This window comes from Castanea sativa, chromosome 7 (genome assembly GCF_040712315.1).
Source record: "Castanea sativa cultivar Marrone di Chiusa Pesio chromosome 7, ASM4071231v1".
In the NCBI taxonomy this organism is placed as follows: Eukaryota; Viridiplantae; Streptophyta; class Magnoliopsida; order Fagales; family Fagaceae; genus Castanea; species Castanea sativa.
In genome coordinates, this window is record NC_134019.1 from 762,121 (window position 1) to 906,299 (window position 144,179).

Sequence of the window (144,179 nt, forward strand, 5' to 3'; positions counted from 1 at the left end):
ATTTTTAAAAGTAAGAGGTCCGAGGACCCGACATAACTAAGGTTCTGTTTAACAAATGATAAGACATCAATTTCCACAAGGTTTGTGGTCCGAGGACTACATTTAACCAAGTTTCTGTTTGATTTTTAAGAACGGTAACTTCCAATGTTAATTTTCCCAAAGTAGGAGGTCCGAGGACCCGGCATAACTAAGGTTCTGTTTAACAAATGATAAGACATCAATTTCCACAAGGTTTGTGGTCCGAGGACTACACTTAACCAAGTTTCTGTTTGATTCTTTAGAACAGTAACTTCAAATGTTAATTTTCCCAAAGTAGGAGGTCCGAAGACCCGCATAACTAAGGTTCTGTTTTACAAATGATAAGACATCAATTTCCTCAAGGTTTGTGGTCCGAGGACTACACTTAACCAAGTTTCGTTTGATTCTTTAGAACAAGAACTTCAAATATGAGCCAGCCATAACTTTGAAACATTAATTGACAAAAGCTTATTTGATTAATAATAATACCTTCTAAGATTATTTACATTCCATGGACGTGGTACAACTCGTTCATCCAGGTCAACTAACCTATACGACCCTACGCCTGCTATTGAAACAATGCGGTAGGGGCCTTCCCGCTAGGTCCTAGCTTACCCCATGCTGGGTTCTTAGAAGTGCCTACAACTTTCCTTAATACAAGATCACCAGGCGCAAGTGGCCTTAGTTTCACGTGGGCATCATGTCCTTGTTTTAGCTTCTGCTGATAATAAGCCATTTGGACCATAGCTGCCTCACGCCGTTCTTCAAGTAAATCAAGATCTCTCTCTAGAAGTTCCTTGTTATTCTCTCGGACTAAAAGAACTTGTCTTTAGAGTATGAAATCCAGACTCCAATGGTATCACCGCCTCGGCTCCATAAGCCATAGAGAATGGCGTTTCTCCAGTGGACCTGCGCGGAGTGGTCCGATACGTCCACAGGACATGAGGGAGCTCTTCTACCCATCTGCCTTTCGCATCATCCAACCTCTTCTTGAGCCCGTTGACTATGACCTTGTTAACGGCCTCGGCCTGTCCATTTCCTCGAGGATAAGCTGGGGTAGAATATCTGTTTGTGATGCCCATGTCACTACAGTACTGCCTAAAGGCGTTGCTGTCAAATTGAACGCCATTGTCCGAGATAAGAGTATGTGGTATACCAAATCTAGTAACAATATTCTTCCAAATAAACCTCTTGGAATCAACATCTCGGATATTGGCTAAGGGCTCAGCTTCGACCCATTTAGTGAAGTAGTCTGTCCCTACAAGCAGCCATCTTTTGTTTCCAGCAGCTCTCGGGAATGGCCTTACAATGTCCAAGCCCCATTGTGCGAAAGGCCAAGGGCTAGACAGAGGATTAAGAACCCCTCCCGGTTGGTGGATATTAGGGGCGAACCTCTGACACTGATCACACTTTCTGGCATAATCCTGAGCCTCCCTCTGCATATTAGGCCACCAATAACCCTGAGTCAGGGCTCTATGGGCTAAGGACCTTCCCCCAGTATGACTCCCACAAATTCCTTCATGCAATTCCTCCAGAATGATTCCGTTGATTCGGGATGTACACACAACAAATACGGTCCCGAAAAGGATCGTTTGTATAGCTTCTGGTCCTCGGACAACCAGAAACGCGGCGCCTTTCGACGTACCTTTTCTGCTTCAACTTTGTCTTCGGGAAGGATGTCATTTTTGAGAAAAGATATGATTGAATCCATCCAACTAGGACCAGGCCTTATTAAATGGATGCGAGGTGCGTTAGCAGCTATAAGAGAAGGTTCTATCAAATCCTCAACGAGAATCACCCTAGGTAGACCTTGAGCCGAGGATGTGGCCAATGTAGCCAAAGAATCTGCATGAGTGTTTCCACTCCTAGAGACATGAGCTAAGGCAAATGAGTCGAATTCAGCTCGCTGACGTTTAACCTGGGCCAAATATTCTTGCATTCCTGGGGTCTCTAGCCTCCATGGTCCCCATGACTTGGCCGACCACTAATTGAGAGTCCGAGAACACATGGATTTCTTTGCCACCCATTTTATGTACCATTTGCATGCCTACCAAGACTGCTTCATACTCGGCCTCATTATTAGTAGCCGAGAAGGCCAATCTCACAGATTTTTCAAAGACAATCCCTTCAGGGGACACTAGAACAAGCCCAACACCAGACCCTCTTTGATTAGCAGCCCCATCCACGTGAACTCTCCAAACCGAGGGTGATACATCTGTGATCACACCAACTGATTTTCCACCCATGTGTGCTTCTTTTGAAGTTTCTTCTATCAATGGTTCGCAAACTCGCCACCAAATCTGCGAGGACCTGTCCCCCTTCACCGATGTGCGAGGCCTGTATTTAACATCAAAGGCTCCCAAAATGGTTCCCCATTTTGCCACCTTGCCGAATAATCAGCACTACGCAACACGGCCTTGAGAGGCGCGGGTCAAAACAACCACGGTATGAGATTGAAAATAATGAGGGAGTTTGCGCGTGGCGTGGACTACAGAAGTGCTTTTTCCAAAGGCAGATAGCGCATCTCGGTCTCATTCAAGGACTTACTAACGTAGTAGATCGGTCTCTGTAATCCATTTTCATTCCTTATGAGGACTAGGCTCACCGCGTGAATGGCTACGGCCAGATAAGCGAATAAAACCTCGTCCACCTCAGGGCGAGATAAAATGGGTGGCCGAGAAAGATATTGCTTAAGCTGTTGGAAAGCTACCTCGCAATCCTCGGTCCATTGAAACCCTTTCCACTTGTTCAACAACTGAAAGAAAGGACGGCACCGGTCAGCTGACCGAGAAATAAATCTATTCAGCGCAGCAATCATTCCGGTCAATTTTTGAATATCTTTTGGGTTCCGAGGCGGCTGCAAATTCTGAATAGCCTTAACCTGCACTGGGTTCACCTCTATGCCCCTATGAGTGATCATATACCCTAGGAACTTTCCGGATCCCACGCCAAAAGAACACTTGGAGGCGTTAAGGCGCAGCTTATACTTCCTCAGCATTTTGAAGGTGTCGGCCAAATCTGTCATGTGCGAAGGTACTGTCTTACTCTTCACCACCATATCATCCACGTATACTTCTATGTTTTTCCCCAATTGCTGTTCAAACATTCGGGTCATCATTCTTTGGTAAGTAGCCCCAGCATTTTTTAACCCAAATGGCATGACCTTATAATGATAGTTCCCGGTTGGAGTAATGAAAGCAGTTTTCTCCTGATCCTCTAACGCCAAGGGAATTTGGTGGTAACCCTGGAAGGCGTCCAAGAAACTCATCCGAGGATGTCCAACAGTAGCATCTACCAGTTGATCAATCCGTGGCATTGGGAACGAATCTTTAGGACAGGCCTTGTTCAGATCAGTAAAATCTACACACACTCTCCACCTGCCGTTCTTCTTCTTAACGACAACAGTATGAGCCAACCATTCAGGGTAGAAAACTTCTTTGATAGCCCCCGCCCTTTTGAGTTTAAGAACCTCTTCCTTCACAGCCTCAGAATGTTCTCGGGAAGATCGCCGAGGTGGCTGCCTCCTCGGAACAATGGCCGGATTGACGTTTAAACGATGACAAATAAAGCTCGGATCCACGCCTGGAGCCTCATAAGGGTCCCACGCAAAGACATCTATATTGTCCTTTAGGAATTCCAACAACTCCATCTTCTCTTGGTATGGCAAAAGTATGCCAACTTGGAAGAATCTCTCTGGATCATCTGCTATTACAAACTTCTCTAACTCCTCGCAAACAGCCTCATCTTCTGTCATCGCTCCAGGTGCCTCCGGAGCTGTTAATTGCTATGACTCCTGGATGGGCAAGGTTGATAACTCGACTTCTGACTGACGAAGTATTGCCGCCGATATGCATTGCCTGGCCACTACCTGGCTGCCGAAGATCTCCTCAACGTGTTCCCCCGAGGGGAATTTAACCTTAACGTGCAAGGTAGAGGAGACGGCTCCCAGAGCGTGCAGCCATGGCCTGGCGAGGATGGCTGTATATGGAGAGTACGCGTCAACCACAATGAAATCTACTTCAACCGTTTCTGTGCCAGTTGAACGGGTAAACGGATCTGTCCTTTTGGCACAACGGCTCTCCCTTCAAAGCTGATAAGAGGTGAGTCATAAGGAGTTAAATCTTCCAACTCCAACCTTAACCCCTTAAATAGATCAGGGTACATGATATCTGCACCGCTGCCCTGATCTATCATCACCCTTCTCACATCATAGTTGCCTATTCTGAGGGTAACGACAAGAGCATCGTCATGGGGCTGGATAGTCCCTACCTTATCCTCCTCGGAGAAACCCAAGACAGGTAAGGTGCTCCTTAATCTCTTCGGCCTGCTACCGACATCCTCGGCCTGCGGATGAGAAACTGCCATAATCCTAGTGGGACCTGAACCGGTCCTACCAGGTGCAGCGAAGATAACATTAATTGTTCCCAATGCTGGCCGAGATGAACTGTTCCTCTGGTTGTTTGAACCAACTTGACTTACTTGCCCAGTGGGCTGACACAAGTGCTGCTTTAACTTTCCCTCACCGACGAGTTGCTCCAGATGGTTCCACAGGGTCCGACAGTTCTCAGTAGTATGGCCCACATCCTGATGGTACTGACAGAAAAGGTTTTGATTTCTTCTCGCAGGGTCCCCTGCCATCTTGCCGGGCCATCTGAAGAAGGGCTCCTTGCGAACTTTTTCTAATAACTGATGCACTGGTTCTCGGAACACCGTACTTACAGCCTGGGGTGCTGCCAGGCCGGATTGTCCGATGTAATCCCTCCTCGGCTTGTTGTTGTGATATCTGTCCGACCTGAAATCCCTTCTCTCCTGCGGGATAACCTTCTCCTTTCCTTTTCCTTGCTGCTGGTCTTCCTCTACCCTTTTATATTCGTCGATACGATCCATAAGACGGCGTACGCTGCGGACGGGCTTTTTCGTCAAAGACTTTCTTAGGTCGTGATCAGCAGGGAGGCCTACCTTAAAGGTATTAAGCGCCACCTCATCAAAGTCGCCATCTATCTCATTAAACATCTCCCAATATCTGTCGGAGTATGCTTTCAGTGTCTCCCCCTCCTTCATGACCATGGATAGCAACGAATCCAATGGCCGAGGGACTCTGCTACACGTGATGAAGCGCGAAGCAAATGCCCTAGTTAACTCCCCAAACGAGCCCACAGACCCCGATTTGAGACCGTTAAACCATCTCATAGCCACAGTCCCAAGCCGAGGGGAAGACTTTACACATCAAAGTCTCGTTATGAGAGTGCACTGCCATCCTTTGGTTGAAGTGACTCACGTGTTCCACCGGATCAGTCCGGCCATTGTAGATGGTAAAGGTGGGCTGGGTGAACCTCCTGGGAAGCCTTCCCCTCTCAATCCTCCGTGAAAACGGAGATTTAGAGAGTTGGTGCAACGCTCTACTCATGGTATCGTTGCCTAAGCCCCTAGAACGAAGCTTCTTACGTCTGCGAGTTGATTGGTCGTCCTCCTCGCCGGAGGATGTTGCGCTAGTGGGGGAATATGACCTTGAACTGTAGCCAACTCCCCTATCCTTCTCTGAGGAAGAACTAGATGAGGACGGAGAAACCTTACGTTTAGCATGGCGTAACTTCCTCTTCAAACGATTAATTTCCTTCTGCATGGATTTAGAGCCCTCATCGTGGGTAGTGCTACCCCCTCCTTGAGTATGGCTATCCCCTGGGTATTCTGTATGGACGCTTCCCTCACGATCCCTATGACGTTCAAGACGTTCGAAATGATCTTCCGGTTGTGATCCTTGTGACTCTGCATGGTGAGAGCCTAAGCCTGCCATAATATCTCTACTACTTCCAGACTAGATTTCCCACAGACGGCGCCAATTGTAAGTGCACAATTGCACCTGGACCCAAGAACAGTTATGGGCTCAGGCCCAATGAGCCTTAAACAATGAAAATTTGTAGAGAGTGGGCTTGAAACCCAGGTTAGAAGTGAGTGAAGATTAAATGACAAACTAAAGATTGCCAGTATTAGGAAACAGCAAAGAGTAATGTAAATAGGTCTCCTCGGACGTAAGCCGAGAGCTGTTCTTATATTATCTCTCTCTCTTTGTCTTTTTTTCTTTTTAGGTTACAAAAAGTTCCGTCCCCATTTCTGTTCTAGGTCTTTCCTTAAATACTCTTCTTCTTAATACTTTATACACGTGTTGCCCCCAACTCCGACCTTAGTATAGATATTTCTTTTCTTAGTGCCTTTGAACAGTAACTAGAAGTTTCCCTTCCACTGTTTAAGTGTCACCTCCCCATTAATGCGGCCAGGGTGGTAGGTGCAGGGTCTTTAATGTGGAGGTAGCAGCCTTTGTCTTTGACATTTCTTCAACACTGGTGCTTCTGGGGCATTCAAGGGTTCACCCCTTTTAACCATTGGTCTTGACTGTGTCATTCCCTAACCTGTACCATGAAGTCCCGGGTTCTCTGGTGTCAGTCCGAGGGTAATTTCACCCTCGGCTGGGTCCTCGGACCCTCGGCGCATGGGCCGACCCATAGTATTAACAATTTCCAAACCCAGGGTCAGGTCGGCCCTCCTTAACACGGCCCAAAAGGCCCATGTTCCCATTAGGATCTTTTTACCCCCCACATATAGTATTAAGTTACCCATCAAAAAAAAAATTTTAAATATAGTTTTTTTCAATTGTTATATATATTTTTCAATCTCAATTATTGTTCATTAGACTATATGCTACATTTAACGCTCCATTTGGATCACAGTTTGCAAGAAAAAATAAATTGAAGAACCAAAAAAAAAGTATTTTTTGCATTGCTTGGGTACAAAAAGGAAGTAATAAGAAAATAAAAGAAAAAAATATTTGTTTTTGATGTAGTTTATTTCTTGTGAGGACCCGAGGACCTGAGAACCCGAAGACCCGAAGAAAGGAAGGCCAACATTTAGAATGAAAGATGAGGTCTCTCCAGGTGTGCCCGAAGATGAGGTGGCGTGGACGATAACTAAATAAGGGGCATGTTACAAATATCTGGTTGTAATAGGCTGATTTGGAAGGTTGCAAAGTTGCATTAAATGCTGGGCAACAACCATTCTGGCCGCATTAATTAGCAAGCATCTCCTCTATCCGTCGCATTAATGTGGACATGACCTGAACAGTACGGGATGCAAAGTGGAATCTTGTTCCATTGCCGACGGACAAGTGTCACGGGAAAAGGACCGCAGATTGCAAGGTGTAAGGCTACGATGAAAGCAAAGAATAGTATAAATAGGAATCAAGAGATTACGAGGGGGAGGCTTTTTGTTGTTGAACCCTCTCTACCAAATGTATTGTATGAGGACTCTTAAGTGAATAGAGCAACAATAACGTTTTGAAGATTGATTTTATGAGCTTTTGGTCCTTACAATTGGCGCCGTCTGTGGGAACAACAACAGCGTAGCATATTTCATTTAGAAGTATATGGCGGAGGTGTATTTGGAAGGGGAAGAATCAGTAAGCTCACGAGGGAGGGACGTAGCTGCGAGTCTCCAACGTGATAAAGGGAAAGGACATACTTCGAGGGTGGTGAAGGCATATGATGGCGATCATAGGGCTGAGCAACGATCGTTAACTGAGGGGCATATGTCTCGCGACGACGTGTTGCGACAGATGCAATCTGAGATAGAGTACTTACGCAAGCGTTTGGATAGTAAGAAGCGGAGACGCAAGGATAATGCTAGCTCTTCCAGTGATAATTCGGAAGCGAACCCAGGAGGAATTCATCCCCCAATGTTTGAGCCTACTCGAAGTATGACCCATGCTAGTGTGTCTTCGGGTGTTAGGGCAAAGCAGCTGAAAGTGACGAAGATGCCCGATACTGATGGGATATATCGCGAGGACGGGAGTGATGCAATGGGTAAAGCCCTGAGACAAATTGCCAAATCCCCTTTTGTGACAAGGATAAACAGAGCAAAGCTACCTCGTAGGTTTTCCCAACCCCTTTTTACTGTGTATAACGGGAGGACTGACCCTGTAGAGCACGTTAGTCATTTTTGTCAGAAGATGGCCGTTTATTCGAATAATGAGGCATTGATGTGTAGAGTCTTTCCCTCCAGCCTGGGGCCCGTGGCTATGAGGTGGTTTGATGCTTTGGCAGAGGGTTCCCTGAGGTCCTTTGAGGAATTGACTAGGGCATTTGGAGCAAGGTTCATAACTTGTACTAGGATTCCAAAACCTTTGGATGCTCTACTGTCCATGTCTATGAGGGACGGTGAAACACTCAAAACTTATTCTGACCGGTACTGGGAAACGTATAATGAAATCGATGGGGATGTGGAGAGTGTAGCTGTGAGAACTTTCAAGGTGGGTCTTCCCACGGAACATGGGTTAAGGAAGTCTTTGACAATGAAGGCCGCGGTAGACATGCGTCAGCTTATGGACCGGATAGATAAATATAAGCGGGTGGAAGAGGATCAGATGCAAAGCAAAGGCAAAATGAAAGGGTATCTAGAGAGGAAAGATCTTCGGGTGGAAGGGTTTCAAGGTATTCGGCCTAAGCGAGACTTTACAAGCCATCCGAGGACCGCCGAGGCTCCTCAAGTAAACTCACTATTTAAGGAGCCTGTGCATCACATACTGGAGAAAATTCGGCATGAGCCCTATTTTAGGCCACCAAACAAAATGAGTGGAGATGCATCTACGAGGAACCAAAACCTCCACTGCCATTACCACCAGGACAAGGGACACACCACGGAGAAATGCCGGACGTTGCGTGACCATTTAAATCAATTGATTAGGGCCGGGAAGATCAATCACTTGTTGGCAAAGCCGAATGAGAATCAGGAACAACTAGATACTCGGAAATATTGGGGTCGAGCCCCTCGGCCATCTTTAGGCACTATTAACGTTATCTTGACCCGGCCAAGAGGAGACTTTGGGAAATTTCCTCGGGTTATGACCGTTCAAAACAAATGTGGGACGAAGACGTGGAAGAGAATCATCAAACAAACAAAAGACTCGGATCCTCGGTGGCGCTTACTTTGGGTTTTTCGATAAGGATAAAGAGGGAACATTTCAACCCCATGATGATGCCTTGGTGGTCATGGTTCGTATTGGGGGATATGATGTGAAACGTGTATTGGTGGATGATGGAAGTGGTGCGAGATTATGTATCCGGACTGTTCAATGGGTTAAAGTTGAAAGAGGAAGACTTGGAAAAATACGACCATCCCTTGGTTGGTTTTGATGGAAACCGAGGTGATCCCACGAGGAATGATTAGGCCGCCCGTGCGGTGGAGGGTTCCGAGGTACGGGTAAACTTCATAGTTGTTATGGCATATTCTCCATACACGGCCATTTTGGCTAGACCCTGGTTGCATGCAATGGAGGCGGTTTCATCAACTTTACATGTGATGGTGAAGTACCCTACGGGGGAAGCGTGGGAGTGTTACATGGCGGTCAAACGGTGGCTAGGCAATGTCTAATGTCCGCCACTATTCGCACGGGACGGGGTTCGTTAGAGGCGGAAGTTCTGAGACATCATAGCAATTAAAGGAGGCTGCTCGGGAAGTCGGCCCAGTTGAAGATGAAGGGTACGCCGAGGAGCTAACCAAGGTAATTATTGGGGAAGATAAAGAGAAGTATTTTCGGGTCGGATCCAAGTTGCCGATACGGGAAAGAGAAGAGTTGATTCAATTCTTGCGAGATAACATTGATGTTTTTGCATGGACGACTTATGATGTGCCGGGAATTAATCCGAGGTTATCTGCCACCATTTGAATGTTAACCCTCATGCGACGCCTAGACGGCGGCCTCCTCGGCGAGCATCTCTCGAGCACGCCGAGGCGATTAAAGAGGAGGTTGGTAAGCTAAAGCAAGCCGGTGCGATCAAGGAGATCTTCTATCCTGAATGGTGGCTAATACCGTCGTAGTGAAAAAGAAGAATGGAAAATGGAGAGTACGTATTGACTTTACGGATACGAATAGGGCATGTCCCAAGGATCCCTTCCCTATTCCTAGAATTGACCAATTGGTGGATGCAACCGTGGGGCACCCCCGAATGAGCTTCTTGGACGCGTTCCAAGGGTATCATCAAATCCCGTTGTCACTGAATGATCAGGAGAAGACAGCTTTTCGTGCCCCGAATGGTAATTACCATTACCGAGTAATGCCCTTTGGTCTGAAGAATGCAGGGTCCACTTATCAACGAATGGTGACCAGAATGTTCGATGCGCGATTAGGACGTAACATGGAAGCTTATATCGATGATATGGTAATCAAAAGTAAGAAGACGAGAAGACCATTTGACGGATTTGCGGGAGACCTTCTCGGTGTTAAGAAAGTATAAATTACGTTTGAATGCATCAAAGTGTTCTTTCGGAGTGGGCTCGGGAAAATTTTTGGGGTACATGATTACTCATCGGGGAATTGAAGTTAATCCTGACCAAATTAAGGCTGTCTTAGGGTTGCATCCTCCTCGGAGCCCTAAAGAGGTGCAGAGGTTAGCTGGCATGATTGCAGCCTTGAACAGGTTCATTTCGCGGTCGGCAGATAGGTGCCGCCCATTTTATCGCCTTTTGCACAGGTGGAAAGATTTCCAGTGGTCTAACGAGTGCAATTTGGCCTTTGAGGATTTAAAGCAATACCTATCTAGACCGCCGATACTTTCAACGCCCGAGAAGGAAGAAGTGCTATATGCTTATCTAGCCGTCACAAATCATTCTGTAAGTCTTGTCTTAATACGGAATGATGACGGGGTCCAGAAACCAATATATTATGTCAGCAAGTCCTTGCAAGAAGTTGAACAGCGATACTTACCGCTGGAAAAAGCGCGTCTAGCCGTGGTGCATGCAACAAGGAAATTGCCTCATTACTTCCAAGCTCACACCGTGGTGATACTCACTCAGTTGCCTCTACAAGCTATCACACGGAAATCGAATTATACGGGTCGTGTAGCAAAGTGGGGAACCAAGCTGGGAGCTTATGATATCAAGTATATGCCCCGGACGGCTATCAAAGGGCAAATCCTTGCCGACTTCGTAGCCGAGTTCACGGACGGTCAGGCTTATCCCGAAGATGCCGTGATGTCAATAATGTCCATTGGAACGGAAAACATCACTCCATGGGAAGTCTACACGGATGGGGCATCAAATCGAAAGGGAGCCGGGGTTGGAGTTGTGTTAATATCCCCCGAGAAACTAGTCATTGAAAAGTCATTGAGGTTGGGATTCCCAGCAACTAATAATGAGGCCGAGTACGAGGCTCTCTTAGTGGGCTCCCAGATGGTTAAACATTTGGGAGGAAAAGTAGTGAGGGTGTTCTGTGATTCCCGATTGGTGGTCGGGCAAGTTAATGGAGAGTTTGAGGCAAAAGATGAGCGGATGAAAAGTTATCTGAAACGAGTCCAAGGGGTGTTGGGTTTGTTTGACGAGTTTCAAGGTACGGCAAGTCCCAAGGGGACATAACTCTCATGCTGATTCATTAGCAATGTTAGCCACTTCGTTGGGATCGAAGTTACCGCGTATGGTTATGGTGGAGGATTTGCTGTCTTCTAGCTTAACCAGCATCCCGGCAGTACGGGTTCACAGCATTCATGTAGGCCCAAGCTGGATGGACCCAATTATAGCTTTCTTACAGCACGAAATACTACCTGAGGATAGAAAGATGGCCGAGTCGATACGAAGAAGCGCACCCCGTTACTGGCTATCGGAGGAGAAAAAACTCTATAGGCGTTCCTATGCAGGTCCATACCTCCTTTGCGTACATCCTGAAGTCGTGGAACCTTTGCTGGAAGAATTGCATGAGGGTGTGTGTGGGAGCCACACTGGAGGAAGATCATTAGCTCATAGAGCCATGACCCAAGGGTATTGGTGGCCAAGCATGCAGAGAACCTCTCAAGAGTATGCTAAGAAGTGTGATCAATGTCAAAGGTTTGCACCCAATGTACATCAACCAGGAGGTAACTTAAATCCGTTGTCCAGCCCATGGCCCTTTGCTAAGTGGGGTTTAGATATCGTCGGGCCGTTTCCTCGGGCAACAGGTAATAGGAGATGGCTCATCGTCGGCACGGATTACTTCACGAAATGGGTGGAGGCCGAGGCATTAGCCAACATTAGGGATGTGGATGCAAAAAGATTCATCTGGAAAAATATCATAACTCGCTTCGGGGTCCCACACACCTTGATATCTGATAATGGTCTTCAATTTGATAGTAAAGTTTTCCGGCGGTACTGCGCAGAAATGGGAATAAGAAATGGATATTCCACACCGTACTATCCCCAAGGAAATGGACAGGCCGAAGCAACAAATAAAGTCATCTCGGCAGGTTTGAAGAAACGATTGGATGACGCTAAAGGAGGCTGGGTAGAAGAATTACCTCATGTACTATGGGCTTATCGCACTACACCCCGAAGATCGACAGGCGAGACTCCCTTTTCAATGACGTATGGGATGGAAGCTATAATACCATTAGAGTCAGGTTTTCCCACCCTGAAGACCGACCATTATGACGAAGCAAGCAATCATGATCTGATGAATGATTGTTTGAATACAATTGAGGAAAGTAGAGAAATAGCCAATGTGAAGATGGGCAACTATCAACAGAAGCTCAAGCAGATGTATGACAAGGGAGTTAGGACCAGGCCCTTGGTACCAGGAGATTTGGTACTAAGAAAGGTATTGGGGGTAGCAAAGAATCCTGCCTGGGGAAAGTTGGGTCCCAACTAGGAAGGGCCATATAGAATTACCTCAGTAGCAGGTGTAGGGGCTTATCATTTAGAGGATCTAGATGGGAGGGTGATTCCTCGTCCTTGGAATGTAAATAACTTACGACGATATTATTATTAAGAAAAGAATTTCCTTTTATATGAAGCTTCTGTTCATTTCAATTCCGTACCTGCCAAAAAGCATAAGTGTTAAACTGACCTTAGTTCTTGTTCGGCTCCTCGGGCCACAAGTCTAAGAGAAATTAATCACTTACAAAAAGCATAAGTGTTAAACTGACCTTAGTTCTTGTTCGGCTCCTCGGGCCACAAGTCTAAGAGAAATTAATCACTTACAAAAAGCATAAGTGTTAAACTGACCTTAGTTCTTGTTCGGCTCCTCGGGCCATAAGTCTAAGAGAAATTAATCACTTACAAAAAGCATAAGTGTTAAACTGACCTTAGTTCTTGTTCGGCTCCTCGGGCCACAAGTCTAAGAGAAATTAATCACTTGCAAAAAGCATAAGTGTTAAACTGACCTTAGTTCTTGTTCGGCTCCTCGGGCCACAAGTCTAAGAGAAATTAATCACTTGCAAAAAGCATAAGTGTTAAACTGACCTTAGTTCTTGTTCGGCTCCTCGGGCCACAATTCTAAGAGAAATTAATCACTTGCAAAAAGCATAAGTGTTAAACTGACCTTAGCTCTTGTTCGGCTCCTCGGGCCACAAGTCTAAGAGAAATTAATCACTTGCAAAAAGTATAAGTGTTAAAGTTGACCTTAGCGCCTGTTCGGCTCCACGGACTACAAGTCTAAGAGGAATTAAAACGTTTACGAGAGCATAAGTGCTAAACTGATTTTTTGTTCTTTTTCGGGCTAAAGGATCCCAAACATCTAAAGCGTTAGCACAAATGAATCATAAAGCCTCGTCGCTCATTATCATGCCTGCTCTTTCAAATGTCAAAAAAGATTAAGTAGTGGGATTATGGTATCCAGGTTAAGTTTTTTGTGTTTCTTCAAATCACAAGTATGATGAACAATTTAAAGTAGTATTATGATTTTTAAGGTAAGCTTATGAATTCGTGTAAAGTGACAATCGGATGGTAGCATATTGTAGTAAGACTCGTATGTGAAACAAAAAGAGATGAGCCAAATGTTAATTCCTTAATAAGTATTCATTACAAAATTGGGGCAATCATACAGCCCCTTACATCCGTATAAAAACAAAAAAAAAAACAGCAAAACAGCAACAACAACAAAAGAAGGAGACAACTATGATAGATTGACTATGCGACAGGTTGCTTGTCCTTCCTCTTCTCTGTTTCTTTGTCTTTCTTTTTCTTTTTTGGCTCTTCGGCCACATCGCCCATGATTGTTTCTTCCACGGGATGTACTGTGGGAGAAGGGCCCTTTGAGGCTGCAGCATCAGAAGGATCAGGAACAGGAATAGGCTCAGCTGGTTCACTTGGTGGCATAGGGGGAGCAGGAGCAATCCGAAGTGCTGTGGGGTAGTAAACATTGTCTGGGGCTCGAAGTTCAGCATCGGCAGTTACCCCAGCAGCGTCCAAGGCTTGACCCCATACCTCCAAGCAGAACGCCCTAGCAACCCCTTTGAGTTGGGCAGTCAGGCTATCCGAAGCCTTTTTTATTCCTGCATCGTACGCAGCTTGTTCCGCTACTGCCTGTTCCTGCTCCTTGGCGGCCAATTTCTCTTGCGTTTGCTTAAGCTCAACAACAGTTAGAGCGAGCCTACTTTGGGCTTGCTTTTGAGCCTCAAGAGCAAGGTTTGCTTGAGATTCGTAGCTTTTCAGGGCTGACTCAGCATTCTTGTGAGCCTTTTCTACCTCGAACAGGTGAGTGAGGGTCTCCTTCAAATTCAACTCAGCTTCTTTTTGTGCCCTCAATGCCGCCTCGGCATTCTGATCAGCTTTGCGGGCAAGATCCAGTGAATGATCTACCCATTCCTCAGCCATAAATGAAGCTTGGACCGCCTATGATGTATTCAAGTACAAACAGAAGAGTTAGCCATAATAAAGAGTTAAACTTATGTATAAACTGTGCAAAGGCTTAAAAATACCTTGGCCAAGTCCTGCTTCAAAGACAAGAAAACCTCCCTTTTACGGAAGGATCGTAACTCTGCCATATCCTCGGGAAGGCACAGAGCCTTCTCTAGACACTCGGCCACCAGGCTCGAGCTTCCCTTCTTCGGGTCCCTCAGGTTCGCGTCATCCATGACAGGGCTGCCCGAACTGAGAGTGAAGTTGGGTCGCCAGGCTGACGCCTTCTTTGTAGGCTCACTACTGGGGTCCTTAGACGAACCAGTAGGAACAACTTTCTTGGAAAGGGCCTTTGTAGCCCTGGTATCTTTAACAGAGGGGTCAAGGTTTTCCCCCTCTTCGATGTCTATAACATGTTTGCTACTCTGACCCTTTTTGCGTTTTTTATCTGTTGCCTCCGAGGGGGGTGCCTGAGTAACAGCTGGAGTAACGGGACGAGGAGGAACCGACACGGCTGGCGAGGAGCTGCCTGCATGTGCCTGTAGTAGGGCCAACAGGTCGGGCTCTTTTTCTTGGAAACCCATTTGACTGGTGGACGGTTGGGAACTGGAAGGAGCGTCTGGGCGGTAGAACACCTCAAAGTCTTCCTCTGTCACCTCGAGAGAAGGGAGCTCGGGCGTGGCAGCTCTTTCTTCAACGTCAGGATTAGCAGCTTGTTCCAAAGGAGGATGGATCAGTTGGGCGGCGAGTGAAGCAGGGAGTTGTGCGTCCTGAATTCCTGCAGGAGGAGGTACGGCTAATAAAAATCCCGGGGCGGCAACGTCAATTTGAGCTAGCCTTAAATCTCTTGCTCTTATCACGTTCTTCGGGCTTTGGAAGCGTTTAGTAGAGGGGTTGTATCCGAGGATGAGGTGGGCTGCTCGGAGCTGTCCGTCCCTATGAACGAATATCTCCGATCGAAGAATCCTGTTCAAGTCAGCACGGTTCACGGCAGACAGATTCGGGGCAGTATGGTAATCGTCTGCAATAAAAATGAAGTCATTTAAACAAATACGTAGTGTGGTGTACAGCACAGAAAAGAATATGGTTAGTCCTAAGTGCTAGGTTAGTCCTCGGGAACCCTACCTGGTACCCCTTCTCGGGTAGGGCAATGCAATCCGTCATGCCAATTGCCCGAGATGACGAGATAATCTTCATCCATCCCTTTGCTTGAATCGGGTAAACAGGAAATCAGCCTAACGGAAGGGATTCTACACTTCATATAGTATTTAGTCCTATCCCCTTTTTGGCAGTTATATACCCAATTTACATCCTGCCAAGTCAAGTTGGTTCCCAGTTTTCGATTAAGGGCATCCGCGCATCCTAAAATCCTAAGGACATTTGGGGAGCATTGCGAAGGGGTAAGTCTATAGTTTATTAGAAAATCCCTAGTTACTCTACCCATAGGAATTTCCATACCCCCCTCAATAAATGCAATCATCGGAATCAAAACGGATTCAGGTGGCCGAGACACCAGTGGAATATCTTCTATCTCACAATACGTAATATCTACGTCATTGGGGATCCGATATCGGTTCTTAAAAACGGCCTTCGCCTCATCCGTATTCACTAACTTAGCGTATCTACCCATTAACCCCCGCTGCAAGAGGAGAAAAGTAAGCAAGGAGAGACAAAAGGAAAGGAAAATTAACACACCTCTGAAGATCGCTTAAGGATGGTCCTCGGGAGCTCACTTTTCTTTCAATCCTTCGAAATGGCAAAATGAGCTTTATCCAGCATAAAAAGTTGCTTTTATAGGGGTGGGGGAAGTGGAGGTAATGGGGTAAAAAGAAATAATAAGAGCGGTAACTTTCCCGCTCATAATTAAGAGCAGAATCTGAACCGTACATTTCTCATCCAACTGTAGAACGTGCGCGGGAGAAGAAGCGTCAGGCACCATAAATGCCTCAACGTGGGATACGAGGCGCCAGATGCGGATCATGGGGCAGTGAAGAGACGTATGTACGTGTGAAAGCATAAAATGGGTAAGAAGCGTGTATAAGAAGTTAAAACTTAGTTATGAATACATGATTCATAACTCAAGTATTAAAGGGGCTGTTGTGAGGACCCGAGGACCTGAGAACCCGAAGACCCGAAGAAAGGAAGGCCAACATTTAGAATGAAAGATGAGGTCTCTCCAGGTGTGCCCGAAGATGAGGTGGCGTGGACGATAACTAAATAAGGGGCATGTTACAAATATCTGGTTGTAATAGGCTGATTTGGAAGGTTGCAAGGTTGCATTAAATGCTGGGCAACAACCATTCTGGCCGCATTAATTAGCAAGCATCTCCTCTATCCGTCGCATTAATGTGGACATGACCTGAACAGTACGGGATGCAAAGTGGAATCTTGTTCCATTACCGACGGACAAGTGTCACGGGAAAAGGACCGCAGATTGCAAGGTGTAAGGCTACGATGAAAGCAAAGAATAGTATAAATAGGAATCAAGAGATTACGAGGGGGAGGCTTTTTGTTGTTGAACCCTCTCTACCAAATGTATTGTATGAGGACTCTTAAGTGAATAGAGCAACAATAACGTTTTGAAGATTGATTTTATGAGCTTTTGGTCCTTACATTTCCTATTTCCAAACTTTCTCTCCATGACAAAAATTGGTGATCTTGAAAGACCCTTTTTTTTTTTTTTTTTTGAGAAATAAACACACACACAAAAGAGAGGAAAGAAAATTCTAATACAAAGGCACACCAGATACTCCACTCAAAAGTTATGGCAACTTTTAAGAAAGTATAGGGTAAGTTATACCATATACAACACACTTTCTTAAGCAATGTGGTGATTTCGTAAGACTAAAGGTCTGTTTGGGATTCACTTATTTTGCTAAAACTGAAAATTTTTTGCTGAAAGTACTGTAAATAAAGATAAATATTAATTGAAATAGTACAATGGGACTCATGAATAGTACCAAAAAGTGCAGTGAGACCCATAAATAGTAGCAAAAATAAACTGAATAGTAGAATAAGTTGGCAAAAAATAATCTAGCCAAACAAACACTAATTCTAATTGTACAATTTTTTTTCGTATCTTTAGTAAACCAAACACTAGGAAAGTGTTATTTTTCCCATTTTTAAAGATTTATCGAATCTAGTATATATATAGGTACTCGTTTTGGTTTCTCTCTCGGCTAGGTTTTAGAGTTTTCTCTCTATCCCCGCGTGTAGAATTTTGTACCTAACTTGGTTTAGGTTTGTGTTCCCTTTAGACTCTTAGGTTTGGTAGGACAGTGGTTCGATTGTTGCTGTGTTTTGTTGCTTGTTTTTCCTTCTTAAATCCTCTCCGGTCATGGTTGGTCTCGATGAGTTATGGTCTTGGTTCTCTTTAATTGAAGAAGAGGAAGCGGTTGCTAAAGTGTCGCACTAGGTGGAGACCATGATACATTGGTTGACTGGTAAGTTTTTCACGAAACGAGTTCTGAATGTCGATGCGGTGGCTTGTACTTTCAAACCTCTATGGAAACCTAATGGGGAACTTAAAATATGAGATATTGGTGATAGCATTCTATTGTTTGAATTTGAGGATGCCTTAATCTAGAAAGGGTTTTGGAATATGAGCCCTAGTCCTACGATAAAAACTTAGTTGCTTTTTAGAGAGTTACTACTATTGAAGCTATTCCTTTCTTGGAGTTTTCTTGTGTAACCTTTTGGGTGCAAATCCATAATGTTTCCAAGAAGAACCTTATTCCTGAAATTGATGAAATGATTGGTAAAACCATTGGCTCAATTGTCCAAGTAGCTGACACCGAAGATGATAAGTCGGGTAGTGAATTCCTTAGGATTTGAGTGGTGATTGATCTATCCAAACCACTCCCACGGTGCTGCAAACTTTGGGCTGATGGAAAGCAGATTGGCTGGGTCGGTCTTAGATATGAGCGCCTTTCTAACTTTTGCTATTGGTGTGGCCAGGTCACTCATGGGGGATGGGATTGTTCCTTGTGGTTGCGAGGTAAAGGAAATTTGAAGAAGGGGGACCAGCAATATGGAGAATGTTTGCGAGTTGAACAAAATAGACAAACCAAGAAATCAGTAGTAGTTATTTCTGGTAGTGCCCGAAGCCAAGGCCCATAGGGTAAGAAGTATCAAAGTGCATCACAAAGCAAAAGTGGGCACTCTAATGATAACTTCTCGGCTTCCTGACAGGGTGGTTCCAAGGGTGATTTTGCCACAGCTATGGATGCAAACCAATCTATGAATGCTGTGGTAGAGTCGAAGCAACCAACGGATGGTAGAACCTGCGAGAAAGTGCAAAATGTTGGGGATGACAAGGAAAGCCACAACGAAATGAATAGAAGGGTGGGTGAGGAATATTCCTCATGGGTTGAAAGGGAAGTGGTGGGATTAACCTTACAGAAGGATAACATTTCTCACTTTAGCCCTATGTTTGTTTTGCAGGCTCGTCCAGGCCCACCTTTTGACTGTACTAATCAAGGCAGTGCAAATCCTGCTCCAACCAAGAAGTGGAAAAAGTTGGCTCATGAAAACAAGTCTACTAATGATAGTGAGAGGTGGCAGTGAATGAAAGACGGTGTATGGAAATTTGTTACTTTGACAATAAGGAGCATTTTAAGGTGGTGGTTGGTTCCCAGCACTGCCGATCCCTATGAGTTGCCTTAGCTGGAATTGTCATAGGCTTGGGAACCCACAGACAGAAGATGAACTCATTGCCTTAGTCGGCAATAAAGATCCCAAACTAGTATTTTTAATGGAAACGAAGGTTGACAAAGTTGTTTTGGAGCAAGTTGGGAGGAAGATTCAGAAGTCTAATATTTTTGTGGTCCTGAGGCATAATATTGGTGGTGGTCTAGCTTTGTTTTGGTAAACTGACATAAGTGTGGATATCCAGTCTTATTCAGATCAACACATTGATGCTATTATAAACCATGAAGTTGATGACGCCTAGCGGTTCACAGGTTTCTACGAAGATCTTGACACCGCCAACCGGGAAGATTCCTGGACCTTACTTAAGGCTTAGGGTAGTAGGTTCTCTCTTCCTTGGGTGTGCTTGAGAGATTTTAATGAAATTTTACTGATGGAAGAGAAATGGGGATGGTTAGACAGACCCAAGCGGCAAATGCAAAGTTTTCGTGATGCACTAGATTTTTGCAGATTAAGAGATATGGGTTTTAATGGCTTTCTATTTACTTGGAGCAATAGGCATCCTAGTGTGGTGATCAAAATGTTTGGATTCGCCTTAATAGGGGTGTGGCATCAATAGAATGGATTCTGCATTTCCCTACATCTCGCATTTACCATTTGGATGCCTTTCATTCGGACCACAAACCTATACTCTTGTGTTCGAATTCTGAGCTCAAACGATTTTACAGGAAAGGGCGACCATTCTATTTTAAAGCTTTGTGGTTAAAGGATAGCTCTTGTGAAGATGTTGTGAGAGATCTTGGGGAGTTAATCAGGTAAAGGGCTCGGCTTGGTGCTTCAACAAGAAAATATATTCTTGCTAGGACAATCTGAGAACATGGAATCATAATACATTTGTCCATGTCCGAAATTCACTTCAACGAAAGCTAACAGAATTGAAAACAATGGAAGAGTCTAGCAGGTATAGGCATAATCCCAATTGGATTCAGGCATTAAGAGAGGAAATCCAAAAGTTGAAGTCAAAAGAGGAATGCATGTGGAAACAAAGATCATGCAGTGCATGGCTAAAAGAAGGGGATATCGATACAAAATACTTCCATTGCCGAGCCAACCAAGGAATCACCGAAATCTAATTTTGGGTTTAGAGAACAAGGCCGGGTCTTAACTTGAGGATAAATCAGAGATGGGTAAGGTAGTAGAGAGGTATTTGAGGTTTTGTTTAAGACTTCAAACCCTTCGGGTTTTGCCAAGATTCTTGAGGATTTTCACCATAGTATGGCAGCAGAGGAAGATATGGAGGTAGGTGGTGACTTTCAAGCCAAGGAGGTTTATCAAGCTCTCAAGTAGATGGCACCACTAACGGCTCCAGGTCTTGATGGTATGTCCTCTATTTTCTATAAATCCTTTTGGCATATTATAGGGAATGATGTGACTGTTGTTATGCTTAAAGCTTTGAATTCTAGTGATGTCCCTAAATCTATTAACACCACTTTTATTTCTCTCATTCCAAAAATCAAGAATCCAAAAAAAGTTGTTGATTTTAGGACTATAAGCCTTTGTAATGTTATTTACAAACTTATTGCTAAAGTGGTGGCTAACCGATTGAAGAAGTTATTGGTTAAAACAGTGCTTAATTCTTAGAGTGCATTTCTGTCAGGGCAGTTGATCTCTGATAATATACTTGTAGCATTTGAAACACTTCACTACCTCAAAAGAAAGACCATTGGGAAATTGGGTTACATGGCTCTTAAGCTAGATATGAGCAAAGCCTATGACTATGTGGAGTGGGAGTTTTTGGAGAAAATTATGATCTATTTGGGCCTTGATGAGACACTAGTTCGAATTATTATCTTGTGTCTGCACTCAGTCTCCTATTCAATTCTCCTGAATGGTCAACCTATGAGCAATATTAAGCCTTCAAGAGGTTTACGCCAAAGTGACCCCTTATCCTCTTATCTATTCTTATTATATGCCCTTGGTTTGCAGAGTTTAATTTAATAGGTTGAGGTGAATAAGGATATTAGAGGTGTAGCTATATGTAGAAATGGTCAAAGGGTTTCCCATATATTCTTTGCAGATGATAGCATGCTTTTTTGTCGGGCTACGAAAGCAGAATGCCACAGAATTTTGGAGATCTTGGCTATCTATGAGAGAGGTTCAAGGAAAAAATCAATTGGGACAAGACTAATATCTTTTTTAGTTCTAATACCCAGGCATATATTCAGACTCGAATCCAAGCACTTTTGGGGGTTCCTACCATTCGCCAATATGAGAAATATTTGGGCTTGCTAGCATTTGTGGGTTGAGCCAAGAAACAAAGTTTCATTTATCTTAAGGAACGAGTGTGGAAGAAATTACAAGGGTGGAAGGAAAAGTTGCTCTCACAAATAGGTAGGGAAGTTTTTATAAAGGCAGTTATTCAAGTCATCCCAACTTACCTTATGAGTTGTTTTAAAACTCCCTAAAGGTTTGATCAAAGATTTAGAGGTTTTGACACATAAATTTTGGTGGGGATATGGTGGCGATAGTAGAAAGGTTCACTGGGTCAACTAGAAGAAACTTTGCCAAGCTAAAGATGTGAGTGGCATGGGGTTCAAAGAAATTGAAAAATTTAATGACGCCTCATTGGCAAAACAGGTTTGGAGAATGATTAATAACCCGGACTTGCTCTACCATAAAGTTTTCAAAGCTAGATTTTCCCAGACTGCTCAATCTTGGAGGCTAAGGAGTCCACGATAGGCTCATATGTGTGGAGGAGCATCCTTAGTGCTAGAGATGTTATTCAAAAAGGTATGGTTTGGCGCATTGGGAATGGTCAAAATGTTCAAATCAAGGAGGATAGGTGGCTACCAGTGAACCTGAATTGTTCCATTACCTCCCCTCTACCTGCGGTGCTAGCAAAGACCAAAGTTCAAACTCTTATAAATCTTGACTTAATTAGGTGTATGGAAATCAGACCTCATTCACTAGATTTTCTTGCCTCATGAAGCTACTGTAATCCTGGGTATTCCTCTGAGTCGGTGCTGCCCACTTGATAAAATTGCTTAGGCTTACTCTCCATCGAGGTTGCTCTCAACAAGCAGTGCTTATAAGCTTCTAGTTGCCTGTAACGCTATCAACCAAGCAAGGAGCTCAAATATTGAGACTCAAAAACATTCTTGGAAGGTTGTTTGGAGGCTGCCTGTTCCTAATAAAATTGAACACTTTATTTGGCAAGCTTGTAATGATGATCTACAAACTATGAGCAATCTCTATCACAGACAAATTACTCTCTTAGGCAAGTGTGAACTTTGCCAACTCTGCCTAGAAGACCCGCTGCATGCTATGGTCTTGCAAAGATGTGGAAAATGTGTGGAGTTCATTCCATTGCTTCCACCAATCGTGCTCCCCTCCACCAATGAATTTCAGTGACTTACTCTCTCAATTTTTTCAGGTTCAAGAAGATTATAGAAAGGAGGTTTTTACTATTTCAGCCTGGTTATTGTGGAACAGAAGAAATGCTATCCATTTTGGTCGTTTGGTGCACCCTGCGGCTAATATTGTCTTGCTGGCAGGGAACATGCTGCAAGATTTCCAGGCTGCTCAAGATCTAAATTCGGTGGTGTATCGCCTTCCTATCCTTCAACAATAGCGCCCCCCTAAGCTAAACCAGCACAAAGTTAATTTTGATGCCGCTGTATTCAAAGATACAAACTCGGCAGGAATTGTAGTAGTTGCGAGAGATTGGAGAGGTGAATTTGTTGGTGTCTACTACTATCCCACTGTCTCAGGCTGCTGTTGATATGGAAGCCTTGGCGTGCTGAAAAGCTGTGGAATTTGCTGCTAAGATTGATCTACAAAGGGTAATTTTCGAGGGGATTCAGCCATGGTTATCAATGCCTTAAATCATGGCAGTGCTGAATTTTCTTTCTATGGAATGGTTATTGAAGACATTCGCTGTCAAGCTATGGTTTTTTTTCAATCCTCTCTGTTTCAATCATGCTAGTCTTTCTTGTAACTGTGTTGCTGATGCTTTAGCTAAAAAAGCTAAAGGCAACCGAGGCACTCAAGTGTGGCTCAACAACCCACCCGAGGATATTGCCCCTTGATGTTCACTAAGTTCTTGTTTTTTCATCAATAATAGCCTAGGCTCCTTGTCTAGTTTCTCAACAAAAAAAAAAAATCAAAAATATAAATTTAGAAATCTCCTGTTATGCATGAAATTAGCTAGCCATGTAGTGTAAATCAAACACGATGTACTTAGAAAATTTTAAGCATAAGCAAGCATTTAGTTGAGTATTTTCAAATCATTGACACTAGCTACGAAGAATATTACTAACATTTAATATAATTTGGAATAGACAAAGTTAGTTATGGAAAATGAATTTCCTTTAATGGTTAGACATATTTTGAGATTAACTACTTTTTACGATATCTATTTTAATAAAGGGATGCCTAATATAATAACATTAGCATTGATGGAACTAAAATTTTTAGTTTTTAGCATCTCAAAAACTCATTCTATCTATTTTAAAACATCACTTGATAACACACTCAACATCAATGGTTGTATTTGTTTTTACCATTTTGATTAAAATAATATAAATAACACATTAAAATAAAATAAAAAATTTAAAAAAAGTTGGAGAGTAGATAAAAAATGTGTAAAAAGATAGAGCATGAATAAAATATTAGGTTTTGTAGATAGCTTTGAGCTACAATTGTGGGGGGTAAAAATTCCCGAAAAAACATTTGGGCTTTATTGACAGGTATCAGTTTGTTTTTGGTTAAGGCCTCCAGGCCCACAAGTCAGTAGGCATTATAAAGGTTCGAGGAGTTGTCCGAGGAGGAATGTCTCCTCGGACTTGCCCGGCATTGACCCTGAGACTCATAAAGAAGATTAAAGGCAGAATTTTAGAAAAACCGATGGGTAAGAGGGTGATCCAAACACCTTCTAGACGCAAGTATGTGATAGAAATATCTAGGAAAAAGGCTGCTACCTCCACATTAAAGACTCTGCATCTACCTCCCTGGCCGCATTAATGGGGAAATGACCTCTGAACAATAGGATTGGACCTTCTTGTTATTATTTAAAGACTTAAGAATGTGGTGGAGAAAAAAAGTATCTAAGGGGAAGATTTGTATGACACGTGGATGAACAGTGAAGAGGAAGAAGTATATAAGGAGACGAAAGAGGAAAGATGAGGGGATCGGCTCTGACAAACTAAAAAGGGAACTAAGAATTGTAAACTTTAGCCTAGAAAGAGAATATTTATACAAATCGTCATCGGCTTACGTCCGAGGAGATCTATTTGTCACATTCGTTTATCACTTGCACAGATTGTAACATTCTAGCTTGTTAATCAAACTTTCAACATCCCGAACCTAGATTTCAAATCCATACTCTATAAATTACATTGTATAAGGCTCATTGGGTCTGAGCCCAACATTTGCTTTGGGGTCCAGGTACAATTGTGCACTTACAACAATAATCTGTCATCTATGACAGATCATTGTAGGCTATAGCTCAATTGGTGAAAATTTTAGAAATAACCACATCAATGTAGCTCTTTTCTTGTGATGTTGGTAGTTAAAATTAGTGATTTAACTTTTTAGCACCATCAAATGAAATTAATGTTAATGCTTAGAATTGCTCAATTATCAATGGTCAATGCATATAAAAGTCAAGAACTTTTAGAACTTTAGCTAAATAATTGAGACTGCACTCATCAAGTGATTCGATTGTTTAGAACTTTAGTTCTTCAATTGCATTATGCATTTTATTTTTATTTTTTTGGAGAAATAATTGCATTACTAAGCTTACAAGAATTACAGAAAAGGGAAAAATAAATGGAAAATGCCATTTTAAGTTTGATTATATATATATATATATATATATATGTAAATTTCCATGTGGTAGTGATAATAATCAATTTGGTGTGTTTTTTTTTTGTCCAAAAAGAAGAAAAACTATTTTTTTTGTTTTTATGAAACAAAGAAGAAACACTCATGTCAATAATTCATAATTCAATGTGATTGTGTAAACATTTTTGTATAGCCTGACTTTATTTTATGTGAAAATAAATAAAATCATTATTGAATGAAAATTTAAACAGACTTAATTTCTACCTTTAAAACACTCGTTTACTTACGCATGAAAAATTAATGAATTATTAACAATATATTTCTTATTTTGATTTTTTTTTTGAAAAAGTTGAAAAATATATATTAAAACTTATAATTATTAAATATTTATTATTACAACTACTACTACTATTATTATTATTGATAGGATTAAATATTTATTATTACTCTAACATGCAACCACAACATTCTCCAAAAAACATTAAACATGTACCCACACAAAAAAGAAATCGGCTTAAAATAATTGCTTTGTGCGAGTATTTTAAGAATATCTAAGAATATTGCGTTTGGTTAAAAAAAAGAAACATAAACAAAAATAGAGATTTTATTAGTTATGTCAAAACGAAGAAAGAACTACAGAACCAGTGAAAACCTCTGTAGCTTTTTTCTTCGTGCTTTCTCGCTAGTAACACCGTTTCCCTTCCCCGTTCCTTGAGCTCGTCTCCCTCTTCCATTTCTTATTTCCAACACCCAAACCCAGCCCCATTATCCTCCTTCCTGCCTTCCTTTTTTCTTTTCCAGAAACAGTCGTCAAATCATCCTGCTATATATTCTCCCATTGTTCCGTCCTTTCTTTTCATGTTCAACTACAGCATCCTGGTCCCCACCTCTTGCGATCATCATCACCCCGCCCTCCCATCGTCACCTTTTAAACTCCTCAGACCCCACTATAACCTGTCCTACAAGTTCAACTGACCCCTTTCCCTTCCTATGGAGGTTTCAACTTTCATCTCTTGAACTAAAAATTGCTCCTGTCAAGACGCCCATCTAGAGCTCCCTCCAAACCAATCTAGCCCAAAAACCTCCGGACTCATTCTCCTAGGCAAGCTGATAACATATATAACCCTAGGCACTGCTGTAGTATCCGATGTTGTTACCAGACCTTGGAGACCAGCATTCTCGATCCAAGTCAAGCGCATGGACAAGTGTGTGTTCATGTTCACCTTCCAGCATGAGGCTGACCTCCATAAAGCATACTAGAGAAAACCGTGGTCTATCCGTGGAGGCCACCTGATTCTCAAGCACTGGAGCCCTTCTCTAGCGTGGCAAGAAGTTTCCTTTTCATCCTCCACATTCTGGGCCCAAATCCTTGGTCTCCCAGACCTTTGGAAATCTAAAGATAATCTCCTGAAGATTGGTGCAAAAGCCGGCAACGTGGTGGAAGTGGATATAGATATAAGCCGACCTCTCATGCCAGGAGTTTTCCTTCCTAGTGCCAACCTACCAGAACTTTCGATTGGTTTGAAATTCGAAAAGCTTGCATGATGTGTGCTATGGATGCGACATTATTGGACATGAGCTCCAAACATGTAAAGATGACATTTTCAGACTCAGAAATCCATTTGATTATGAGTTTAGAGCCTCGGGCCCTTGGCTGAGGGCAGAAAACAACAAGGGACCCTTTGTGAACAGTCTATTAGCTTATCCTAACACGTCAACCTCTTCCCTCTTATCTCTTTGACCCCGGCAAATAGCCCACACTAGCCAACAGCCCAATACCTTCCCACCCATACATCAAAGGAATATCAAAATGGAAGTCTAAGCCCAACCATTCCACCAGGATTCGGAACACATAAAAGAAGCCCAAATCCAAATAACTTAACTAAGTCAGACATATACGCTCACAACCTGACCCTTCCTCCCATAAACATATCACAAACCATTCTCCAATCTCCTTCGGCAAAATATTACCTTTTAAGGAAAATAACATGCGAGTAAAATATTACCTTTTAAGGAAAATAACATGTGAGTAAACTTATTTAGTTATGTAGACTCTTTTTTAAACTCGAATTTCAACTTAAAATTAAGTTTAGCAAACTAGAATTTTAATTTGTTATACAACGTCAGACTGTCATACAACCTAAACCAATTAAAATTTGAGTTTGATAAACTTGATTTTAGGTTAGAACTTGAATTTGACAAATTTGAGATCTAAGAAGAGTTTATATATTATTGTGTTTAAACAATAATTTTTAATTTTTTTAAAAATAAATACAGTTAAAAAAGTGCATAAAAATATATAGAATAATGATTAAAATCTAAAAACATGCTATTAAACCATCTACCGAACGGCCCAAATAACTTCACCACCATCGTGCTATCTACCTAAAATTGTCATTAAAAACTACTATTCAGCAAATTTTGCCCAACCCCTTCTTATGATCCAGGCATCCCCAATCCCTTCAATTCACGACTCCTTCCTCAAATCCTTACAAAACCTATCCTCCAACAAAAGAGAAAAGTCACCAAAAAAGAATTTGCTCTATTCGCAAAGAGATTAAAGGAAATATGGGACGCCCCTGAAGCAGTTTCCTCTGACCCCGAGACCGTCACGATCATTCCTCAAGTCAAGCTTGAACACTCCATCCAAGAGGAAAGGCACAAATCAAAAGGTCAGGGCCAAATCACGATCACAGGTGAGTATTCCAGTCAGTACTTTTGTTTCAATAAGCATAATCTCCCTCTGTATCGAGTCTGTTTGTAAGGGAGATTATTTAGCGTGTTTTCCTGCTTTTCAATGACATTGGAGTTTAGCAACAACAAAAAAAAAAAGCTGCAGAACCAGTGACTGCAGAAAAACCAGACTCCTGCCATATATAAACCCATTTCCAAAAACTTCAAAACATCAACTTTTTACCTTTTTTACTCAACCTTCAACGTTTATCATCTTCATTTTCTTAATCTTTAGCTAGTTTCTCTCACTCTTCAATTTTTACTAATCTCTTTGATCCAAATAACATGCAACGAAAAGCCACACTCAGCGTTCATATTTTCACATTTTGGATCAGTTTCAGCGGCCCAATTGACCACTTTCCCCAGTCAAATCGATGATCTGCATATGGGTTCTTCAACAAAAAGTAATCTTTTTTGTGAAATTCAATCAATTCTCTATCTGGGTTTTGCTAGTTTTGATCAGATTTTTCAGACTTTGAGCTTCATGGGTGTTTTGGTGTTTCTCTTCTTAGGTAGCAGAAATGGTGGATCAGGGAATTCATCTGGAAAATTAAAGATTTAATTGTGAGTTACTTTGCTGATTTACATATGGTATCGCAATCCCTCTAACTCAAAGTTGAGATTTTTAAAATCTGATCTATTATCTGAAAATATAAGAGATATGCTCTAAAAAAATTCAATTATTAATTATTTTTTCAAAAAAAAAAAAGTTGGTAGCTATTTTTATTTCTTAAATTATTATTATTATTATGTAGGTTTTGATCCGTAGAAGTTGATCTAATATGGGATTTGTTTGATCAGGAGGAGGGGATGCAGGGCTTTTGCCACAGAGCAGGCAAACCAGTGTAACTGTGTTAGTTCTTACTTTGTTCTCTCCCTTTCCTCTGCATATGCTTAATCGCTATGTTTGGTTCCCTAGAAATGGTGGAATGGAATGAAAAAAATGTAAAACTTTAAGTTTTAAGAGTTTTTGAATTGTTGAGGAAGACAAAAATTTGAAGGTACTACTTTACTTCAGAACTTTGACGATGGTTGACTTCGTTTTTCCTTTGGAATTAGAAGAACATGATGCCAGGAATACTGTTGTGATTCTTAATTATTACCATAAACCTAAAGGAGGGTTATATGTGAAATGATTTCTAATTGCTCCTTAACTTTAATTTCCATGCAGGTACTACTACTACCAAAGGAAGCAAATTCGATGATGTAATTTCTAATTGCTCCTTAGCTTTAATTTCCATAGTGGTTCTATAATTCAATTCTTAGTTTCTTAAATGACAACCAATTTGATACTCGTTCTAGCTTTATCTTGTTATGTGCCATTTAAAAAAAAATTCATTCTATATATGGCAGAAAGTCGAATAGAATAAGTTTTCAGAGTGGAGCAAACTGACAGAGATTTATTATTTCTTAACAGTTTATGGTGATTAGAATGCTGGCTCAATAGTCAAAACATATCAGAAGTATATCAATGGCAGAACATCGGAATGGTAATTTCAAAAATACAAATGGCAAGGCATCAGCAGCCACCAATACATATACCATCAATCTGGAAAACTTCAGTAAGCGGTTGAAAATGTTCTATTCTCATTGGAATGAATACAATGGTGGTTTATGGGGTGCTTCAGATGCCCTGGCTATAGCAACACCTCCAACTTCTGAAGATCTACGTTACCTGAAATCATCAGCTTTGAACATCTGGTTGGTTGGTTATGAATTCCCAGAAACAATTATGGTCTTCACGAAGAAGCAGATCCATTTCTTGTGTAGCCAGAAAAAAGCTTCTCTCCTCGATGCTGTGAAGAAGTCTGCAAAAGAGGCTGTGGGTGTTGAAGTTGTGATGCATGTGAAACCCAAAAATGATGATGGGGTTGGACTAATGGATAATATATTTGAAGCTGTCAATGCTCAGCCAAACTCCAATGGTCATGCTCCTGTTGTTGGACATATAGCAAGAGAGGCTCCTGAAGGAAAGCTTTTGGAGACATGGGCTGAAAAGTTGAAAAATGCAAATTTTGAGCTAAGTGATATAACAAATGGGTTCTCGAGTTTGTTTGCTGTCAAAGACAATACAGAGCTTACAAATGTAAAGAAAGCTGCATTCTTGGCTTCATCAGTGATGAGAAGTTTTGTGGTCCCAAAACTTGAAAAGATTATTGATGAGGAAAAGAAGGTTTCCCACTCTTCATTGATGGATGACACGGAGAAGACCATCTTGGAACCTGCAAGAATTAAAGTCAAGCTGAAGGCTGAGAATGTTGATATTTGTTACCCTCCAATATTTCAGAGTGGAGGAGATTTTGACCTGAAACCAAGTGCTTCCAGCAATGATGACAACCTTTACTATGATTCTACCAGTGTGATTATATGTGCAATCGGATCCCGATACAACAGCTACTGCTCAAATGTTGCTCGAACTTTTCTGATTGATGCCAATGCGAATCAGAGCAAGGCTTATGAGGTTCTCCTCAAGGCACAAGAAGCAGCCATTAGTACTTTGAAATCTGGGAACAAGGTCAGTGCTGCATATCAAGCAGCGCTTTCTGTAGTTGAGAAGGATGCTCCTGAATTGGCTGCAAACTTGACTAAAACTGCAGGAACTGGAATAGGCCTTGAGTTTCGTGAGTCGGGGCTTAGTCTTAATGCCAAGAATGACCGCGAATTTAAACCAGGCATGGTTTTCAATGTCTCACTTGGATTTCAGAACTTGCAGGCAGAGACCAAAAACCCAAAGACCCAGAAATTCTCAGTGCTGCTAGCCGATACAGTTATTGTTGGTGAAGAGGTTCCGGAGATAGTGACTGTATCAAGTTCTAAAGCTGTGAAGGATGTAGCTTATTCATTCAATGAGGATGATGAAGAAGAAGATGAGCGACCAAAGGTCAAATCTGAGACTAGAAGCAGAGGGACTACCTTATCTAAGGCAACACTTAGATCAGACAACCAGGAGATGTCAAAGGAGGAACTACGAAGGCAGCACCAGGCTGAACTTGCCCGCCAGAAAAATGAAGAAACTGCTAGGAGGCTTGCCGGAGGCGGTTCCATTTCAACGGATAATCGTGGTGCTGGGAAGACAATAGGTGATGTGATTGCATATAAGAATGTTAATGATCTGCCCCCTCCAAGGGGTTTGATGATTCAAATTGATCAGAAGAATGAAGCCATCCTATTACCAATTTATGGAACCATGGTTCCTTTCCATGTAGCCACTGTGAAGAGTGTGTCCAGCCAGCAGGACAGTAACCGTAATTGTTATATCCGTATAATCTTCAATGTACCTGGCACCCCTTTTAGTCCTCATGACTCTACCACCCAGAAGTTTCAAGGGTCAATTTATCTCAAGGAAGTTTCATTCCGCTCTAAGGACCCAAGGCATATCAGTGAAGCAGTACAGCTGATCAAAACCCTTCGCCGACAGGTAGCCTCCAGGGAGTCCGAAAGAGCTGAGAGGGCCACTTTAGTTACTCAGGAAAAGCTGCAAGTTGCAGGAGCCAAATTCAAGCCTATAAGATTGTCTGATCTATGGATTCGTCCTGCATTTGGTGGTCGGGGAAGAAAGTTGACTGGTTCACTAGAAGGCCACACAAACGGGTTTCGATACTCTACTTCAAGGCCTGACGAACGTGTGGATGTTATGTATAGAAACATCAAACATGCATTTTTCCAGCCATCAGAGAAAGAAATGATCACTGTGTTACACTTTCATCTGCACAATCACATTATGGTGGGAAACAAGAAGACCAAGGATGTGCAATTTTATATTGAGGTAATGGATGTGGTCCAGACACTAGGTGGTGGAAAAAGATCTGCCTATGACCCGGATGAGATTGAGGAAGAGCAGCGTGAGAGGGATCGAAAAAACAAAATCAATATGGACTTCCAAAACTTTGTGAACCGAGTAAATGATCTGTGGGGTCAACCTCAATTCAAAGCGCTTGACCTTGAGTTTGATCAGCCCTTAAGAGAGCTAGGCTTCCATGGGGTACCTCACAAAGCCTCAGCTTTCATTGTCCCTACTTCAAGCTGCCTGGTTGAACTGATAGAGACACCATTTGTGGTAATTACTTTAAATGAGATTGAGATTGTTAACCTGGAGAGAGTTGGTCTTGGGCAGAAGAATTTTGATATGACTATTGTATTCAAGGACTTTAAAAGGGATGTTTTCCGAATAGATTCTATCCCTTCAACATCACTAGATGGCATCAAGGAGTGGTTAGACACCACTGACCTGAAGTACTATGAAAGCAGGTTGAATCTCAACTGGCGACCTATATTGAAAACTATAACTGATGATCCAGAGAAGTTCATAGAGGATGGTGGATGGGAGTTCTTGAACATGGAGGTCAGTGATTCAGATTCTGGGACAGAGGAGTCAGACCAAGGGTATGAGCCTTCAGATGTACAGTCAGATTCAGGATCGGAGGATGAGGATGCCAACAGTGAGTCATTGGTTGAGTCAGAGGATGATGAGGACGAAGACTCTGAAGAAGACTCAGAGGAGGAAGGAAAGACATGGGAAGAGTTGGAGAGGGAAGCAACCTATGCAGATAGAGAGAAAGGGGATGACTCGGATAGCGAGGAGGAGAGGACAAGAAGGAAGATGAAAGCTTTTGGGAAGGCTCGGGCACCTGACAAGAGGAATCCTGGTGGCCGCCTTCCCAAGAGGACAAAATTAAGGTGAATGTAAGGTCTCAACAACAGCATTCCCCAAAGAAATCCTGGTGGACACCTGGAGAGAGTTGCTCTTTCCCTTTGTTTATCTTATAGGGCAGCATCAGCACCAGCAGTAATTGTAGTTGTACAACTTTGTGTATGAACAACTTCACTTTGAATATGTTTTAAAAAGGTTCTAGTCGGTTTTGTTTTTTCTCCTTTTCATTGTGTTTTGGAAAACCTTGTTTAATTATTTTCTGCTTGTAAAATAGTGGGAATTAAATATTATTAATAAGTTATACTTCCAGACTTTCTGTATATGTTAAATGTGTTCACCTCCACTGTTGATCTGCCTCCAAGTTCACACTATTTGGCATTCATTGGACCAATGATTTCCCTAACTATTTCTGGGATTACAAGAACCTACAGCTAGATATTAGTAAGAGAATACAGGTTCAGATGCTTGGGGTATGCTGTATCAGATTGCCTGGTCTTTGGATATGCTATATCAGATAGCTGAATTTTGTGTCTTATGAGCTCCTTGTGAACTCATTTCTAGAAGAATTACCGTTTCATACTTCCATAAATATGGAAATACACACAGATGACCTCATACTGTTTGCTATTTGGTGTCTTAGCAAATAAGTCTGGAAGGAAATCAATCAGCAGAACGAATAAAACTTTGATTGCCAATCCTCAGCTGCTTGACATTCTGAAAGTAAGCATATGAAACGTTTTTCAACCCCCCCAAGAAAAGGGAGTCAAGAATATATAAGAAAATGTCACGTTCTTACAAAATTGCAGATTAGCTTGTATAATCAGTTAGATAATTTAATGAACGTATTTTACATGACATCTACCAAGCTCACTGTAGTTGGCATTTGCATTAAACAGAAACTGTTGCCATCGAAAAGTGGCTTAGCTGATGAATTCAGTGCTTGCTCTACTTGATCTAGTCAATAGTTATGTGAATGTGTTGCGGCATTCATAAGAACTTGATAAGGAAGTGCCAATGCCATGCTAAAATTGAATGTTATTAAAAATAAATTAAAGGGCTAATTTTTGTAACAATATACTCTGATTAATGCAGATCCCAAAAGAAAAAGTCTGAATAATAACTTCTTTAGCTATAAGTAAAAATTTTCCTTTCCCAGTACAGGTCCCCCTGAAACGTACTTCAGGAAAGGATATTATAATCTGGCAAAGAATCCTTAAGCTTGATCAAAGGGAGTGTCACTTCCATCTGTAATAGCTGCAGATTCTCCACTGGAAGAGTCCAAGGCACTGTTATTAAAAAAAAAAAAAGACCCTACCAATGACACCTCTAATAGTTACGAATAGCAGTAGTAGAGGGAGCGTATCAGCTCAAAGAAGAATGGCTTTTAATGTTAGCAAATGGAAAGTACAACTAAAGGCCTCAGAAAGTGCGTTGTTGATTCCAATCGCAGGCATTTGTTCTAGCAGTTATATTTCTTGTTTTTTTTTTTTTTTTTTTTTTTTGACTGAAATATATTTCTTGTTGACTACCTCCTAGGAGATACTGAAACATCAAACATGTGTCAAAATCTGCTTTAACATTTACTAAACCTTCTTTACATGAAAAATAACATAATAAAAAGAGCATTTCCATCAATTCCATCCCATGAAATAATATTCATTAATAGAACATATAATATATCACAAATATCAGCCTAAATGCTTGATTACCCAATCAAAATCATGGAAATCCTTACACATGTTCATGCAAGACAAGAAAGAGAGGGTATTATCCTTCACTGTGATAGATGCATGCTTATTTGCTTTAATATGTTCACTTCAAAACAATAAAACTAAGTTTGTAATTTGTTATATAATTGCTCGCTTTTAAAATTTGAAATCATCCACGATGCTTTTCATTTTCAGTACTATATAATATATATATATATATATATATATATATATATATATATGCATAATTTTATAGAAAGATACCATATTTATGCCTGCATTTTGAGGGCTAAGGCAAAAAAATTAATTGAGTTTTTTTTTTTTTTTTTTTAATTTGCATATTGCTTATTTTAAGTAGTACTTTATATTTTTTATTTAAAAAAAAAAATCCCATACTCTTACTTTTAAAAGACTTTTTTTTTTTTTGTGGGAAAATGCATGGTTATAATCATTTTAATAAAAAAACTTATACACTAATGTGACAATTAATGTATGTTGAGGACCAAAATTTCACAAGAAAACCCATTCCATGAAAAGTAAGGAAATACCATGAGCCTTAACAAAATTCATGAAACTAAGAAGAACCATGAAGACCCAAAATCCTAAAAAGAAAAAAAAAGAAAGAAAAAAAAAAAAAAAGGATCTCGGACAAAGATCTCGGCCAGAGGACATGCAGTAAGGATTTCGGTCAGACTAGAGGACATGTAGCAAGGATCTCGGTCAGCCAGAGGATATGTAGCAAGAAGAATCAACATCAAGGCCTTATGTATGTTCAGATTTCAAAAAAAAAAGGCCATTAAAAATCCAGCAAAAAACCAAGTATTATCTTTGTAACTCATGGTCCAAGCCCGTGGGATCCCGAAAGGATAATAAGAGAGGAATAGTTTGGTCGGTAAGGGAGTGATTTCTAGTAAAAGGAAGATCCTGAAGCTTTCCCTTGATTTACATATTTGCTTGGAATGCATGAACCAATGGAAAAACTTAGTTCTCCCATGTGCATGACACCTCCTCACAATTTCCTCTCAATTGTCACTTTCAACCAAAGATGTCATCCAGTACATTGAGCAATCCACCCACTCATTTGACTTTCTAAGAATGAATCTTTCATTTATAACTAAAGTCTGTCCCTTTTGAGTTATAATTGCCTAAATAAGCTAAACTTCTGCCCAATGCACATTTTTAAGTTCTAGAGGACATAGTTTTACCCAGTAGACTTGGGACGTCCTCGCCCGGGGTACCAGACCAGGTCTTCTATAAAAGGAACACTAAGCCATACAATAAAAGGGGGATTCGGAGGGGAGAAAAATGGGGATTCAAGGGAAGAGTTTAGATGTTCAAAACATATATTCTTCAAGCTTTAAAAGCCTAGCAAGGAGGAGAAAGAAATAAACAAAATAAGAGAGCCAAGGTGAAGGTTTTTGTCCCATATCCTTGAGATCATTCAAAATATCACTTAGCCTCCAAAGAAATATATGCCAAAACATGCACACATCAGATATCACTCTTTTGCACAAAATCCTCATCACCTAACTATTTTGGAAGGCAATGCCTAAGCAAAGCCACTTGGACTTGAGTTCCAAATCCTACAAGTTTTGTGCAAAAGCACTAAGTCTGTGAGAATTGGGGTCAGGATCCTCGTGGCTGAATCATTCTCTTGAAATTCATTTACATATATGTATATGTATTAAAATGTATATCCTAATCTAAGAAACTAACAATTATTTGAAAATATGTGTATTGTATAGTGTGTTCTTATGCAGGTCTTATAGAGATAAAGGGAAATGACAAAACTCTATTACATAATAAGCATGGAAAAAGATCGTATAGTTTAGAGAATCAGCATTCCGGGTTCTTACAGGCCTAGTACCCTTGGGAACCACGACATCACGTCCGGGGTACCACGATATTACGCTCGGGGTACTAAGTGAAGGAATTCTTTTAAATGTTCACATAGTAAAAGATAAGCCTTAAATACTCTATTTCAATTTCCTTCTCATTGTGAATATTATGAATACTTATTTTACTCATTTTGTAAGAGTAAATGGTCATTTTATGACAATAAAACACTTATAATGGTATTTTATTGCTTAGGAGGAATCGCATTTTTGCCTTGAGGAGATTTATGTGACTTGCGCACAACTTGGTTCGTAATCAGCTCCCATTTAGTTGCGGTAAACCAAACCCAGTCTACCAAACAACTAGTAAAGGACTCTCACAATGTAATTGGTGGAATGTCAAAAAAATAATAAATGAGTATTTGAATAAATGATATTTGGGATCCTACGAATTTTGTAAATGAAGCTTTACAAATATGTATAATATATCATCAATCACAAAAAATAATTAAAAAAAACATTTATTAGATTGTTGAAATATATCAATCATATGCATATCAATACATCAATTTGTAAATGCTTATATAGTAAAATCTATAATATTTTTAGCACTTTTCTATTTAATTTAAATTATATATTGTTCTTGATGACTTATATTTATTTGTAAAATTTGTATTATTCAATTGAGCATTTGTTTTTTTAAGCGGAGAAAAATGTATATTTAGGAGCCTACTAGGCCCAGGGCCGGACCTGCCCATATCCGTAAATAACCTCAAACCCAATTGATTCATAAAAAAAGAAAAAGAAAAAGAAAAAGAGAGGAGCCCAGAGGAGAGTAGAGTTGAGGCCTCCGCCGCCTCTTTCTTTGAATTGAATGAAGAGAAGGAGGGATTTATTAGTACGAACATTGTCTTGTCTTCGCTGCTTCTTCAGTCTCCCAAAGAAAAACCCAAATTACACTACAAAGAGAAAAAGAGCGATGGAGGATTCATCTTCTTCTTCTTCTTCTTCAGAGAGATACTGTTACAATCCGATTCTGCGATGGAACCCTCAGGTGGAGGACTACTTCATCAAAGCCTACGGATCCGACCATTTCTCTCGTATTTCCAAAGCCCTAGCGTACGTACGCTCGCACGCACAGATTAGTTTTAAATTTGCTTTGCGTTTTTTTTTTATTATTTTTATTTTTTTTAAAATTGCTTTTTTGATTAGGCGGCCATCTTGCTACTCTTGTATACGTGTGAACACCCTCAAGTCAACGAGTGACGCTGTTATTCAGAAGCTACGCACAATTATAAAAGAAGAAGAAGAAGATGCTAATGTAGATGGTAGCGAGTCAGAATCAGAAATTGGTCGCATTTCTAAGTGTCAGCTCCCTGGGTTAGAAGACTATGTGGTTTTTTTTAGGGGTTCAGGACCGCACGTGATTGATTATGCCAGACCACCTAAGGAGATCATTGTGAGCCGGAAATGTGCTGAGGCTGTTCTTCGAGGTGCTCAGGTTAGCATAGCATAGCATACTCTTTTCCATTCCATTGCTCCTGCTAATACTTTTCATTTCGAACATCTCATTCATGCCACCTTTTCCTTCCTTCTTTAGGTATATGTTCCTGGTGTAATCGCTTGCAGTGCTCATGTTGAGAAAGGGGATGTAGTTGCAGTTTCAGTTGGTGTCGAACAACCTGCTCTCGATGGTGGAGGATGGGGTATTGGCATAACACGTGGTACTGTTCTTCTCGGCTTGAACACAGGTAGTTCTATAAATAAATCCCTCCTTCAAATTAACTTCTTTGTATTCTTTACCTGTTTATCATTACATTACATTCTAACTTTTTTCTTCTTTCTTCTTTCTTCTTTTATTTTTTAATGTATCTTTGATGAATTTACCTCATACTTCATGTATTGTTTGCATGTCAAGTATTGATTCCATTTTGAGTGTTTAATTTAATGAGTTATTGAATCACCAGTGACTTGTTAAATGTCAGCTAAAGGTAATAATACTATTGATGTAGCCACGGAAGATTAATTTGTTACTACTTCACAAATTTGCGTATTCAAGACTTATTTTTTGGGGGCATATGAAGTCCAATTATAGCAAATGTTGTATGGTTTTAAAGGTCTTGTTACGTGTCTTAGAATTAGAACAATATTTTCATTTGAGTTGTTATTTAATAAGTTATGGTGAACATGGGATTGAATTTTTTTTTGAGGGATTGTTTGTAAAAAGATAAAAGAAAAAAAAAGAGAGAGTTAGAGTTAGTGTGGAGTAACCCTGAGATGAGGAGTAACATGTGGGGCAAATTTAAAAAATAAAGGGGAATAGATAAATCATTGTTTACTGGATGCAGTCTTTTTGACTTTCAGAAAAGTCTAGACCAAAGAGGGAAATTCTGTTATATATATACTATCCTCTTCACATGCGCTTTGTGTGTGCTTAGAGGCTCTTCTATATATTTTTTTTCTAAAGGACAAAACTTTTCAAGAATACTAATTTGAGGTTTTTGCATTTTCCACCCACCAAAATTCCTAGGGGAGTGATGAGATTTATGTATTTGTGAGTGAAATAAATTTTTCGTGATACATCTTATGACTTCCCTGGGAATTTTGGTAATTGGAAAATACAACAAACCTGAATTAGCATACATGAAAAGTTTTTTCCGTTAGAAAAATATAGATATTGCCTAGTACATTTCCAATGTATATGGTTGATTTTTTAAAATAAAATTTGTTATGTTACTTATATATATATATATATATATATATATATATATATATATATATATTGTTTTGAAGAAAAAAAAAAAAACCCGCTTCGTCAATAACCCATATATTGTTGTGATAATTGTATAGCTTGGCATAAGAATGAGTAGTTGTGATAATTGGATGGATTGGGATAAGTATGAATAGTTTTATTTTATTTTTTTTAAAGAAGTAAAAAAAAAAAAAAGTGGACAATTGAAGTATATGAATTCAAATAGATAACAAATAGAATTTTTTTTAAGAAGTAAAAAAGAAGTGTAGTGTTGAAGTATTTGAATTCAAATAGAATGAAACGTATGTACTTGGGTAGTGGCTTTTGTTATTGGCAGAAAAAAATTTGGTTATTTTGAAGAATGATAAATGACTCTTTTAACCTTCTTTTGTCTTTTGTCTTTTGTAGGATATAAAGTTTAGGTAAAAATGCTAAGAGATCCTCTGAACTTTTAGGTGGTGGCCATTACACCCCTGAACTTTTATTTTAGACAATTTACTCCCTAAACTTCACACATGTGCCAAACTAATACTTTTGTTAGGCTGCCGTTAAAAGTTGAGTGGTAGTCACTAGTCACTGCACAACCCACTCTGATATTCCACTTGAATTCTCTAAAAATCTCTCTACAATTACTTTGGATTTCTCACATTTTCCTTCTAGTTTCCACTTGAACTCTCAAATTTTCCCTTTATTTTCTTTCCACTTTCCACTAGAACTTTCTCAAGCTCTATCTCTCCAAAATGACTAAAATCGCTAAGAATCTCACCTCCTATTCCAAACCCACTACAGATTTTCATACCCAAAGCACAATTACCATTTCACAAACACTATACCAAACCATAAATTCTCTGACTTGATTCTTTGACCCTTCTCTTCAAAGCAACAAAAAGCTTTGGCCTTTTAAAGTTAGTCCTAGTCCTAGTGACAAGCCCGTGATTGTTGTTAGGTACAAAGGTGAAGAGAAAAATTTTTCAGCCGAAGAAATATTGTCAATGGTGCTGACGAAGATGAAAGAACTGCTAGCCTTTTGGTTTGACTGCAATAGTTGTTGCAGTCCAGATTGGTGTCTCTCTCCTTGGTCTCTCTCTCTCCTTGTTGAACACTAGTTTCTCTCTCATTTTTTATGAGTCCACATGCGTGTCATGTGAATACCTTTAGTTAATTTTAATAGTGGTTAAGCAAAAGTATCAATTTGACACGTGTAAAGTTCATGGAGTAAATTGGGTAAAATAGAAGTTCAAGGGGTGTAATAGCCACTACCTAAAAGGAATAAGAATACCCTTGCTCTAATAGAAAATAGCAACAAGCTGTAATAAAAGGAATAAGAGTACCTCTAATAGTCCCAAATGGAATGGGGGAATTTCCAGATGGATTTTATTCATTGAAAGATTGGAAAATTAGATGAAAATGGCTCTCCTTGATTTACTATTGGGAAAATTACAATCTACACTCTTGTGGATTGGTTCTAGCACAATTCAATCCACTTGACTTTCAATTATTACGTTTGACTTCCTAAATTTTGGACTAAAATGAATTCATTAGGTTGTCTCCAAATTAATACATTTTGCATTTTGTAAAAAAATTTACCACTCAATTATTTGATAGGGTAAATCACAATATATCCTTTTTTGTGGTTTGGCCCTATTACAATTCAGTCTACAAACTTTCATTTGCTATCTTTAACCCCATAAAGTTTCGATCAAAATGATTATGGGGTCACTTACTACACGTGTGAAAAACACTTATTTGGATGAAAGTCTAATGATTTCATGTAAGTCCAAACCTTAAGGGTTAACTGTAACAATTGAAAGTTTGTGGATTAAATTGTGATGGGGCCAAACTAAGGGGTAACTTATAATTTGCCCTTTATTGTTATTTTAAAACCCATCCCTCGCCACATTCTTTTGAGGAGAGGAAGGGCCATTTGAGTTGCAACATTTGGCTCCTTTGTTGTGTATCATCACACCATATCTCATATTATCAATGATTTGAGATTTTATTTCTTTGTATTTAGAAATTTGAGATACATAGAAATTAGAATGTGATGTGAAACATAATTGGTACCATCACTAAATGTAAAAGTTCTTGTCATTTGTGTGGAGGCGCAACACTATTTTGCTGTAGGAAAAGCTCACAATTATGGGTCTGGTTTCCACTAGGGATGCTTGAAAGATCAAAGAGAGAGCAATAAGAGACTAAAAACTATTTCTAGAGGGTTGGTCTTTTGGGTTAGACAGTTGGGAAAACAAAAGGAAAAAAATGTCAAATCTGAATAACAACTTGATTACAACCCTTAAGAACACTTTAATACCTGGGAAAAATCTCTTCCGGCTTCGCCTTCATCAATCCTTATTGTAAACCTTGGCTTCCCTTGCCAATCTTGATAATTCTTTAGCTTTTTACACCATTGAAGTGCTGTCCCCTTCAACTTCATATTCACCAACAGTACCTTCTGTTTTTGGTAATAGGCATCCATTCCAAATAAGTCTCCGAACTAGATTCAATTTGCTGCTTCTGCTTCATTCACCCGAGAAGAGTTGTACTTGTCCAAAAATGGAAAAATGAAAATTTCCATAGAAGAGGTATATCTTCATCTTTGAGAAAACCATTGATATTGAGTGTTTCAAACTGTAGATTCTGATCTCTCAACCTCTACTGTCTAGAGTTCACAACTGTGTTGTATATAATTCTTTTTATAGTTAGTTGAACACCTGTCCATAATACGTATTCTTTTATATATAAGATATGAAAGCTCTTTTAAAAAGGAGATTTTTTAAAATATTTGTTAATTAAAGTTACAAACTGGTCCAAAATACGTAAACTGGCTGGTATAGCCGAAATGCCTGGTATTGACTGGTTTTTGAACTGGTATAAAACTAAGAGTTTCTTGTACTGTTTTTGGTATCGGTAATTTGGTATGGTAAATACCTGCTATACAGGCTAGTATGTAATACCCTGATTTTTTATTTTTATTTTTTATGATCATCACCGTCATCGTCATTATTATTATTGTAGAGTTAAGATACTATATGTGTGCACAGTAAGAAAAGTAAAGTTTTAGTGCATACAATTTTGTGCTGCTTTTTAAAATAAAAAGGAAGATGTAATGTAGAGAGTTACTTTGTGGGTTATTCATATAATACCTTTAGTCTTCATTCTTATCAATTATGAAAAAGGATAAGAGATTAAAACCTATTTGGATTAGAAGTTTAAGAGTTATTGGAATCCTTTGGAGTTCTAGCCTATCTAAACAGATAAACCTTAATTTGAGGTTAATTGGAAATAAAAGTCTTGGAAACATATTTAAGCCGTTGGGTCTCTTCTTTATACGAGTGAATCAAAAAAAGAAAAAGAAAGAGAAAGGCGCTGGATGCTAGAGGCTACGGCAAAAGGATTAGAGGCAAACTTGTTTGTAGCAAGGTAATTTGTCTTTCACTTAGAGTCTTCTATGGGTTTTTGTTTTAATATTAAGCCTTGATCACCACTTGTGGGTTTATATATACAACTAGGCCTGTTCATGGTACTTATGTTGTAGTAACATGGATTACTGGTAGTGTACAGTTTAAGAGTATTGATGTTGGGTTTCACAATATTATGAATTTGGCTGTTACTTATGTATACCTTTTAATTGGTGAACTTGGATCAATTGATAGATTCTAAACCGCAACATGTATGAGAAGCTTATTTATTCTATGATTGGTTGAACACCTAAATATCAAGTGGTGGCCTAGAATATCAATTGTGGCCATAGAAGTTTGTTTGAACTCTAGTAGTACATATTGGCTTTTGGGGTAATATTGTTGCCGTGGGACCTTAATAAGGAATATTAAATTGATTAATCCAATGGTGTATACAAAAGTAGTTTCCATACCTTAGTTTTGTAGGACAGTAGGGAAGAAAAGGTCTCTAATGATTAGATTTCATGGTTTCTATTTAGAGCTTATGGAACATTAAAGTGTTCGGCTGTGTTCAGATATATTAGCAAGAGAGGTAAGTAATGCATGATATGCAAATGTTTTGTTCATCAGGTTCTTAGAAGACCATGATTTTCAAAAGTTATGTTTTTAAGATTACATTTTCTAAAGTTTCTCAAAAGCATTTTAAAATCAGTGAAAGAGAAACTTCGACTTTTAAATAATGTTTTAAAGAGAAATTTTGAATTTTAAATAACAATTTGAACGTCCGAATCTCATTTAAAAGATGATTTCTAAACTATAATATTTTCAAAAAATAATTGAGTTTCAATATAAGTTTTCTAAAAAGGTTCTTGTTCTTTGAATTTTTTTAAAACCAAGTGATTTCAAATTCATATTCCTATTTTCCAAATGGTATTTAAAACGTTTCTTTTAGCAAATTGAATTTTTAGACTTACTTAAGACTTGTAAAATATTTATATAAACTCCTCAGTTCCTATTCATTCCATAAGAGAGTCAAGCATCCTTTGATTTATGTTCAATTTAATATATTGTGATCTTCAATATGCCTCCGTATTTGGAATGATTGTTACTAATAAGTACATTATTCTACTTTTGTATAAACTTTGCTTTTGTGATATATGACTCATTGAATGTTTTTAAAATTGATCATATATACGCGTAAGCCTGCTCACAGGGTTGTACGTGAGAATAAGTGTTGAACCCTTACCAGTAGGGGTTTGATGTTGGTATCCACTCACAGGATTGTATGTGAGAATATGTGATATGTGTATGTGACACTGTGCTCTGATCAATTATTTGTATGTGTTTTCGAATGATTTTGGTATTTAATTACTTTTGTGTTTAGTGGTTCATTATATGTTTTGAAAAACTATGTTTGATATCATTGAGTGAATTTGTGAATTCAAAATACTCGTGCTTTGCTCTACTCTCTTTCTATATTGTATATAATTACTTACTAGATGTGTGGCTCACCTCATCAATTACAATTTTCAAATTAAAGTTTAGTTGGGAAATAGAACTTTTGGATTGCTTTGTAAGGAGCAAGGTAGAGCTTGGGAGTTTTTAGGTAACTTCAATAATGCTTGAAGCCTTATAGGATTTTAATTATCTTTATTTTGATTCAGGTTTTAACTAGTGGAGATTTTTTCCAATTTGTGGATGTTTGGAGATTGTAAGAAGTTTTTTAACATCATTATTTAATTGGAGTTTTATTTAATTTTGAAATTAGTTATGGTTATTGAGATATGCAAGATCAGCAAGTTAGTCGTGCATCTAAATTTATGTTCCATGGATTTGGGTCGTGACATGAATTTAAAACTTTGGTTAAAAGGTGTTTCCTATGGCTCACACACACGTACACATATTACAAGCCTTCCTTTTTAGTTTCTGATGCTGATTATTTGATGGTCTGGGTTTGAAAACTTCAAAATTTGTGCTGAAGTTATTTTGTGAAACCTTATTGGATGTAAGGGTTGATGCATTTTATTTTCATTGTTATAGATCCGTATTATTTTGAAAGGAATGGACTGTATATTGGCCAAGGAACAGCAATGATGTCAAGGGCTGGGATGTTTCGTGTTTCACAAGGAATTGCAGTGGATATGAGTAATAGAGTATACAAACTCCCTTCCTTTCATGGTATAGTTGATTCTGTATAAATTTTGATACATTTTGTAATATGTTTTTAGCATGGATACAATGTGGCATTCTGTTTCTTTTTTAATAGCATGTTGTCAAAGGTGTTGCAGATGAACATCGTATAGCAGAATGTTTTTCACAAACTTTTGCTAAAAATTAAATGGTTTTCCCCTAGTTGGATATGATATACTATTAAAAAGTATCTTTAAAAAAAAAAAAATTAATATTGTTGTTGTGGTTGATGTTTCTATAGCTAAAATTAGGTACTAAATTAGATAATTGATTGTTATTCAGGGTCTGGGTGGTTTCTCAGAATTGTTAAATTGAGATCCGATCACGAGGCTTGAGATTTTATGGATGACAAATGCCATTTCAACCTCATAATATGACTTCATTGAAGAATTTTTTTTTAGGATTTTTATTAAAGAACATTTGAATTGATGACTCAATAACCTGATGTCCAGTGGCATAATGTCACGTCATCTAATTTTGTTGCAGTTAGCCACATAATTTCTCTATCTATATTGGTTAAGTCGCTGGATCATTGATTAATTTTTTCCCAGATTCTTTTATTCTTTTATCTTGTATTGGAAATATATATACTCTGTTTGTTTTGATGTAAAATATTTTTAGGTGTTTGGTATGATATGTGAAAATTTTCAAGCAAACTACCTAAGCTGGCTTAACTCACCGGAGCCATTGATGCCGGAGGTCTTGTAATTGGACCACTGAAACCGGTAGCCTGAATGGTGGCTTTGGCAAATGTTATTAAGCCCACGGTCATTAGGCCCCATCCAAGAAACACAACGTTTGCCTTCCTCAGGTTTGAAAATTCTTAATGCCAAAGGTTCAATAGTCAATTAAAATTTAATACACGTGTGGGTCTGCAATTTATAACAGAATTATTAATGGCAGAATCTCCTAGGATCACTTTCCTTTACAAATTAACTCCCAACTTTTCAAAAATCCTTAAATTTTGCAGATTCCCATAATTATGCATTTTTTGCCCATTCCGGCCACCTCCATCTGACGGACCAGCATCGCCAGGAATAATTGGAGTCACCCCTCCCCGCCTTCGCTTCTCACCGGTGAGAAAAACGCCCAATTCATTCTAAAACGAAGACCACCCAGAACGATTGATGCTTTCTGGGATCATAATACAACCTTGCCTAGCTCCACCATAGAACATTGCTATAACCACTAAAAGACCAGCCTTATTTGATCTACCACTAAATTCCAGCAGCTTATTATTTTCCCGAAATCTCTTACAGAAGAAATCCTTCCCCGGAACCCAATCACATGTATCGGCAAAGCAAAAAAGAATCCATTCCATGCCTTTGCGACCTACCAAAATAGAACTTTTGACATTCCGACAACTCTCATGGATAGCATGTGAGTCAGACCGCCTGCTGTCAAAAGAAAAGAAAAAGAAAACAGTTTTGCATCAATGTGAACAGAAGCCTTGCTGCCCCCATGATATGAGGATGAGATAGTTAGGGAGGGTAGTTTGGTGGATAAAGTTGGTGAGGGTAGTGGGCAGCGGGTGGAGAAAGAGCTTTGGGTACAATGGAATGTTGTGGAATATTAGGCAATTGAGGTGGTGGGAAAGGGAAGGACGGTGGAAAAATTGGGGATAAGGGAGAAAACTAAAGGGTGATGGAAACTGTGGAGTGTGGTGGGAAACAGAAAGGAGAGGTGGGAGGAATAAGTGAAGATGGAAAGATTGATTGGGGGTGGAGGAATGGGTGGGACGGAGGAGGGGGGTGGGGCGGGGGAGTCAGCACAGGAGTCATTCTAAAAGATGACTTTTCTTTTGCGTAAATGAATGAACTTCAGCACAATGAGCAAAACTGAAGAAAATATAATTGACCCATATCCCTCATAGCAATTTTAATTAGTTGTTCAGTCGAATTTTGCTCCTAATAGGTGTTCATGGTCAGCGTTTAGCATTCTTCACTTTTTAGTAGCATTTTTGGCAAGTGAGCTATAGCTCAATTAGCACTTCTTCCCACCATAATAATGGGATGGAATATAAGGTCAAGACCTGGTAGGTGTGTCGTAATTCACCAATAGAAAAAAAATTTCCAATAACTATTTTTTCAATTTCTAAAAAAACTTTTTTTTGGAAGCACATTCTGTTCTTCACTTCTCACAACCTTTCTTCTATTCCTGCTTTGTTATTCTTGGTGATGTCAACCACTGAAGATTTCATCTATTCAAGCTTCTCTTTTCAGCAAAATATCTTGTTCACATCAACTTCAGTCACCTATTTGATAAAAGAACCTGTGATATCTGCGTGAATCATGTCAAAACAAATAGTACTACTGAGGTTTGTCAAAAAAGAACCTGTGACATTTGTATGGATCATGTCAAACCAAAGAGAACCCCTCAAAATGGAAGTACTATTTGTCCCACTTACCTTGTGTGTTTAGGGATATGATTTGGTTGGAAAATTAAGGCAGTTAACTTGCATATCATTGCAACATTCATTCCACTACTACCATCACTATTAAGGGTTTCTCCTACTTTTTTCCCTCTCTAATCTAGGTGTTGTGAAAATGTGCCTAATAAAAGTGATAAGAGAAGCATTGATTTCATTCCCTTGTAAACATCAGCCTTAAAGCTTCATATTGAGACCGCCTCTTTTTCTTTTTTCTTTTATTTTTAGATTTAGATTTTTTTTTTCATGTCTTTGTATAATTTGAGTTAATTTAGGGGTCTAATATTTCCTTTCTTCTCAACTTTGATCTGGTCAGCAATCACATTGTTATATTAAGTTGATGGTGGGCCAAGACTTTGCAAATAAGTGGGTTTGCACAATGATAAGTAGGGTTAGGTTTGGAAGATTAAAACATGTTTGTATTGGGTTCTAAAGGTAGTATAGCATTGATGGAAATTAAATTAAATTAAATTAAAGAAGGTAACAACAAGAAATATATTAGGACTTACACTATAGTCCTTAGACACCAGGTCTTGGGTTAGGGTTGCATCACAAAATCCTTTAGGAGCATGTCAAAATTTACTTTTAGGAAAAGCATACTTTTGTATTATTTTTTTAATATATTTATTTATCATTGTCAAAAATTGAGCATTTCCATGTGGACCATGAAGTGATCTGTCCTTTTCTATTCATTGCTCTGTTCCTATATATCTAGTAGTTGTTGATACTTTCCTGGTTTAATCTTTCTTATTTGGGTATGTTATATGTTGTTAAATATTGACACGGTGTCTGTAAATTACCCTTTGGTTTTTTTTTTTCCTCAGATGTTCTCGAGGGTGAAATTTTTCTTCAAAACCTGCCAAGCATTGTCACTGCTCATGCGTTAGGTACCTATTACATTGTCAAATTTCTCTAAAGTGAGATTTTTTTTCCCTTTATTGTTGGTGTTAATTTTTTTCCCTTCATCTATTATCATATTTGAGGTCTTTTAGCATTTCAATGGGGGAAGTAATGTAATGATTGCTCCGTAGTCCTTGCATGATTCAAAAATTAGTTGCTGAAGAAACATTATGATAACTGAAGCAGCAAGAATTTAGGTCATTTTGTAGATCTAGGTTTATTTTTTGGCATATTCCAGCATGTTCTCAACAAATATGGTACCCTTCTTGGGTTTTCAGCTTGTCTTGGTGGTTTTCCAGTCATGGAGATTGCCTACCAGAGCTTACAGTGGCTTTCCTCAATCTCTTGGTCGTTACCTGTGGTCCTGAGGTGATTTTTCTTGGTTGTGGTTGTCGTCGGAGTTGTTGGTTGCTGGCATAGTGGTCGTCGGTGAGTTCTAAGTCTGCCAATGTGGTTGTTGGTTGGAGTTGATGGGGAATACCCTTGTTTGGTTCACAATGTGGGCTATTCCTTTCCATGATAAAGATAACTTAATCCTGGATGGAATAAATTTTTTATATTTGGGTATAGGTTTAGGCTGTCCCTTATCCATGATAAGGATAACCTAACCCCTATAAAACCGCTGATTGGTTCCTTATTTGGTATTGAATAGTTTCAGCTGGTTCATCTCGGTTTTTTGGTAGGTTTTGCTTCTGTTTGTCTGGTTCAGCTTCAATTTCGGCTGGTTTCTTCAAGTTTTGGCTGGTTCGCATCATTTTTCAGCCTCTTCAAGCAACTTGGCACTGTGTAGAAGTTGCTTAGTGTATATGTTCCAAGCTGGACCTATACGACCATATGCTCAAGCTTTCAAGCTTGAGGGGGAGTGTTGAAGATATTGGGTTGATGTTAATGTAATGGCTCCAGAGGCCTAATATATTGTAAGTACATGTAGGGCTAACCCTAGCACTTTTATATACCCTACTGGTTCATTGTAATCAACAATTGAAAAATACAGTAAAGATGTAGCCACTAGGGCTTTATCCCATGGATGTAGGTTGAACCACGTAACTCTTGTGTTCTCTCTTTCCTGCTTTTGCTTTGCTGAATTATTTTATGAGAAAGGATTTGCTGAAAACTAAGTTGCAGCAACTCTTGCAAAAATACACACATGTCAATGTCTCAACTCAACACCTGTCCAGGCTTATATTTAAATTAAAACTTCCTTGTCAAGATTGATTTTTTCACCAAGTGGCCACTTGACATTTGTGCATTTTGCAGGAGTTGCTGCAACATAGTTTGCAGCAATTCCTTTCCCTTATTTTATTATTTTCTTTCAACTAATTCTATATAGCAAAGAGCCGAATTTCTTTCTAGTAGATTGTAATGCCAAGAATAGATTTCAATAATAACACAATAGATTGTAATGCCAATGAGCTCTAGCTCAATTTTCACCTCCTCCACTTGTAAGTGCTAGGTGGAGGGTGAGGTTGTGGGTTCAATATCCACTGGGTGTGAGTGTGTAACTTAGCAATTAAAAAAACACAATAGATTCTGGCAAAATAAAGAAAGAGATTGAATTGGGAATGGTAAACAAAGAAATTTTATGCACAAGGATCTAAGAAAATTTTCCTTCTTTCTTTATTTGATTAGAGGACTGCTTTGAGTGGTCTTGCCATGCCCTCTGTTTTAGATTTCCTTGATTTATGTTGTTTTGGGTAGATATAAAGTTTTTTTTGGTTGTTCTTTTATTCCAGTTTTCAATAAAGTTTTTAAATTGCTGATATAAAAAAAGGGACCTAAGAAAATTTTGAGATCTGATTTTTCTTGTATTTGATTAGAAAATTCTGCTACGTTAGGGTATGTACTGGTCCATAGCAAACCTGAAACTTCAGTCCTTGACTGTACATATAACAAACTAATCTGAACCATCCATTCTGCTCATTATAAATGATATTTACATATCTATGAAACTCTTAAGGAAAACACCGTGTCCTGTATAAATAATATAAACACAAGATATAGCTAGGAAACACGTAAACCAAAAATAAAAGGCTGGACATATGCTAACTACTATGCTGGTATGGGCCCTTTTGGTAAAACGTTATGCAGCTTTTTCCATAGAAAGGCTGCTGACGTGTTTAGTGAAATATCGTCAGGCTGCTTCTCAGGAATCAGTGGCTGCAGTGGGCCTTACAGAAGTTTTGATAAACAGCCAGGGGGCTGCTTTTCAAGCTTCTGTGCAGGCAACACATTACTTTTTTCATAAATTATTATTATTATTTTTTCTTGAAATTCTCATGACCACCTTTTATATTTCTTCAGTTATCTACGATATCCATCTTCGTCATTTTAGATGTCCTTGACATTTTTAAGACAGTATTTACCAACTACTCAACTAAGCTTTTTAAGTGCATAAATTGGATTCCATAAACAAGAAAAGCTAGGGCAATTCTCGCACGGCAATTCCTTCACAGCTACAGTATCTTCATACTGGCCCTGAGTGTACTAACGGGCCTACTTTGCTTGACTTGGATATTCCTACATTGACTTATTATGTTCAAGTTTTACTAATAAAGAAAGAACCTTATTATATCCAAATGAGACTCTGTTTTGTAGGATGGTTCTTCAGAAGAGCCGGATGATCTTTATTTTTTCTTCTTTTTCTCTTTCTTCTCATATGTTACTTATTTTTTGTAAGAACTCTCATGTCATTTGAATAGCAGTAGAACATGGTACTTGAAGAAGTGTGTTTTGTTGCATGAAAAACTGTAAGACCTATTGAAGTCTTTACTAACTAGGACTTTGTTTGAGTGGTCTCATATTTGGGGTTTTATGCATTGTACTTCTTTGCTTGATTTCATTATTCCTGTTAGTTTATCCCTTTGATCTGTTTGTATCCGTTTTTTCGTAGTGAGTTTACCATCTTAAACTCATTGTACTTTTCTTATCAATACAGTTTTTATTACCTATCAAAAAAAAAAAAAGTGTTCTGTTGCATGAAAGAAATCCTGGAAGTTATATCTCTCTTTTCTAATTTCATTGCAAGTTGTATGTGCTTTAATAGTAGTGAACGTAGCATTATAATAGTCCTTGGTTCTTATTATTTTTCTTTATTGTCATGCATAGTGTTTTCATTATGATCATCAACTACTGTTCCTTGCGTAGGATTTAGCTATTGCTTAACACTCACAACAGGATTTAATGGATGCATGGCATTATTTTAATTGTGCCTTTTATGCCATAGATCCGCAAAAGGGTGAGCGAATACTAGACATGTGTGCAGCACCAGGAGGGAAAACAACTGCGATTGCAATGCTTATGAAGGATGAAGGAGAGGTTGTTGCAGTTGATAGATCTCACAATAAGGTACAATTTCTGAACTAGAAGTGTGATAGAATGTCATCCATTTTTTCCTTTTCATATGGTTCTTAAATCCAATAGGGATCCTCTCCAGTCCAAAGGAAACAGAGAGGGTCCAATTCATGGTGAAGATTTAATTTTTTATGTATGTAAAGGTGTAAATGGTGTCACTTCATTTAAAATCCCATTCTACCAAATATGGAACGGTAACTGATTTAAATGACATGGTATATTCACCTTTAAATTCAAAATCTTTCAACTTGGAATGGACACTCCTCATTTCAAAAGCAATTGGAGAGGGTCATTTTCCTCCTAAGGCACGTATTTGCCAAGAAAATTAACTTTATTTTGCTGTAGATGATGCAAAATTGGCAACTAAAGCTGTGTCTGATCCCAAGAAATTGCAGGATGATTTTGTTGCTTTGTGGAATTGGTATATATGGACTCATTGTATGTGCTTAAAAAAGCTTTTCTTTGACACATAATCAAGCAAACTTCACCTGTTTATTTGCTTGTATAACCCTAGGTGCTCTTCTGATGCATTTCTTAATGCCATTTGGTTCTGAAGAAGATTGGAACTTCTTAGTTCTTGTTATGCATTTATCCTCTTCTTCACCTGATAGCAAACCTCTTTAATTTAGCCCAACCCAAGTATTCTTTTAATGTGGTGAACTAAAAACCCTATTTCATTTCAGCACAAAATAAACCAAAACCTAACATTCTGCATTATCTTCTTATTGTGCTTGGTGTTCACCTCCATATTTATAATGTGTACATTTACATTTGTTGCATTTGCTTGTGTAACCCTAGGTGCTCCTGTTGCATTTCTTGATGCCATCTGGTCTAAAGATGGTTGGAACTTCTTAGTTCTCTGTAGAAAGAGTTTCCTCTTCTATTTTGCTTTTATTGATCTCCCTATATATATATATATATGTATGTATGTGTATAAATACATATATATATACACACACATATTACACCATTTATCCTCTTCTTCCTCTTTAATTTTAACCCAATCAAATTATTATTTTAATGTGGTGAGCTAAAAAATCTATTTTATTTCATCACCAAATAAACCAAAACCTAACAGTTAAATTCTCAGTTTTGATCAATGGTACCCCCTCTGATTTCTTTGGTAGTACTAGGAGTGTTTGTCAAGGGGATCTATTATCCCCACTTCTTTTTGATATTGTCATGGAGGCATTTAGTTGTCTGTTGGATGCGGCTGTCAATTTGGGTCTGATTTCAGGTTTTTCCAGTAGTCAATTTAGCTAGTATGTCGTTGACAGTGTCGCATCTGTTGTTTGCTGATGATACACTTTTTTTTTGTGGTGCTGATTATAACCATATATGTTTTGCATGGGATTCTAGCCAGATTTGAAGTGGTTTCAGGATTAAAAATTAACTTGGGAAATTCAGAATTGGTTCCAATTGGCGATGTGCCTAATATGGAGGAATTAGTGGAGATATTGGGTTGTAGGCAGTCCTCTCTTCCTTTGAAATATTTGAGTCTTCCGTTGGGTGCTACATATAAAGAGGAGTTAATTTGGAATCTTGTTTTGGAGAAGATGGAGCGGCGTTTAGCTGGATGGAAAATGATGTATTTATCTAAGGGGGGTAAGTTAACTCTTATTAAGAGCACCATTTCCAGTTTGCCTACCTATTTTATCTCTCTTTTCCTTCTTGAGAAAGTGGCTAATCGTATTGAGAAGTTACAGAAAGATTTTCTTTGGAGTGGTATTAATGCTCTGAAGGTGCCTCTAGTGAAATGATCTCAGGTTTGTACGTTGGTGCAAAATGGTGGGTTAGGCATCAGGCATTTGAGAAGATTTAATTTTGCCTTGTTAGGTAAATGGTTGTGGAGATATGGAACGGAGAGAGATGCCCTTTGGAGGAGGGTCATTGAGGTGAAATATGGGGATAGTTGGGGTGGTTGGTGCACAAAACTAGTATCAAGGGCATATGGTGTTAGTGTGTGGAAATCAATTAGAAGTGGTTGGTTAGCTTTTTCTGAATTTCTTCAGTATGACATGGGTGATGGTACTAATGTGAAGTTTTGGGAGGATGTATGGTGTGGGGATTGTTCTCTTAAAGAAGTATTTCTAGAGTTGTATAGTATTAGTCGGGCAAGGGAGGCTTTTGTGTCGGAGGTCATGCGTTTCTCTCATGGGAGAATTCATTGGGACATCGGGTTCCATCGCTCGTATAGGATTGGGAGGAGGAAGCGTTGGATTTGTGTTGGGGTATTCTATATTCCACAAATGTACGGGTTTGTTGGAAACCAGTAATGATTAAAGGTTTTGAGGTTAGAGGTTTTTACCACGCTCTATCCCCTTCTTTTGACATTTCGTTTCCTTGGAAAATGGTGTGGCAATTGAAGATTCCTCCTAGAGTAGCATTCTTTTCTTGGACTGCCGCTCTAGGTAAGATTCTAACTACAAATAATCTTTGGAATAGGCATATTGCAGTGCTTGATTGGTGCTGTATTTGCAAAAGGTGTGATGAATCAGTGGATCATCTTCTTCACTGTTCGATAGCATATGAGTTGTGGTTTATGATATTCTGTTTGTTTGGTATCCATTGGGTTATGCCATATAAAGTTATTGAATTGTTGGCTTCATGGCAGGGCAAGTTTGGAAGACAGATTTCTGGAGGTTTGTGCCACATTGTCTGTTTTGATGTTTATGGCAAGAGTGGAATGCTAGATGCTTTGAGGACTAGGAAGGGTCGATTCTTGACATAAAGTCCTTTTTCTTCCATACTCTCCTTGAATGGAGCTTAGTTTTACCTTTATGCACATCTTTGTCCCTCCCTGTTCTTCTTGATCATTGTAATTTGGGTTACTAATTTCTGCTACTTTAGTACATTTTCAGTGTACTTCGGTTGGCTATTCTTTAATAAAAGTTTCTTACGTTTTATATATAAAAAATATTCCACTATCTCTCTGGGCGTAGCGGACCCCCCTCATAGTTGACCACCCACTTGACCAAAAACTAAGTTTTTTGCTCTCTCCAAAAACTTAAAACTATCATTTTTGAAGAAAACTCGGTGTGTAAGCCCAAAAGAATGTTATTTATTTATTAGTTGTTATTTTGTTCATTAAAATAAGCATGTAGTTTATAATTTTCATTTTGTTGTGTATCATATAAAAAGGCCTTATTATATTGATTCAAATTATTAAACAGTCCACTGTTGTATTTAAAAATGGGTAAGATCCATTAGTTTTGAATCTTTTGATGGGACACCACTCTATCATTGCGTATGTGTGTGTTGTGCGGGGGGGGTGGGCATGCTATCCTCTACAACTTTAGGAGGAGGATATCATTGTTCCCACTTCCCACTCTTTTTCCAATGAAAAAAGTTAGCCAATAGTGTGTTATGTTGGCATACAAAAGATTGAAATTTTGCAACTGAAACACATTGTCTTACTTTGAAAAGTTTTTGGGTATTCTTGTCTGTTTGGGCTATATATATAGGTTTGTAGACACTCCTCCATCAGTCTATTGGGGAGTGTCTAATTTGCTGGCTAAGGTGTCGTCCAATAGGTTGAAAGTGGTATTTCATTAGCTTATCTTTGAGTTAGAGAATGTGTTTGTGGGTTGTAGGAAAATTTTGGATTTAGTTCTGATTGAGAATGAGTGCTTGGATAGCAGGGTTAAAAGTCATATACTTGGTGTCATTTGCAAACTTGGCATTGAAAAAGCATATGATCATGTATTTTGGGAGACTCTACCTTATGGAAAGGATGGGGTTTGGTGGAAATTGGAGAGGATTAATGAGAGCGTGCATTTCTAGTCCATTTTTTAGTCTCAGTGAACGATCCCCATATGGTTGCTTCAGCAATTCAAGGGGGTTACCACAAGGGGATTTGTTATCTCCTATGTTATTTTGATGATGGAGGTTTTGAGTAGGACTGTTGAGGAGAACTGGGGAGGGTGGTTTCATTCTGGGTTTCAGGGTGGGCTATCCTGCTGACCTTGGTTTGTGTGTGTCTCTCATTTATTATTTGCTACTGATGCAGTCTTTTTACTTTATTTATTAAAAAAAATTATGTGATGATAATTCTGAACAAATTTTATATATTAGAATGGTGTTGACTTTTTTTGAAGCTGTGACAAGGCTTAAGGTAAATCTTAGTAAGTGAAATGGTTTTTGTTGGAGAGGTTTCAAATATTTCAGAGCTTGCAGATCTCCTCCATTGCAAGATTGGGGGTGTGCCTATGACCTATCTTGGTATGCCTTTGGGGGCATCCTTCAAGTAAAATTTTGTGTGGAATCCTATTTTAGAGAAGATTGAACGCAGATTATCAGGTTGAAAGAAACTGTGTTTGTCAAAAGGAGGGAGGTTAACTTTATTGAAGAGTATGTTTTTGAGTATACTTATTATCTCTCGTTGTTCACTATCCCTTTTAGTGTGGTGAATAGGATTGAGAAGTTGTAGAGAATTTTTTTTTTTGGGGGTGGTATGGGGTACGGTGTGTACCCAATTACGATTGGTGGATTGGGCTTTAGAAGTTAGTGAACTTTAACTAGGTCCTTTTGTGTAAATGGTTATGGAATTTTGGGTTGGAGGAAGGGCAGCTATGTAGACATGTAGCTGCGAAATAAGGAGAGGAGTGGGGGAGGTTGGTCCACAAAGACTGTTTTGATAAACTCAAGGTTGTAGCTTATAGAAAAGCATTAGCATGGGGCGGGAAGGGTTCATGTTCAGCTTTGGCATAATGAGTGGTGTGGCGACCAACCTTTGAGGATGGTTTTTCTTGATTTGTATGATTGTTCATTAGTTAGAGATGCTTCCGTTGGTTCCTTGTTGAGGAGACAAAGCGACAGGGAACAAAGGATTCAGGGTGTCAGATTTGAGCGTGACTTTAATGTTTGGGAGTTAGAGGTGGACGAGGTGGTAACCTCCTTCTATGATATTCTTTATTCCTATATCCCTCATTGAGTGGGTAGTGATCGATTGTTTTGGTGATTGAAATGGAGTGTAGATTTTGATATGCTTTCTTTTTATGATGCCTTAAGGGTCCTTCTGCTAATAGCTTCCCTTGGAAAAGATTTTGATGCCTTAAGGGAGTCTTTTCATTGCAAATTTATAGGGTATTCACATATTTTTGGGCCACAGGCTTTCCTACTCATCTGCCTCACAAATCATGATTTGAATAGTGAATCACAAAATATTTTTTGCTTCTTATATATGGAATGTACTCCCTCTTATTTCTTTCTTCTTAATACGTTGTACTCTTTCTGGTAAATGTTTGCTGAATTTATTTGTGCACACCCCATAGGGCGTTTGGCAAGTAGTAAAACTTGGCCAGCAATGAATAGTTCAATTGGTTTCATTCTTGGTTTAGTAGATTTTTTAGCTAAAACACACTTTAAAAAAAAAAATTAATTTAATTATTATTATTTCTTTATGTTAAATGCATGGGCTAAAACACACTAATTCTAAACTAAATTTTTTTCTGTTGAAACTGCATATAAAAAAAAATCTAAACTGTTTCAAACTTGGGTTTAAACAAACACTATTTAAACCAATTCAAAATTGATCAGATTTGACTTTAGGTTTTGTTTAGAACTGAACTAGTTACATCCCCAATTCCACTGCCTACAGCCAGTCCTCCTTAGAAGAGTACAAATCCCATTGCGTACATTCAAGATGATGGTGACAGCGTCAAGAATAGTGGTGGGTGGTATGAGAATGTTAGAGGGTGTTTGGTTTGGGAAAAAGAAGTGTGTATTATGTATTCTCTTGCAGTTTTTTGTGGGACCTACCACTAAAAAACTTGTTTGGTTTTGTTACTTGTACTCAGTTTTCATTTTTAGTACCCAAGAACGTGTGTTTGAATACAAAAAATGAAAAGAAGTTTGGCCATATTCATTTTTAGCAAAAATGAACACAATGGCATTTTTGTAAAAAACCAGAAATTTGTGGGCCTACACACTCAACTTTATGCCTATATCTTCCTTGACCAAATATCTCTCTCTCTCTCTCTCTCTCTCTCTCCGTAGTCTCTTCACTCCTTCTTCGGTATCAAAACCATAACCACACCAGTGATATCTCTCTTTGTACTTGGCAAGAAACGTCCTCTCTCTCTCCTCGGTATGATCAATTTCTCTCTCTTGGTTGAGTTCAACATTGGTCTGGTTTGTTTGTTTGTTTTTTTTTTTTTTTTTTTTTTTCTCTCTTTTGGCACTAAGCCGGTTGAGTTTGGTGGTTGTGAATCCAAGTTGTGGCTGTAACTGGGTTTGGTGGTGGGTGTGGGTTTTGATTTGGGCTTTGGCTTAGTTTTTGCTGTGGTTGTGGTTGTGGGTGTAGATTTAGTTGTAATTGGGTGTATTGGTAGGGGGAAATGGTGGTGGGTGTGGCTGTTTCTCTCTCTCTGGACTGTGGATTTGGAATTGGTGGTGGGGGGTTTTGATCAGCTGTGGTGGTGATGGTGGTGGATGCTGATGGATATGGTATTGGTTTTACTGTTGGTGCGTGTGTTGTGAATTTTTAATTGAAAGATATGAGGTAAAAACAAACAAAAACTAGACCAGAAAATTTGAGCCAAACATAAAGTGAGTTAGGTTTAGAAAATGAGTACAAGATTTGAGATATAAAAATTCAATTAGGGTGTTATTGATGTGGGATAACAGGGTTGTGGATAAGGTGGAGGAAGCGGTGGGTCATTTCTCAGTCTCTTGTAAATTCAAAAATGTGGCGGATCATTTTGTTTGGGCATTCATTGGCGTTTATGGACCCAATTGTGATAGAGACAGAAGTTTCTTATGGGAGGAGTTATCTGGCGTATGTAGTTGGTGGGATGTGCCTTGGTGTGTGGGAGGTGATTTTAATGTGGTGCGGTTTCCTTCTCAACGGTCTGGTTCTGCAAATTTCACTACAGCTATGCATTGGTTTTCAGCTTTTATTTCAGAGCAAAGCCTTATTGATCTGCCTCTGGTTAGGGGGAATTTCACTTGGTCTAATTCTAGAGAGGTTGCTTCAAGATTTAGATTGGACAGGTTTCTATTGTCAGCAAATTGGGAGGTGAAATTTCCATCTGTTTGTCAATGCCGACTATCTAGGTTGCTATTAGATCATTTTCCAATCCTACTTGAGGGTGGGAATTTACATGGAGGCAAAAAACCTTTTAGGCTTGAGAACATGTGGTCCATGATTTCAATGGTGATAAGCGCCAGGTTCGGATGGTTTTACAATGGCATTTTTTCAGTCTTGTTGGAGCATGGTGAAAACAGATATTATGAATGTGTTTCATAATTTTCATGTCCACACTGTGTTTGAAAGAGTCTTAATGCTACTTTTCTTGCACTCATTCCTAAGAAAAATGATTCTGTGGATGTCAAAGACTTTCGGCCTATTAGTTTGGTGGGGGGGTTGTACAAGATTATTGCTAAGGTGTTAGCCAATCAAATGCGAAGGGTGGTACACGGTCTTATTTCAGAATCTCAGAATGCCTTTGTGAAAGGTCGACATATTTTAGATTCTGTACTTATTGCTTCTAAGTGTTTAGACAGTAGATTGAAAGCAGGGGTTCCGGAGGTGTTGTGCAAACTGGATATTGAGAAAGCGTACGATCATGTGAATTGGGATTTTCTCATGTTTTTGTTATAGCAGTGTGGATTTTCCGAAAAGTGGAGAAGGTGGATCGGGTGTTGTATATCAATTGTTAAATTCTCCATTTCGATCAATGGTTGCCCATTTGACTTTTTTGGGAGTTCTTGAGGACTTTGGCAAGGTGATCCGTTATCCCCATTTCTCTTTGATATTGTCATGGAGGCCTTGAGCTGTATGTTGGTTGCAGCTATTGCAGCAGGATAGTTTTTTGGCTTCACAGTTGGGAATGCAATTGGTTCCTTGATGATGGTGTCTCATTTGTTGTTTGCGGATGATACACTTGTTTTCTGTGATGCTGACAGCAATCATATAATAGCTCTGCGTGGGATTCTCTCTAGATTTGAGGAGGTGTCAGGGCTAAAAATTAATCTAGGAAAGTCTGAATTGGTTTTAGTTGGAAATGTGCCTAATCTACATGAGTTAGTGGAGATTTTGGGCTGTAGGGAGTCTGCTCTTCCGCTAAAATATTTAGGTCTTCCGTTTGGTGCTACCTTTAAAGATAAGACGATTTGGAATCCTATTTTGGAGAAGATGGAGCGAAGGCTAGCTAATTGGAAGAGGTTATATTTATCTAAGGGGGGTAAGGTTACCCTTATTAAGAGTACTCTCTCTAGCTTGCCTACTTATTTTCTTTCTCTTCTCCCTATTCCAGTTAAGGTGGCTAAGCGGATGGAGAAATTACATAGAGATTTTCTTTGGACTGGTATTGGTGACGAACATAAATTTCATTTAGTAAATTGGTCTAAGGTATGTAGGCCAGTGAAGAATGGAGGGTTAGGCATTCGGTGTTTGAGAAGGTTTAAATCTGCCTTATTAGCCAAATGGTTGTGGCGTTATGGTTTGGAGAATGATGCCCTTTGGAGAAGGGTCATTGGGGCGAAGTATGGGAATGAGTGGGGTGGTTGGTGTACAAAATTTGTGTCTGGGGCATATGGTGTTTGTATGTGGAAGTTCATTAGAAGTGGCTGGTTGAATTTTTCAAAGTTCCTTCGGTATGATGTGGGAGATGGTACTCGTGTGAAGTTTTGGGATGATGTGTGGTGTAGGGATTGTCCTCTTAAGGAGGTGTTTCCAGATTTATATAATGTTAGTAGGACAAGGGATGCTTTGGTCTCTGAGGTTATGCGCTATGCAAATGGGAGAGTATTTTGGGACATACAGTTTCGTTGTTTATTGAATGATCAAGAGTCACAATGTTTGGATTCGTTTATGGTTTTGATATATTTCACAAAGGTGCGGGGTGTTGGTTTTGACAAACTTTGTTAGAAGCCAGCCAGCAGTCGAGGTTTCGAGGTGAGTGGGTATTATCATTCTCTATCCCCTTCTACTGCCATTTCTTTCCCATGGAAAATGGTGTGGCAATTGAAGGTTCCTCCTCAGGTAGCCTTTTTCTCTTGGGCTGCTGCTTTAGGCAAGATTCTAACTATAGATAATCTTCTTTGGAAGAGGCATTTTATTGTTCTTGAGTGGTGTTATATGTGCAAAAGGTGTGGGGAATATGTAGATCATCTCCGCCTTCACTATCCTATAGCATATGAGATGCGGAGTATGGTCTTTTGCTTGTTTGGTATTTGTTGGGTGATGCCGCAAAGGATAGTGGATTTGTTGGATTGTTGGTCATGCAATTTCAGACGACATCATAATATAGTTATATGGAGGATGGTGCCGCACTATTTGATGTGGTGTATCTGGGGGGAATGGAATACTAGAAGCTTTGAGAGATGTGAACGGTCCATTCTTGAGTTTAAGTCTTTTTTTTTTACTCTTCTCGAATGGTGTTTAGTTTTACCATCTTTTTCTTGTCTTTCCCTTCCTGTTTTGCTTGATCATTGTAATTTGGTTTCTTGATATTTTTGCCTCTTTAGTACATTTCCTATGTACTGGACTGTGTTTTTTTTAATAAAATTTTTCTGTTACTTATCAAAAAATAAAAAGATTTGAGATATAAAAATGAGTTCAGAAAATGAATAAACGCCCAACACTGACCAAACAGCACCTTAATATTGGTAGAATTTGTACAATGGCAACCTTCCCATAGAATTTGAATTTAAAAAAAAAAGAAAAAGTGTTTTTAGGTCCCAAGGGGAGAGGGAAGGAATGATTTAAACTAGTGACCTCTGCTTCATATGGCTTGGTCCCCAACCAATTTTGCTAACCTTTGGGGTCCCAGAGAATTCAAATTTGAGAGTTGGATTCTTGAAAATCTTAAGCTCAAAATTCCAATTTTGATCTAACTTTGTTTACTCAGACAAGAGAAACCAACATTTGGAATTCTCAAATTACCATTTTTGGTGAAATCTCACCTCACAACTTCTCAGCCAAACATGAAAAAATATAAAAAAGAAAAAGATTAAGAATGGTTACTACATATGAACCGGCAGATGAACAACAAAATATCCTTGGTAAGAACCTTCCATTTTCTACATATGATATGCTGTAGAGGTAAAAAAGATTGGTGTGGGTTGATGCCCAGAAGAAAGCATGCTGAAAGGAGCGGTAATGTTATGCTAGCATTGTGATATGGTGGAAAGTAAAACTCAACAGTTCACTTGCATTTGATTTACATTCCATAGTAACTGGTTCTCTGAGGATTTGGTATGTTGTAATAGATACATGGGTCCTTGCTGCAGAAGAAAAATGCTTTTTAATATAATTAGGTCTTCTGCTTTTGAAAAAGTAAATTAATTTCACTTATAAAAAAAAAGAAAAAGTAAATTAATTTCTATCCAATTCTTTCTCATTGATGAATTTATGTTCCTCCTTGATATTGAGAGTGTTGAAATTTTTTCCCTTTTGTAAATGGAAATTTACACCATGTAGTAATCTGATCATCTTTTTTAGTTTCATTTTTTTTGAGTCCTAACTTCTTGCTTCTTTTTGATCGACTCATTTCTAGGTGCTTGACATTCAGAAACTGGCTGCTGAAATGGGTTTGAATTGTATAACTGCATTAAAGTTGGATGCTCTTAAATCTGTTTGGCGAAGGAATGACTCCGATATTACTGCCGATCTATGTTGCAGTGAGGAGACAGATGGTGTAACTATTCAAAGTTCTGACTTACTGGGTTCACATGTGGAGAGAAACTCACCCATCATTGTGGAAGGGATGAGTACTGAGAAGAGTGGCAAGGAAAGTGGTAGGTGAATACTTTGATCTACTGAACTTTAACCCAAAAGCACTAAAGAAATTTTGGCTCCACATTTTGATAAATATTCTGAAGTAATCATCAAATTTTCTTTGCTTATCTAAGCTGTAAATCTTGATATATTGATATCATTTTTTTTTTTTTTGAAACCACACGGGGGAAATGTACCGGAGATATCATGTTCTTAAACTTTTAGAAAGATGGCAAGATGTACTTTTGAGTCAATTTATTATTCTTAACATTTGGCTAAGATCACTCTGGCCACTGCTCCCATCATCATGTATTTACGGTCCAATTGAATCTAGTACACAGTAAATGTCAGGCTGATGCACATAGAAGACCATCTTTCCATTCAAGTCCATAGCGGGGAGTGGGGCTGTGACCAGTTAGTCAGGACAGAGTGTTTCTCGATTTATTCCTATTCTGTTGTACATACTCAACATAATGAATCATTAAAAAGGGCCAAAAACATGCTACTGAAATGTTGAAAAAATAGAATATATAAGCATTATAGTATTGGTTAGATTTGTGAAGTTAAAAATTTTCTATTCTGATGTTACCAGAATGCATGTTCTGTATTTGATTTTCTTTATGTATTGTTTTCATATCTGTTTCCTCTTTGATGTTTGTATAATATTTTTGTCTATGGTTATGAATTCATCTCTAATTAAGTCATATATTAGTTAGCAATGAAAAAGCAAATGAGAGAACTTATGTTAGCAAAGCTGACATCAGGAAGAATATACGAAGAATGCGGAATGGCTCTGGACGAAATCAGTGCAACGGTGGTAGGGTTCAGAATTCGAAAGGTTTTTCTCCTAACAGCTTTGATAGAGTCCTTCTTGATGCTCCCTGCTCTGCCCTTGGTTTGAGACCCCGGTTGTTTGCTGGAGAGGTAGGACAATCCAATTTAGATTGCCCTCTATTATTTATTTAATTTTTATGCTGATTCTTCTGTATTTTTGTTGATAAGTAATTAAGATTTTTTTTTTCCCCCTTTTTCTTTTTATGTTAAAGATGTTGGGTTTATGAGTTAATTATGTAGTGGCCCAGGAGGCCTAATTATATTGTAAACCCCAGCTACACCTAACCCTAGTAGCTGCTAGGGCTTTATCACTGTGCAGGCCTATATATCAAGGTTTTGAATTCCGTTCTAGATTGGCTACTAGAATGGAATATTTTGGTACCGGTGTAGACTGGTGTGTGTGTGTGTATTACATATTCCATAATCTCATTAATCAATAAAAAAAATCATAACATAATACAATTATGAAAAGAATAATTAATAAAAATTCATAAAGTGGTCTTCAAACTATTTTTATTTAATTTTTTTTGACTAGTCTAGCATTTCTTTTTGTCTTTTTAATCTTTCTTCTGCAAGACCCTTCTCCCTCTATTCCCTCTCATCGTGTATACGTCCCACATATAAATTTTATACTTTTTTACTTTAAAGTTTAAAGGTTATCTCTTCTTTTTCTCTGTTTTGAAATCTAATAAGTCAGTAAAATCATATCTTTTTAGTTTTTTGACTGACAGTAATAACACTTACATTTTAGTCCTTTACTCTCTCTCTCTGTTTGGTCGAATAGCAAATGGAGATCTAGGAATCTTCTTTCCATTGTATACTTGCTATTGCTAATTTGCTACTGCATCTACAGCGAAGTGAAGGTATGTTCAGATTCAGATCTACTTTCAAATGGCTGGGTGTTTTTTCTGTGTGAAAACTATGGCTAGATTAGATCATATCAGATCAGAATATTTCCAACAAAGCCCAGAAATCCATTTTGGTCCAGAACGTGTATTTCAGATGGAATGCCAAAATTTGGGCCAGAACACCGGTTCAGGCTGGTACAGGGTGGAATCTGAAAAGAAACAGGATGGGGGGAGGGGTTAGATGCACCAGTCTATCCACTGGAATGAAAAATTCTGGCCGTTCTTGGCAGAACAGAACAAAATTCAAAACCTTGCTACATGTATACCCTACATATAGCCAGAGCTTCCGTGAAATAAAAAGATAACAACTAATGAAAACTAATCCTAACTTAACTCATACTAATCCCTAACCAAATAAAAGTCTACAATTATCCAATTTCCTATGAGATAAATACAAAAATCTGAAAAATATAAATTCTAAAATGATTTTAGTTGTGCTCATACTTCACTTCTGTTAGAACCTTAGTGCATCAAATGTTCATACATGGAAAGTGCACACCATTCACCTCCAAACAACCAATCAATTCCACCACATGGTAGAAGATTATATTTAATAATTCAGGAACAAAATCAACTCACTCTAATTCTCTATCTTGCACTGCACAAACAAAATCTAGGGTTTCATGACCAAACACTCTCATCTTTTGATGATTACAGTAAGTTACAAGAGCATCATAATCCTCATCTATGTAAATCAAATTGGGAAATTCATGTTCTAAGGAAACCCCCCTCCACATCACGTCTTGTTAAAGGAAAATCCTTCTACCATCCCTGCAAACATAGAACCTGTATGGTAAGTGAAAACTGTTTTGTGTTTAAAGTTTCTGTAAAATGTGTTTTTATACCCAAAATACAACTCATCTTGTTTGGCTTGATTTTCCACCACAAAACTATCCTCAATTCTCCATACAATAAAAATACCACTACCCACAACTGTTAGTGGTAAAAATATTCTTCATACAGTAAAAACTATACTCAACAGACGGAGTGTAAATAGTGGTGAAAAATCATGACAGTTTTTAAGGGAGAGACGAATAGAAATCACAATCCCACCACAACTCCCTGCTCCACTGCAAACCCCACCCCTGCTGCAAAACCCAAACAAGCCCGACCCAGCCCCACAATTGGTGAAGGAAGCTTGAGAGAGAGAGATGAATGGAAATCACACACTACCGTAACCCCAGCCCCACCACAGCATCCACCCCAGCCACAAAGCCCCCAACAAGCCCAGCCCAAGCCTGCTGCTGGTGAAGGAAGCTTTAGAGAGAAAAACGAACAGAGAGAGAGAGAGAGAGAGATAATCATATAAGAATGGGTTTAAAGGAAAATATTATTTTAATGAATAGTACTCATGAAATCTGAATCTAAAAAGGGAAATCACCCAAAAGGTGTTTTTAGAAACTATTTTCCACGGTGATTTTGGATAATAGTTTCTTGAAAATAGGTGCCAAACAAAATTTTTCTTGTGGGACCCACTGTTTTAATTATTTACACTCCGTCTGATTTGAGTAAAATATTTTACATGTAAAAAGGGGTAATTACAGTAAACACCTTTTGGTTTGGCTCATTTTAATAGTGTCTACCCGTGGTTTGAACTTTGATAATTTACCACCTGAGGTACCCTCCGTTAGGCCACTGTAATCCACCTCAACTTCTCAGTTCTCACCATTAAAAAAATGGGGGTAAATATGTCTTTGCTTTCCTTTTATGTCTCTCTCCTCCCAAAACATAGAAAATTTGAAAAAACAAGGTAAAAAAGTTGGGGTATGATAAAAATCAAGAACAAATCCATTTTCTCCAAAGAACATAATTGAATCTTCAATCTAGGACAAACAATCTGAACCAAAACACAGTCTACACGCAAAGCTTAACAAACACTGCTTTCTGTCTTGATCTTCTTCGTCTCCTCCTCCAATCCCAATATTCTCGCACCCCTCTTCTTCTTCTCCCACCTCACCCATTTTGACTCACCATAAATTTTCAAATTTTCAACAAATGGGTAAACAAATTTTATCAGTAATACACCCACGCACATCCAAACCTAAATCAAAATACAAATACCAACACACCCACATATCCAAACCCACGGATTTGTCAATAACGTAAAAGTAGTGGTGTTGAGTTAAACAAATTTACTTTATAATTTTAACTTCCAGTTCATATCCACTCTCAATTGTTCTTGTTGGAGTTGGTGATGGACCCTTGGGAAGACATGAAGAATTTTGATGACAAGATCCCTGCACGTGAATTTGATATTTTTCAGGTATCACAGTAATAGCACACAATTAGCTTTGAATGCCATATAAGTTCTCTTAGTCTTATCATCTCTCTCTCTCTAACTTGACTCAGCTGAGTCAACTCACCCACACTCTCACTCTTTCTCTCTTCAATATGGTACCATTAGGAGCTCTAGGCAGCACATGGGCTGTGGGTTACATTTTTCTGCAATGGAGGTCAAGACGCTCATGGGTTTAGAGGGTTGTGACGGTTTTGCTACGGGTATATGAAATCTGAACTTGTGTGTGTTGGTGTGAAATCTGGGTTTGCGTGGATGAGAGAAATAATTTCTTCCAGAGTGGTTTTTGCACAAGAATCCATCTAGGTCTGCTTCAAAATCTAAAATTTCCACTTCCTAGATCTTGAATTGGCTTCCAATGGCATTTTTGGTTGAATTTTAGATTTGGGTCTGCTTCAAAGTTTGTAAATTTTCATTATTCATAACTTGATCTCTTCAAAAAGGTTTTGGGGCTTCTCAATTTGCTAGAGTTGCAGTGTTAGGTGGAAAGAGGATTAATTCGTTTTGTAATAAGCAAAGGAAGGAGCAAAGAGAGGTTATTTGTGCTTGCGTGGTATCTCCACAAAACTTGAGAAGTGATGAATCCTCAGCCACCAAATTCAATGTAATTCTTTGCATTTGAAATCATTCAATTTCATACTAGTTTAAATGTATTGCATTTTATTGGTTACCTTGTTTTTTCTTTAGATTGGCTCATACTACAAATTCTATCCTATATATCCAATAGGATATTGTTGAGTTCTTAAAAGTCAGATCCAAAAGTGATTAAATGATGGTGTCATCAAAATAGACCCTACTAGGCAACCTGTGGTCACCTCAAATCCAGTATTTGTAATAGTTGAGAGATTTTCTTTACCTGATAGCTGAGATCTAGCCAAGCATAGCCTATTCTTAGTTCTAGCACTGGAAGAGCAATTTCAGAGGAAGAAAAAAATCTCAAAATATGATGAAAGCTATTTTCAAGGAGAATGGAGCACTTGTGTTAGCCTAAGGAATAGCAAGTGCTAAGGACGATTGATTGCTTTGCAAGTGGCCCTTGAGATGAGGTTATATAAAAAAGAAAAGAATAAGCATCGTTTGAACGTTTTGAATAAAGTAGGCAGGGGGGCAAAGACCAAAGAAAGAGCAAAGGAATTCAAACTCACGTAGAGTGTATGGATTTCGTGTGTAAGTTTCCAATAACTCTCAAGGAGTTTTTGCCACCTAATTTTGTAGAAGAACTTGTGATGAAGGAAGAAATGGGAGAATGTCCTAAAGAAGTTGACAATAAAGAGGTGATGCCTTTATAGAGGAGGGTAGCTAATAGGGGTAAAATGATAAATTCCAAATCATGAATAGGCACTATTAAAATAGGTCTAACGATAGGTGGGTTTACACTAATTTTCCTTGTAAAAAATCAAGTTTTTGGTATGACAAGTATAATTTTTCAAGCAAACTACCAAAACTGAGGTCTCAGCCACCAGGACCGCTGCAGGATTGGAAGCTCTAGACACCATCGTCGAAATGGTGTCTCCAGTGACTGAACTACCAACAACAATGGCCAGAATGGTGTCTTCAGCAACCAGACAGCCAGCACCGCTGGCCAGAACAACTGTTTCGGTTATCAGACTTCTGGCACTGGTCATCGGAACGATAGCTCTGATAATCGGACACCTTCACCGATCGCTAGAGTGGCAGCTTCGGTGACCAGACCACCAGCACCAGTTGAAGGAGTGGCAGCTCCAAACACCAAATTGCTGGCACTAGCAACCTAGCCTACTGGACTGGTGACCTAGCCACCAAATGGGGCGAGAGGAAGCAACTGTGTGTTTTTGTAAAATGTTTTACCAATTTTTAAGGGTAAAACATTTTACAACTTTTTATAAAGGATTTTACGGTCAATGGAAAATATTTTACTAGTTTGACTATATTTTATATGCAAACAAACAATTGAAAATGAGAAAACATTTTCTAGAAAAAAATATTTTAGTTAAAAAAAAAAGAGCGTAAAAACAAAAATTTTTGTTCAAAATAGCCTACCAAACATGTTCTTAAAAAGCCAGAAAACACTCCCAGCCACATCTTATGCTCCTCCATTTGGCTGGGAATGTATGTAGAGATTGAGGTCTAATTCAAAATTAGGATTGCTTGTTTGAGCATATGCCAATCATTATATTTTTTTTCATTTAATTCATGCTAGTGCTATAGACATAGTTTATGTTTTAATGTTTGATTTTCTATTATCAATTGATTGAGAAAATATGATATTAATTTTTTTGTTGGCAGGATACAATTGAATCCTTAAGAAACCATGCAACGTATCAGAGGAGAATGTTTGACCAGGCTGTTCAGTTAGCTCGCCCGGGTGGAATAATCGTGTATTCAACGTTAGTATGCATGCTTTGTGTTACTCATTGTATTACCACATGTTGACATTTCAAGTGCCTCACCATGATAACAATAACAGGCATAATATTCTTAATTTCTTAGTTTCATATCATTGTTATCTTTCTCTCTCTTCTATTTACTGACTTTCGATTGGTACTGCCCACTGGGTGGTTGGACCAGTAAATGTTCTAAGTTTTCTTAAATTGTTTGAATGTGGAGGAGTGAGGAGCTCATTTAGTAATTATTTTTCCTTGATACTCTTTTCATATTGTTATGCATGTTTGCGTGTGATTGCATGCTATATCTAAGTGTTATGGTGCAATAATACACAAATACTTATATCATAATGGACAAATTTTTTCCTCCAAACTGGTTTGAATGCATCTTGATGCGGGAGCACAACTAGAAATTATTTTGGAATTTCTTAGTCGAAATCTATTGACCTTTTTAAAAAAATTTTCTTTTTTTTATATATATTTTTTATAGATTTTTATTGGATTATATCATATTTTTATATTTTTTTCATTTATTTAGTTTGGGATTCAGATATGGATTAAATTTCATGTTTTTAGATAGGGATTAGTTTTAGATTATCTTTTAGTTGAGAGTTATATGGATGTTATCTTAATCTTTATTTCCTGGAAGCTCTATAAAAAGGCTCCAGATGGTTTGTTTGTAGTCATACTATTATTATTTATAAAAATTCTTTCCTTCTTGAAATTTTTCTGTTTGTTGGTGAAGCCAAGCAATCTTTAGGTTGTGAATCTTAAGGTTTATAGGGTTGTTCTAGGTGGTGAAGCCTAGGCTATCCTGTATCAAATCTCCTTCAACTTATTACATTACGTGGTGATTAATAAAATTATCTATGTGCATTATTTAAGTAAGTCACATGATTCATTATATAGGTCATGTGAATGATTTTATCAATCGCCACGTTATGGGTGGGGGGAATTTTTCTCTAAACCGGTTTAGAGGTAAATTTTGCCTATCATAATAGACTAATCAATAACTATGTATATAATTTCTGGTTCAGGCTTACTGTTCTAGATCTGTTCTAAGCCCATTGTTTGTGTACATAGGTCACACAATCAAGATTAACCCAGTGACTTTGGTAATGCCTAATGATCTTTTGTATGAACACTGTTGCTAGTATATTGCTGATTATTGGAGCAATAATGTTTATTGTGTGCATCATCATACCCTGAACTGAACTGTTTATACTGTCTTTTTTTTTGGGGTTAGGTGTACAATAAATCCTGGTGAGAATGAAGCATTGGTACGATATGCGTTGGATAGATATACTTTTCTGTCCTTGGTACCTCAGGTTAGAACCAAAATTTTACCTATACTAGTTGCCAACCCATGCAATGCGTGGAAATATATTATTAGTTTGTGATGTGGTTTAATGTACAATTTATTCTCTAAATTTATTGTAAATAATTTGCTCTCAAAAAATTAAACAATTTTGAAAATTAATTTTTATCTCTATATTTTTAAAAATTTATAATTTTATTATTTTCGGTGTTCTTTATTGATATTATTGTTTTTTGAAGTGATCCATATTCTTCTAACTATTGTTATTATGCATTATATTTTGCTAATTTCTTTTGGTACAAATAAAATTTTAAGTTTTAAATTTATTATTCAAAATTTTCATTTTCTTAAGGAGATTATCATCATAATCAAAACATTACAATTGATATTACTAAAACAATTGATAGACACATTCAAATTCAAATACATAGTCATATATATAGTCATGTAGATTGTGTTTTGATATGAACTTAAATTCTCTCTTCCAAACTAAGGATTAACTCAAATAAAAATCAAACCAAAGTTATGAGAGAGAGAGAGAGAGAGAGAGAGAGAGAGAGAGAGAATAAAAGGTATAGTTGTAAATACCAAATTTTCCAAGTTAGACTATATAATAGAATAACATAATGTGAATAAATTCTATATTTATAATAATCAAAGGAAAATAGCTTAAAGTATAGTTCAATACAAAAATTCATCTACTTAAAGTAAAAATGCACATACACGGATTAAATTAAAGATTCCAAAAGAAAGAAATATATATATATATATATATGCACATACACAGAGTAATCACTTTTGTGTGTGGGAGAAGTGTGGGAGAATAGTTCAAAACAAAAAATCATAAACCTAAAGTAGAGATGCAAGAAAGAATTATAAATCCACCAATAGGGGAAAAAAAATAGAGAGAGTAATCACATTTTTATTTGGGAAAAATATGGATTGAATGGAAGAGAATAATATATTTTAGTAAAGAAGACCCTCTACTTTTAGTAAAGAAGAGGAATGGATGGGGGAAGAGTAATGGTAGGGTAGAGAGTAATGGAGAGATAAAAAAGGTAGAAGAGCGGGGATTGTTAGAGGAAGTGAGGAATGAAAAAAGAGGAGTTAAAAATGGAGTATAGTTGCAAATAGTTAGATGACGTGACACAACGAGGGAGTAACAATATAGAATGCTACATGTCGGCTTTTATATATTATTGTTATATAGATATAAGTTTGTAAGGATTCAAGAGACGTTGCTCAAGTTTGAAGAGAAGATTGATACTGATTATTCGATCACTGGAAAAATACTTGGAGTAAAGAGACAGAACCAGCTTCCCTTTTAAATTAAAAAAAAAATAATAATAATAATCAAAACTGTTTTATAATCTCCAGTACAAACCATAATTTCATTATCACGTTGGTAGCAGTGGCATTTTCTAGAATAAGAGGTATCATGTTGATGTTTATTTCTTGATTTTTTTTTTTTTTTTTCAGACAGGGTAGGTGGAAATGCCATTATATGATTGTTCATATCTAATTTTGATTTTTATGGTACTTTCAGCATCCAAGAATTGGAGGTCCTGGCCTTGTTGGCCATTGTGAATTTCCTGATGGATATATCGAGTACGTACTCTTGTCTAGTCATATGCCATTGAGCAACTCATTGATATCATTTCACTTTATATAGATTGGTGTTGGTTTTCATATAAATGTATGACAGCCTATTTTACGTACTTGTTATGAATTCTTCTACCAGTCTCCTGATAATAATAAATTTTGAAGTTGATTGTTCCTACTTGGTAGATAATAAGCCATATAACTACTTCAATGCTGAACTCACAGGGAATGGTTAAGACCTGGGGAGGAAGAACTTGTGCAGAGGTTTGATCCTTCATCTCCACTCGATACAATTGGATTTTTCATAGTGAAGTTTATTGTTGGGCCTAAAGATGCCCAATTTGGGAAAAGCTGTGCAAGTTCATGAGAGCATAAATGGTTAAGGTTGTTATAAATGAATGATCTCATGACATACCAAATTGCCCTTTTATTAGTTAAAGTTTTGGATTACCATGATTTTGAAGGCCTTACTAGTTCCATTGAATATTTTTTAGTCAATTTGGTAATTTACATTGCAAATGAAAATTTTAAAAATTTCGTTGTGGTGATCATAGTTTAATTTTATTCTATGAAAAATCGCTATTGAGCTTAAAGGTGCCATCAAGTTATTAGGGGGGGTGCGTGTGTGTAGTTTTTTTATTTTTTTATTTTTTATTTTAATATCTTTCATAAATTCATTAACAAATATCCCACGGCACCTGGTTTAACTAACTGTACCTATGAAATTTGAGGAAAACAAGTAAACCAGACAGATTTTCTATTCAATTAAAAATGTGAAATGGATTGTGAATATCAGATGTTAATAAAAAAAAAATCACATGATACAACTTGTTTTTGTCCATTTTTTTAACTTTAGGGATTAGCGATTTAGGAGTTAGAGATTTAGAGGCTGTTTGGTTTGATGAGTTTTGAGTTATATAACTTAGTTTTTATTAGGGCTGTCCACGGGTCGGTCCGGGTCGGGTTTGTGCCCAACCCGGAACTGACCTGATCATTTCGGGTTTCTTAAATCTGGACCCGCCGTCGACCTGCCGGAGGTAGCGGTTCGGGTGGTCGGAGGTCGTCGGTTTCCGATCGGGTATCGGGCGGGTTCGAACTGTGTGAATCTCGCCGGATTTTGCAGATATCATCGCCGGATTTTGCCAAAATCTATGGTTTTTGCAGGATCTGACCGGATCTCAACAAGATTTGGTCGGATCTTGAAGAGATCTCAGCAGATCTCGAAGAGTCCGGCGAGATATCAGTGTAAGGCGAAGAGATCGCGAAGAGATCGGGCGAGATTGCGATGAGATCTCGGCGGATCTCGAAGAGATCAAGCCAGATCTTGATGAGATCTCGGCGAATCTCGACAGATCGGACAAAATAAGGCCAGCTAACCCCTCCAATCGGCGGAAAACTGACATTTTAATGCGTTTTCCGGTCGGGTCGGTTGAACATTGGTTTTTCATGCTTAAACCTGTCAACTGACCTGCCGGTATCGGGTTTTATGGCCGAAGACCCGCTGCCGACCGTCGCCGGCGTCAGATCGCCCGGTTTTCAAGTCGGGTCGGCTGGGTTGGGCGGGTGGCGGGTCTTCTTGGACACCCCTAGTTTTCATCATTCAAAACTCAAAAAATGTGGGCTCCGCTGAAATGTAAGTTATTTGGTTTAGTTTTTGAGTTGAGTTTCCATAACTAAAAATTCAAAATTTGGGAGTACAGCGTTTAGGAGTATCCAAAATTTGATTTATGAGTTTTGGTGGTTTTATTGTAAATCTGCCTGCTAAACACCGAAAGGAGAAGAATATTTGTCCTTGTATCAATTTCAGATGACTAGGAGAAAAACATAGCATACAAACTATAGTAGATCATATTGATGAAGGAGGCATTTTTCTTATGGCATCCATAAGATCCTTGATTTCATTCAGACTCAAAAAGTTCAGAAGTCACTTGCTTTAAAGCCGTTTCTTTAGTTCATCCAATGTTATGGTTCCACTGTTGTTACTGTCTATTGTTTTGAACAGCTCTTTCAAATCACCTATTTTCTCTTCGAAAAGCCTCTCAGCTATGACCTGCACGATCGACGATGAAATTTAGAGCTCAATTTGCTTATAAATTGTCACCACCACAATAAATATTAGGCCTAGGTACAATAGTTCAATGAGGACCTGTAAACATAAGAGGAACAGTAATTCAGCTTCAATGCACTCTTAAATCTTTTTTACAGGATCTATTTTAATGATTTGGAAAAGAAATTGAAAGATGATATAGAATTCTAGTTTCCCTTCTCCCTCACACACCATTTTTAATGATTTAAATTATTCAGAGATTTTGTTTAAGCTGTCTGTAATAAGATTATTTAGCTCCCACAGAAAAGGAAATAAATAATGACAGCAAAAACATATAGGATTCAACATCTAAATGATGGTGAAATTATATGTAAAATTAACCATTAACAAATGGTTAAAGTTTTGACATAGAAATAATTATAGCAAAAAACATATAGGATTCAACTATTAAATAATCATTAAATTATATGTAAAATTAACTATCAATAAATGGTTTTGACAGAGATATGTGAAAAGATTAATATTATGTTACAAACAAGTGTTTATACTTGTTTTTGCAAATTTGTATTCAAGAGTCTATGAGGAGAAAGCCCAAGAAACCCTAAGCCCTCTTTTGGGAGGAGAGGAGAAAATAGAATGGAATGGAAAGAAATAAAGAGAATAATTTTAAAATATTCTTTCATTCTTTTATTTGGAAGTTTTTATTGAAGAAATGGAAGGGCAATTCCCTTCTTTGAGAGTTTAAATGGTAGGGAATGTAATGGATATGAAGAAATACTCATTCCTCTTTATTCCATTAAAACCTCAAGTTTTCATTCCTCCGAAATTGGAAAGAACTAGTAAGTTACCCGTGCGATGCACGGATAATATTGTAATATATTATGTAAGATAATTTTGAAGAATGTTGTATATGCATTATAACATAGTTGTTATAGAACTTTATTGGTAATGCGTTCATCATAAAAAGTAACCATTATAAATTGCACACACATATCTATTATAATTATTCAATTGAAGTAATGAGAAAAAACAATTTTGGAAGAATATTATAGAATAAAAGTTGATATAGAATGAATCTTTCTCTTTCTCTTTAATTCTAAAACAAAATAAACATTTTAAACACCCACAATCAATCACATCTACATCATTTACAAAGCCCACAAATCTACAACTTTCGACCTTAACATCAAAATCGTAATTGCTGTTGTCACTCAATATAAAATGCAAGCCCTTCCTTGGTTGTAGCCAATTTAAACGGGTTAGGATTAGATGAAACAACAATGTTAGAGCTAGGTAGGTGTTGTTGAAAAATTGAAGGTAAATGACATCATTTTTGGTCTGTGTGTATTTGACATGGTATGGCATGAAGGACTATAGGTAGGTATATATAAAGGGGTAGAAGTGCAAGAGGTGAAAATGGTGCATATATTAAAATGTAAAGAGCTTTGTATGTATATGCGAGAGATGAAAAGTCTTGAAACATTAAATCAAATGATACAAAAAATATTTATTTTTAATTAGAAAAGTCTTGAAACAATGAACCAAAATGAAATAAAAATTTAATATTTAATTTGTTCTTATCTCTAATGTAACACTTGAAAATATTTCAATTCTCTTTACATAGAATACGGTGCTTGGCAGAACCTTATACTTTCTCACCTGAGGTATCTGCTTATGGGTGTGTGTGTGTGTGTGTGTATTGATTGATTTAATTAGACAAAAACAAATATGTCTTGAATTATTGAACCAAATGATACAAAAAATATTTATTTTTGAATTAAAAAAGTCTTGAAACAATGAATCAAAATGAAATAAAAATTCAATATTTAATTTGTTCTTATTTCTAATGTGACACTTGAGAATGTTTCAATTCTCTTTACATAGAATACGCCACTTGGCAGAACCTCATACTTTCGCAGATGAGGTATCTACTTATATATGTATGTGTGTGTGTGTGTATATATATAGATTGATTTAATTAGACAAAAACAAATATGTCTTGAATCATTAAATCAAATGAAACAAAACATATTTATTTTTTAATTAAAAAAGTCTTGAAACAATGAACCAAAATGAAATAAAAAGTCAATATTTAATTTGTTCTTATCTTTAATGTGACACTTGAGAATATTTTAATTCTCTTTGCATAGAATATGCCACTTGGCAGAACTTTATGCTTTTTGACGTGAGGTCTTTGCTTTTATATATATATTGATTGGAGGGAATGAAATTAGATTTAATAATTTTTTTTAATAAAATTCTCAAAATATCCCTATATACTTAATCCCTTATTTTAAAATAGGACTCTAATTATAATATTGTTATAAAATGATTTCATTCATTTTCTTTTATGTTACTCCCAAACAAAGTTAGTAGCTTTCGTTCAACAAACTGTTTAACCACAAAATTAAAAATTACCAAAACCCAACATGGAAATTCCAAACCCAAAAATATTCACTCCAGCAAATATTAAGCACTATAATATCAATTTTCATAAGATTTCTTTGTATAATTTTTTGGCTTTGTTTTCTGAGTTGAATTTTATACTCCATCCATTATAACATATTTTCCACAATTTTAAACAAAAACTATTGATTGTACTGTTCCAATTGTATACATCATGTGTACTTGACATGGGTTCTCTTTTTTAATCAATAAACTTTGCTATTTATAATTAAAAAAAAAGTACTAAAAAAAAAACTAATTTTTAACACTACCCAGTAAATAAAATATTAAAAAAAAAAAACATGTTTTGACTTTGCATGTGCACATGCTAAAAGCCTAAAACCCCACTCAAAAAACAAAACCCAGAAAATAAAAAATAAAAAAGAGCAAAGCAGAAGCAAAAGCAAGCCATAACTACATGATGTAAATATGGGCATTGTTAGAGATGAAAGAAAATAAATATGACAAATTAAAGAGCAATGGGAAATGAGAGAAGAAGTTCAGTAGTGAACGAACCGAGATCGGGCTAATGTCATTTCTAAGGGGTTGACTGAGGCATGATGAGGTGAGGTGAGGGCGTGCTAAGGCCGTGAGGCATGAGGGGCTGACTGAGGCGTGGTGAGGAGGAGTGATGAGGCGAGGTGAGGGGGAGTGATGAGGCGTGGTGTGGCTTGTGAGGGGCTGACCGGCTGAGGCGTGACTTGTGAGGGGTTGAGGCGAGAGGGCTGAGGCGAGAGGGCTGAGGCTGAGGTGAGAGGGCTGAGGCGAGAGGGCTGAGGCAGTGAGGCGAGAGGGCTGAGTGTGTAGTGAGAGGGGCGGTTGTGTGTAGTGAGTAGAGAGTAGAGACTTAGTTAGGGTTACAAAATTAGATAATATATATATATATAAAGGGGTGTTTTAGTAATTTAACATACCGGGTATTTATTCGGGTCGGGTTTTGGGTCAGGTCTGAGTTTTTTGATAAAACCCGGACCCGACCCAGACCCGCTGAGGGTTTTTTTTTTAAAACCCATATCCGACCCTATTCTTTATCGGACCGGGTAAAACCTGGCCCATTAGGGTCGGGCCGGGTATCTGCGGGTCGGATCTAAATTGCCATCCCTATCGAGGAGCTCTGTTCTAGTGGATGAGAATGGTTACGGGAGTTGTTGAGATTGCTACAATACTTTCTCTGTTTCCTCCTCCCCTTCATTTGAGCCTCTACCCTTATTTATACTACATCTCTTCCTTCATCTTTAGCCTACACGTGAACAGTTGATGGTTTATACTGATACTTGTCCCATTAGCCCACTCTAGAAGTCTTCTAGGGTGGTTGTAAGGCTGCAATAATACTGTTCAGATGTTACCTCCTTATTAATGCGACCAGAGAGTAAGCTACAGAGCATTTAATGCAGTGGTAACAACTTTTCCCTAGATATCTTTGGAGTTCTCATCTTTCTTGTACGTTTATGGCGCACATCCCTATCACTAGAGCTTCTTGGAATGTCACTTTGATCATTAGGATCTATACCCGATCTGCGTTTAGCTTATCCGAGGAGAAGTATCTCCTCGGACTCGGACTCGGACTCGGACTACTCACGCTCTCGGCCAAAGCCCCAAAACACAAATCATTGATCTGGGCCCATGACCTCACAATGTGTATAATAAAAAAAAAAAATCACATTCATCAGTCAAAAGAAAGATGTGTAAATTTGTAAAATTGCTATAGTAATCATATGAATATACACAGTTACTATAACTTTGTGTATCATTTTTTATTTAAATTTCTCTCAGCTATTGTTTAATCAAATTCCTCACTTTTTCTCTTCTCACTTTATGAAGATATTAATAAAAAAAAGAATAAAGAATAATTATTTAAACAAAATAGAGTATAAAATAAATAATTTGACATGAGTGTTTTGAAAATTGGTTACGTAAAAAAAATTATATTAAAACAGACAGAAATTTGTACATAACCTAATGTGAATACTTTACCAAAAAAAAAAAAAAAGAGTTCTATTTTATTATTAAAAACAATTTTTTTAACAGTAGGAATGGGAAAAGTTAAAACTAATAAAAAATTTATTGTTTAAAAAAATAATTAAATTATTAAACAATTGTAACAAAATTTCAAAAGTGGATTGATTTATCACATCAACCCACATGATCATAGCCATAAAGGTGTAAAGCAATAAACATGCGTGGAGAAGTTGATAAGTTTGGTTCAGAATAATGTGATACGATAATAAATACAAAGGTGTAAATACGTGCGGAGAGTTAAAGAAAAAAAAATTGGGATATCATATGGCCTTAATCTCTCTTTAAAAATGGGTTTTAGTTAATTTAATTGATAAAGTTTTTAATGATTGAATAAAAGATTTTGGGTTCAACCTCATTACACAAAAAACGAATTGGTGTTTTGGTCTAATGATAAAGAGAGCTATTATCAGGAGTGAATGCCATAAGTTGAAACTCTCTCGCAAAAAAAAAAAAAAAAATCTTGTTTCTTTAGATTTAATATAATAAAAAAATAATGTTATTTTTTTTTTGAGAATAAAAAAAAAATGTTATAGATGCTAAAATTCTCACAACTTTTTTCATAGTGATTAAATTGACAATCTCCACTTATATCAATTTTTTACCCACCATTAATAACTTACTAGCTTGTAACTCCATGTATATGCATGGATACACTTAAAGATATACAATAAGATGTATAATATAATTCTTATATATATAATTTAAATACTATTAATAGTCTTTTTTTTTTTTGTTAATTCTTTAAAAAAATTTTGTAAAGACATTATTAGGTATAAAATGTAAATTGTCCATTTTTTTTATTTATTATTATGAAACACTTTTTTTTTTTACCATTCATTTATTCTAGACTCTTTGGTTTTTGTGCTTAATAACTCACTTGGATGAATATTTATGATGTGGTTCCACGTTTGATTCTAAAATTAAGAAATAAAACTCTTTAAAAATAAATAATTTAGGACACATTACGCAAAATTAGAACTCTAATTTGAGTTTTTCTTAGTTTTGCTTTATATATATATATTACCTAGGCAGCGCTAGAATTTGTTATGTATCTAGATTTACTGAATAAAAAATACTTAAATATTTTGGATATAGTGTGGTTTAAAAAAAAATAAATATGCACTCTACTGGTCAATAAAGGGGACCTCTTATTATTTTTTAAATGAATCTGCTTTAATTAAATTTGTTAAAATAAATATATATTATATTATAGTTAATAAAAGTAGGCTTATTTAATTTGGGCCTCTAGGCAATGGCCTAAGCAGCCGATACTGTGGAGCCGCCCCTTATCTTAGTCTTACCTCAACTTCTTCTTAAATCCATTTCTCTATTGAAAAAAAAAAAAAAAAAAATCATTTCTCTCTCTCTCTCTCTCTCCTTATATCATTAATAATTTAATAACAATTTAACATAATGGTAGAAGATGGAGGGTCTAGTCTAACCCAATTATATACATTCTTTAATCTTTATGTGGATGGCATGATAGTAACAAGCCCATGATCCTCCGTTTTGTTGACGAGGAGAAACTATTTCTGATAATGGGGTTTCCTGTTTTTATTGTTTTGGTGATTACGTTGTTTTGCAGATGCTGGTAATTTTTTACATGGTAGTGGACTTGGTTGGTTCGGCTGTGATATACGGTGTTGGAGCTCCAGCTACCGGAGTTTCGGTGGAGATTAATGTTTCATACTTGGATGCTGCTTTTGCTGATGTGACTATCTCTCCTACTCCAGTTCTTGTTAAGCTCGTCTTTAAATTATTCTACTTGTATAAAAGAGTCTTGAATCTGGTTGGTACATGTTTTTGACGTAACATTGAGGATTCAATGTTTTTTTTACTTAAAAAAAAAAACCTTTATAACTTATTTACAATCCTACACAATCTAATATTGAGTCTATCTGAGTATATTTATATATGTATACATATAAATATATAATATTATATATTTAAATCGAGCTTGACTAGTAGAATAGAGCCTAAACTTAGACTTAAACTTGACTTATTTGTGATATATATGAATGTAAACATGCTTTTTTCTGAGTCAAGCTCGAGTAGTTCATAAAAGGCTCAGTTCATTTATAGCGCTAAATATATCTTATGCATTGTGGCAATATTTTTATTAGTGGTAGTCTAATTATTTTCTGCTGCTTTAGTGCAAGTGCATTTTGGTTGGATCTATTGACGAAGTATGCAATGAAGTCTTCATCACACAAGATTTACCATGCATTTTTTTTTGCCTATTCTCTTTCTTTGTCTCTATTTCTCTTCCTTGACATTTGAAGACTTTGATTTGTAAAAGTGAATACCGTTGTCTCTAATATTGATTAGAATTGGAAGTTGTTTGTATCACTTTTGTTTCATATATCTTTTTAAGAAATTTTGAAATGAAAGCTTAGTTTCTTAAAAGCTATAGGATCTCCTAGCGAGCCTAAGAATCTATGACATGAGGTGCTCTTAAGCAAATTTGGGATGCAAAAGAACAATCAGGGTTTCATTCCACCTTTGGAGGGACACAACAGATCCCTGGAAATTCTTTTTTTTTTTTTAATTCTCTGGTGTTTCTTCTCTTATAAAATAAGTTGCCCTCTAAGTGATTGCCAAGTTTTATACAATGGTGTGCTGTTTGTTTAGACTCCATTGGGTTATGCAACGGATTGATATGTTTTGCAGCTTGGCAAGGTTCTTTTGGTAGGCATATAAACATTGCTTTTTGGAAGGCGTTACCCCATTGCATCGTGTGCTGTCTTTGGAGAGAATGGAATGCTAGAAGTTTTGATGGCTGTGAACGGTCTATCCTTGAAATCAAAACCTTTTTTCTTTTTTACCTTGTCTTGTTAGATTGGAGTGTTGCTTTTCATTCCCCTCCTTGTATTTCTCTTTTAGACATGTTTGAGCATTGTAATTTGAGAGTTTGATTGTAGTTCTCTCCAAGTAAACTTTTTAATACAATTTTTGTTATCAGAAAAATAAAAATAAAAGAACTGGAATGACCATGAGTACATTATTAACAGCCTTCGTTTTCTTGCAGGAACTCATTTGTGCATGATATTTAATGTATTCCTGCTAACAGCTTTTTTTCTTAATGCAGGAGGAAATTGAGATTGAAGCTAGGGTCTTACGTGTTGGGAAGGCTATTGGTGTTGTCAGTGTTGAGTTCAGGAAGGAGACTGGCAAAATTATTGCTCAAGGCCGTCATACCTTTACCTTCCTGTCACTAGTAAGATGTGAGCATGCTTCTAATTTGTCACTCATATGAATATTTTGAAATTGTCTACCTTTTGTAAACCAAATAATGTGCATTTCATATTATTACCAGAATATATGCCTATGGTATGAGTAAAACCGTTGTCACATGCAAGAAGTGCTCAATTGATTCTCCCATTAGACTGATAATATATATGGAAGCTTTAAGTGCCCTTTACAGTTTTGGGCAGTTCACTTGCATGGAATTTCGAATTGGAGTAAGATGCAATTACAACCCTCTAATTTTGACTTAAATTTTATCAAAACCTTGAACTTTCAATTCTTTTGACACATCCCGTGTGCTTCTGAAAAGCTCTTGTAGTTCCTTCCGTTTAATTTCCCTTATAACAACCTAATGAACATACATAACTGGACAATTTTATCTGGTCCATGTTATATTTTGAATTTTTGAAGCATAAAAATGAGGAAAATTGACTTTTCCACACTTGGTCTTCGTAGGTTGGCCAATTCCTTCACTGCCACCTTCATTTGTCTGACACTTACCCTTCAATAGCTGCCACCAGTTTCTACAAACTTAAAGCCTTAAAGATCATTGAATCACAGTGCAATGATTCAGACTTATAGCCATTACTTTTTGTCATCTGTAACAACCTTTGAAGAAGTCACAGAGCTACTCATCAATGTTCACAACCACCACCACTCTCAAACCGACTGCTGGCCCCAAAAACGCCACAATCACCATGGTGATTCACAACTTCTGTTTCCATAAAATCACATGTTATAACTTCAGAAATTTGGTCAAATTATGTGAAATTATACATGGAAATGAAATCGGATAATGTGGCCTTCATTTGATCAAAATGGGTGTGGTTGGAGGCATCAACAACAGAGGCAAAAAACTTGGTTGATGGCCTGGAATTTTAGGGTGGATGTGGGTTTAACTTGGGTGGCATGACATAACAAAATGGGTGTAAATTTTAATTCATTTAGTGGATGTTTGAGTGGCAGTCTTGCAGAGCATGGCCATGAATTTTTTCTAAAAAAATCTTATATATATCTAACTTCTAGTTGTGAGAATTCATTGGTTACTTTTGCATTTTTCATTTTCTTTCACATCTTAGTGGCACAAAACATAGATTTGACATATAGAATTGGATAGACAGGTGTTCAATTATGTATTTTCCTCAAGGAAAATCTGGTCAAAGTTGGGGTTTAATTTACCTCCAGAAAATGTTTTCTGTCGAAGCAAATAGAGCATTAATGCATTTTTACCCATTTGAATTGTCTTTGAAGAATTTCTAATGTTATATGTTGTACTGTGTATGCATTGTTATTTTATGTACAGGGGAGTACTTTTCTTGCAAACAAATCCAATAAGATTTTGATTCTAAATTTTGTTGGAGCTTATTATCAAAACACATGTAACACTAAATAGTGTTAAATTCAATTTTGCTCTCTTATTTATTTAACCTTGCCCTCATCTTCCTTAGGACATTAGAGGCATAGTAAGTTCACCCATAGGTGGAAAGGCTTTGGGAGGAATGCTAGCTGCATGTGTAGCCTATGAGTCAATGTTCTCAGGAGATGAAATCAATAAATCAGAAAACAGTGCAAAATTTGAAAATAAATAATGGTTTCTTTTCCTATAAATGTTTCTAAAAGATTAAATCACTAAGTGATGATTAATTACTTAAGGTGAACAATCAGTCAGCCATTAGATCCATTGTTCATCACTCCCGGATTCTCTCCTATGTTTATTTTGCTTCTAATGGTTCTCCTGCCCATTCCTCCATTGCCCTTCTTCATCATTGCAGCAAATTCCCCATAATCTATTTGTCCATCCTGAAGCACAACTATTTAGTCAAAAGCAATAACTTTGCTGAATCAAACCACCTTATGATCACAGTTATAAATAGAATCAAACCACCTTATTAACCTTATAATGCAACCGTTGTTAGGGTTGTTGACTTGTTGGCATTGTGCAGCTTTGATGCCTTCGAATTACTTAAAATTGTGCTCAATTAAAATGAACATAAAGCTATTTTTTTTCTTTGGAAATAACAAATAAATAAATAATTAGAAAATATAAGCAGAGTGGACGAATGTGATGGTCAAGCATAATTGTGGGTTCCAGTAACTCAATTGATGAAGTCTCTTATCGTAAAATGAGAAACGTGTTTGAATCTACCTATACTAAAATGAAACTCATTGATGTTTGATGACATAATAATAAAAAATAATCATCTAGAGTAGATGCTAGAAGTTTCAAATGCTAGTTGTATCTTAAAATAAAAGAAAGACACATTTTCAAACTTACTTTATCTTGATCAATTTCTTTGATCATTTCCTCAAGGTGGACATCACGTAATCCAAACCCTTTGCAGGCTTATTGAAGCTCATCAATGGTTATGTAACGGCTACCATCCTTGTCAAAGAAGGAGAATGCTGATAATACATTCTCCTCTCTCTCCAGCTTATTCAAATGCATAGTTGCAGCTAGAAATTCTCCATAATCAATTGTCCCACTGTTATCAAAATCTGCCTGTCAAACACCCAAAGGTGAAATATATGTCCCTGTATCAATTTCAGATGACTAGGAGAAAAACGTAGCATAAAAACAATAGCAGATCATATAGATGTTGGAGTAATTTTCCTTACCGCATCCATAAGATCCTTGATTTCAGACTCAATAAGTTCAGAAGTCACTCGCTTTAAGCCGTCTCTTAGTTCATCCAATGTAATGGTTCCACTGTTGTCACTGTCTATTGTTTTGAACAACTCTTTCAAATCACCTATTTCCTCCTCTGAAAGCCTCTCAGCTATGACCTACACAATCGAGGCTGAAATTTAGAGCTCAATTTACTTTTCAAATTGTCACCACCACAATAAATATTAGGCTTAGGTACAGTAGTTCTAATAGGAACTGTAATCATTAGAGGAACAGTAATTCAAATAATATCAAATTGTTTTGACATTAAATTGTATGTTGGCAAATGCATCGATGTTTCAATGATACAATATTTCTTTCTGTAGGATATCAGCTTGAATACACTTAATTTATTTTATTTATTGGATCCATTTTGATAGATTTGGAAAGGAAAGTGCAAGATGATATAGAATTTTGGTTTCCCTTGTTTCCTCGCACACCATTTTAAATTTTAATGACTAAAATTATTCAGGGATTTCCTTTAAGCAGAGTCAGCAGACTTTAAATAAGATTGTCTAGCTCTCACAGAAAAGGAAAAAATATTTACAACAGAAACATATAGGATTCAACATTTAAATAATTGTGAAAATTATATGTAATATCACCATTAAGCGATGATTAAAGTTTTGACAGACTTAAAAGGATTAGTATTATGTCACAGACGAGCTTTAGACATTTAATTGAGCTCCGATTCCATAGCTGCATGCAATCTAAGGCTTACATGGAAGATGGGTGGTCCTATTTCACATATTTCTATTTTAATCCCATTTAATGATTTTGCTACTTCGTAGAGAGATCAAAGATATGCTAAAAGAATAAGAGAACATAAAGTAAATTTGGTGGGAAATTCAGGTATCTAGAAAAACTCTTTCAGAAAAAAGTTCTAGTTTGGTCCTGTAAGGATTAATAAAATTTAACTAATATTGGGTTGGAGTTCTAGAGTTAAAGACTAGGTTCAGCTGAAGTTCACCCTACCTAGTTGGTGATAGGAAGAAACAGACTCATATATGTTTGTGTTTGTATTTTCAGAACAATAGGGTCATACTCCTCAATTGGTACAAGAAATTAATACTTATCAAAAAAATAGTACAAGAAATTCACTTTTGTAATTGACTGTTATCTGTCAAAGCCTTACTCACAAAGCCATCTTCTTAAGCTTGTTCATTGTAGAGAATTGCTTCAGCCGTGACAATACGACAGAATCTAGTGGTTCATCTAGAGCAATGTCATCTACAATCCACTGGTGGCCTAAAACAAGTATCACTTTATTAACAACCTTATACAAATCCAAATCCAATGGTATTAATCATACCTTTATAAACCTCATCTTTTTATAAATGCCAAACAAGTGACCTCGCTTATTAGTGCTATTGAAAGTGACTTACAAAGGACTTCACGAGCTGTTAGCCTTTTCTTTGGATCCCTATTAAGCATTTTCCTTATCAGATCCTTGGCACTGTCTGAAATGCTAGGCCAGGGTTCAGATTGAAGATCTAGTTTTCCTTGTAAAATCAACTGAAAGATCCCTTTTTCAGATTCTGTAGAAAGGAAAAGATGCAATATATATATATATATATATATATATATATATATATCAATTATTATGAATTGGAAGTCTAGAAGATATATGCTACAGTAACATGTCCACCACCACATGAAGTTAGAGATGCTACCGGCCCAGAAAGGTGGCGTCCCACTTAACAATATGTAAAGTATAACTCCTGCACTCCATACATCTGCTTCAGGTCCATAACGCTTGCACAACACTTCTGGTGCAACATAGTATGGACTTCCAACAACATCAAAGAAGATTTGATCTGAAAAGGAACAAGTACAAGACCAGCAGTTCACATTAAAAAGAGGACCGTATCGCTAAGCTAAAGAGATGAACAAAGTGAAAGTTTTTATTTATTTATTTAAAATTATATATATATATATATATATATATATATATATATATTCTCAACATAATACTTCATTAAACTAAAATGGAAACCATACAGTTTGCATCCTTTAGCACTTGATCTACAATTATAGGTGGGGTTTCCTCCACCCATATGACACAATCATTTACAAACTTGGCATGTCTTGCCAAAATGTGAGCCGCTGAGTTGCAGCCTTTACGAGTGTGTGACACTTCCCATGAAGTAAACCAACGAAGTCCCAATCTTGTGCCTTCAATAACTTTTTGAACACTACTTAGAGTAAGGCTTTGCTCGCGCAGCGAGCTAACCACCAATTGAGAATCACTCTCAATGACTATCTGATTGAGGCTGAGATCCCGTGCAAGTTGAACCCCTTCTTCCACAGCTTTGGCCTCTACCTCTAATGCTCCCAATGGCAGCTCTAGTCTTTTACTCATTGCCCCCATAATTTGGCCTTTGTCGTTCCTAATCACCACACCAATTCCATAGCTCCTTGTCTCCCTGAATACTGCTCTGTCGTTGTTAACCTTGTACCATTCCTGCTTCGGTGGAGACCAGGATTGTGTGGCAATTTGGGGAGCTCTCATATGTGTTAGCTTCTCTTGTTTAATCTCTTCGACATAGGCAGCCACTAACTTGATGAGCCCCTCCTGTCCTTTGCTTTGCCCACCATGTACCACCATATTTCTACTGTTCCACAAGCTCCACACGGTCACAACAAACAGGACCCAATTAATGTTTGGATGAGATTCCATTACCTCCCACACTAGGTCCAAGAAATCAGACAGTGGTTCTGGCAGTCCAGGAAGTTTAATTTTTGTTCCGCTCCACATAGCCTTTGCAAAGCTGCATTCCCAAAGGATATGCCCCAATGTCTCACTAAGGCAACACAATGCACAACAGTCCTCTCTGCCCACTCCCTTAACCTTTAGCCGATTCTTGGTTGGAAAGATATTCTTGCACGCCCACCACATGAAGTGTTTTATTTTATTTGGACACTCTAGTTGACAAATCACCTTCCAAATGGCTTTCATCTTCAAGTTATCAGAGCTGTTTTCTGTATTAGATCTTGTATTCCCCTCCTTCAGACATTTTTGTGCCACTCCATAGGCACTCTTCACTGTGAACTTTCCATTTGAGGTCCAAGCCCATATGATCGAGTCATCTGGCAGTCTATAGCTGACTGGTATACCCAACACAATCTCTTCTTCATGAGGGAGGAAAATGCGTCTAACCTTGGCTGCGTCCCAACTCCTTCTATCTGCATCAATGAGGTATGATACCATCACTTCCTCATGTTGGGGCATCCGTGGACTAATTGCTTTGAAAGAATTAGGCCTTGGGATCCACCTATCATCCCAAATGTGAACTTTTTGTCCATTGCCTATGCACCACCGAGAGCCCATCACGATTATATCTTTTGCTACCATAATGCTTTGCCAAGTGTAGGAGGGTTTTCTACCCACTTGAGCATGTAAAAACGATTCCTTTTCAAAGTACTTCGGTTTGTATACTCTATGAACCGGTGAGTTTAGGTTCTCCAAAATTCTCCATACTTGCTTTGCTAATAGGGCTAGATTGAATGCCTTGAGGTCCTTAAACCCCATACCTCCCTCAGACTTTGACATACATATTTTCTCCTAAGAAACCCATGCCAATCTCCTCTCCCTTTCTTTTTGCCCCCACCAGAAATTACCCATCATTGAATTCAATACCTTGCACAGCGAGTCCGGAAGCTTGAACACACTCATTGTGTATGTAGGTGTGGCTTGTGCAACGGCTTTTATAAGGATTTCTCTACCCGCATTAGATAAGAGTTTACCTTTCCACCCTACAATTTTCCTTCCCACATGATCTTTTATTTAGTTGAAGGCTTTCCTTTTCCCCCTTTCTACTAATGATGGCAGCCCCAAGTATTTTTATGATGTCTAACAATCTTAGCCTTGATCCTTTGCTTGACTTGGTTTTGCACTTCCCTACTCGTATTCTTACTAAAATATAAGGAGGTTTTCTCCTTATTGATTTTCTGGCCCAAATCAAGTTCATAATCCTCCAACACCCTTAACACCCTATCGAAGCCCAACAAAAAATGATGCTATCATCAGCGAATAACAAGTGGGAAACACTCGGAGCCCCTCTATTTACTGCCACTCCTTTAATATGTCCTTCGTTCTCCTCCTTCTTCAGCATTGTTGACAGCCCTTTCGCACACAATAAAAATAAATACGGGGAAATTGGATCCCCTTGCCGAAGACCCCTTGAAGGAACAATCTTCCCTTTTAGCTCCCTATTTACCAAAACCGAGTAGGAAACCGTACTTACACACATCATCATTAGTGCAATCCATTTCTCATGAAACCCCATTTTTCTCACTGTAGCTTCAAGGTAAGGCCATTCGACCCGATTGTAAGCCTTACTCATATCGAGCTTCACTGCCATTAGAGCTTCCTTGCCCTTCCTTTTCTGGTTGATGCAATGCATTGTTTCGAAGGCAACTAGCACATTGCCTGTTATTGATTTGCCTAGCACAAAGGCACTTTAAGATTCATCAATTAGCTCTTTTAGGATTCTTTTCAGTCTATTTGCAAGCACTTTAGAGATAATTTTATACACTACATTACATAAGCTTATCGATTTGAACTCTGTAATTTTCTGTGGTGATGCTACCTTCGGGACAAGACATATAAATGTTTCGTTGAGAGCATAGGGCAACACACTAGAATTTAAAACTCCCAAAACACAGCTTACCACATCAGGTCCTACAATATCCCAATACTGTTGGTAAAAGATGGGTGACATAACGTCGAGGCCTAAGGCTTTTGTGGATTGCATCTGTTGTAGTGCTTGCATACCTCCTCTGCCTTGAACACTACCAGCAGCTCCTCATTCATATCTGGAGTGACCCACTTGGAAATTGCACTCAAGCTTGCATCAAAATTGGAGGGGTTGTCAGATTTGAAAATTGTCGCAAAATATTCTAGAATTATATTTTCAATACCCTCTTGATCATCTGTCCACTCCCCCTGTTGGTTTTGCAGCCCCTCTATTCTATTTTTCCTTCTCCGTTGACTAGTTATGGCGTGGAAAAATTTCGTATTTCGATCACCCCACTTAAGCCACATCGCCCTAAATTTTTGTTTCCACATAATCTGCTCTTGTATTAGGATCTCATTGATTTCCTTTTTCAGCCACTGAATTTCCCTAGCTTTATCAAGCCTACCATCCATTGCTTCGAGTTGTTGGAGCTGATTTTGTTTCTATCTCATGGTGTTGTTCACATTCCCGAAAACCCTCAAATTCCACCTTCAGGGCTGCTCTTGACAACTCTTTAGACGGTCCATGATTGTAAACTCAGTGTCTCTCCTCAGAGGGTTCCATGCTTCCTCAATCACCTCTCTGCATCCAACCTCCCTTATCACATAGCCTCAAAGAAAAACCTCTTCCTTGTCGATTTGCGGGGCTGTCGTCGATGAAGGAATAGTGATAACAAGCAGTGATCAAAGATTGACATAGTAAAATGATGAACACTCACATTCGAAAAATTACCGATCCAACTCTCACTTGCCACCATTCTATCCAATCTGAGTTTAGTTCTCTGCTCCCCTGCCCTTCCATTACACCAAGTGTATCTTTGCCCAACAAAACCTAGGTCATATAGCCCACATCTACTTAGACATTCCTTGAAGTCCTTCATTTGCCCAACATCTCTTTCTGGCCCCCCTAGTTTTTCATTGGAATGGGTGATTTCGTTGAAATCCCCGAACACCACCTATGGTAGTGGACTTTGCGCTTTTAAGACTTCTAACAACTGCCACGAAATGAAGCGTTTAGCTGCGTTGGGTTGCCCATAAAACCCAGTTGCATGCCATGGTGTTGGTGATGAGCTATCGTGAATCTCAACGTCGAGTGAGAGTTAGAGCAACTCTTGAATCGCACATTAGTACCCTTTCTCCACAACAATGCTAGACCACCATTTCGACCATTGCTTGGAACCCTTATTCACTGAGTATATTCCAACTTACTTTGAATGCCTTTAATCCGACTCGTTTCGGCCTTCATCTCCGATCAAAAGACCAGAAGTGGGTCTTTTGTTCTCACCTCGTCGGTGAGTGTTCGAACCACTAAGGACGACCCCAATCCTTGGCAGTTCCAGGCTATGAAACTCATTTGGCTTGGCGGTACTGCTCAACAACCACCGCCACCCTGCCAACCGTGTTCTCCTCACCATTTAGGTTTTGATCGTATCCTTTACTTCCTTTCCTGCGTTTTAAACTTCCTGCATTAGCGTCAAGCTCCTGAAATGGTATTGGGCCATCCTGTTTGGCTTTAGTTGGGCTTTCATTAACCTGGATGACCCTCTTATTGCTTTACCCAGCCAACCTCTTCTAGTGCCTACTTGTTGGGCCCAAAGTTTTAGAGATCCATCATTTTTTATCATCAAAGCTCATAGCTAATGGGCCTAAGGCTAGGTCCTCTTTAGTTGGTCCATCTTTCGTTATTTTAAATTCATGGTTTGGCGCCACACTTCCAGTAGGTGTTATCTGGGCCTCCTGACACGTTGCTATCTCCCACTACATGCCATCTCCAAAATCGGGCTTGGCAGCAGGTTTTTCCTTACCGAATCTCCCCAAATCAGTTACCTTTTCCTCTACCTTTCCTACCAACTCTTTGACCCTACCATCCTCAGGTCATGATTCTGACACAAGCTTAGGATGGGCTACTTCCCCTACATCTCGTGTAGGGTAACTAACCCCCTAGTTTGTTGTGTTAGTCACGTGACTCCCACCTACCCCCGACCTTCCCTCGTCGTGTGTACTAACGAACCACCCTCTGTTGCCCCAGGACACCCTACCGTGTCGCCTCTTAATCCCTATTTATTCATCTCCTTACCTCCCCGCCAAACTGGCTTACCCCTTCAAAATTCGGCACGTTTAACATACATAATTTTTCATAGAAAGTTGAAAGTTATGCTAATTCAACAAACCCTATTACTCAAAAAAATTACATAAATTTGTATGTTCAAAGTATGCAATTTCCAAATAATGCTCAAAATGCAAAATGTTCGATGTAAACAATTTTTCAAAAAATGTTGAAAATTCTGCTCATTCAATAAACATTATTACTCAAACAATTTGCATAATTTTGTACATTCTAAGTACCCTCAAAATAAAGCATGTTCGACATATAATTTTTCAAAAATCTTAAAAATTTTGCGCATTCAACAAACATTATTACTCATAGATTTTTCCATAATTTTGCACGTTCTAAGTATGCAATTTTTCGAAGAATGCTCAAAATTTCACATATTCAACGTACACAATTTTTGAGAAAGTATTGAAAATTCTGCTCATTCAACAAACACTATTATTCAAAGAATTTTTGTAATGTTGTATGTTTGAAGTAATCAATTTTTCAAATAATGTTGAAAAACTTGTACGTTTGATGTACACAACATTTTAAAGAATGTTGAAAATTTTGTGCATTTAATGAAAACTATTACTCATAAGATTTTAATAATTTTGTATGTTTGAAGTACGCAATATTTTGAAGAAACAGTCAAAATTTCACATGTTCAATGTTGACAATTTTTCATTAAACGTTGAAAATTTTGCACATTCAACGAACATTATAACTCAAAGAGTTTACATAATTTAGTATGTTTGAAATACACAATTTTTCGAAGAAAGCACTAAAATATGCATGTTCAACTTACATAATTTTTTAGAGAATGTTAAAATTTTTGTGTATTCAACAAACACTTTTACTTAAAGAATTTACATAATCTTGTACGTTCGAAGTACAAAATTTTCAAAAAGCGTTCAAAATACACAATTTTTTATAGAATGTAGAAAATTCAACACATTCAACGAACACCATTACTTGAAAAATTTGCATAATTTTGTACATTTGAAGTATGCAATGTTTCTAAGAATGCTTAAAATTCCGAACATTCGACGTACACAATATTTCAAAGAATGTTGAAAATTCTGCACATTCAACTAATACTATTACTCGTTGAATTTTCATAATTTTTTATGTATGAAGTACACAATTTTACAAAGAAAGTATAGAGTTCTGCATGTTCTAACTATATAATTTTTCAGAAAATGTTTAAAATTTTATGCATTCAACGAACATTATTACTCAAAGAATTTACATAATTTCGGACATTTGAAGTACGCAATTTTTCAAAGAATGCTAAAAATTCAGCATGTTCAACATACGCAATTTTTCATAAAATGTAGAAAATTTTGCATATTCAACTACAAACACTATTATTCGAAGAATTTACATAATTTTGTACATTTGAAGTACTCAATTTATCAAAGAATGCTCAAAATTTCACATGTTTGACATACAAAATATTTCAAGGAATGTTGAAAATTCTGCACCCTCATAGAATTTCCATTATTTTTTAAGTTCGAGGTATGCAATTTTTTGAAAAACGCTCAAAATTCCACACATTCAATGTAAACAATTCTTTTTTTCCCCTCCCAAAAAATGTTGAAAATTATGTGTATTTAACGAACACTATTACTCAAAGAATTTTCATAATTTTGTACGTTCAAAATACACAATTTTTCAAAGATCGCACAAAATTTCGCATGATGAACCTAGACAATTTTTTAGTAAAATGTTGAAAATTTTCTGCAATGAATAAACACTATTACTTGAAAACTTTACATAGTTTTGTACATTTAAAATATGCAATGTTCAAAGAATGCTCAAAATTCCGTAGATTCAAAGTACATAATATTTCAAAAAAATGATGAAAATTTTGAATTTTGCATATTCAAGAACACTATTACTAGTATAATTTTCATAATTTTTTTATGCTTGAAGTACGTAATTTTTGAATAATGCTCAAAGTTCAACGTACACAATATTTTAGAGAATGTTGAGAATTTTGGTCATTCGACGAACATTATCACTTAAAGAATTTATAAAATTTGTATATTCAAAGTACGTAATTTTCAAAGAATGCTCAAAATTTGGCACATTCAACATACACGTTTTCGCAGAATGCTAAAAAGTATGGGCATTCAAGGAACATTGTTACTCAAAGAATGTATGAAGAACATTGTGGGGGCTATTAGTAATTATAATAAGACTTATTCACCCTAATCCAACTTGAGAATCATCCTAACTTTAGTTGGAAAAATGGGACTCACTCTTCACCATAACTACAAAGGAATTCTTTCCAACCACTTCCTACATCACATACATCACATTCACACCCATTTAATTCACTTGAGAACACCATTCATGCATTTATAAAGGCTTAAAATAAAAATAAATAAATTAAAAACATGATAAATTGCTCACCCAACTTGTTGGAGAGAACAGGGAGATAAATAGTCATATTTCAAACTTAACTTGTTCTTTAACTATAAATAAGAAACGAAATTTTCTATCCCAACCTCAAAATTTTCAAGGCCAACATATGGTTCAATGTTCTATAAAGGATAAGTCACATCTTCAGCAAGTCAATGCTATTAATACTCTAAGTGGAAAAAATGTAGATACTCCAACGGTGACTCAAGAGCCTAAGGAATTAGACATGAGTAGTGATGATATTGACTTTCCCAACACTGATGAAATTGTTAAAAGACCATTCGCTATACCATTTCCTCAAGTTTTAAAATCTTCAAGGAAATTGGATTATAGCCCTGAAATTTTGCAAAACCTCAGGCAAGTAAAAATTAATCTTCCATTGTTGCATGTCATTAAGCAAATACCATCATATGCCAATGTAATTAAGGATTTGTGCACAATGAAAAGGAGGCACAATGTCAAGAACATAGCTTTTCTAACGAAGCAGGTACATGCTTTAATTCAACACAAGACCCCTCCCAAATACAAAGACTGTAGATGTCCCACTATTTCATGTATTATTGGAGGACCATGGAACACACACTGTTGTTTTTAAGGGCAAGTGTTAATTTGAGGCTCTACTCGGTTTACTTATGACTTGGTTTAGGTGATATAAAATCCACTTCTGTGGTGTTATAATTAGCTGACCGATCTGTAAAGGACCAAGAGGGGTGATAGAAGATGTGTTAGTTCAAATTGATAAATTTTATTATCCAATTTATTTTCTAATTTTGGATACACAATCTGTTGTGCATGCAAATGCTAATATTCCTGTCATTCTTGGACGTTCATTTTTAGATACTGTTAATGCCTTAATAAATTGCAAGAATGGACTCATGAATCTTACTTTTGGTAACATGATATTGGAAGTGAACACGAGGAGTGTGAAACTGTGAACTTGCTAAATGCTATTGTGGAAGAAGAATTTAATGAGACATTTTTTTAACCTTCTTGAGTCTTGTCTTGTTAATTCTTATTTTCTTGATTCCTCCATTAATTTTGAGGCTGCTGATATTTGCTCTTTGTTTGATGAATCATAGATTATGAAAGTGAATGGTTGAGAACCATGCTTTGAGGAGTTGACTGAAAGAGAAACAAAACCTCTTCCTTTTAGTGTTAAGGCACTAAAATATGCATTCCTTGCACCAAGTGATACCTTCCATGTTGTTACTAATTCTTAATTAACTGTGAAGCATGAAAGTAAGTTAATTATGCTTTTAAAGAATAGTAAAGAATCATAATTTGGCATGTTCAACGTACACATGCATTTAGAGGTTATGAATATTAAAAGGAAACAAGGGCAGCCACGTTTTTTGGCTACTGGAAAACCTTATTTTTTCATCAATTTTTGAGAGTTTTGTTTTCTATGCAAGCTTAAGAACCTAGAATAGGGTTAGAGGTGAATTCCCAATGTTGTAAGTTGTCCACTTATCAATTCAAGCATGTTTTTCACACTTTGCCATAGTATTACCTCTAGGGTATGCAATGTTCTTGAGTTTTTCTAGTAAAATTATTATTTTCTAGAATAAATTGTTGGAACAATTGATGAATATAACCAACTAAAGAGAGTTTATTAATAACTAATTTCTAGATCTACCAATCGGATAGTTTATGTGTTTACTTATTCCGATTGTGTACTAAAATTGGATTGATATTAGATGTTTAACAATATTGGTGGAAAAGAAAATCTGATGTGTCGCATGGATGTTGAAGATTCTGCCTGCATGCTCTGTAATCAGGATTGTGAAACCTCATCCCACCTCTTCATCAAATGCCCTGTGGTTAAAGCTCTTTGGTTCTCAGTATGTTGGGGATTTAGGTCCGAGGAGATGCACCATTAGCTCTCTGTCAAGCCCAAGACAAATGGCTGGTTCCCCTCTACATGGCTTTCACCCTTGAGGAGATTTGGCGAACCTGCAATGTTGTGTTTCACCATAAAGGAGCAGTGACCTGCAGGCTTTAATTTAGAATATCCACTCCAAGCTTCTTGAATGCTATCTCATCTTCTCCAAGTCAGAGCATACCAATCCAGATTCTGCCTTTCCCAACTGGTCATCTCCACCTCCAGGTACTATCAAGATTAATGTTGATGCGGCAATCTTTAGTTCCAATTCGGCATTGGCTGTTGTCCCCCAAAATTCCCAAGGCTTGGTGCGTTTGGGCTAGGATCACCCCAAAGCGGTCCCCTTTGCAGGTGGAGGCTGAGGCAATGTTATGGGCTGTTCAACTAGCTACCCGAGAAAAATGGAGCCATGTCATTTTTGAAGGTGATTCAAAGATCTGCATTGATGCCATGCATCCTTGATTGTACTGGCAACTCCACCTGGTCCATCTCATATTTTATTTCAGATATTAGTTGGCTAGCTTTGTCTTTTACGTCATTTTCTTTTAAATGGGTCAAAAGAAGCAGTAACTCTGCTGCTCATACAGTAGCGAAGTTCGCATTAGATTCTATGATGTCTTGTTTTTTCACTTTGGTTAATCTTCCACCTAGTATAGCTCCTGTTTGTTTGAAAGATGCCAACAATTGTATTTTATATATATATATATATATATATATATATATATATATATATATATACATTTTTTGGTGGACAAACCCTAACTTCCTACACTACAATTTTTCTAACAAAATCATCAAGTACAATCATTTTGAGAATTCTCGTACTTAAGTGTGTGGTCTTAAAGTCCCCCCACCCCACCTAAATTTCTTTGTTGTAAATTCAGGGTTAATAAGTTGGGCTAACAAGCTAGCCCAATGGGCACCCATGGACAATAAAACAATCCCATGGCCTGCCCCACTGGGCTACAAATATCGAGCTAAACAGCTCATCAGCCTAGTGGGCTAGCGAGCTGTTGGGTTGACCAATGAGTCATTGGCTATTTGATGATCCTTAATGGAATCCAAGTAACTCTTGGCAAGAGTCAAACTCTCTTTGACTACTCAACTTATTGTCACCTGGCATAAACAAACCTCCTTGGTGTGTCTTAATTATTCATTTCATCCTAAATTGTTGGTCATGTTTAAAACATTTAACTTTTTAATGGAATATCATTTAATACATGATCTATTAGGTAAAAATGTACGAATTTTCAAAACTATCATCCAAATTTAGACAGGTACTATCATCCAAGTTTATTAAATGGAGACTAACGGATGTAGTGATTTGGCTGAGGTGTGAAGTTCAGGTACTAAATTCGTTGAAATAAAAGTTGACGGGTGTCATGACAACAACTCCAAAGTTCAAGGGTTGTCAAGGCATTTTTCCCTCATTAATTTAAACTATAGAGAAAAAAATGACTTTTTAAATAAAAGGTAAGATAAGAATTTTATTTATTAATTTTGGAAAAAAGACTTTATATTGGAACATCCCAAAATGGAAAAAATGACTAACAATTTGGAAGCAGGGAGTGTGTTGTTTTTTACTCATAATTATCAATTATCATAAATCAAATCCAAAGAAAACCAAAACACCCCCTAAACAACTTGGAATCATTTCTGAATTATCCTTCACTTTATTAAGAGGAAAGAGTATTGACTACGAAAAGAAAGCCCTGGTGACAAATATCAATGTATGAAGAGAGAAAAAGGAATCCCTTTGTGCAGTCCCAAAAGCCATCCTTTCTCTCTCGATCCCTCCCTCTTCATAAAACTTGCCTATAAATTCTAATGTACTTTCTTCCATAACACACCCTTAGAATCATACATTATAACTAAACGAAAACCTCTCCTTTTTTGCTCGTAAACAATGTCTTTGACTGGTCGTTCTCGTGTCACGGTTAATGGAATCCGAAGAATGAGAACCTTCCATTACTTCTGGTGTCAAATTTGTCGACGCACTGTAAGGATTAATTCCTCCACAAATCCGTATGAAACCTTATGTCCCTATTGTTTCAGTGAGTTACGTCTTGAGCTAGACATTTCCAGGCATAGGCTTGTCACTGCAGGACACACAGCCCTAGAGCCCTCCCCCGCTGTCCAGTCACTCGATACCTTGGCTCGTCTGCTGGACCCTTCATTGTTGTCGTCATCGTCTATAAGGCGTCCTAATACCGATTTTGGCAGGAGACTTGAATGGGTGTCAGAAACTGAAGATGATCCAGTTCAACAATCTTGGATCACCCTCCAATTTGTTGCACCACCTCGTCCAACAAGACCCATTTCTCCACCACCAAATATGTCTCTCCAAGAAAATAATACAAGTGATTTTACGTTTGGGAACACACTAAATGAGTTCATCGAAGGCATGGCACTGCTGAATGATTGGACCGGACCGCCTCCTGCACGCTCTTTGGCTATCGAAGCCTTGCCAATGGTGAAAGTCACAAGAAGGCATTTGGATAATGACCCAAGTTGCCCCATATGCAAGGAAGAGTTTGAGCTTGGTGGGGAGGTGAGAGAAATGCCATGCAAGCATTTCTATCATGATGATTGCATTGTCCCTTGGCTAAGCAACCACAACACTTGTCCTGTTTGCCGCCATGAAGTGCTATTGCAAGACACTACTTCTAACAACGATCTAGAAGACACAAATGATCATGACGGCTTTCGCTTTGGAAACGTGACAAACGGCCTCAACTGGTGGTGGAGTCAGCTGTATTCTTTGTGGCCTTTACGTGCACTGTCAAATTGGACACATCGCTTCCTTTATTCTGAAGAAACTAGTTATCCTAATGGTAAGAGATTCGAATCAAAGCATTCTATGTGTTTTATTCTTTTTCAAAATATTGCATTGATGGTGAAAATATATTTTCTTTGCTAACAGGTATCTCTTGGTTGACGCTCATGGCTTATTCTATTGCTTTCTATATATGTCACTACATGTGCTAAACGAGTTTCATACTTGTGAGCTTTATAATTGTATTGTTCTTAAGGCAGGTAATAATTAATTATTGTAATTATTTTCAAGATAGCCCTGATGAAACGATATTCAAGTTTGGCAGGTACGTTTCTATACCCTATATGTAAATTTTACTCCATTGAACATTCCACTGAAGTACATATATATGCATGTTATTAGGGGGGACCTAATCATCCAAATTATATCATTTTTTTAATAAAAATAAATAAATTTTAACCTTGTTCTTTGGCCTTCTTCCAGGCATGGTCATCCTGACATGCTAAGTCAATTACCAAAGTAAATGTATGTGTCATATAAAGTCACCCGTAACTATTAAGCCTAGAAGGTAAATATTGTTAATTTTTGGTACCTGAATGTGTGTTAGGGAATAGTTTATCTAGCTTTTTATTAAATTTTTTTTTGTTGGAAGTGTGCTAAAGTATATTTATACATTGAAAAAGTGTGAAAATTCTGAAAAAAAAATGATGTTTTAAAAAATTGTACATAAAAGTTAAAACTAAAAAATAAAAATTAAAGCTGATGCCAAACAGACTCAATCTATCGCTGATTTGGGAAATGCGATTTCAATTGAACAATTTCATTTGAGCCTGATGTCCAAATTCTACCCATTTTCAATGTTCAATGATCTTTTTATTATATTCAATAAGTGACAATTATTTTTGTCCTCATGTTGCAGTTTCTCTCCATGGAAGCAATGTAAGCTCTAAGATCTTCATTTGCTTGATGGGTTTAGTTATGAAAACGTTCGTGTGACATAGATGAAGTTTGATGGATTCAATGTAAAGTGAAATTATACCAGTACCAATTATCAAAGGTATGATGGTGCAACATTAGCCGCCACACCATAGCAACTCAGACTGCCACATAGTGTAGCAGCTAGTGCACTACCAGAGCAGCCTAGACAAGCACCAGAGTAGGCAAGACAATCAGATAATGTAATAGCTAGTGTAGGAGCAGATGATGCAAAGATTGAAGGATTAGATAATCATCAAGGGATAGTGTCTCGTGCTACAGAGTTGAAGCAGCTCAAGAATTGTGCAAGTCTGTCTAAACGACAATGTAGCTTAGTTGATGTTGTACAGTAAACTATGTGTAGTTTTGTATGTAAATATAGTTAGTTTAGTAGTCAAGCACGTGTAAGAGTTTGTTATGTCTGTTAGTCTCTATTCACACATGCATCAATCTGTTAAGTTAGTTACAGAGTTGATTTGGGTCATTTTGTATATATATGTACAGCTTTTGATTCAATGAATGAGATAAGAAAATTAGTTTTCATCAAACCAATTCTCTCATACCAATTCATATGAAATCTTCCAAGAGTTATCTCAACCTTAACCTCTTGGAACGGGAACAACAATACAGGGTAATGATAGAGATATTAAGCCCTAGAACGGAGCGTATTATATAGGTAATTTACATTTTAATTATATCATTTGTAATGCAATATCAGCTGCACATTATAAATTTATAACTCTTCCTTAGAGTTAGTCTACAGTTAGACATATATTTCTTTCTTTAGGAATATTCCTAATGCACTTATTGTAATACATCAATTCATGGCTTTCTACTGTGGACGTAGGCCATCACATTGAATTAAGTTAATTCTATTTTTGCTCTCTACTTTTTATATTTTCTCTCGGGTGCAATCCTAACATAAATTCTAACATAGAATAAGGGTTTTATGAGTCCCTTTCTTTCCTCAACAATGTGCCCTCCAATTATCTCTTCATTGTCGCTCAAGCAAATATTAATCCTTCAAAGATTCAAGCCAATCAAATACTGTTTTGAGGATTTACAGTTGATACACACAACGCTGAAGGAATTACCGTAAAATTACATCACATGTTAACTCACACGTCATCCAAAGGTTTTGCGATTCATCTCCACACGTGACATGCCCCTTGTGCCATCATACGTATGAACATGTTCCCATGTGTCATCACACGAGCTAGCCTCAGATCTATCTCACGCACCCCATTTGCCTACATACACAAAATCCAGTAACACAACAGATTATTAAAACAATTTTAAATATATAATTACACATTTTAAATTTCATGAATTTATCAATAATTGAGTTTTAGTCAGTAATATTTTAGATATTTTCAAAATTTTGTAAAAGTTTTACTCAAAGAAAACCATGTTGATAAGGAAAGATTACATAAAAATACCTAGAATTTATATCATGTTTCATATTAGATCTTATGTTTTTAATTTTCTCAATTAAAGCCCCCATAGTTGTCAAACTGTTTCAATTTGTAAGGAGAAATAATATAAAAATGCCTAGAATTTATATCATGTTTCATATTAGGTCTCATGTTTTTTTTTAATTTCCTCAATTAAAGCCTCATACTTATAAACCTTTTCAATTTAAAACGTCAACCCATCTTTGTTATTCTAAGCAAAATCGGAGCAAAGAAAAATGGAAAATCATTGATAAAACTTTAGATTTCACCTAAGTAGCTATCTTTGATTTTTTGGCATAGAAGAATATTTTTCACTTTATCATTCTGAGCTATGGTTTCTCTCTAAATAGACTTTTATCTCTCTAGAGGCAAAGATTTTAGTGGGAGTAGACACCAGGTTTAGGTCCAGGAACCAAACTTGGGCCCCTAGCAGATGGCCTTCTATATCCATAATTTATGTCTAGAGTTAAGGTACGAGCATGAGAAGATGTTAAATACACAAACCCACCTTGCCTATGGGTTGACCTCCACTCATTATGTTCTATATCCTAATTCTATAAAAAGGTCCTCTAACAGACTATCCTAGTTGTAGGTATCTCATTTTGTACCCCTTACGATTCGAGTTTCTATTTCTCAATAACGATATCACTAGAAGGGTCTATGATTGGTGTATGGCCTAGTTAAAGAAATTTTTTAACTTGAAGGATGTTTTGGAAGAGGAAAACCTTATACGAACCCTAAGCATGCGTACGCAAGCTCATTAACTATGCATGGATGGTTGAAGCTCGAGCAAGCATACGCATTATGGTTCCAATAAGTTATTTAAATAAAGTTTTTGATGAAAAATGTGGCAAAGCTAATCTCACATTGAATGGGAAGAGCCTTGCAACCCTCTTTGAACACTATTAAAAGGCCACATAGTGCTTTTCCCCAAACAAACCAAATCTACTCTGAAAAAGGGATTCAAAAAGAAGACTTTAAATTCAAAAAGCATCCTAGAGTTAAATTTTCTTGGCTAAGACCTATTCGAGTCTAAGCCTTCTAGTTAAACTTGCTAACCCCCTAGGCATTTTGTTTTGTAGAATGACCGAGTGAAATGGTCAAAATCAAGCTCTAATGAGCTCTATATTTTGAACTATTGTTCTTCATTTCGTCTTGCTTTCTATAAGTTCTTCTACTTTTTTAGTTTTAATAACCTGTTTTGTAGATTAGATTTATTGCTTTGTGGATTGGAAGCTTGATAGGTTAGATAGGATGTAGTTCTTGAGTATTACATGTTGTGTGTTTTTGGGTAAGAATGTGTGCGCAAACACAAGCATGCAAATGTATCTCCATGAACATGCGTACGCATGCTGATGCCATGCAAATTTAGCTTAGAAACTTAGAATTTTCTTATCTTTTGATTTTTTGTTCTTTTATTAGTTTAAATGAATGTTTTAGGTTCTATTTAAGTCAGTTTATTTGTGTGTAGGTCTAAGGTCTATTGTATAACATGTTTTAATGCTTGTTTAGTCCAATTTTATAGATCAGGGTTTACGTGTGTGATGAACAATATGAACATGCATTTGAATATAATCATGCATATGATGCATAGGTGTTGTGGTGATGATGCAATGAGGTAAGTGAAGCTAAGTACATGCATTATGCAAGAGCATGCATACTTGGTCGATGACGAACATATGTGATGCAATGTTTGATTAATGCCATGTGATGTTGCTGCTATGATGATATGCTTGTGATCTTGTGACCTATGATGTTATGATTAATGCCTAGATGTATGTGAGGACATGAATGTGTTTACCATGATGATGTGATGGGATGGATGAGTAACATAAGATGCCATGTTTATATGCACAATAGGATGTGATGAGATGTATGTGATATGCCATGTTTAGATGAATGCTAGGCTATGATTAGTGCATGTGTGTGTATAGGATAGCCTATTAGAGGACCATTTGGATTCCTTTAGGCCCTAGGTTGGAGCTTGAATACCCTAATTGTTTGTGACCTACTGATCTTGTCCTTTTAGCATTAAGGAACCTACCCACACATAGAGTGATCTTAGATCCTATCTAAAGGTGGTACCCTTTTTATATCTCTTATTTGTTCAACCATATATCTTGTGATCATGACCTTTAATTTCAAAGACAAATATAAAGAAAATGTTAAAACTAGAAAGATGACCTAAAGGTTGTGTTATACCCTAAGAGTTTAGGATGAAAAGAAAAGAAGTATTTAAATGTAAGAGGCTTGTCCCAAAGCTCAAATGTTTACTATAGCCCAAATGTTCATAAGACCATAGCCCATTTGGTGTATTAAGCCCAATCAAAACCTATTTGAAAAAAAAAAAAGTACTGGGCCTAAAGTAACAAATATGCTATGATTAACAATATGTGTCATAATTTATAAATTTATTGTAGAAAAATTATTAACGTTAACATATATATGTATATGTGTGTGTGTGTGTGTGTGTGTGTATATATATATATATATATATATATATATATATATATTTATGAGATAAAGTTTTAGGAGAACTTATCAACTTTTAATCTCCAATGAATATACAAAAGTTGTCTAATTTGATATTAAGAATGTACAAAAATATCAACAAAACTAACTTAGTACTCCTATAAAAATTATGCTCAATAATAATAAACTTTTGTAGAATCAAATTCATAAAAGTATTTCTAAAAGATGATTTTTTTTTTCTTCTAAAAAAACATCTTTTATGATTTTCATAGTGAAATTCTTAAAATTTTCATTTTCAATATAAATTACAATATTTTTTTACCAAAATAAATAAAAAACATTTTAATGAAACCAAGTCTTCAAATACATAAATGATCCAAAGACTCTCATAGATACAAGAACACATTTTACAAAAATAAAAAATGAAATTGAGAAAACAAAAATTACTTTGTCTCAATAACTACTAGACTAGTTGGTAATATTTTTTTTAAGGGCAACATTGGATTAACTCAAATATTATTAACAATCGTTTTCATTAATTCAAGTGTTATGAGAAACACATGCATCCATTGTTTATATCATATAACATCACTAGTACTGGGGAGGGGAGATCGTGTTTAAAAAGTACGTCCATTTCTCATATTTTTCTTCTCAGATCATACTCACGATGTTTTCATGCAAGTCCAATCAAATCAAAGTATAAGTTCCCAAAAAGAAAAGCCGATCGAGAAAACCCCAAATTGGTATGGGCTTATCTATTTGATATTTTTTTTCCCATCATTGTATAGAAAACAAGTTCTATTAAAATCCCAAGTTAATCACAAATTCTATGAACACATGTGATCATAGATGCCTTGGGGGCTTGTTTAACATCCCATATCACAGCACTTCGAGCTTTAGCAGCCACAAAAGAACAAGAACAAGAAATTAAAAGGGCATTAATTAATGTATGTTCTCAATGTGCTGATGTGTGTTGGGAGAATAAATATTTTTTATTTAAAAAAATATAATTAATTTTAGAAATAGCATTTTTAAATTTTTTTGATATCCACATAATAAATATGCTAAAATAATACAATAATAAAATAAAACGTACATAAAAATTAATTAATGAAATGTAAGTTTGTAACATCCACACCTTTAAGTGACCTAGATACAATATAATACAGGCAAATGTGCGAATCACATGTAGTTATGCAATAATTGAGTTTTAAAAAATAAAATAAAATATAAAATATAAAACCGATCATGTTGATTTTGTTTAATTTATGTTGCTTTACTTGTTGTCTCTTTTGGTGGGAGCACTCAAATTTGACATTGTGAAACTTTCATTGGTAATGTGGTATGTAAATTATATATGATTTTCAACAAAAGGAAAGCAATAGTAAATGCAAGTTTTTGTGAACTGGGCAAAGAAAGAAACCAATTATATCAACCAAAGCTCCACTTCTAACTTTGACAAGAGATAGAGAGGAATTAGGACCCTCACGTTGAATCAGACAAGTTAATAATCCTAGGCGGCATACATATGACCCTAAATGAATAACAAGGTCGATTCAAAGCCAAGACAAATTAAAGATAGACCTAAGGCTCAAATGAAGAGAACATGGGCCTAGTTCTCAACCAAAACAAAGATGAGCCTAAGGAACTTAGAGAGACAAGGTTGGGCCTAATGCTCTTAGATGAACAAGGACAAGTCTAAGGCTCCAAGAGAAAGCAAGGATATGGGCCTAAGGCCCCTAAACCAACAGTCATAGAAATCGAGAACAAAGATGGGCTTAATGCCCCCATACACAAAACAATAACGGACTTATGGCTCCAAGAAAAAACAAGGGTAGGCCTAAAGCTCCCAGATGAAGTACAAAATGGACTTAATGGCTCTATTTTTTTGGGGGAAAAAGGTTAGTACTCCTATAGAAATTATGCTCAATAATAATTTTTTGTAGAATCAAATTCATAAAAGAATTTCTAAAAGATGATTTTTTTCTTCTACCAAAAAAAAAAATATCTTTTATGATTTTCATAGTGAAATTTAAAAATTTTCATTTTCAATATAAATTACGAGATTGGTCATAACATGAATTTTTTTTCTTAATAACATAGGAAGTTTGCAGAGAAGAAAGGCATCCAAGGAATACAGACCTGCGGTTTGAGTCATCAATAAGAGGTATGGACCATTCCAAAATGTTATTTTTTTAGTCATACCTGCAAGTCAAAAACGGTGAATACATGATGCTTCATTTAAAGAAATACAAAAAGTAATTGTAACAGATAAAGAAAAGGAAAATAATATGTTATAATGTTTTGAATCCACCTATGATTAAAAGATTATACAATTTTAACAATATTTTCTCATTTTCCTGTAACAAAAGAAGATTTTGACATCAGACAAGATTTCATGTCTACAAGTCTCTACTACCATAATTATGAATTGTGAACAATCTTGCGAACCACACAAGTGTTTCATGACATTCAACCTTGTGGCACACATCGAATAATACTAGACGACAATGAAACCTTTAGTCTAACGTTTCGCAGATTAATTCTTTGAGGCCCTTAAGGCCTAAAATAATTTCATTGAAAAATAATTCTTTGTTCATGTTAGGATGCATTTTTTAAAAGGATGCCTGGATTCCCACTAGTTTTAATATGTAAAAATAAGGCAAGAAGAAACATAAATGCAATGAAGAAAAAGTGTATTGCCGACCACTGCTTGTTTACATAATGCGCCAGAAACAGATTGTTAAAACAAATGGCAGGAAACATAACATTACAAATTAACATCTGGAAAGAAAATGCAACAATAGAAGTTTCTCATGATGAGGACCATAAAGTGTCTAACGCTCTGTTTGTTTCGATGTAAAATATTTTCAAAAAAATATTTTCTAATTTTACAGTGTTTGTTTTACAGTAAAATATTTAGTCAAAAGTAAAATATTTTCAGTCAACTAAATCATCCTAGACAAATTTATGTAAAATATTTTACACTTAAAATTTTGGGAAAACATTTTACATTTGCTCAGTACTTCACACCAAACATTTTACATCCTAGACAAACATTTTACATTTGCCAAACACTGTAAAATGAAAATATTTTCTTGTAAATATTTTACATGTAAAATATTTTACCTTTACAAATATTTTACATCGAAACAAACAGAGCGTAAGATACAAACCAAAAGTATACCCAATTTCCTATTATTGGTGATTGATTATACTTTTAGTCATCCAAGGAAGTTTCATGCTTAAGTAATGTCACTTATAAACAATAAGGAACAGTTTGGCTCTAAACATATTTAGAGCTATTTCATTCTAACCCACTATAACAATTGAAGACACCACCTGTGTGTTAATGAGTCATATGACTTGTTTAGAACATAAACGTAATTAGTCTTATAGATCGCCATGTAATGTTTTGAAAAAGATAGCTCCAAATTTACATGTTTGGTGACAAACTTTGCTCAAAGAATAATATTATAGCAACATAAATGCAATGAAGAAAAAGTGTATTGCCAACCACTGCTTGTTCGCATAATGCGCCAGAAACAGATTGTTAAAACAGATGGAAACATTACATTACAAATTAACATCTAAAGAAAATGCAACAATAGAAGTTTCTCATGATGAGGACCATAAAGTGTCTAAGATACAAACCAAAAGTATACCCGATTTCCTATTATTGGTGATTGATTATACTTTTAGTCATCCGAGGAAGTTTCATGCTTAAGTAATGTCACTTATAAACAATAAGGAACAGTTTGGCTCCAAACATATTTGGAGCATGTTTGGAGCTATTTCATTCTAACCCACTATATGACAATTGAAGACACCGTCCGTGTGTTAATGAGTCGTGTGATTTGTTTAAAACATAAACGCAATTAGTCTTATAGATCGCCATGTAATGTTTTGAAAAAGATAGCTCTAAATTAACATGTTTGGAGACAAACTTTGCTCAAAGAATAATATTATAGCAACAGAATACTAAGATAATGTACACTTGCATGCATAAACACACACACACACACACACACAGAGTACTTGAACTTAGATATGCCCATCTTCCTGGTTAAGTATTTGGAGTGCCAATGTTCCCTGTACATCAAAGTTACTGATTCAACCATCTCGTTTCAGCGTCACATTGAGTTTCTCCTCAATAGTTAAAGTGACGGGATCGGTTTGTGGTGGAGCAGTTGTTCTGAACTGACCAGCTTTCGGCTGCACATCCTCGAGAATGACTTCGCCTTCTACTTTCAAAGATTCCAAGAACTGGTTTGTCTTTTGAGATTTACCAAGCTGCATGCCAAGACCTTTTGGAGGAGTGGTTGCTAATGAAGGTGGACGGCCTAAGGATTGGGGAAGATATTGTCAGAAGTGATTTAATTAAACTCATAAATATGCACTCAAAATAAAAATAATAATTATTGTAGAGGTGAAAGTGTCTAGGGTTTGATAAGTCAACCTTAACACAAAATATTATTTATATATAAAGGAACATTACTGTTTTTCCTCTAGTTTAAACTCATAACACTTCCCCTCCTCAAGTTGAAGAGTATATATCATACAATCCTAGCTTGTTACATAATGAATTTAATCAAGTCTTACATAAAGCTTTCGTAAATATATAAGTAATTTGGACTCTTGTAGAAATAAATGGGGTAGCAATTACAACATTTTCTACTTTCTCCCGAGTAATATGACAATCTATTTCAATGAAGACCACTTAGGATTTTCACTTTTTAGTGGTCTAGTGTAATTGATAGTCTCCGACTTAATATCATTATTTTACTCTAAGATAGTTTTCCCCTAATATAGATTTATATATGATTTTTAATATTGTATATTCATGTAGGGTAATCACGAAATTTTAGGTTTCTATGGGTGGCCTAACAATGCAACCATGGGAAAAAGGTCAAATTATATTGATAAAACTAAATTCCTAAAATGAAAGGGAAAAAAAAGGTATGCATAACATTCTTGTGAAGGAATGAAATAAGGTATGAACATGCCATCAAGAGAAGCAAATCCCTAAATCCATGCAAGTAAAGCTTACCATTATAAAAGCAAGTGAAACTTTTTTTAGATAAGTAAGAAATTGAGACACTTAATTTTAGGAAATTGAAAGATAATGATATACCGTCAAGAAAAGGATACAAGCTTAGAGAGCATCCACAAAGTCTCCAAATCTTCAAGGATGTTGCTCTGTTTGTTTGTCACAAGCACCAAGTACAAAGCCTCGATGGGCTGGTACACGTAGCGCACATTTTCTGTCTCAACATATGCATGTTGTTTTCTTGTGCCTACCAACTTGTAAAAAATCCAAAAGAAGGCCCTCAATTCTAATTCGAGACATATCCAAAAACTGCTTAGATGCGGTTGAGAATTCTTTGTTTTACATTAATTTTTTGGATGCACGTGTCATTATTTTCATGCTTTCTCTCCACTTAACTTGTTATCTAACATATTTTACTTTTTGTTTCTCTCTACATTAAATGCCTGAACACATGATTATTTGTAATTCTTGCAAATTGACACAATTTAATGATATATTGTTTGCAATTGTTTGACATGACATGTTATTGGCTACCCTAAACTAGGAGACCGGTTTTTACAAGGAGAGATGGGTGCCTAATCCTTTCTTATCTCGTAAATTAGCCTCCAAACCAAGATCAAAGGTTCTAGACTAGACTCTTGTCCGTGTAATTTTAAATTTTCTTTAGAATGTAACTAGGAAAAAAAACAATGTAATTTATTTTCTTAGATTGTATCTAAAAGACCAAAGCATTGTAAATTCTTGTTACAAAATTGATGCAAATTGTCATACATATTAATACAATTGAAGCACTTTTTCTAGATAAGATTTTCTTATTTTTCCATTTAATTAAATAAATGACGACTCCATATAAAACCCTTGATCTAGGGGAGAGTTACAGTGAATTCAACATTTTGAGCATCACAATTGCACCGGTTTGCACGAGTTAGGCCCAATTTGAGAAAAATTGGCAGGCCGAGGTCGCGGTTGCTTACAATGAAAAGAAGGGAATGAAAAGAAAAAAGAAAAAAAAACGGTTACGTTAGGAAAATGAAAAGGTGGGAAAGACACCCGATGGCTAAACTACGTGTAATTTAGGCCACCCTACTAAACTACATGTTGTTTAGTATTTTTTTTTAAAAAAAACTCAAACTCTTGGAATTTGCAAAAAGATCCCCAAGGAGTCTAGGAAAATTAGAAAATTAGAAAATCATTCCTAGTAGATCCGAAAAATCAGAATTTGCATACACATACCTCAAAGTGTTATTCAATTACAGTAAAAAAATTTAGAATTTGCACACAAACCTTTCAAAGGATTGGACATTACCAAATTTCCCTTTAGTGGTTCAAAAAAGTCAGAATTTGCATAAAAGACCTTCAAAGAGTTGGAAATTACAAAGAAACCCCATTGGGCCAAAAATCACACGTGGATCCCCTGAAAGTTGGAAATTATAAAAAGACCTCAAAACATTTGAAAAACCCCTCAAGTGGTTTTTTCACCAAGATAACAAAAGATCACCATGACTATGAAGAGACATTGAATTTTGTGCACATATTCTTCTTGGAATTGAATATGTACACACATGTCCTCAGAGACTTTTAGAACACCCCAAAAGTGAAAAATGGCATAACACAAATATGGTTAAGATAGAGGCAAGAGCCACCCAAAATACAGAAGAGATTGAGACAGAGACGAGAGCCAGCCAGAACACCAAATATGATTGAGATTAATGCAAGAGCCAACAAGAAAAGTTTGAGGCAAGAGATGTAGAGTGACACCCCAAATACATTCCCTTTCTAACTCGTAAGAGCACCCTTGATTTATGTGATGTTTGTAGATGGTGGAGTGATCTCCCCATCTTGTGGCCACTGGCCTTTTTTTTTTTTTTTTTTTTTTTGTGGATCTAGGATAGTGAGTCACTTACCTTTTGCTTCACAGTTGGCAAATCAAGCTCTTGGATAGTGAGCCTATCGCTACTCATTTTCTAAGCAGCGCCCGTGGACTTCAGACATACGAATCTCATGCAACTCTTTAGAATTGAACCCAGCCCAATGTATGCATGTTGTTTTTTGTGTGTGTGTGGTTGAACCAAAGCTATGCATCGAAACAAAATGGTTTATCTCTTTTTATTTTGATTTCGTCAGCGGAGCTCACGAATCCAAAGAGGGTCAATTGTGAACACCTCATTTTGTACCTTTGAGCCCTCGTTCCTCAATGACGATATCACTCAGAGGTTTAGGGCTGGTCTTGGGCCTAATCTTATAAGTCTTTAGCTTGGAGGATGTTTTGGTAATGGAAAACATACAAGAATCCTAAGTATGTGTACGCGTGTTGGTTAGCATGTGTATGCATACTTAGAGTATGTGTGCACATGTAGGGTTTTAGATGACCTGTATGGAATGTTTTTAATGTAAAATTCATGCAAAGCTAGTCCCACCTCGGCTGGAGGCCACCTTGCATCCCTCTTTGATCACTATCAAAGGCCCCAAAAGTTATTTTCCCACAACACGCCTAATTCACTAGAAAATAGTGAATCAAAGTATGAGTTTTTATTCTAAAACATCCTCGAGTTAAAGTTTACTTAGTTGGGACATATTATGGTCTTGACCTTTGAGTTTTAATTTTAGAACTTTTGGTTTTGTCTTGATTAGATTAATAGAGGGAAACAGTCAAATTAAAGCTCAAAGAGTTCTTATATTTGAGGTAAGGGTCTAACCTTGTCTATCTCATTTTGTTTGTTTATTTCATTGTTTATTGCTTTGATATCTCATTGTTTATTGCTTTGATATCTCTATCTTGTAGTTAGATTTTATAGCTTTTATAATTAGAAGCATGGTAACTTGAGTTTAATTGCTGTTTTGTTGTTGCTTTTAAAACTTGTTTTTGGGCAGGTATGCATATGCATGCTTCATGCATGTGTACATATATTCGAGGCATGTGTACGCATACTTCATGTATGCATGCGCATACTTGTGCCCGGAAACCCCAAATTTAGGGTTTTGATTTTCTAATGTTTTGCTTTGTTTAAATCACATGTTTAGAGTCAGTTCAAGTCAGATTTCATATGTTTAGGTTTGGGGTTAGCAGAATAATATGTTTCACCTGACTTGATTGTTAGATTGATAATTAGGGTTTATGTCATAGATGAATTATATGAGCATGCATAAGAAGATGAACATGCATTGATGCATAAGTGCTGTGATGATTATGCAGTGAGGTAAGTAAGGTAAGTCATGCATGATTACGTGAATACGCATTTGAGTGGGATGATGAACATGATGTGTTTGATGAATATAATGAATGTGCTTAGTTGATACCATGATGTTATAGATGAGTACTACCTTTGGATAAATGAGATCTTACTGTCTTGTTTGAGTTTTCTCCTTAGAGTATCCACAGTAGAAGCTAAAAATTTAACTTTTTAGTTCCACAAAAAGTTACTTTATCTATTTAACCTTCTCACTTTACAAAACATGCTACAGCAGTGGATCTATTTTAGCTTTCAACACAGTAAAATAATATATCCACTACAATAAAATAATATATCCACAAACTTCCCATATTTTCGTAGAGTTTCTTGGTAGCTAAACATAGCAACCCACACCCAACACAGCACAAACATCCACCACCAGTCCACAGCAGGAAAAAAAAAAAAAAAAAAAAAAAAAAAACCCCAAATCCTCAATCTTTTTCCTTAATCCAAACCAAACAAAATTACCAACCGGAGACAAACCAAGCACAAATCGGAGACAAACCCACGCGTCGATGCTGCCCACACTGTCAACATCCTCGTCGATGCTTTGGTTTCCAATTACGCTACATCTCTCTCTCGGCTTCGATCTCATCACTCTACCCGTGGGTATGAGGCGGATGGCGGCATGGGTCTGAGCTGATGGGCGGCTTGGGACGGCTGGTGGATCGGTGACGTCAAGCTTCGGTGGCAGCGACATTGACGATGAGTTAGTCTGGTGGCGGTAAACAGAGTGAGCTTGAGAGACTGGAGTTGAGAGAGTGAGCTTGAGAGAGATGAGCTTCAGATGAGAAAATCTTTGGAATAAAAAGTTGTATTATTTTAATCTTCAGCTAGAATAAAAAATAATTTTTTTTAGCTCTCAACTACAACGCACATGTATCTATACATGTGCACTGTAGCTGATACATGTGCATTGTAGTTGAGAGCTAAAAAAAAAAGCTATACCTCCACTGGTATAAGGTGATTTTTTGTGTTTTGGTGGAGCTAAAATAGCTATATAGCTATTTAGCTCCACTGCTGTAAGTGCTCTAATATCTTTTCTGCCCTTGGTTATAAGAAGCATGGAATGCTAGATGAATGGTAGGATATACGATGTTTAGATGAATGCTAGGTGGGATAAGGATGCTAAAGCGGTTCTGGTTCTGGAGGATTGCACAACACCCGCAATCCCTTGTAACTAACGTGGAACCGATATGTGCGTTGTGTTGAGAGCAACGTTATGAATGGATGAAACAACGACCTGTGGCTGTCATGCAATGCAACTCACTTGATTTCCAAGATTTAAAAAAACGACCGCCCATTATCCGAGGTTCCTTCTCTTGGCACAAAGTGACACTTTAGGGAAGCACTTTATGGAACGTGGAAAGCCGGATTTAAGACAAGCTCTGATTCTGGTTCAATCGGAACAAATAGCAACTTCCCTAAAATTAGTAAAAGCTAATACAGGAGTCTCAGATGCCTTGATGGAAGATTTCAAAACCTTGAAGCAGACGTTCCACAAGCTTCACTGGAGAGTAGCGCCCCACATTATCCTGAAGGAGGCACGGGTCATGGCAAAACAGGCAATACAAATGCATATTCGCAGGATATGGAACCAACCTTCTTTTCTTAGTAGCACTAAAAACAAAACAAAAAAAACCTATGTTTGGCTTCAGCTGGCGGTTAGGCAGTGGGTGTATGCAGTTCTTAAACCTCTTCTATAATTTGTATTAGTGGGGATTAGCAGTAGTCTTCGAATATTGAATTTTGTTAAATGGAAAAACTATCTCTAAACATCATCTCTACCGCCTTATATAGATACTGTGCAGCTGTGCTACATATATCAGACAAATCTTGAAAGAATACTAATATAAGAACATATCCAGCAGCTAGGAGGGAACTACTTATAAATCTCATTTTTGATAAAGAATAAGCAATCAGAAATGCACCTTTTCCCTGCATGATAATTTTATACAAATTTCATTACAAGCAATAAGAGTTTGCTTTGCCTAGAAATCAATACAGAATCACTTTTGTTCCCTTTTCTTCTTGATGAGATAGAATATCGGCGCTCTGTCAGAAAAAATTCTTCGACCATCACTTGACATGGACTCATACTTCCATGAAGGACCAAGAAGCCATGATGCAGCAGCTCCACCAAGAAAGCCTCCTAACTGAAGTTGTAAAAGTTGTAAATAAAATAGTAATAATAATTTTTAAAGACAAAAGGTGATGTTTTGATTGATTTTCATGAATGCTCCCAGACAAACTTAGCTGTCTTGTCTACTTAGAATCTGTCTGTCTGAAACTGGAATACAAGGATTTATTGCAAAGATTTTCAATTGAAGTTACAATCTACATACAGGATATAAGTATATCCTAGAAGACTCGGGTAGTTTTTTTCATTAACTTCAAAACCAACAATGACCAAAATTAATGCAAAACTTAATTTTGGAGATGAGTCACTTATAAACCACCACATGAGAGTGCACACAATCAAATTAATAAAAGAAGCCACAATGATATCAAGGAAATGTTTCCTTAAGATTGATGGCATAGGATGCCTTATCTGCCATTGCATAATGTGTGCTGTTAACTGAAGGCATTATAGCGTTCCCTCTCTCTCTCTCTCTCTCTTTGAATGTACATTGAAGTACGTATCAACAAAACTGCTGGAGCATTCACAAAACATTACATTTTTTATATACTCATCAATTAGTTCGATAGAAATGCTATAATTATACTTATGACTTACATGTCCCCAGTTATCAATGCCTTTGGAAAATAGCCCAATAACCTGCAGCACATATACTTAATGCCATTAATTCAACCAACACACAAAAGAGAAAAACAAAAAGCGTCCTATTCCCAATATGCCACTTGTTGAATGATATGAAACTGTGTTCTTCATATATGCTCTCATAAAAATCATAATACATTTTTGCACTACATGTGACTTTGGGTGGAGTAATGATTTAGATGAATCACGCTAAGACAGCAACCTAGACTCATGCAGAGAATATGGACAACCTAATTGACTTGATTGAAAATGCTTGGAAGAAACAGAAATGTCTCAACAGTGAACTGTCATTGTTTGATCCCCCTCTAGTTTTTTATTTACTGAATAAAAATTGCTTAACATTTTAAGATGGATAATGGAAGTGTGCATCGTACCATATTCAGAACAATAACCTGTGCTATGTGTTGCAGATCTTCTTTGCCACGTCCAAACAGTTGTCTATGCCTTGTGGCAAACACAGCAACTGCTCCAACCTGAATCAAACACTGGAAGTTTGACTAAAGATAGAAGAAAAGGAGGAAGAAGAAAAGAAAAACATGTTGAACATAGCTTGTTATTTTTATAGTCTTAAAAAATACTCCAAATTTATTTAGGGCAGAAAATTCTGCATCATCTTTTTTTCCCTTTCAACTGTTAAAGGAAAGAGGAGGTGGGGAGGTAAAAAGAGTAATGCTATTCACAAATATTCCTAGGTGGTAAGTTGTTATTGGTTCTCATATGGCCCAATACTAACATCATTTTTTTACACACCAAAAACAACTTGCCACCTAAGATTTGTTATGAAAATGTCATAGAAGTAGCGTTACTAGGGGTAAAAACAAAAAATATAACAACTCATATAGCATCTGAAGATAAAATTCTTAAATTCATGAAGTAAGAAAATTTCTTGTTAATATTTTACAAAGCCAATCGGCCAATCAACATTCTGACAATCAGGTCCTAATGGAGAGGTTAAAACTACAGACATAGTTGACATTGTAAAATTCAATAGTAGAGTACTTTTTTTTAATTATTATTTTTAAAAATGAATAATTTGAGCAGAAGCAGAGGGAAGGATGAGTCCCATAAGCATAAGTCCTAAACCCAGCCCAAAAGGAGTACTTTCAAGAGTGGAGTACTTGGCCTTCTGAAAATGGAATAATAAAATAAGGAAAAACTGCATTTGCAGCCATATATGGCTCTGTTTTTGGTTGAATATGGCTCTTTTTATTTATTTTGATAAGTGCAACCATATATTGTTCTACATTCCCTATAATAAAAATTTAGGAGCGCTCACTGAAACTCACTTCACTGGAATATTTTTCTCTGAGGTTTATTATTATTATTATTATTATTATTATTATTATTAAATGGGGCATTGGTGCAAGAAGAAAGGCTAATAATACAGAGTTCAAGAACTCACTAATCCAAAGATCGCTCCTGACGCACCAACTGCAGGTGCTTTGCAGAACCAATAACTCATCACAGAACCTGATTTTCTTGAAATTAATCAGAATACAATTAGATAAACAATTTTGATCGGCTAGTGCAGAGGTTATGAGCTGTTACTTGAAATTGCTGAGGCAAAGTAAACTGCAAGGAATCTCCTAGGACCACTGATGTTCTCTGCGCTAGGACCAAGTGAATTCAGAGAATAACAGTTAACCTAAAAATGACAATTTTCTCAGACCTAGATAGGGCTAATAAGACATAAAGTGAGAAATATCAAGCAGTACAATTTAAAGCAGACCATTAGGTGCCCAATGTTAGCATGCAAAAATGAAGAAGTGACCAGCCTCCAGAATTGTCCTTTGTCAATGAGGCTATTTACCTGTATATAACTTGAATTAATCAACAAGGTAAGGAAGCTAAAAAATGAAAATTTAATATTAAAGATGGAACATATCTAGATTTCTATTTGTGCTATTACCTTAGCTCCCCATAATAGTAGCTTCCCGTGTTGCAGTTTGTGCAATAAAAATTCTGCACACACGATTTAATAAGCAATAAACATTTACTTCAATGTATGCAAAATTTCAAAAACAAAGAAGGTGAATATATGCACCTAAAACAAAAAGGATAAAAAACTGGAAGTGAAAAAGCTGTTGCATTTAATTATTATTTATAGAACAGAGAATTGAATTGTATCCATGAATCATCACACTAATCTTATTCGTGTTTGACAAGATGATACACTGATACTCACAAGACATTAACAGCAAGCAGAATATTGGTCCATCTTCTTCCATTGAATGAATTTCTACTTGATATCTTCGAGTGAGATGCCCTATCATTTCCAAAGTCCTTTCTAGTTTCTCCCCCACTAAAGAAGGATGAACAAGTTGAGTATGTGGCTGTCAAAGTATCTTTCGATAACTGAAGAAAATTAAATTCCTTGAATTGGAGGTCTTTTTCACACCACACATCCGTCAATCTAGGCACATGACCAAGACGAGAGAGTTTCTGTTCAATAAAAAAATCAAATGCCAAAGAAGTTTGAAACTCTTAAGAATTTTAGAATTGTGTGGGAATGCATCAATATCACAATTGAAACAACTAAAGCCCCTTCATGTCACCAATTTCAATTGTAATCTTCAACAAAATCAAGGTGAAGGCAGCAACTTCAAAAATTAAGTGCAACATCATCTCTACAATGATAGCATATGCATATTCATTAGTTTCGAATACTGTCGACCTGATAATAAAACCTCTTCTGAAATCAAGGAATATTATGGGATTTTATATATAGTCATAAGGAGTCACACATACTGATCCTTACAATCCTAAAAGGATTGGTCTATTGGTTGCTAAGGCCCATTGAGATGAGTGAGGTCTTGGATGCAAAACTCTTAGACAGCATCTTGGCTTGGGGCCACCCTCCTCAAAGTCTAGAAGCAATTAGTAAGTAGAACAAGTACTGTACACACGGTCCATGGAGAGACATCCATACGTATCACATAAACACCCCCAATTCCATTATAAATTCAGAGACACACAGAAGCAACTAGCAGTAGCAGGGTCTCTATTGTTTTTCCTTTAAAATACCAAATTTAGTTTATGACTGACTTGCCCACAAAATGAAAACGGAAGAGTTCAACCCAAATAAACAAACCGATTGAATTGCAGTTTTTAAGTAACCAAATGGCGATGATATATTGAGAGAGTAAGAGAGAGTTAAAACCTTGAAGAAGCAAGAGGAGGAGGACGAATGAAAAAGAAACCCGAGGCGGAGGTGGTGACTGACACGGTGTTGGACAAGGTGGCCGAGGTGGAAACAACCTGCGGTGGTTATCAGACTAAGGCTTCTGGGTGCGGGGCCCACCTCCGATACGCTAAACCACAATGGTTGTTGGAAAGCTGAACCCACCATTTCCCTCTCGCTTTACAGAAGGATTCTACTTCAGTTTGTTAAAGCATTCCTGAGATTTGGATAATGACAATTAAGGTCTGGCCTTTTTGGTCCTTAAAGCCAACTTAATTATTAAAACTGTTGAGAAAAATGACAGACAAGAGTATTACAAGGAATATTTATGTCGAAGATAATAGAATGTTTAAATCAAATTGTCTAAATTGTCATATTAGAATAAAAATTAAAATATATTTTAAGAAATATTTTACTCATATAATTATATATTTTCTAAAATAATATTTTTTATTTTTAAAAGAAAAAATAATTATTTTTATGTTTTTTTATTTTCATAATTGTTATATGTATATAGAAAGTTTTTTTATTTAAAAATATATTAATTTTAGGAATTAATACATCTGTTAAGGAATAACTATTACAACATTTTTAGAGAGTAATAGTTATTCCTTATATTTTAAAGAATAATTATTCATAAAGAATTATTATTCCTTATAATAAAAACATAACCAAACTACGGAAAATTATTGAATACTCCAGAATTACCATAAATGCATACTCTTTTCTTTCACATGAATTGTGAGTCCTACTATAAATTTAATTAGTGAAACTCACAATTATATGAGAGTGAAGAGTACGCATTCATAGTACTCCAAGAATACTCAATAATTACCTTCAAACTACTGAATAGCTAAATAATAAAAATAACTATTATATTATGGTACATATTACACAGTCTACCAAACATACCTTTAAGTATCAAGTTGGCATTAGAGATTAAATTGATCAGTTTTGAAAAGTCTTGAACCTGGTTGATATAAACTCAAACATCAAGGTATGTTAATGAAGTTTACCCTTAATATGTGACTTTAGGACATTTGTTAATAAACCATTTGAGGTATGTTTTAATGCTATTTTCATAGTAAAAATAAATTTTTTTCTCTCATAATAAATTTTTAGATAATATTTTCTAAACCAATACCCTTATTCATTAACTTTCCCCTTCCAAAAGAGAGAGAGAGAGAGAGAGAGAGAGAGGCTTAAGTGCATAAGACGCCCACTAATTGTGTTTGAACTAAAAACTAGTTTTATTGTCTTTTATCATTGTTTGGAGCAGGTTATTCAAGATAAATCTTATACTAGTCTGACTTTGTGAATTAGAATCTGAGATTCAAAAATGCCTAACTTAATGGGCTTACCCATTCATGGGCTTGGACTTCCTTTTACTCATTTTAAGTGGACCTTGGCTAACGGATTGGACATTCCTTATCTTTGAGGGTCCCTTAGTTTTGGATTCCAATACTTATAATATTTTGAACCTCAACAAACCAAAATGGTTTTTTTTTTTTTTGTGAAAGGGAATTTGGTTACCTTATGGACAATAATGCAATTTATAAAAGTTAAAGGACTAAAATGTACTTTTGTAAAGGTTTTTGGGGGTCAAAGTTTGATTTTAGTTTAGGGATTGAAATGAAAATTTGAGGAAATTTTGGGTCAAAATGTAATTTTGGAAAAGTTTTGAGGTCAAAACAAGATTTTAAGAAAGTTTTAGGGTCAAAACATGAATATGGAAAAGTTTTGAATCAAAATGTATTTTTGGAAAACTTTTGAGTCAAAATGCAATTTTGGGATATTTATGGACCAACATGAAAATACGGAAAAATATGATGGGATGCTAGCAATTAAAGGAAAAGCAAAGCTGGTGGACCCTTTAAATTTGTGTGGGCTGGAGCTGTTTGAGTTTTGAGTGAAACCTAAACAGGTAGGGCTAGGGTCAACATATATTAAAGTATGATGTGGACTTTAAGACTGGGTTAGTGTGATTGGTTTGAAGATGGCTAAAACCTGGGTTTGTGAGAATTGATGGCTAGAGGCATAATAAGTAACACGGGTTTGGGCTTACGTGAGGGCTGATGGTTGAACTTAATTGGGCTGGACCTCATATTGATAACATGACCCGACTCAAAGCCTATTTACCCTACTACAGCCGTGTGCTTCTCTTCACCTAGATATAGAATCTTCTTCATTCTCTGTCTCATATCTCTCTTCCTCTATAAGCTAAAAATAGAAGATGAAGATGATTATATCATCCCTCCAATACTGGCTTGTGAACCACCCAACCATCCTCCATTTCTCATGGACCCAAGGCCAAACCCCAGCCTCCACCCCTCTCTTCCTCTCTCTCATTCTCATCTCCTATCTCTCCCTCACTTACATCCTCTCTCATCATCATCATCATCTCCAACTCCACGCAATCCCAATTCACATCCTCAAACCCATCTCAGCCCTCCACAACCTCACTCTCCTCCTCCTCTCTCTCATCATGGCCATTGGTTGCACTCTCTCAAGCCTCACACTGACACACCCACCCAATTATAACTATATCATTTGTTTCCCACCCAATACCTCTCCCTCTGGTCCCCTATTCTTCTGGGCCTACATCTTCTACCTCTCCAAGATTTTAGAATTTGGTGACACCCTTTTGATCGTTCTCACTAATTCCATCCAACGCTTGACCTTCCTCCACGTTTACCACCACGCGACGGTCCTGGTCATGTGCTACCTTTGGCTACACACTTCTCAGTCTCTGTTCCCTGTAGCACTAATCACCAATGCGTTGGTGCACCTCGTAATGTACACCTACTACTTGTTGTGCGCAATGGGTGTGCGCCCCAAGTGGAAGAGGTTGGTCACAAATATCCAGATTGTGCAATTCGTTTTCAGCTTTGCGATTTCGGGTCTGATGTTGTATCACCACTTCACCGGCTCCGGGTGCTCCGGGATTTGGGGTTGGTGCTTCAATGCTGTTTTCAATGCCTCTCTTTTGGCTCTTTTTCTGGACTTTCATGCTAAGAGTTATAGGAAGAAGATGATGATGATGGGTCCCGGTCCCAAGGATAAAGGATCATGAAGATCTTTCCTTTATTGTACGGTGATGTTTTATTGGAATATTATAATAATAATTATGCTGTTTTGACTTTCGAGAAACAAAAAAATGTTTTTTATTCTAATTTGGATTTTATTTATGTTGATGGTTTTGGTTGCTGTAGATACTTTTTCTAATTCATGTGCTGCTTGCTGCTGTGTTAGTAGGGTAAAATCCATTAAACACCCTCGAGTATTGTGTTAATGCCAGCCAAACACCAATTTGTGCACTCTAACTTACCTCCTCTCTTCTCTGTCGTTTTCACACTACCATTCATTCATTCATCCTTAATAAACCAGTTGGCAGTAGCAACATATCATGGATAAACTCAAAGCAGGTATCATAAAATCTGAAATTTCAGTTCAAAGCTGAAAAAAACCAAAAACCCAAAATTTTGGTTTTTCTTAAAACTATCACTTACGCTCTAATCCTCATCGACACTGAATCACACAGATCTCTGCCATCGAAGAAGAAAGAGATAGTAAGTAAGATCATGTTGTGTGATAGACACAAGAGAGAGGTGTACACTACCTCCAGGCTCCAGCTAAAGAGGTATCCAGCAAGTTTTTCCAATTCTTTGCTTTATAAGAACAAAAATAGAGAAATGGCCTCCGTATTTTGATGTTCTTTACCCATGATTTCTATTGTTTTTGGTATTAAATTAGCTACCCAAGTTATATATTCAATTTGGTTGATTTGTGCCCTTGATCCATAATTCCCAATTTTTTCTTCCAAAATTTCTGATTTTTGGGGATAAAAGTCAAACCAAGCAATGAAATGAAATGAAGATTGGAAATATTGGGTTTCTTTTCTTTCTTGACAACTAAATGAAGTCTTAGAATCAACAGTACAAAGTGTAGGAAATAGAATGAGAGAGAAATGGCTTAGGAAGTAGATGTTGACTTTTGATGATTCAAAATTTGTGGAGGAAAAAAAGATTTTTTTGTGTGCTTCATCAATGAACTATGAGAGACTGCAGACCTATATACTATAAGGCTATGAAGTATGGAAAATATGTTGTTGCCAACTAAGTTAGAGTGCACAAACTGTGTGTAATGCCATTAGTGTACTACATTAGTTAGTTCTGAAATGTTATGGATGTGCTTGGCATTACTCCTTGTTGATACTCATATTTGATAACAAAGGTCCAATGATAGAAAAACCCAAATCAAGCCAAGACAAAAGAAAGAAGGAAAGATTAGGGAATAATAACGAAAATAATGGGGTTATGCCCTTAAGGCCCAAAGAGAAGGAATAGCCGTAAAGAACAGGGAATAGAACACATTGACCCATGGGCAATGTGAGAGAATCGGCCAAGGTGAGATGACCCTCTTCAAGAGAGAAGAAAATAGGCCTTGAATGGGTCCAAGGAAGAGGGGAAGAGGAAAGAGGCCCAATGGGCCAGCCCAACAGGTGTTAGCAGATAAACAATAAGAGAGAGACATTGAAAAGCCCATGGGCCCAACAAGGCAAGATGTGGCAAGTCCAACAAGCCCACTTCGTTTTCCACAAGGGGCAAACACAAGCAAAAGGCCTTAGTCTCAACAAAGAATAAAAAGGGACAAAATCACATAGTAGCGGCAGAAACTGCGTGGAAAAGGAAGGAGACAAGACGTGAAGTAAGAAAACAACAATATAATGGCCAGAGCACCACCAACCTGTACCCAGCCAATGCAAGGGAGGTGGACCCACAGCTTAGGAATTATAGAGGGTGTGGTTTGGTGGAGAGGGGAAAAGAGCCTATTTCTGGTATCTTGTTAGGTCCTCTTTTAGGGGGGTGCTCTGCTAGGAATGCATCTTTACCCAAAATAGATAGTAAACTAGCCAGGATCACTTGATGCATGCTAGAGAGAGACCCAAGGTTTTACCTTTCAAAGGAGAGAGAAAGGTACATGACAAAATGAAATGGACAAGAATTTGTCATGGGATGGGCAATGGAAGAGAGTAAAAACGATGAGCATGTCCAGATGTAGTGGAGGCTAAACCCATAGGCCAGAAGGGTAGTGGGCATTTATGAGGGGTGTTTGCAATAGAAAAAAATAGTTGGTGAGCAACAAGGGTAAAAGAGAGAAATCAAGAGAGCTTGATTTAGTATAAATAGGAACAGTACCCGTAAGAGGAAACAGGATAGTGACTAAGGTAATCAACACAGAGAGTAGAAAAGGAAAGAAGAAAGAGTGAAGTAAGAATTAGAAAGATAGAAGAGTGTATATGACAGAAATAGTATGCATCAATAGAAAATCTTTTTCCTCCCTCACATAATAAACCCACTCTTTGTAATTCCATCAAAACGAGAAATAGCTATCTATACCCATTCTTCAAAGTGTACAACTTTATGACTTAACTCAGTAATAAGGTTGTCCAAATTGAGGTTTGGGCTCTGTACATTACACTAGCCAAAGCATGTGTGAGTGTTGACGTGGCTGGACCCAGACCTTACATGTGGGCTAGCTGTGAGAAAAGTAAGGAGAACGTTGATTAAGGAAGAGCATCTTTGGCTCGTGCCAATGGCGTGACTATCTTGGGGAAGGGTGAAAATATACTTGGCATGGACACCTAGCACTAGCACAAAAGGGAGATAGCGACCCCCTATGGTTAGATGCTATAGAACATCCCTTATTGTCTGAGCTTATGCTGGACCACTGTTGAGGACACGTGTATCACTCCTAGCCTCCCCGATGTCCCTTTCCTTGTCTATTACTTGCTCCTCATGTTGTAGTAGAGCCACCCTCCATCCTACTACCCTGACATTGGCATGTCTTCTCTCTCTTCCGACCGTACTATAGTACAATAGTTCTATTCGGGTTTGAAATGGGGGAATTATGGCTTGACAACTGTCCTCATGTATCCAGCAATATTCCTCATACTATAAGTGGAACATGTTGCAAAGAAATTACAGCAAGTACCTAGAAAGATAGAGAGAAAGCAGCAAAAATTTGGGTAGGAAAGTGAGGTAAAAAGAGAGGCCTTCTTTGGGAAGAACATTACTATTGTACATGTAAGTGCACAATTGCACCTGGACCCAAAGACAATCACGGGCTCAGGCCCAATGAGCCTTAAACAATGAAATTTGTAGAGTGTGGGCTTGAAATCTAGATTAGAAGTACTGGGAACTTGATAACAGACTAAAAGTTACAAACACTTGTAAATAATAAACGATAATGGCAAATAGACCTCCTCGGACGTGAGCCGAGGACTACTTCTGTATTATTTCTCTTTCTTTCTTAAAGGTTACAATTCTTCTTTTTTTTCTTTTTGTTTTTCGATCCCCCCTCTCTTTGGCCTTCACCCTCCTTAAATACTTCCTTCCTTGATGCCTTTTGGCTAGTGACTAGAAGTTTCAGCCCCACTGTTCAGGTGTCACTTCCCCATTAATGCGGCTAGGAAGGTAGATGCAGAGTCTTTAATGTGGAGGTGGCAGCCTTTGCTCTTGATATTTTCTTTAACAGTGGTGCATCGAGAAGGTTCAGGGTTTTCCCCTTTAACCATTAGTCTTTCCAAAGTTGTGCTTTGACCTTCATAATGAAGCTTTGAATTCTCTTGGGCTTGTCCGAGGAGAAGCTCGTCCTCGGCTGCACCCTCGGACCCTCGGCGTATGGGCCAATTTGTAAAGTTCAATTCTGGAGCAGGTCGGCCCTCCATGCTACAGTCCAAAGGCCCATATGCCCACTTGGGCCATTTTACTCCTCACAATAGCCCCTCAAAACTCTATTTTTCATCATCCGAGGAGAGAAAAAATAGGGTTTTGATTCAACGAGAACCTACCCCACACGTTTTGTAAACAGCTACACGTGCGGAAACCGTTTCGCGTTCTAGAGGATGCCACTTAGCGGTTTGATTTTCAAAAACGCGCGCATTTATTACCGTAAGTTACACCTTGTCCCACACGTTCAACGGTGAGATGAGCATCCAACGGCCCTTGTTACTCCATAAAAATTTGGGCGGGACAAATGTAATTTCAAGGCCGCTTCCCGCACGTCGTGATGCTTCGAAAATCTGCGCCTTTATTTGTTTTTCCAGAGGCTAATCCCATCAAAACATCAGCAATCACCTTTTGTCTGCAGAAATCCGTGGAAGTTTGCACAACTTGAAATTTGTAAGTCCTCATTTCTTTTCTCTGAACCCTTTCTCCTCGGACCCTGTCCTCGGCTACCCTTATAACAGTTCTCACTCTTAGAACTTAGTTTTTCGTTTCTTTCTGATGGGAAAGTTTAAATGTCTAGTTGATACCGCCGCTGGGATGGAAGGCTTTAGAGCCAAGTATCGTATTCCCAACGATGTAGGTTTAGAATACTGCCCGGCGGAAGCCATGGCCGGTTCTAGGAAGGCTGGAGAGGTTATCATCCCAATGGTAGCCTTCGTAGAAGGTGGGATGACCCTCCCAATGAAGCCTGTGACCAGGGAGTACCTCCGCAACCACCGGTTATGTCCCGATCAGTGCGCCCTAAACGTTTTTAGAGTTTTGGGTAGTGTCGACGCTCTAAACGAGCAAATGGGTCTGAACCTCACCTGGCATGATGTCGTCTTTATGTACGAATGCCACAAACTCACTAGAGTAGGTTACTACATCAAATCCCGCTCCAGCGTAGTTAGGTTGATCTCCTGTTTGCCCAAGTCCAATAAAGGCATGAAGGATGACTACCTCATCGTCTCTGGCAACTGGCACGACGGCCCCCACTGCCTAGTTGAGTGGGGAGATCCAGGTGCGACACCTTTAGGATTTAACTTCCCATCCCATAACTCCCTAAATCATCTAGGAATGTGCATTTGCATTTACTTGAGCGTCTACCTTTAATTTATTATATGTTTTGCGCCTCTGACCATGTTTGTTTATTTGGATGTTCTTCTTTGCAGATAAGCAAAACGTACGCCCACACTTGAGCCACTGCAACGTTGCAGATTTGAATAAAGTGCTACGTTCCGAGGTGTTCGTTAGCAGAGACCTACAACTTAGGGCGGCCCATTTGATTCTGGGGTACAATCCCGTCTCCTCGGACTTCCAGGAGATCGAGAACGTGATAATCGCGGGTGACAAAAGGCGTAGGAGAATCCACGTAGCCAGACCTCACTTTTTGTCCGATCACGACATCCCTGACGCCCCTCACACCGTATTGTATGCACAGCCCATCGCGGCCATCCCACTTGCCGTGCACTCTCAGGCAATTGCTGTCCCAGAGGAGTGAGTGTCTTCTTCGAACACATTAGACGAGGAGATAGACCAGTTTTGGCTCGAGGACTCCCCACGACCTCGCGGAAACCCATTTGTTATCCTTTCCGACGAGGAAGAAGAAGAAGCTGAGGCCTCTGGGATCGCGGGTCTGGTGATAGCTCGTCCAGACGACAGTTCTGTTGAAGAAGAGATGGACAAGCTAAAGGGCCTTATGACCGATAGAGGCGCCCGAGTGGCAAAGAAGGGAGCAAGAGGGTCCCAAGCTCCCTCTGCCTTGCCACCACCCCCTCCTCCAGCCGAGCCAAAACCTCCCACTGACGATTCTAAGAAGAAACAAAAAGTTGATGCCGAGGGGGCTGGTGGCGAGAAGCCAAAAAAGCTGAAATAGCAGCCACCGCCGGCCCAGCAGCAGAAGCTGGACAAGGGCAAAAGGCGCGCCCGCTCAGTTGAAAGTGGGGAGATCAGGGACGTGGCCGAGGTGCGCCGAGCACCAGCCACCTGATCTCCTGACTTGAGGCTGGACGACGCCCCAATTCCCTGCCACTCTAGCATTAGGGCAGTCCAACAAGGCCACGCCCACCACTTAGCCGAGGTGTTGGAGCGTCCTCTTCTGCTGCCCAGGGATATGGAATCCTTGGAGAAGATGGGCCAGCCGCAGCTGTTCCTCTCGTTAAAAAGGGGCTTAGCTCTGGTAAGTTCCATCTTACACTTATATTCTATATTTATTTGTAAACACTACACTGCATTTAACCTCCTAACATTTTTGCAGTCCATCCAAGAGGTTTTCGCGGCCGAGAAGTTAGTGGAGGATTCTCGGAAGCGCGCTGTGATGGAGCAAGAGCTAAGACAAGAGGCAGAAAGGTCCTTAGGCCAAGCCTTAGCAGAGAACGAGAAGATCACGTCAGAGCTAGCCGACTTGAAGAGAGAAAGAGATGGTGACAAGGCCAGCCTGAAGACGATGGAGGGCCAAGTGGAGGGGCAGCGTAAGCTTCTTTGCCAAAAGGATGACGAGCTTGCCCAAGTCCAACAGGCACGCTCGACTTAGAAAAGGAGCTTACGCGTGCGAAGGAGGAAGCTCGCGCCCACAAGCACGCCCCTGAGGCCGCGAAGAAGGCTAGTTATCGGGAGGGGTGACTAGAACACAAGAAGAAGCCGAGGCTTTTACGGCCTTCGTGCCGAGAGTATTGTCACCGAAGCGGTTGGGAGAGGCCATGAATGCGGCAGAGTTCCTCGGCTTCCGAGCCGAGAAGCTCCGAGAGCATCTCGCTCCCCCTAGACATACAGAAATTGAAGACCCTCCGTTGCGCCCTCTCCCCGCCCTTCCTTCCCGTGGTGCCGCAGCTTGTTCGCTCCCGCGTAACCCGAAGGTTCCCATAAAGAGAAGGACGAGTGCGGTGGTGCCGAGAAGGAGCAGATCCAAAGCGTGGAGCCCCCCATTCCTTCAACAGACAAAGGGAAACAAGCCTTGTCTACCTTTGAGCTGGAATTGAAGAGTACTGAGGCTGGCAGTAGCACCCTTCAAGACCCCCCTTCCCTAGTTTAAGGCCTAGTATAGGAATTTTCTGTACTCCCCTTCGTTGTATATAATTAATGAAGAAAATTTTTATTCAACTTTCGTTCATGTTATCTTTGTTTTACTTTATTCTTTTTGTGCTTGCCATGAAAGTTTTCAATAACAAATAATTAAAAGGAAAACAGAATAAATAAGTGTCACTCCACCATGCAAACAACTATGACTTCAAAATAGCCACATAACTTAATTTAGACATCAAATAATGTCACAGTTAGACAACTCACGTGACGGTTAAACCTTTGTAATCTGACATATTGCTTTTAGTACGATGTAAAGTCCGAAGACCATTCCTTACAAAAATTTGTTTAACACTTAAAAATGAAGAACTTGAGATCCAAACTAATGAATGGTGAGATAATGATTTCCATAAAACGGGTGATAAAAATAAAAACAGTGACAAGATATTAAGAACAGTGACAAGGTTTGTGGTCCGAGGACTATACTTAACCAAGTTTCTGTTTGATTTTTAAGAACAGTAACTTCAAATGTTAATTTCCCCAAAGTAGGAGGTCCGAGGACATGGCATAACCAAGGTTCTGTTTAACAAATGACAAGACATCAATTTTCACAAGGTTTGTGGTCCGAGGACTACACTTAATCAAGTTTCTGTTTGATTCTTAAGAATAGTAATTTCAGATGTTAATTTCCCCAAAGTAGGAGGTCCGAGGACCCGGCATAACTAAGGTTCTGTTTAACAAATGACAAGACATCAATTTCCACAAGGTTTGTGATCCGAGGACTACACTTAACCAAGTTTCTGTTTGATTCTTAAGAATAGTAACTTCAAATGTTAATTTCTCCAAAGTAGGAGGTCCGAGGACCCGGCATAACTAAGGTTCTGTTTAACAAATGACAAGACATCAATTTCCACAAGGTTTGTGGTCCGAGGACTACACTTAACCAAGTTTCTGTTTGATTCTTAAGAATAGTAATTTCAAAAGTTAGAGGTACTTATAACTTTGAAATGTTAACTGACAAAAGCACATTTTATTAATAATAATACCTTCTAAGGTTATTTACATTCCATGGGTGTGGTACAATTCTTTCATCTAGGTCAGCTAGTCGATATGACCCTATGCCTGCTACTGAAACAATGCGATAGAGGTCTTCCCAGTTGGGTCCTAGCTTACCCCAAGCTGGGTTCTTAGAAGTGCCTACAACTTTTCTTAGTACAAGATCACCAGGTGCAAGTGGCCTTAGCTTCACGTGGGCATCATATCCCCGTTTTAGCTTCTGTTGATAGTAAGCCATTTGGACCATCGCTGCCTCTCGTCGTTCCTCAAGTAAATCAAGACCTTTCTCCAGGAGTCTATTGTTATTCTCCTGGCTAAAAGAGCTCGTCTTTAGGGTGGGAAAACCAGATTCCAGAGGTATCACCGCCTCGGCTCCATAAGTCATAGAGAATGGCGTTTCTCCCGTGGACCTGCGTGGTGTGGTCCGATACGTCCACAGAACATGAGGGAGCTCTTCTACCCATCTGCCTTTCGCATCATCCAACCTTTTCTTAAGCCCACTGACTATGACCTTGTTAACGGCCTCAGCTTGCCCATTTCCCTGAGGATAAGCTGGGGTGGAGTATCTGTTTATGATACCCATGTCACCACAATATTGCCTAAAGGCTTTGCTGTCAAATTGAACGCCATTGTCGGAGATAAGTGTGTGTGGTATACCGAATCTAGTGACAATATTTTTTCAGAAAAACTTCTTGGAATCAACATCTCTGATATTTGCTAAGGGCTCAGCCTCAACCCATTTAGTGAAATAGTCTGTTCCCACAAGAAGCCATCTTTTGTTTCCTGCTGCTCTCGGAAATGGCCCCACTATGTCCAATCCCCACTGCGCAAAAGGCCAAGGACTGGAGAGAGGGTTTGAGACCCTCAGGGTTAATGAATATTAGGGGCGAACCTGGCAATGATCACATTTTCGGCATAGTCCGAGCCTCCCTCTGCATATTGGGCCACCAATAACCCTGAGTCAGAGCCCTATGGGCTAAGGACCTTCCCCCAGTGTGGCTTCCACAAATCCCTTCATGCAGTTCCTCCAGAAGTGCTTCCGTTGATTCAGGGTGCACACACAAAAAGTACGGTCCTGAGAAGGATCGTTTGTACAGTTTTTGGTCCTCGAACAACCAGAAACGTGGCGCCTTTCGACGTATCTTATCTGCTTCAGATTTGTCCTCAGGAAGGATGTCGTTTTTAAGAAAAGATACGACAGGGTCCATCCAACTAGGTCCAGGCCTTATTAGATGGATGCGGGCCGCCTTGGCGGGGATAAGAGTTGGCTCTAGCAAATCCTCCACAAGGATAATCCTGGGCAAATCCTGAGCCGAGGACGTTGCTAACGTAGCCAAAGAATCGGCATGGGTGTTTCCACTCCTAGAGATGTGAGCTAAGACAAAGGAGTTAAATTCGCTGGCGACGCTTGACCCTGGGCCAAATATTCCCGCATTCTTGGGTCCCTAGCCTCCCATGGTCCCCATGACACGGCCGACCACGAGAGTCCGAGAACGCATGGACTTCCTTTCCACCCATCTTATGTAACATGTTCATGCCTACCAGAACTGCTTCGTACTCGGCTTCATTATTAGTAGCCGAGAATGACAGCCTTAGAGATTTTTCGAAGACAATTCCCTCAGGGTATATCAGGACAAGTCCGACACCAGACCCTCTCTGATTAGCTGCCCCATCCACATACATTTTCCAAGTCGAAGGCACTGTGACTGTGATCACACCAACTGATTTTCCATCCATGTGTGCTTCTTTTAGAGTTTCTTCTAACAATGGTTCAGTAAACTCTGTCACCAAGTCAGCGAGGACCTGGCCCTTCACCGAGGTGCGGGGCCTGTATTTAACATCAAAGGCTCCCAAGATGGTTCCCCACTTTGCCACCCTGCCAGAATAATCGGCGCTGCATAACACTTTCTTGAGAGGCAATTGGGTCAGGACCACCACCGTGTGGGACTGGAAATAATGAGGGAGCTTCCGCGTGGCATGGACTATGGCCAGAAGCGCTTTCTCCAAGAGCAGGTAGCGCATCTCGGCCTCATTCAAAGACTTACTAACATAGTAGACCGGTATTTGCACCCCGCTTTCATTCCTGATAAGGACCAGGCTGACCGCGTGTACGGCCACTGCCAGATAAGCAAACAAGACCTTGTCCGTCTTGGGGCGAGACAAGATGGGTGGCCGAGAAAGATATTGCTTAAGCTGCTGGAAAGCTAACACGCAGTCCTCGGTCCATTGAAACCCTTTCCACTTATTCAACAATTGGAAGAAAGGACGACATCGGTCAGCTGATCGAGAGACAAACCTATTCAATGCAGCAATCATTCCGGTCAATTTCTGGATCTCTTTTGGGTTCCGAAGCGGCTGCAAATTCTGAATAGCCTTGACCTGCGCTGGGTTCACCTCTATGCCTCTGTGAGTAATCATGTATCCCAAAAACTTTCCGGACCCCACGCCAAAAGAGCACTTTGAGGCGTTAAGGCGCAGCTTGTACTTTCTTAGCACCTAGAAGGTGTCGGCTAGATCTTTGACGTGTGAAGGTATTGTTTTACTCTTCACCACCATATCGTCCACATATATTTCAATAGTCTTCCCCAGTTGCTGTTCGAACATCCTGGTCATCATTCTTTGGTAAGTAGCCCCAGCATTTTTCAACCCAAATGGCATGACCTTATAGTGGTAGTTCCCCGTTGGAGTAATGAAAGCAGTCTTCTCTTGATCCTCCAACGCCAGGGGAATCTGATGGTAACCCTGGAAGGCATCCAAAAAACTCATCCGAGGATGTCCGACAGTGGCATCCACTAGTTGATCAATACGCGGCATTGGGAAAGAATCCTTGGGGTAGGCCTTGTTCAAATCTGTGAAGTCCACACATACTCTCCACGTTCCATTCTTCTTTTTTACCACAACCGTATGCGCCAACCATTCGGGGTAGAAAATTTCTTTAATAGCCCCAGCCCTCTTGAGTTTGAGCACCTCTTCCTTCACAGCCTCGGAATGTTCTTTAGAAGAATGCCGAGGTGGCTGTCTTCTCGGGACAATAGCAGGGTTGACGTTTAAACGATGACAAATGAAGTTCGGATCCACGCCTGGAGCCTCATAGGGGTCCCACGCAAAAACATCAATATTGTCCTTCAGAAACTCCAACAACTCCATCTTCTCCTGGTGTGGCAAACGTATGCCAACTTGGAAGAACCTCTCTGGGTCATCTGCTATCAAAAACTTCTCCAACTCCTCACAAACAGCCTCTTCTCTTGTCACCGCCCCAGGTGCATCCGGAGCTATTAATTGCTATGACTCTTGGATGGGCAAAACTGATGACCCGGCTTCTGTCTGATGAAGTACTGCGGCCGATATGCATTGCCTGGCCACCGATTGGCTGCCGAGGATTTCCTCAACATATTCCCCAGAGGGGAACTTAACCTTAACATGCAAGGTAGAGGAGACGGCCCCCAGAGTGTGCAGCCATGGCCTGGTGAGGATGGCTGTATATGGGGAGTAGGCGTCGACCACAATGAAGTCCACCTCAACCGTTTCTGAGCCGGATTGAATGGGCAAACGGATCTGCCCCTTCGGCACAACGGCTCTCCCTTCGAAGCTTATGAGTGGTGAATCATAGGGAGTGAGATCCGCCAGCTTCAACCTTAGCCCCTTAAACAAATCAGGGTACATGATGTCTGCACCGCTGCCCTGATCTATCATCACCCTCCTTACATCATAATTCCCTATCCTTAGAGTGACTACAAGAGCATCGTCGTGGGGTTGGATAGTCCCAACCTTATCATCCTCGGAAAATCCCAAGACGGGAAAATTCAGCCTCACCCTCTTCGGCCTGCAACCTGACTCATCGGCCTGAGGATGTGAACCTCATCACACTGCCTGGGACCCGAGCCTGTCCTGCAAGGTGCAGCAAAAATAACATTAATTGTTCCTAACACCGGCCGAGATGAACTATTCCTTTGATTGTTCGATCCAGATTGGCCGCCCTGTCCACCAGGTTGACACAAGTGCTGCTTTAGTTTCCCTTCATTGACCAGCTGCTCCAAGTGGTTCCAAAGGGTACGACAGTTCTCGGTAGTGTGGCCCACATCCTAGTGGTACGACAAAAAAGGTTTGATTCCTCTTTGCGGGGTCTCCGCCATCTTACCCGAGGCCATGCGAAGGGCTCCTTACGGACTTTCTCCGGCGCGATGTACTAGTTCTCGAACACAGTGTTCACGACACGAGGCAACTGCTTGCCGGCCCAACGTAATCTCGCCTCGGCTGCCGTTGTGGTACCTGTCCGACCTGAAATCCCTTCTCTCCGGCGGGATAACCTTCTCCTTACCCTTTCCTTGCTGCTGGTCTTCCTCCACTCTCTTGTACTCGTCAATACGGTCCATGAGGCAACGTATGCTGCAGACGGGTTTTTTGGTCAAAGACTTTCTCAAGTCGTGATCAGTAGGAAGACATACTTTAAAGGTATTGAGCGCCACTTCATCAAAATCACCATCTATTTCATTAAACATCTCCCAGTAACGGTCGGAGTATGCTTTCAACGTCTCCCCTTCTCTCATGGTCATGGATAACAGCGAGTCCAATGGCCGAGGTACTCTGCTACACGTAATGAACCGCGAAGCGAATGCTCTAGTGAGCTCCTCAAACGAACCTATAGACCCCGATTTAAGGCCGTTGAACCACCTCATAGCTACAGGTCCCAAGCTAGAGGGGAAAACTTTACACATCAGAGGCTCGTTATGAGAGTGCACCGCCATCCTCTGGTTAAAGTGACTCACGTACTCCACCGGGTCAGTCCGGCCATTGTAGATGGTGAAGGTAGGCTGGGTGAATCTCCTGGGAAGCTTCCCTTTCTCAATCCTCGGCGAAAATGGAGATTTGGAGAGTTGGTGCAACGCCCGACTCATAGCATCGTTCCCTAAGCCCCTAGAAGGAAGCTTCTTACGTCTGCGAGCTGGCTGGTCGTCCTCCTCACAAGAGGACATTGCGCTGGGGGGTGAGTATGACCTTGAGCTGTAACCACCTCCCCGGGCTTCCTCCGAAGAAGGATCAAATGAGGACGGCGAAGGCTTACGTCTGGCGCGGCATAGCTTTCTTTTCAGACGACCAATCTCCCTCTGCATAGCCCTAGCACCATCCTCGTGGGTGGTGCTACCCCCGCCCCGAGTATGGCTAATCATGGGGTATTCTGAATGGACACTTCCCTCACGATCCCTTTGATGCTCAAGGCGCTCGAAATGATCCTCCGGTTGTGATCCCTGTGATTCTGCATGGTGAGAACCTAGGCCTGCCATGGTATCCAAACCTTTTCTAGACTAGATTTCCCACAGACAGCGCTAATTGTAAGTGCACAATTGCACCTGGACCCAAAGACAATCACGGGCTCAGGCCCAATGAGCCTTAAACAATGAAATTTGTAGAGTGTGGGCTTGAAATCTAGATTAGAATGCGGGAACTTGATAACGATAAAGTTACAAACACTTGTAAAATAATAAACGATAATTGCAAATAGACCTCCTCGGACGTGAGCCGAGGACTACTTCAGTATTATTTCTCTTTCTTTCTTAAAGGTTACAATTCTTCTTTTTTTTTCTTTTTTTTTCTGGGGCCCCCCTCTCTTTGGCCTTCACCCCCTTTAAATACTTCCTTCCTTGATGCCTTTTGGCTAGTGACTAGAAGTTTCAGCCCTACTGTTCAGGGGTCACTTCCTCATTAATGCGGCCAGGAAGGTAGATGCAGAGTCTTTAATGCGGAGGTAGCAGCCTTTGCTCTTGATATTTTCTTTAACAGTGGTGCATCGAGAAGGTTCAGGGTTTCCCCCTTTAACCATTAGTCTTTCCAGAGTTGTGCTTTGACCTTCATAATGAAGCTTTGAATTCTTTTGGGCTTGTCCGAGGAGAAGCTCGTCCTCGGCTGCACCCTCGGACCCTCGGCGTATGGGCCAATTTGTAAAGTTCAATTCTGGAGCAGGTCGGCCCTCCATGCTACAGTCCAAAGGCCCATATGCCCACTTGGGCCATTTTATGAATCTATTGCTTTACTATGGCTAACCGCTAACTATTTGGATTGACTTTTCTGCCAAAACACACACACACACACACACACACACACACACACACACACACATATATATATGTGTGTGTGGGGGGTAAAAATGTTCGAACAAACATTTGGGCTTTGGGCCTGATTGGTTAATACAAGTCTGTTTGGTCAGGGTCCATAGGCCCACAGGTCAGTCCGTACTATAATGATCCGAGGAGTTGTTCGAGGAGGAGTATATCCTCGGACAGGCCCAGCAATAGCCCTGGGACTTGCTAGACGAATTGGAGGCAGAATTTTGGAAGAACTGGTGGGTAAAAGTGTGATCCAAGCACCCTTTAGAAGCAATAACGTGTGAGAAATATCTAAGGAAAAAGCTACTACTACCACATTAAAAGCCTTGCATTTACCTCCCTGGCCGCATTAATGGAGAAATGACCTCTGAACAGTAGAATTCAGTCTACCTACTATTATTTGAAGACTTCAAGAAAGTGGTGAATAGGACAAGTATCTAAGGGGAAGGTTTGTATGAGACGTGGATGAAAAAATGGATGAAGAAGAAGTATATAAGAAGACGAGAGAGGAAAGAAGGGGGGACCTGCTTCTAAGCTAAAAAAAGAACTAAAAATTGTAATCTTTGGCATAGAAAGAGAAGTACTATACAACTCGTCCTCGGCTTACGTCTGAAGAGGTTTCTTTGTCATATTTACTTATAATTTGCATAGATTGTGACACTTTAGCCTGTTAACTAACTTCCAACATTCCAATCCTAGGTTTCAAACTCATACTCTACAAATTTCATTCTATAAGGCTTATTAGGTCTGAACCCATCACTTGTTTTTGGGTCCGGGTACAATTGTGTACTTACAATATATATATTACTCACACATATATTACGTGTTGTTTCTTTAGGGTGCTTTTTTTTGTGCACAGACCGTCCCTGAGCATAAAAGGCCCCACACTCCTCAAGGGTGTTTAATTGATTTTACCCTTTATTTTTATTTCATTTTTTCCGAGAAATAGGACTTAATAATTAAAGTATTAGCACCAGCTCGTTCACAAATTTCTATTTATTTTAGCATAATAACCTACTTTTTTTTACATTCTCACTTTGAAAAATATTTCACATCAGATTATCTACTATATATTATATTACATTAAAAGTATCAATTTTTAACTGTTTCTCTTTCTTCACACATAATAACCATCATGAATTGTCTTTCTTCATCCTCGAAATACGTAAAAAAAAAAAAACTAAATGCAAATGTATAGCGCCAGTGTATATTTACATTTTTTATTGTAGCAATTATGTACATTTACATAACTTTGAATAGATTGATTTGGATGAATTTTGAACTTAATTGACTAAAATATGGTTTTTTTTTTTCTATTATGCAATCATTTATTTAAGTGATCTTAGTTTTTACTTTTTAGTACCTCAAAGTCCTAATAACAGCTTAAAAGTAAAATATTATCTAAGTTTTGATAAGCATTATCACATCTATTTTGTGTTTACTCTTGTACTTATATGTACATATGAGAGTTTACAAATTTTCTCTAAAATATACTCATTATGTGCATTTTTCTCTTGTGGGAGACTAAAACTAATGAGCTTATCATGTAGACATGAAGGCAAGAGAATCCAAAGGTTAAGATCAATTGAGAAGTGGCTTTTAACGAATTTAACAAGTCAATGATGTGAGGAAATATAAAAGGGAAGAGAGAAATTCGTTTAAGCTAAAGTTGGAAAAAATCCTGACATGGAAATATTTTAACCATGTCGAATTGACTTGATTCTGGCAGCCAAGAAAAGAGGACTTGAAGATCTAAAATTTTTTAGTTTACAAATACTTCATAATAGAAAGCTCGAATTTGTGTTAAAAACACAAGACTGTTCAGACCCCAAATTAAAAGATTACGGCTCGGTTGATTTTACTCTTACTTAATCAAAGTGCAGAACAAGAGTAAATGAAGCACAATAAACCGATAACTACTCAAGTGCATAAACATGAACAACAAACAATAAAAGTAAAGTACAAGAGTAAGGGAAGAGAGAATGCAAACACAAGATAACACGGCGATGTGTTATCGAAGAGGTAACCGAAAAATTTGGGGAAAAACCTCTCTACCGCCCTCCAAGCGGTAAATCGATCCACTAGACAATAAGTTGGGATACACGAATATCAAGAGACCCTCCAAGCCTAATCTACCCAATGCATTTAAGCCCTCCAATCTCCTACTCCAACAAGGCTTCTCGAAACCGTGTCTTGTCTAACTTTTCGAATCTCGCAATACGCTCAATTGCATCCACCAAGCCTCACTGGCTTCTTTTGGCAAATCCTCAAAGTTTCTCAGACTTCAAAACACTCTCTACACTCTGATAAGGTGTGGGTTGTGTTTGGATATAGATCCTCTCAAGGTATGATAATGGGAGAGGGAATGAGAAGAGGCTAGAATGATTTCTCACTAAGGATGAATAGCTCTCTCTCTAAAAGATGGGTGTGTGTTGTAAAAAACCTATCTAGAGTTTTTCTCTCTGAATGACCTCCTCACAATCTTTGTGGGTATTGAGGGTATATATAGTATGGGTGAATGGTAAGAACGTCACACTTAAAAATCCTTCAGGTAGAGAGTTTCGCAGGTATCTCGCGAAAATGCCTTACCCGCAAGACACTCACGAAAAGGTCTTACTTGCGAGACACTCACGAAAACGACAGTCTGCCATGACTCCTTAGCTTTTGGCATGTGCTCCTCATGTGACTTTTAGCTATCTTGATCAAAACTCTTTTGTTTGGAATTAAGGTGCAGCCAGCGCAGGGTAGTGGTGCTGGCTGAGCAGCCGGTAAACCAGTGGGTGGTCTGTGAAGGACATCCACACCAAGCCAAAAGTAGTTAAGGGGTGAAATAGTAAAACACATCTCGCTAGGCAGTATAAAAGGGCCTTAACTGTGCACGGCAAAGGGAAGGAAAAACAAAAAAGAGTGAAAAGGGCCAGAGAGAAAAGAAAGAAAGAAGAGAAAATAGCAAGGAGAAAAGCAACACAGTAACTAGAAAGATTAAGAAAAAAAGAGGAAATGAGATTACAAGAAAAACCGTAATAAGACATGCACCAATAGGTTATTTCCTTCTTTCCCCCTCAATAGCCTACTCTCTAGCAAGTTAGAAGATTCAGGATCAAGCCATTAGGTCCACTTCTTCAAAGTAAGCAATTTACATGGCAGGATTTCCATGCGAGATTGCTCATATTGAAGGCTGGTTCCCTTCTTGGACTTAATTCGCCAAGGAACTGGATACATGAGACTAATTCCCCTTTACTTTCCTTTGTTATAATTAATCAAGCAGTAACCATACTCCCATTGTGTTTTATTGTTATGAAAATGGTTTAAGTGTTTTTTTTTTTTTACTGTCAACAGGCGTACCCTTGTTGTATTATATGTCTCCTGCCATGACGTCTTATGTAATAGTGCCCTCTGCCATAAGCAAGTGATCAAGATCTTGGTGAAAGGATCATAGCTTGCGTACAAGCCAGCTTGAGGTGAGTTTCAATTAAGTCGGTCCTGACTCTCCTACCCCAGAATCATGGGGCCAAGGTACGATAGGAAGCAATCCAGCCCAAAAAGGAAAAAACACAAAAAGGCCCACCACAGATGTTAAGGTCGGGCGTTGTGGATTTGTGGGTTTTTTTAAATGATGTGATTGATTGTGGGTGTTTGTAATGTGTATTTTGTTTTAGAATTAAGGAGAAAGGGAAAGACACATTCTATATCAACTTTTATTCTATAATATTCCTCCAAAAAAAAAAAAAATTTTTCTCATTATTTCAATTGAATAATTATAATGAATATGTGTGTGCAATTCATAATTGTTACTTTCTATGATGAACTCATTACTAATAAAGTTCTATAACAATTATGTCATAATACAGATACAATATTCTCCAAAACCATTTTACATAAAATATTACAACATTATCCGTATATCACACGGGTAACTTACTAGTTACATCAATTATAATTGCACACACATATTCATTACATAATACGTGTGTGGAATTTTCTTCATAATCAATACCAAGTCCCAATGAGAAACCTTATACTATAAGTCGCTCTTTGTACTTCATAATTTCATTTAATTTTCATACAAGAACCCATTTTTGTATTTAACATGAATTACACCTTCAGGTGTTTGGACTACAAGACCAAATAATTCACTTTTATTAGTATATTTAATGTTGACTAAATTGCTGCTTTTTAATTTGGCCAATTATTTGTAAGTGTAAATGCATTTTTAGTCCCTACATTTTGGCGTTTTTTCATTTTAGTCCCTACATTTTAATTTTACCACTTTTAGTCTCTAATTTAATTAACGCGTTTCATTTTGGTCATTTTCGTCAGTCAACCGTCAGAAATAGCTAAGGTGACTGCCGGAAGAATTAAAATATTATAAAAAATGCCACATCACCCATGACACATCAGCATATAAATTTAAAAAATTAATTTATTAATTTTAAATAAATAATAAAAAAACAGAATTAAAAACTAAAATTCACATAATTAAAATAGAATGTAAAAAATCATCTCAAACTCAAACTCTATTCTCTCATCTCAACCAACCCAAACAAAATTTTTTCATTAGATCATTTGGACTTTAAGTGTATTTACTTTTCTTTAAGTGAGCTCTCTCTAAAATCATGATCTGATTTTAGAGAGAGCTCTACCAAAAAAAAAAAAAGAGTTTAGAGAGAGAGAGAGGGAGCGAATGAGATGAGGTGAGGTTTGGAGCAGATCTAGAGGAAGGGGGCCGGCGGTTTGGAGCAGATATAAAGGAAGGGGCCGGCGGTGGTTTAGAGAGAATGGAACTTGATCTTAGTCTCCGTCTTGGCCACCGTCTCGACCATAATAGAGCTCGCTGGTCTCGGCCTTCGTCTATCTCGGCCACAATGGAGCTTGCCTATCTCGGCCATCGTCTTGGCGTGGGTTTGTTGACTGATCGGTGGGGTGGTGGTGGCTTGATTGTGTAGGCCATTGTTGACTTTAACAACCTCCACTCGATCACTGGTGCCGGCTTTTTACCCACAAGCAAGGCTACCCCACTGATACCGATCACCGCTTCCGACTGCACCACAAACCAGTTTGTTGGCGTCTCCACCTCTCGGTCCGATCCACTGTAAATAAGTCAAATCTGCCTGAGATATGGTTAAGGATCTCCCTCTTTAATCTGATATCTCTCCTTAGTCCTCTCTCTCTGTTGTGTTGTGTGAAGTAGAAATATGGTCTCCCAGATCTCAAATCTCAGATCTACTGGGATAAATTTTTTTTTTTTTTTTGCGTAACTGGTCATGGCCACAATGGAGCTCGCCGATCTCGGCCACCATCTTAGTGTGGGTTTGATGACTGATCAGTGGGTTTGATGACTTTTTCAGTGGCAGTGGTGGTCATGTTTTGGAATTTTTGTGGGTTTTTGAGCTGTAGTTCATGTTATGAAAAAATGTTTTTGATTGGCGGGGTGGTGGTGGCTTGATTGTGTTGGTCATTAGTGGTGGGATCTGGGTTTGATTGTATTGGTTTGGGTTTGATTGTGTTTGATTGTGTTGATCTGGGTTTATTGTGCTTGGTTTCTTGATCTGGGTTTAATCTGGGTTGGTTTGTTAACTGGGTTTATGAGTTTGATTTGCTGAGAATTCGGTGTTGATTGTGTTAGAATTTGGGGAAGAACATGAAGAATTTGGTGATCTTGATTTGTGGTAGATCTGATGGTGATGGGTTTGATGATCTTTGAGGTGTTGAATTTGTGTTTTTTCTTCTTGTTTTCATTTGTCTTAGTGATCTGGGTTTGAGTTCTTGGGTTACTAGGTTTGTGTTCTTGAGATGGGTTTGAGTTCTCGGTTGCTGGGTTTGATTTGGGAAGAATATGAAGAACAAGTTGTAAAATGAAGAACAATCTGAAGAACAATCTTAATTCATGTGAATTTTAGTTTTTATTTTTATTTTTATTTTTATTATTTAGTTAAAATTAATAAATTAATTTTTTAAATTTATATGCTGATGTGTCATGGGTGATGTGACATTTTTTATAATATTTTAATTCCTCCGGCAGCCACCTCAGCTGTTTCCATCGATTGACTAACGGAAATGACCAAAATAAAATGCGTTAATTGAATTAGGGATTAAAAGTGGTAAAATTAAAATGTAGGGACTAAAATGGAAAAATGCCAAAATGTAGGGACTAAAAGTGCATTTACGCCTTATTTCTATGTTGACATTCTTCGACGGTTTGAGGCTCAATTTCATTATCATTACTTCTAGTAATGTCAAGTGCAACTTTATATATATATGTTGTCAACAATAGTATTATGTCTATCCCAATTTTTTCCTGTATGTATATAATGTATTGAAATCTCATTATTTTTAGGTACGTGATCCTCTTTAGGGGATAACTCTTCAATAGATTCCTCTTCAAGGGATAACTCTTTGGGAGATCACTCTTCATGAGTTTTATTTTTAGGAGATTTTTGCACACAAATTTTGGATAGATCAAAAAAATTTGTGTCATGTTTCATGGGAATAGCCTCTCCAAGAGCTGCGACTTGCTTTTTTTTTTTTTTTTTTTAATTTTATATTCCGAGGAATTTTATATTTGGCACCAAAAGTTCTTCACTCTTCATGCATTCCTTAGACTCACTTGCTGCTATATTAATCGATTGTCCTACAGGAACATCAATCCGTGTTGGAGTACTAGCAGTTACAATGTGAGATTTCACTATTTCTTTCTATCGGTGAATAAATCTAATAATTGATTTGCAATGTCTTGCAAATGAATAACCCTTTGAACTTCCATTTCATAAGGATCAAATATATCAAAACATTCCAAGTAATATCATGTCATGCTTCAGGCAACGACTTTTCTCCCCCTAATGGTGAGAAGACAATTTCATCAAAGTAACAATTTTCAAAACACACTTTAAAAATGTCAGTAATTCAAGGTTTAAGAAATTTAATGATAAATATAAAGTCAAAATTAAAATAAATTCTAAGTCTGTGTTTATTACCCATTTCAGTATATGGTGGGAGTGTAATAAGAACATATACAACATAACCAAAAAATGCGAAAAAAATAAATATTTGGTTGTTGACTACAAACTAGTTGCAATGGTGAATATTTATGTAAGCAGTTGATATGATACAAACTAATTATGTGACATGTAATATGGCTTCAAATCAAATTAACATGCAATATTCATCAAATGCTTGAGATGGAAATTCACTTGTATTATCAAAATGAAGTTTCTTACTTAGATAATCAAGGAATTGTGTCAGCAACAAAATTATTTGAGCATGAATACTAGCAAATATATCATTCCTTGAGAATAGACACAACATGGATAGTCACTTAGTAAAAGAATCTTCTAGTTCTTTAAGGGACGTTCATGAGAATTTTCAATAATTCAACGCATCATTATTGATTTTGAATGTCCAAGACAATCATGCCAAAGCATAAAGACCTTTGGGTCCAAATACTTCTGGTGCATTGCAGCATTTGTTTCAATCTTTCTCATTGTAATATACTATAATCTAGAAGAGAAAATATATAGTTTTTCTAATATGAGCTTTTGACCCAATACTATTGAATTAATATAAAGAAAATTCTGCATCCCTCTTGTATGGATACTAACAGATGTAAGGATAAAAACAATGGCAGACGGAGTGGGGGTTAGGAGAGTCATGACCCCCTTGACTTTTCAAAAACCCTCCTCCCTCTTGTATTTTTGGTAAAAGAAAATAGTTTTGGATAGAAATTTAAATAATGCACCCCAAGATTTTTACTAAAACCATGTAATGCAATTATATAGTTGACTAATGCATTTTTTGTTTCCTCTAATTACTCTTATGGCACACATAGCTCATTAAATTAAAGTTTACTTAATGTATACCATATGTAATTTAATTATGATTTTTTTATTAAATTAACTTGTATATTTTTATACATAATTTTTTTTTTTTTTTGCAAAGATACAAAGACTTATTAGTTAATGTAATTATTTTTTGATGTAAAAAAATATCATATTTGAAATTAAAAATACTAACATTCTTCATGTATAAGCAATAAATAAATATTATGTGTGTGTGTGTAATTCTTTCGATTTAATATAAATATAGCTTAGCCCCCCTAAAAAAATTGTATGGCTCTGCCCCTGGATAAAATCATTAAAGTATATAGAATTGGCAACCCACAGGGAATTGAAGACATACTACCACAAGATAACATCATATGTACTATCAAATAGGAAAATGCGAAAACCAGATAGAAAAACTTCTTCATGGCACCAACACCGAAAGTCTAGAGGTGTGCATGGGTCCGATTGGGTCGGGTTGAGGGGATTTTTTTACCCAACCCACCATGGTGGGTCAAAAAAAATTCAACCTAACCCAACCCATTACATAAGTCCAACCCAACCCAACCCACATGGGTCAGGTTGGGTCGGGTTGAACCCATGAGTTGAACAATATTGTAGAGTAAAAAATACACCTGTAGGTTGAGACAAAGCAAAAACATTTAAAAATCAGCCAAAAGAAAACTAAGAAATCAACAAAGCAAAAGCTAAACATTGATCCACCACAACAAGAGAGATAAACAGATAGAGTGAGTGAGAGAGAGAAAACATTGAGAAACTTTACCTGACACTAGAAGAGAGAGCTACCATTGGAAAGATAACACCACTGCCGAGACGTGATGATAGCTGATGGACGGCAGTGGCTCAGCAGAGGGAGAGAGTGTTAGAGTTCAAATGTGAGTGAAGTGTGAGAAACTGAGAATGGAGGGGAAGAGGGAGGGGCACATTAGGTTTACTGATTGTGAACTAATAGGAATAGGATTTTATACATGATAGGAGGAAACCAAGGAAGTGCTCTACAGCTAGTTTTTTTTTTAAATTATTAAATATAAATATATATATTATATATATAATATGATAGTAGGAGGAACCGAGGAAGTGCCCTACAACTGGTTTTTAAAAAAAAATTTAAATATATAATATATTTTAAATATATATTAAAATATGGGTGGGTCAGGTCGGGTTTGGCAGGTTTGTAATTTTATGACCTAAACCCAACCCGACTCGCTAAAAAAAAAATTTTGTAACCCAACCCAACCCACCAAACCCTAAAAATTGACCCAACTCAGCGGGTTGGGTTGGGTCAGGTAGGGTTTGGCGGATCGGTGGGTTTTATGCACACCCCTAACCGGAACAATCCATTAACATGAATAGTTGTTAATGGATCATTTCGGTGCTAATGGATCCAAGTGCTATCTACATACTTAAGCCCTCCAAACCTTCTGCTAGGGATCGACTTAACCAAGTCCTTTCTTCAATCTAGTTTGTCAGATACACAATTAAGTAACAATTGCAATCTCCAACTCTCCTTGGTTGAATAGGTTGTGTTTCCAATGATTCTTGTAGATATCTCATTTCGTTCTGTCCTATTCCCGAGCTACTCAGTCCCAATGACAGGAATTTAAATCGTTAGCAAAATGATTAGCACCGTGTGTAAAGCCGAATAACTTACTAGAACCCAAAATGTGAATAAAGAAACCAAGCCTAATAGCCTATGCCTAAAATCAGTTTTAAAGCCCAATTTTTAAGAGGTTTGCAAAAGATGTATCTACAATGAAACCCATATTGAAATCAAACCCAAAATCGAAAATATTCAATGAACCTTATAAAACAACCCACACCCAACCATCAGCCAAGATTAAAACTAAAAAGGAAAACTAAAATAAAATAAAAAAGAAATGATATGAAATGAAAAACAACGAGAGAGAGAGAGAGAAGATCTAAGGTAGAGAGAGACGACTGAGGTGAAGAAAGAGTGATTCGAGGTGGAGAAGAGAGATTTGACGTAGAGAAAGAGAGAATTCTGAAGCAAAGAGCGCTTAGGAGTGCTGGTAGTGCAAGAAAGAGAGAGATAAGATGAGTAGTAATGGAGGTGAAGAAAGGGAAAGAGAGACAACGTGAAAGAGAGATGAGAGTTGTAGTGTGAGAGAGAGATAGAGAGAGTAGTGTTTTGTGATGTCCATAACATCAACTGACAATGTGTGGGTCCCACGATTTTCACAATATTTACAATTGTGCTACTCAGAATTGTTACTTAAGTGTTGAATACACCTCTTGATTTGATTCTCTAAATTCATGATTTATGGAATCTCCGCTTGGAATTGTGCCACTCAAAACTGTTACAATTGTGCCACTCAGAACTGCTACAACCACTATATATTTACCAATAATATTGAATATTCCGTTTCATCTCTTTAAGAGTGTGTTTGTTTGGAGGTAAAATAGAGTGGATGAAAAACTTTTTTGGAGTGCGTTTGAATGGGTAGGGAGGAAGAAAAATAAATGGTGAGAGTCAGGTGTTTTCTCCTTGGGTCCACCAAAATATTCTCTCCAAGATGGAGAAAAAAGTGAATGGAGATGAACTTTTTCTTAAATGACAAAAATGATCATATACATGTGCACACGAACTTCTTCAAGTTTTTTTTTTTCCTCTTCTTTTTATTTTTTTATTTTTTATCTTTTGATTTTTTAGGGCTTGGGCGTGATAGTTTTTTTTTTAAAGATGTGTTACGTCCACAACATTTTTACAACAAATCATAAGTGGTTAGTTGTTATTGGTTCAAATTTGAACATATCACTAAG

At 37.8% G+C, this 144,179-nt stretch overlaps 6 protein-coding genes and 1 pseudogene across 16 annotated transcripts; 5 read left to right on the top strand and 2 right to left on the bottom strand.

Moving 5' to 3' along the window:
- Positions 1-27,535: 27,535 nt before the first annotated feature.
- LOC142642718 (FACT complex subunit SPT16-like) lies at positions 27,536-32,844 on the top strand. Of its 6 annotated transcripts, none has more exons than XM_075817129.1 (6): positions 27,536-27,836; positions 28,172-28,277; positions 28,386-28,437; positions 28,675-28,726; positions 29,045-29,079; positions 29,291-32,844. In XM_075817129.1, exon 6 carries the CDS (start codon positions 29,345-29,347, stop codon positions 32,552-32,554), a length of 3,210 nt encoding a protein of 1,069 aa, XP_075673244.1. In that variant the 5' UTR covers positions 27,536-27,836; positions 28,172-28,277; positions 28,386-28,437; positions 28,675-28,726; positions 29,045-29,079; positions 29,291-29,344; the 3' UTR covers positions 32,555-32,844. The 6 variants fall into 6 exon arrangements, with proteins under 6 accessions (XP_075673244.1, XP_075673246.1, XP_075673243.1 ...); XM_075817131.1 differs by having other exon boundaries at positions 28,209-28,277; positions 28,386-28,464; XM_075817128.1 differs by having other exon boundaries at positions 28,209-28,277.
- Positions 32,845-36,868: 4,024 nt separating this feature from the next.
- Positions 36,869-71,731, top strand: LOC142643387 (rRNA (cytosine-C(5))-methyltransferase NOP2C). 3 transcript variants are annotated; one of them, XM_075817998.1, is made up of 12 exons: positions 36,869-37,187; positions 37,281-37,569; positions 37,669-37,819; positions 44,259-44,396; positions 47,661-47,723; positions 50,960-51,081; positions 61,590-61,834; positions 62,527-62,734; positions 68,114-68,214; positions 69,458-69,539; positions 71,076-71,137; positions 71,357-71,731. In XM_075817998.1, exons 1-12 carry the CDS (start codon positions 36,943-36,945, stop codon positions 71,496-71,498), a joined length of 1,848 nt encoding a protein of 615 aa, XP_075674113.1. In that variant the 5' UTR covers positions 36,869-36,942; the 3' UTR covers positions 71,499-71,731. The 3 variants fall into 3 exon arrangements, with proteins under 3 accessions (XP_075674113.1, XP_075674114.1, XP_075674112.1); XM_075817999.1 differs by having other exon boundaries at positions 62,575-62,734; XM_075817997.1 differs by having other exon boundaries at positions 61,590-61,830; positions 62,523-62,734.
- Positions 71,732-78,993: 7,262 nt separating this feature from the next.
- LOC142642321 (uncharacterized) lies at positions 78,994-81,701 on the top strand. 2 transcript variants are annotated; one of them, XM_075816676.1, is made up of 3 exons: positions 78,994-79,353; positions 80,731-80,866; positions 81,345-81,701. In XM_075816676.1, the coding sequence occupies exons 1-3, from the start codon at positions 79,228-79,230 to the stop codon at positions 81,380-81,382; spliced, it is 300 nt and encodes a 99-aa protein (XP_075672791.1). In that variant the 5' UTR covers positions 78,994-79,227; the 3' UTR covers positions 81,383-81,701. The 2 variants fall into 2 exon arrangements, 1 of the variants encoding a protein (XP_075672791.1); XR_012845639.1 differs by lacking the exon at positions 81,345-81,701 and having other exon boundaries at positions 80,313-80,871.
- Positions 81,702-81,721: 20 nt separating this feature from the next.
- Positions 81,722-92,742, bottom strand: LOC142643122 (calcium-dependent protein kinase SK5-like; annotated as a pseudogene).
- A 3,823-nt stretch (positions 92,743-96,565) lies between these two features.
- On the top strand, positions 96,566-98,967 carry LOC142644593 (putative E3 ubiquitin-protein ligase RHC1A). Of its 3 annotated transcripts, XM_075819172.1 has the most exons (4): positions 96,566-97,529; positions 97,619-97,796; positions 97,955-98,039; positions 98,391-98,967. In XM_075819172.1, the coding sequence occupies exons 1-2, from the start codon at positions 96,602-96,604 to the stop codon at positions 97,681-97,683; spliced, it is 993 nt and encodes a 330-aa protein (XP_075675287.1). In that variant the 5' UTR covers positions 96,566-96,601; the 3' UTR covers positions 97,684-97,796; positions 97,955-98,039; positions 98,391-98,967. The 3 variants fall into 3 exon arrangements, with proteins under 3 accessions (XP_075675287.1, XP_075675286.1, XP_075675288.1); XM_075819171.1 differs by having other exon boundaries at positions 97,619-98,039; XM_075819173.1 differs by lacking the exon at positions 97,955-98,039.
- A 13,557-nt stretch (positions 98,968-112,524) lies between these two features.
- Positions 112,525-116,876, bottom strand: LOC142642417 (RHOMBOID-like protein 10, chloroplastic). The gene is given in 10 exon segments (XM_075816765.1): positions 112,525-112,808; positions 113,390-113,431; positions 113,809-113,907; positions 114,837-114,904; positions 114,983-115,079; positions 115,164-115,244; positions 115,344-115,371; positions 115,373-115,396; positions 115,620-115,876; positions 116,595-116,876. Coding segments are annotated over 10 exon segments (1,032 nt in total). The 5' UTR covers positions 116,784-116,876; the 3' UTR covers positions 112,525-112,661.
- A 1,922-nt stretch (positions 116,877-118,798) lies between these two features.
- LOC142643780 (uncharacterized) lies at positions 118,799-119,773 on the top strand. The gene has a single exon (XM_075818496.1). The coding sequence runs from the start codon at positions 118,849-118,851 to the stop codon at positions 119,686-119,688; it is 840 nt and encodes a 279-aa protein (XP_075674611.1). The 5' UTR covers positions 118,799-118,848; the 3' UTR covers positions 119,689-119,773.
- Positions 119,774-144,179: the final 24,406 nt, after the last annotated feature.

Coding starts and splice junctions, on each gene's coding strand:
- LOC142642321 (XM_075816676.1), top strand. CDS start 79,228: ATGCTGGTAATTTTTTACATGGTAGTGGACTTGGTTGGTTCGGCTGTG. Junction 79,354..80,730: donor TGGATGCTGCTTTTGCTGAT/GTGACTATCTCT, acceptor TTCTTAATGCAG/GAGGAAATTGAGATTGAAGC. Junction 80,867..81,344: donor CTTCCTGTCACTAGTAAGAT/GTGAGCATGCTT, acceptor TGGTCTTCGTAG/GTTGGCCAATTCCTTCACTG.
- LOC142643387 (XM_075817998.1), top strand. CDS start 36,943: ATGAAGAGAAGGAGGGATTTATTAGTACGAACATTGTCTTGTCTTCGC. Junction 47,724..50,959: donor TGTCACTGCTCATGCGTTAG/GTACCTATTACA, acceptor TTTATGCCATAG/ATCCGCAAAAGGGTGAGCGA. Junction 62,735..68,113: donor CCCGGTTGTTTGCTGGAGAG/GTAGGACAATCC, acceptor TTTTGTTGGCAG/GATACAATTGAATCCTTAAG.
- LOC142644593 (XM_075819171.1), top strand. CDS start 96,602: ATGTCTTTGACTGGTCGTTCTCGTGTCACGGTTAATGGAATCCGAAGA. Junction 97,530..97,618: donor AGAAACTAGTTATCCTAATG/GTAAGAGATTCG, acceptor CTTTGCTAACAG/GTATCTCTTGGTTGACGCTC.
- LOC142642718 (XM_075817129.1), top strand. CDS start 29,345: ATGGCAGAACATCGGAATGGTAATTTCAAAAATACAAATGGCAAGGCA.
- LOC142643780 (XM_075818496.1), top strand. CDS start 118,849: ATGAAGATGATTATATCATCCCTCCAATACTGGCTTGTGAACCACCCA.